This window comes from Mauremys reevesii, linkage group 8 (assembly GCF_016161935.1).
Source record: "Mauremys reevesii isolate NIE-2019 linkage group 8, ASM1616193v1, whole genome shotgun sequence".
NCBI lineage: Eukaryota > Metazoa > Chordata > Testudines > Geoemydidae > Mauremys > Mauremys reevesii.
This window is the reverse complement of record NC_052630.1, coordinates 65,982,238-66,126,416: the sequence shown is the minus strand read 5'-3', so window position 1 is coordinate 66,126,416 and position 144,179 is coordinate 65,982,238. Positions and strand designations below refer to the sequence as shown.

At 40.5% G+C, this 144,179-nt stretch overlaps 2 long non-coding RNA genes across 3 annotated transcripts; one reads left to right on the top strand and one right to left on the bottom strand.

Moving 5' to 3' along the window:
* Positions 1–27,467: 27,467 nt before the first annotated feature.
* On the top strand, positions 27,468–105,258 carry LOC120371048. The gene is made up of 7 exons (XR_005584119.1): positions 27,468–27,824; positions 33,675–33,772; positions 70,217–70,330; positions 83,775–83,919; positions 100,359–100,448; positions 104,400–104,471; positions 104,556–105,258. It is a non-coding gene; the product is annotated as an uncharacterized LOC120371048 (long non-coding RNA).
* LOC120371047 lies at positions 69,876–138,487 on the bottom strand. Of its 2 annotated transcripts, none has more exons than XR_005584117.1 (5): positions 138,373–138,487; positions 74,880–74,979; positions 74,015–74,054; positions 71,744–71,862; positions 69,876–71,390 (listed from the first exon to the last, which is right to left on the bottom strand). It is a non-coding gene; the product is annotated as an uncharacterized LOC120371047 (long non-coding RNA). The 2 variants fall into 2 exon arrangements; XR_005584118.1 differs by lacking the exon at positions 138,373–138,487 and adding an exon at positions 93,750–93,827.
* Between the last annotated feature and the right edge of the window lie 5,692 nt (positions 138,488–144,179).

Below are 144,179 nucleotides of genomic sequence, written 5' to 3'. Positions count from 1 at the left end.
TAAATAGATTGAATAAGATCGGACCCAAAACCGAACCTTGAGGAACTCCACTGGTAACCTCCCTCCAACCTGACAGATCACCTTTCAATACGACCCACTGCAGTCTCCCCTTTAACCAGTTCCTTATCCACCTCTGGATTTTCATTTCAATCCCCATCTTTTCCAATTTAACCAGTAATTCTTCATGAGGTACCGTATCAAACGCCTTACTGAAATCAAGATATGATATATTAGATCCACCGCATTTCCCTTGTCTAAAAAATCTGTTACTTTCTCAAAGAAGGAGTTCAGGTTGGTTTGGCACGATCTACCTTTCGTAAAACCATGTTGTAATTTGTCCCAATTGCCATTGACCTCAAGGTCCGTGAAGTAAGGCTAGTGTAAAAACAAGGAAATATTTACATAATGACCCTTTGCTATGAAAATATGACTCCAGGCAAGATTACCATTTTACATCAGTGATTCCATTAGTGCTGAATATTCAGCATGTTTGACCAAACTTTCAAGAGCACGTAACACAAAGAGAGCTTTGCGTGATCATTTTATGAAATATTTATTTAAGAAATGAAAGCACAAGTCTGTTTATAATCAGAGCCAAGAAATGATCAGACTCGATTTTAAATCTTCATATTGTGCCATTTGCTTAGAAGACTAGTATGGCAGGAGAATGGTTTCTGATATGAAACTGGACACAGTCAAGAAGACAATTAAGACTTCACAGCAAAATGTGGCTCTCTCTTTGAAGTTATTACTTAGCTGTTTTGACCACAGATCCTCAACATGTTTTCCCACTTGGGTTCCACAGAGGCCACCCCACATTCTAGAACCATTATGCACTCAATTCTGCTATCAAGAAAATCAGGTTTGGAGCTCTGCCAGCCAAACCACAATACGCACAGATATAGAAAGTAGTGTGGTCAAAGCAACACATCCATTAAATTGACTCAATGGGCATGTTAGAGAGAACAGAGATAGTCAGCCATGGAGAAGATGCTCAGAAAATGACTGACAGAAATATTTCCTCCTTAGCCTTGCTGACAAATACACCTCTACCCCGAAATAACGCTGTCCTCGGGAGCCAAAAAAAATCTTACCGTGTTATAGGTGAAACCACGTTATATCAAACTTGCTTTGATCCACCGGAGTGCGCAGCCCCGCACCCCCAGAGCACTGCTTTAGCACGTTATATCCAAATTCGTCTTATATCAGGTTGCGTTAAATCAGGGTAGAGGTGTAATCTGCAGGCTCTGATTCATAATAGTTGCGCAACTCAAATCAGCGAAGAGTAGTGGTGGGTGGTGATTTCTCCTGCCTACTTCTCATCTCCCCCCAGCTTATTCTTTGTACTCATTCTACCTTTCCCACACTGGTGCTTCTTTTTCTCCTCTTCCCACGTTCGCCTGTTTTCTCCCATGCTGTGAATGAAATGAAATTTCTCTTCCTCAACATGAAACATCCTTACTGTCTGATTTCCTTCCCAAGCCCTGTTATTTCCCCTCCTTGTTTCTCATTGTTTTCATTCATTCCTGTGCTGTCTAATCCTCCCCACCTCCTGCCTGACCTCCATCTCTTTTTTAAAATATGAAAACTTGTGAGATTCACCTGCTATATCATTGAATCACAGGGTTAGAAGGGACCACAGGAGCCATCTAATACAATCCTCTGCCAAGATGCAGGATTTGTTGTGCCTAAACCACCCAAGACAGATCGTTATCCAGCCTCTTTTTGAAAACTTCTAGTGAAGGAGCTTCCATGCCTTCCCTAGCAATTTATTCCATTGTCCTTCTGTTCTTACAATTAGAAAATTTTCCCTGAGATTTAATCTAAATCTGGTGTGCTGTACTTTGAGCCCATTGCCTCTTGTCCTTCCTTCTGTGGCAAGAGAGAACAATTTTTCTCCATTTTTTTATGGCAGCCTTTCAGGTATTTGAAGACCATTATCATGTCTTCCCTTAATCTCCTCTTTTCCAGTCTAAACATATCCAGTTTCTTCAGCCTTTGCTCATATGGCTGCATTCCATCCCTTTGATCACCTTTGTTGCCTGGTTCTGGATCCTTTCCAGTTGCTTTACATCCTTTCTATACAGTGGTGACCAGAACTGGACACAGCGCTCCAGCTGAGGCCTAACCGGCAACCTGAGTAGAGCCACATAATATGGCTCATTTTATTTTTTTCAGTTTTGTTTGACCCTTCCCTCTCCATCCATCCCTTTGTCTATTGCTTTCATTGCCCATTTTTATCTTTCTTAGACTGAAAACACTTTGGGAAGCAACAGTGTATTTTTTCTGTGATAATGTTAATTCCCTAGCTCTATAATGAGGTACAGAATGTTTCTGAGGCTGAATTAAATAAAACAAAGAGAAGTCTCCTGTGTTATCAAAACATGGAGGACAATGAGAAGGGCTCTGAACAATTGTTTCTACTTACGCTGGTTGCCAATTTCTTGAAGAATAGGTATAATTTGTACCTGGAGTTTTGGTGCATACCTATTTGTCTTAGTTTATTCTCTGATATCTTATCTGAGATGAAATTCTCTGTACACAGGATGCTCACCATTCCATCTGGTTACATATTTTTTGCCTCTTGGGAGTTCTTGATGGGTTTCCGTACACTGATTTCAGCACAATCTGTCTTATCAGGGACAAAAGAGGTCATTGAGCACCATATTTTCATTTTCACATTTTTCTAAGCATGAAAGTGCTAAGAGTTATGACCAAATGTAAGGAGGTATGTGATAATTCCATAATGTTGGTGTAAGAGAGGGACTTCTAGCAGAAACTATGGCTTTCCATGATGCTGTGCATTGAAGCTTAGTCATTGTTTGGCACCTATGCTTTAGGGGAACAGTCTGGGCTACTTAGAAATGGGTCTGATGACATCCTAACAGATGGGCACCAAGTAGCCATAAGATCATAGATGTGCATTAAGTGTGAAAGTTTAGGGCATAATTCCCAGGCTTGATCACCATATGTCTTTCCATCCTCAGTTTTTAATGCCTGTGATTAAGGGGATATGCACTGCAAAACTATCTTTGAACATGATTAACGGTAATGAAAAATAATAAAAGAAATAGTTCTTAGCGAGATAACTAGTAATAAGATAAGCATGGGGCAAATTTAGAATTAGGTGGAGCAGTGGGAGGATAGTCATCATAATTAACTCTCCACCCACTCTTTTCTCTCTGTGGGAGTCCTCTACTGATTAACTGAGTTTTGGATGAATAAGTGTTCAAAAGATGCAGAAACCTGCTCTTTGGCTTCTTCCAGGCTCCTGCATGTGGAAGAGGTATGCTTAATTACTAAAGCCAGTTCCTAGCAAAAGCTGGGACTGGTGCACTTAGATTCCAAACTGAACTGAATTCCATATTTCATAGTCACCTCACTACTGAACCCTTCCATACATTTTCACAAGACAAAAGTAGAGTGTCATCAAGTCACTGACATTTTACTTTTCTTGTTCTCATTACAGATTGGAACCATTTTTTATTCTTTCTGCATGTGCTGTTTCAGACAACTGCCCCTCAAGTTCACTAATCAAACATCCAGGAATAAAACCCATTCCAATAGAGTAAATTACTTTATAGTCTGTGTCCAAAATCTAGGTTTTATTTTAAATAACGTCAGAAGTACATATCTCAGTATCTACAAACACTACCTCAGTTACTGTTGCATACATCCTGTGAGTCTGTTGATAGAGAATAATTAAAATGAACAGTAAATACTCATGTGGGTATTTTGAGTGAGTGCTTGTCAGAAATTTAAAGCTTTCCAAAATTCATGCTTTGGCTTCAGATATGTTTGGATGTTACTTCTGGAATTCAATCATCAATAACACAAGGTTTCACTGTAAGATGCTATTTATATACCCTGATCATGAAAATAATCCTGCCTAATAATACAGAGGCTTGACAGCAGTATTTAAGCTCTGGTTACACGTTAATCTTGCTGTTAAGGCTTGAAGTGGCAGGATAAGAAATACTACATAAATGAGGCGGTGTTTATATTTTCTTATTTCAGTATAAGTTAGAGGAGATGAGCCAAATCTACATTTGGTCTGACTTAGTACTGGCTTCAATGGAACTATGTTAATTCATGCCAGCCAGTCGAGGAGCTGGCCCAGTATATTTTGCAGGGTTTATATACAAGAACTAGATGGGCAATGCAAAAACTTTCCATCAATATTCATTTTATTTTCTTTGCATTTTTTGGGTTTGCTTTCCAGCTACATGTGAATGATTGAGTTTTGCTGGCAAAACATTTGCAGAAAGTAAATTTCAGAGTTGCATATGTGGGTATTAATGGAAATAGAACTTAAAAGTTCAAATCTGCACTTGCAAGAATTTCAACAGAAGTGCTGTTCACCCATTCAGGTAAGGAAGAGAAACAGCTGGCAAGAAGAATTTCACCAGAATGCTGAAGTAAATCTTGTACAGAACTCTTGAATGAAATGAGAATGATACTTTTGGTTGATATGTGTTGAGGTTTCTCCCATCTGAAAAAGGGAGCTAAATCTGAATCCACCCTAGTGGTTACTAGGATTACCAATAGTCTTTTGCATATATGGCTGTGGATGACTAGGGTTCATTGTGATTGGTCAGGATATTTTCCTATGTATTGTGCGGGTGAGGGACGGATGGTGATTTATTTGTGGTATTGCTTTTTAAATACTAAATGTTGGCATTTCATATGCCAAATCTCAGGTTATTTTTAGAAGTTTTGGGAATCAGACACAAACTAACATTCTTGTCTTCCATTTCTACATACATAAGCCAAAATTAGGTCAAGTACCAGAGGGGTAGCCATGTTAGTCTGGTTCTGTAAAAGCAGCAAAGAATCCTGTGGCACCTTATAGACTAACTGACGTTTTGCAGCATGAGCTTTCGTGGGTGAATACCCACTTCTTCGGATGCAAGTAGTGGAAATTTCCAGGGGCAGGTGTGTATATATAAGCAAGCAAGAAGCAAGCTAGAGATAACAAGGTTAGATCAATCAGGGAGGATGAGGCCCTGTTCTAGCAGTTGAGATGTGAAAACCAAGGGAGGAGAAACTGCCACACAATAGCAGATCTTAAGGTGGCCATCCTGCAGCAAAAAAACTTTAGAACCAGACTTCAAAGAGAAACTGCTGAGCTCCAGTTCATCTGCAAATTTGACACCATCAGCTCAGGATTAAACAAAGACTGTGAATGGCTTGCCAATTACAGAACCAGCTTATATATACCTGCCCCTGGAAATTTCCACTACTTGCATCCGAAGAAGTGGGTATTCACCCATGAAAGCTCATGCTGCAAAACGTCAGTTAGTCTATAAGGTGCCACAGGATTCTTTCCAAAATTAGGTCATGATTCATTACCTATAGACAGGGCTGGCTCCAGACCCCAGCACGCCAAGCGTGTGGTTGGGGTGGCATGCTGCAGGGGGTGCTCTGCCAGTCGCCGGGAGGGCGGCAGGCGGCTCCAGCGGACCTCCCGCAGGCCTGCCTGCGGAGGGTCCGCTGGTCCCGCAGCTTTGGTGGAGCATCCGCAGGCATGCCTGCGGGAGGTCCACTGGAGCCGCAGGACCAGCGGACCCTCCGCAGACACGTCTGAGGGAGGTCCACCGGAGCCGTGGGACCGGCGACCGGCAGAGCGCCCCCCGCAGCGTGCCGCCGTGCTTGGGGCGGTGAAATCGCTAGAGCCGCCCCTGCCTATAGAGAAGGTTCCTAAACAAATCTTTAGATCCAGACTTTTCAGACCACCTCTACTGTCTAAAATGGACCAAACCAAGAATGGCTGGATTTAAATATTCTAGAACTTAGATAAAATGTGAATTCACATAGAGTTTTCCAGCTCAGGCACACCTATAAATATTTCATATTGTTATAGCACTTTGAAAAATATAAAATATGATCTAGAACTATGTGGTGTTTTTCATAATTATATAGGAATGTCCTACTCTAGCTGCTTTTACTTACTTTAAGTATGGGTCTCTTCTGAGAAATGACTCTAAACGTGACATTGTGCATGTTTACTGTCTTTCAGTGACTCCCAGATCATATCCACTTAGTTTACAAGAAACATCTTAGCTTCAAATCTGAAAGTCAAACTGGATTCTTTCCAGCTTGTGTAACATTAAATGCAGCATAATACACATTGGAAAGAACAATGGAATTATTTATACATATTTCTGGGTCTAAATTACTAGAATCTCTGTTTAATCTACCGTAGTGGTTTAAAAACAATCAAATTGCTATGATGCACAGGAAAGGGATAGAAGATATTTAATTTAGAAAGGAAATGAATAAAACAGGACATGATTGAGGCAAACAAAAAAAATGAAATGTATAAATAAGATACTTTCCGTCTTATAATACCAGAACAGGGGACATCATGAAAGTAAAAACTTAAAAGTGATAAGAGGAAATACATCTTTAGTGCATAACTGGCTTGTGGAACTCACTGTCATAAGATATCAGTTTAAATCAAAAGTTTAGTTGGTTTAAAAAAAAATCTGCCTCCTGGAGAAGCACAACAGCATGCTGGTCCTTACTCTGGACATGTGGTAAAACCACCACTGAGCTCTTGGTCAGACTTTTGAATGTCAATACCAGATCCATAACAGGAAGAGGAGAGTGAGGTGGTTTTTTTTTTTTATTAATTTTTGCACCAATTTCAGTTTTAGTACCAAATCATGCCTCTTATACAGAGGAATTAGTTGCCTTGTGCCCACAGCTGTGGAAGATATAAATTAAATATACTTAAGGGTTTGAGGGGACTTATGTTTTTAAAACTGTTCTGAATATTTCCACATCCTCTGTATTATAGCAGATCAGTATTTTCTCAAAATATACAAACACCTGTCTGACCCAAAATGTTTCCTATTAATTATTGCTGCAAAATGCTAACATTAGATATGCTGAGTTTTGAAATTAAGGAGGTAGAAACCCAGACTTTTAAAAGGAATATATTTCCATTTCAACTGATCTTCCCACCATACTAATTTTTTTTGTCTTCCAGATGTTGGACATTTGTCCTAAACCTTGTCCAAAACTGAAAATTTGAAGGTATAATGTGTCCATCTGCTAGAGTCAGACCGTTTTTTTTTTATAATCCTTCGAATCTTTGTGTATAATCCTTTGTTAGGCCCTAAAGTTCTTTGATTGCATGCACATTATTTTCTATTGATTGGCTGTGCTCACTGTCACATGAAAAGGGTGTTAATCCTCTAGTAATTAACATCTTGCTGAGGTCAAAAGAGGTCAATACCTTACATTTTTGGATCTGGTGAATTTGGTTCATTGGAACTCCTGGTTATCATCAGTTCAGCTATTCTATCATTTTTCCTTGGTGTGCTTTGTTCTCCCTGAACACTGGCATTCCCTCTCTTAATCTGCCTGCTTTTCATTTGGGGAATGATCCATTTTGCTTTTGTACTGTAGAGTGTCTGTGCTGTACACTGTACAGCTGCCTTTATGGCGTTGGCTGTTGCCTTCTGGCTATTTAGTTAGTTTGCCAAACTGGAAGCTGATTTTGCATTCTTAATGCCTGGGATGTTAGATAATTATACCACAGGGTTCACTTTGTACAGTATTTCACAATATACATAGAATGCAATCAGTATGCAAAATCATTTATAGATAACTGAGTCCCAGGACAGGACAAAGAGCATAATTTAAGCTATTGATGGAAACCCTGCTTCTTTTTAAAGGACACCATTTGTATTTTGTTTCCCTTTCTTGGGATTTTTATTCCATCAAGAATGTATATAAATAATTCCTCACTGCCTCGTAATTTGAAAACCCACTTAGCCTCATTAGTCTGAGACAGTTTTCATTTTTTGTTGCAACAGTGCCTGTGCTGAGTGCAATTGTACTGTCTTCACAGTCTCATATGCAAGATGTATTTTTGACACAGTTGAAATTCCATTAATCAGATGCCAAGCATTAGTCTGTTTGTATCTTTTATTATGTCTTTCTTCTCTCTGTTCCTGATATTAAGGATAAACATAATGGTTGCTTTCTTTGGGAAATGGATACAATCTGCAAGTGTTCCTACTTAAGCAGAATTAATGAGACAGTTCACTGCATTTCAGCAAGCTACACTTTGTGTTAAATGACTGTCCAATAAACTTTCAGAATTGTGCTTAGCTTCACCCTTGCCACCCGATCTCTGTGTATTTCCTTGTAAATTTACCAGCCACTACTGTATGTCCTTTGCACCTTACAAACATATAAAGAGAACAAGTGGTTTACTCTGTTCAGAGAGGAAACAATTATGTTTGATGCAATATAATAATGTGAAGGACAGTGTGATATGCTCAATGAAAAACACCTTACATAATATAACAGCTTTTATTCTCCCAGCTACAGGAAGAAATACATGCTATATCTATACTGTATATGGAACCATTACAAAAAATCCCCCTACACAGCACTTTCCACAACAGCTATTATAGCACAGCTCCATTTGCCTTACTTTCGAACACACATTAAATAGAGCTTCAAATAGCAAAAATTTGACTTTTTTTGTTTTTAAACTATTTTAATCAAGTTTTGCATTAAAGGGTTTAATCCTGCATTCCTTGCCCTCCCAAAATTCACTCAAAAATCATGTAAGGCCCCAATACACCCACATATTTAAGCACATACTTTACTTTAAATACGACTACCACCTAACGACTTCAGTTTACTCTACCTCAGTGGGATTACTGAAGTGCATTGCTGAATTGGGCCGAGTCAGCTGGAATTTTGGCTGTGCAAGGACTAACTATTTTTCCCCACACTGACTTCTTTTTCCAGGTCTCTAAACTATTGATTCTGCCCTGCTCAGAACATGCTGTTGTGGTGGCCTATATAGGCATTTACACAGCCCCATCACCATAATATCTAGGCCCCTCAAATATTTTTTTCCACTCTTTATGAAAATGCCTTTGCCCCTTTACTCCTGTGCTGAGCCTAAACTGAACATTTTGCAGTTTTGATATTTCTGATTTGACAATACCTCATAAGTGACATGAGCAGCAGGAGCACGTTGTTGGTGCATTGATCTGGCAAGAATACCAGTCAGTTACAGAGGCATTTCTTTTACTGTATCATGATTCACATTAGAATACAAGCATATTTCAAACCATTAAATAAAAGGACTACAGAGGTGTTGGTCACCATGAAGGGAAACATCTGAAAAAAACAAAAACTAATTGACTTAGATTCAGTTAATCTAGGACCACATGCTAAAATGCATTAATCCCAATTGCATGGCTATTGTATGTCATCACTATAGATCAGGTTTGAAGATTGTTTATCATGTGTGAATGTCTTAAATTTAACCTTAATTTTCTGAGTTTGTACATTTGCGGGGGGAGACTGGTGGGAGGAAATAATTACAACATAAGGGAAAAAATTACAGATCAGTTACTGATACACACACTCTGCTTTAACTCTATCATAACATATGTTCTGTTATCTGGGAATATTTAAAACAAGATAGCTTGATTCTTCTAAAATATTGTTCCTTAGACACTGTTATAATAATATAGTATCTTAGTGACTATGGACAATATTTAGAAAAAACTGGGAGTGTTTTGAAATGAACTCTTGAAAATTCTGCATAACTGGGTATCCATTGTGATGATGGGTGAGAGCAATGAATTTGCACTTTGTACTCAGGTCTGAAAACATCTACTCATAACTTTTTCAATAAAACCCTGATAAATAATATTTAGGAGTCTCTCTCGTTGTAAATCTGCAGTAAATGGATAGGTACTATTTATTCAGGTAAGGAAATAATTTAGAATCACAGGTCCCCTTTGATCCAGGTTTTGCTTTATGAATAACATTTTTTTTTGCAATTCCAGATTTAAATTTCAATCTTCAATATAACTTTTTGCTCCAATCTGTGCTTAATGTAAAGAATAATGGTCGAATAATTTAAACTGTATAATAAATAATTCATAGTGAATAATTTTTTCAAATTAATAGTCTGCTTTTTGGTTTTTTTGAATTGTCTGCAAAAGGCATATAATCTTCTCATACAATAGTTTATTTGAAATTTCTTACCAAATAATTCTTATTAAAAAAAATTGTGTCCATAGCTTGTTGATATCCGATAGATGGAATTTGACCTGTATTGGTTAGTTTTGCAGGCAAATAGGATTCTGAATACACACAGGAAGAATCCCTGTTAAGAAGGAAGATACTGGGCTACATGGACTATTGGTCTTACCCAGTATGGCCATTCTTATTATGTTCTTATACCATTTTAGAGGCAATTTTTTTTTCAAGAGTAGAACTGTACTTTAAGGGTCTAGATGTACTGCTCTACAAGGCCATCTGCCTGGGCGATGGCAGACTGAGGTTCTAACAATTCTGGTTTTTAATAAAAGGCATACCTTTCCTTCCTGAACACTAGCATGAAGAATAATCAGAGAGCTGCCACTTGAGCAATCACCTTCAATAATTCAGATGCAACAGTGACTCTCTACAAGTTGGTATGAAACATGGCCCATTGCTCCCTGGAGGATCAGCAGTGTCTTCATCTTGGGATGGAGTTGAAGGCTGACCCTCCCTTCCTCCAATTGCCTGGTTAGTCACTCTACACACACTCCCTCCCTTTAGCTCCTCCCCTACTTCCTTTTGTATTTTACTCATTGGAGGTGAGGAGGCAGACAAAGACACTCAAGGGGGATGAGTGACTGACCAGAGAGGAAGCCTCTGCCAGCTCAACAAAGCTACTTAGCCCGTAGCTTTCTTTTTTCTGCCTTTGAAACTTAAGCCACAAATGAAGGTTGTGAAAGGAAGAGAAGAAACAATAGGGAAAGAAACAGGAAGTGGATCAAATATGGTCCCTCTCTAATGTTCTCATGGAGACAAGAGGTTGTAAAGATGTCAGATAATCCCACCAGGGAATATCCCTGGCATGGAGTAATCTCAGGTGGCATAGGGCCAGCATAATCAAGCCTTCACCATGAAACCCCAGGCACAAGGGATGTGTAGAAGGCAGGCATGTGGGGAAAAGCACCACTGTGCTCTGTATATTTTCAGCAGCTGGGATGATCTCTTGAATCAGAGAAAGGTAGTGGGGCATCAAATCAGCCCAAAGAGGAAGCCAAGTTGGAAGGTAAACTAGAGAGGGGTAAAATGGAGAGAAGGGAAATAGAGGAAACAAATTAAGGATGTAGACTTCAGCAATATTTGTAGGTAGCAAAACCAGGCTAGAGGATACATGGCTGGATCGGGGATGGGGAGGGAGGGAAGAGGGGGGAACAATTGAAAAGAAGCCTAGCTGAAAAGGGCAGATATGGTTGGGGTGGGGACTCAGGTGCTTCAGAGGGGAGACAGAAGGAAAGAAAATACATTCAGAGGGGCAAAGAGAAGAACTTTAGGGAGGCAGGAATTAAAGAAACCTGCAAAGGCACTCCTGGCCCCTCCCTCACCAATGAGCAGAGAGAGGCACATAAGAATTGCCATACTGGATCAGACCTGAGATCTATCCAGCCCAGTACCAGAGACTTCAGAGAAAGATGTAAAAACCCCATAGTAGGTAGAAGTGGATAATCTGCCCCCGAAACTGGTTTCATGATCTCTAATAGTTCAGATTGATTAAAGCCTTAAGGTTTAATATCGCTTCCAAAATTTGTACTATTATTAATTCTGATCATTCTGGATAGTCTCATTATCTATATAAATGTTGAATCTCTTTCTAAATCTAACTTTCTTTCTAAGTTCTTGGCCTCAATGACTTCCTGTGGCAAAGAGTTCCACAGTTTTATCACACTGTGTGAAAAAGTATTTCCTTTTGTCAGTTTTGAATTAGCCACCTTTAATTTCATTGAAATGTCCCTGTGTTCTTGTGTTGTACAGGGAGAACAATAGTTCCTGAGTGGACTTCGCTAGACCATTCATTATTTTAAATACTCTTATGTCCCCTTTTATTCATCTCCTTTCTAAGGTGAGCAAACCAAGTCTTTTAAATCTCCCTTCGTGAGAGAGTTTTCCCATGTCTTCACTGAGCTGTTTACAGTGATACCTAGGGTTCTTTCTGGATTTGATATTTTAATTTAGAATCTTGTAAGGTGTATGAATAATTTTATTCCCCTCTCCGGTGTGCATTATTTTACATTTATCAACACTAAATTTCATTTGCCACCCTGTTGCCCATTGACCTAGTTTGTTTAGGTTTCTCTAAGTTCTTCACAATTCTCTCTGGTCTACATGCTGAAATAGAATCTACCTCCTAGGTGAAACGATTGACTTTTCTTTACTGGAATACCCCTAACAAAGGGTCTGATTGTGCTCCCATACACAGTGTTTTCCCCCATCTCCAATAAATCTTACAGTAGCCTAGTTTTTCTGTGAATTATGTCCTGGGCAACAGTTTACTTAATTCCTAAGGTTTACTATCTGCTGCCTTTTTCTGAGGGCCCTAGTAACTTCTTCAAGATCTCCTAATAATAAAGAGTTATACTTATCAAATTAGGGAACAGAGGCAATACCATGTGACCAACCACAACCAACCAAACTAGCTCAAATTTCAATATCTGCTACTGAGCACTTGCAGCAACTGTTCATAATTATGTTACAGAATTAGATTAAAAACCACACAATAATCAGTCAACAAAATACATCTGAGGAAATAATCATGCTCATATTCTGCAAACAGAAAAACAGGAATAATAAGTTGATTAAATGATTTGCTGTAATTATTCATTCAGCTCAACTTATCTATTACTAACCCCAGTTTTTCTCTCTGGCATATTCTCAGCACATACACCTTTAAAAAATACTGCTATCTGACTGCTATTCCTACTTCAAATCACTAATAAGAATATGCCATACCATAAGTAATATCAAGTTCTCAATAATGCTGGCAAAATTCCTTTTACTGTTGAGGTATTTAAAATCCCTGCACATTTTACCAAGTTAGTTTCTATCCACTGGCATAACTAAAATCACATGGAAAATTTTACATGGATACTCTGCCAGATTCAAACAGAGGAGAGGAAATAAATGAACGAACTTATATAAATTCTTGTTAAAATATTCATTTAGAATTAGTCTCTTCTGTTTTCTATAGTTAAAACAAACATTATTATTTTCCCAGAACCAATAGTTTACTGTATTAGGTACCTTATGAAAAGATTAAGACACAAGGTTAAATCCTGTCCCCATAAAGTTAATGACAAACTCCTATTGGCTTCAAAGGGGACAGGATTTCACCTGAAAAGCACTAACAATTTAGTTCAGGGACATGCAAGACAGAGTAGACACAAACAATATATGGAATATAGACCGAACAGAGTCAGACTCTGTCGATGTTCATTTGGCAAAGCATTTTTATTGGAGCCACTTATAACCAAACCTAATTTAAAATTATTATAAATTTGATTTCATATATATATATATATATATATATATATATATATATATACATACACACACACACACACACACTTAAAATAGCATTAGAATTGATATTTTATCTCTTTGTGGAGTACATGGGATGAGTAAAATCTTCATGTACATGATTGCTCTTGATATTGAATACACTAAGTATTTCAAGGGAAGGAGTAAAATGTTACTTTCAGTGTTGTTATAATATAAAAACTGGAAACGTCACAGTTGCTTAAATAACTTATATGAATAATACATTGTCACTACAAGTGCACTCTGTTTAAAAGCAACACTAGCAGGGATTGAACTACAGTAGAAGAGCTTTACACTAAATGATTGAATTTTCCAAAATAATTTTCACTCACTTTTCACCTGCAGGGGGTAGCAGTCTGATTGATTAAAAATCAGGATAAGAGCAAGGCTTCAGAACGGAGGCTACATTAGCACCGGAAGTGAGACGGGATTGTAAATGTAATATCGAGCCGCAGGTCATGGATTCTAATCTAGTCCAGACTGGGAGTGACAAAGTCATCACCACTACTTTCTGATGGTTGTTTGGTGGCCTATCAGAAATGAGCTTGTGATCTCAGTTCATTTCCTAGTGGACAGGGCTTACAATCACAAGACCACTGCCACAGCGGACAATCCTATTGGCAATCTTAGCAGCGATGTGAAAGCTTCAGTGGAGCTGTGCTTGCACACCTAAAGTTCATGTTTAAGAAGAGGTATGTGGATGGGTAGTATGCATTGTTTCCTGGTATGCTATTCTCCCAGTCTATCAAAATTGGTATTTTTCATAAGAACTAAATTCCAACACACACACACACCTACCTCTACCTAAAACTTAAGTTAAATTTGATTAGAGGTGGTAAAAGAATTGTAAACACTTTTAAAATAACAGAATATTTTTTCTGCAGGTTAACAAAAACTAAATTGAAATTATTGATATTTTATTTTTCATTTACCCCCCCTTTTTCATCCCCTTTTCCATTTTGCCCATGGGCGAAAAAAGAGTAAGGGGATGGGCTGGAGGAGAATAAATATAAAAATCCTGATTTTTCTAAAATCCTTTTCTTTCAGTGACAAAGAAAAGCATTGTATGAAAATTTTCATTTTTGAAACAAGGACATTTTTAATGAAAAAAAAATTATTCATCTGAAAAATTTTGACAGTCCAAGAAATTTCTTATGGGGTGGGAAAGAATTTTCAAATTTAAATCTATCTCCTCACTTCCTGATGGGAGAATACTCCACCTAGTTAACAGAAAAGGATTAGACAAGGACTCTCTCTCATTTAACACTGTCGCATGCCGTGTTCTCTCAGGAGTTTCCTGGAGCCTCCACAGTGCACAAAATTTCCATAAGGATATTTAGCTAGTGTTCATGTAGTCAGGTCCATGCCCTTTTCTGTACCATGTCCTACATTTAAAATAAAATTGTCCAATTTAAGACTTTCTTTAAATCACCTTTCTTTAAGCATTTAGTTAGAATTAATTTTAAAATAAGATATTTATGTTTGGTTTGGCACTTTTACAATCCCTGAAGAATAAGTGTAGTTTTAGTGATTCTGTTGCATGTAATAAATCTAAAATAAAATCTCACTCAGAAAATAAGATTTCCAAGTCCAATTGAAAGTTAAAATGGACTATTTTCAACCCAAATCCCCCTTTGGCTGCCATTTGTAATAAAAAATGTCTCAACAATTATTTTAAAGGAAACTTCTGAAGTTTAAATGCAGATTTGGCAACGTGCATTTGTAGGCACTGTGATTAATTACACAGTATGTGAATGGTATCTCACAGACAGTACTGCATAGATGAGAGACCATAACACAGTTTACAATAGGAAGTGAGTGATCTAATCCTTTTAAGTCTTGATTAAAGGAAAAAATTAATTGTATAAATTGCATGTTTTAAACGATTTTGTTATCTTGAGCTCAGTAAAATCCTAGCACAGCAGAGGTGATTCTTGATCAAGGAGACGTCTACATATTTTGACAAACTAAAGTACCTCCAGGGTGCTGAAGTTCCATGGCACTTACTTCACATCTCAGCCATTTAGTGATGGTAAGATGAAGGTTTCCCTGAGGGATCACTGCATTGTTACAGAGAGCACACCTTCAACTCCAGTTAAAATAAGATGTTGATTATCCCCATAATTATTTTTGAATGGGTTATTTTGACTGTTCAATAAAGGGGATACTTGAATTCTAATTTATGCAAATGTACTCTCAAATCAAAATAGTACATGGATGAAAGAATGTATAATTTCTCTTTGGAAATACCCAGTTTTCATAACTTTAATGAAGCATTTCTAAAGATGTACTACCAGATTATCACCATCATCTCCTATTGCTAGTATTATTATGGGTGATAATTTAGGAATGGTTACAGTAAACCAATAATTTACTTGAAAGTCAAATATTGCTTTCTTCTAGTAGCCAAGTGATTGAATTTGATACAAAAATTAAATTTTAAAATGGTCCTAAATTAGAATATCTGAAGCAATTTCATTATATAAATTCTTGCTTTCCTTAAGTAAAGTTAAATTAGGCCAGGAGAAAGAAAAAAATGCTTTAAAAAGATGATGACCTAAATGGTGAATTGTGACAGCAGCCAAGTAAATAACAAGAAAAAGGCTTTGCAGAATATTGATTTAATGCATCACTTAAGCAGCAGAATATTTCAAATCAGCATTATACATGCTCTATTTCCTTGTACCTTGGACAGTTTATCAGTTCACCTCTCTCAAAGGAACAAACACATATTTCTCCATGAATTGTTGTCTATGATACACATTTTTTAACAGTAGGATAAAAATGCATCCTCAGTAGAACTCTGCTTCTTTGAGAGAGAAGCATTTCCAGAAATTCTAGCAAGCTGGAATGCCATATATAAAAAGCTACTAAAATTTAATTTAGACCAACCTAAGATAACTGGTATTACTATTCTATTGAAAACATATCACAGAAAAAGTAAGCTTTTTCAATATGCACAAAAGACTGTAAATTGCAATTTGACCTCATTGTACAGAATTTCAATAGGCATCTGAAGCATCAAAAGAATTTAAAAATTCTGTTTAAAAGTTACATTGATTCCAAAAATTGTGCCTTCAAATGTTATATACAGTAAAAAGATAAGTGTAAATAAGGAGAATTGTAGAAAAATAAAAGGCAAAACGCAGAAATAACTTGTCAAGTTATTTTTTTTTGTTTTTATTTTTAAAGAACAAGCTACCAAATGGTACACTTTATATAAAAGGTCCATTTTGTTATCAAAACACAGGTTTTCTGTTCAAACCTGTAGGACCCAAATTTAGGCAAAATTAGCCCCCACTATTGCTGGCCCATGGGTAGGGATGGTATCCCTATCCTCTGTTTCCCAGAAGCGGGGAATGGGAGACAGGGGATGGATCACTTGGTGATTTACCTGTTCTGTTCATCCCCGCTGGGGCACCACTGTCGGAAAGCCAGGATACTGGGCTAGATGGACTTTTTGTCTGACCCAGTATGGCTGTTCTTATGTTTGTTCTTATTTTTGAATGACTTAGGCTCCATAGCTACAAAAGGCATCTCTTATTTGACTGGTGAAAACACTCTGTTCTCCAACAGCTACAGAAAACAGAACTAAAGTGCCACTGCTTTCCTTTTTCTAGGAGAAGAGTCTGTGACTCCACCTTACCCAATTACCATATATAGCTCTATTGAAATCACACTGATTCACTCACCGAGTATACTCGGATGGTTACCTAAAGTCCCAATTTGGGCAATGAATCTTACGAACGAGGATAGGTTCTTCCCCAAAAGACTAAACATTACCAAGCCAGAGAATTTTACAGGGTCCATGGCCCAAGTTATTGGGTTTTCCCTGCCTGAACTGTACATGACAAATAGAATGGGCTAAGGGCCAGATTGGTTCTTTTAGCACAGCCCTGAAAAGCAGGTGGTATGTAATCTTCACCAAACCAGGAGTAGCCCCAGGAGGTATAATGACTTAGACATACCCCTTGTGTTTTGGAATACAACGCATAAATGGCAGCACTTTGGGGAGAATGACATAATTTATAAAGTATCAGAGGGGTAGCCGTGTTAGTCTGGATCTGTAAAAGCAGCAAAGAGTCCTGTGGCACCTTATAGACTAACAGACGTATTGAAGCATGAACTTTCATGGGTGAATACCCACTTTGTCAGATGCTAAGATATTTTAATATCAGTTTCCAAAATCTTGAGCCGATGGAACATCCAACCATAACTGAAATTGGACAATTTATTTGATCATGCAGCAGTTCTCATCATTGTAGTCCAATCCTAATATAGTTCCAATGGAGCCCACTGAAGTCCAACAAGAGCTTTAGAGCCAAATTCTCTGCTAGTGTAAAATGGACAAAACCCTATTGAATACAATGCTCATCCATTTTTAACAGCAGAGAATTTGGCTGTTAACCTATAGGTCTCCTTCCATCCCAAGAGAAGACAACATTGAGCAGCCCTCATTCCCTTTAATTTCTTTTTTCCGTGCTGTGGTATAATGGAAATGTCTCCCAATATTTTGTAATATCGGCAAAACAGATTTAAGGAATTATATAAATTACCGCCTGGCCAGTTTTATCCTTCACAATTAAAGGATGCCCGAACAGTATCATTTGGGGTCTGTCTGGCCACCCTTTGCGATCTCTCCAGCTGAGTAAGGCAGGGAAGAAGACTCATCTGTTCACCTTATGTTGACTTGTCATTTGAAATCTGCGTCAGAGAATAGCCTCATAAGAGTAGAGACTTTGATGCCACCGCAGCTTTCCCTCTGTCTAAAGCAGAGCTGGATGAACTATTCATTGTGAATAAATTACAGATTTAGCCCTTTTTTCACTGTCTGAATTTTCTTCAAAATTTCACTTTGTAAAAATTGGTTCATTGGTTGAAATTTTTCAAACGCTTTAGTCTTAGTAGTAGTAGTTTGCTTTTTTGTTTCATTTTGGGTTGGTTTTTTTTAGTGATCAGAAGCATACTGGAAAAAGAAGTTCTGGCTTCATTGAAGTTAATGGGAAAACTCCTGTTGGCTCCATCAGGGCCAGGATTTCAACCAAGCTCTCTGCAGTGACAAAACCTACAATCTATATTTGACACAAATGAGGCCAATCATCAAACAATAGGGAAGAAAAGGAGAAGTAGGACAAAAGTTACAAAAATAAGGATGTGTAGATACTACTGTGGTTGACTCTGTAGAAAATTGATAGCTAGGGAGATCACACAGCACTCAGTAAAGGCGTAAGTATATTCTTAGGGCTTGGAGGGCAGTTTTGCTTTTGTTTTCTAAACTTCTTGTAGGAAATTGTGTGAACATATTTCACATAATAGTAGTTATGTGAACATGTTTCAGTTCGTAGGTTCCCCCCTCCCCAAGAGCTATATGTTCAGCTTCCTCCCCCTTCCCACCCCCACACCCTTCCCCCCCATTCTTTACTCAACCCTGGCATTAGCTTGGAGAAGGAGTTCTTTGTTTCTGTATAAGAATCTAGAAATTCCTTGGTAGTTAGCAATCCTATTTTACTATATTCTATGCTATGCTATTTCTTATAACATCCTATCCCAATGGTATTTGTGCAACTAGCAAGGGTAGATTCCTTAAAAAGCAGCAGAAGATCCAACTATAATGTCTAAGTGCCCTAGTATTTCACTAGCAATTTCAAAGTCCTCTGGCTTTTAAGATTCAATCACTAGACTACTCTGCTTAAATTATTAAATCCATTTAATTTAAATTTTCATAAGACACCAAAGAAAATGCATTTCTGTAGACAAGTATTGGGCTTGGTTTCTCGCAATGAAAACTATGGTATTGGTATTGCCTCTTTGGGGTATTAGCTTCCCTTAAGTAGAGCATGAAATAATTTAATTCATTAAAGGGGGAAAATGTGCAAGGCAGATGGTTTCAAAAGGAATTTTAAATAACTATTCCAATTTGAGACCACCCAAAAACTGGAACAATAACTGGGACAAACTACCTAGACCCATCTCCAACACACTGAGACGCCAGAAGAGACTAACAAACCTGATATAGGAGATCTTAATTAGACTGCCTGGTTCATCCAGAACCGAACAGAAATAAACTCCAAGTCCAGACCTTACCATATTGGGCACCAATATATAATGAACATTTTAACAGCTTTGCATTACTGAATAAGAAACCACAGTATGTTTACTGACCTGTGTCCTTGCTGTGGATCACACCGTTTACGTAGCACCTTTCTAGCAGAGACTGCAGCTGAGGGTGGAAAACTGTAGATAGGGGTCTCATTTACTTTTGTTTAAAAATAATTTGAAAAACATTTTTTATTATTTGTCTGTTTCTTTTGTGAAAAGAGAAAGGATTCATCCTGAGTGAAGACTGGAAACCAGCTCAGAGAGATTAAGAACTGGACCAAGTTTCAGTCTAAAAATTAAACCAGTCCCACTTCTCTCTTTTTTCTCTTTTAGTATTGAAAAAATATATATCCCACTCCTTCTCCCTAGCCCTTAACGTACTCCCGCAGCTCTCAAGATCTTATTTGGCTTAGTAACCCAAACTAGATATCTGCCATCTTCAAATTCACAACAGTAACTGTCAGAGCTTCCCCTTGGTCAGAAAAGAGGAAATTCATTCTGCTGTGCCTCATGCCTAGGAAACACTAGAGCAATTTACAACAGATAGTTTGTTTATCATGGAAAGTACCAACCCTGAAATCTCCAGGGAGGGACAGTGTAGGTTGGAGATGGGGAGAAAGTCAGGTCTGTTGAGATCAAAGAACTGGTTTAGAATCAGGGACCATTTAGGGGGTTAGATCAAAGAATTGAGGAAACAGGGGTCTGCTGATGGTCAGGGAGTGGGACTGGGGAATTAGGGGCCCTTTGAGGGATGGAGAGAAGGCACTGTGTGATGGGGCAAGGACAAGAATATGTTTAGGATGAAAGGAGTAAGGGAAAGGAATGAATTGGAGAAGAGGGATAAAGTAGGAAGACTGTCAAAAATTCAGGTAAGCTTAACGAAAGATTCTCCACTATTTGGAATTAAGAAAGCATTTCAATGTCTTTTACTTCTGATATACTTTCAAAAATAGCGGCAAATATAAAATGTAAGTCTGAGTTTAGTGATGCTTTAGAGCATCACTAATCACTGAATTGCTGACCAAAGCTTGAATTGGAGATAAACAGCTCAGTGAAGCTGTAGAAAAATACTCAAATCCAAGTATTATTTCATTCAAATCCACCTGACTAAAATCCATATAAGACAATCTCCACTCCGTTATTGGGAAAGTTTCTCTGCAGGTGTAGCTGTTTTTAGCTGATTCTAGTTCTCCCACCTACACACAATTTGTAAAATGTTTTGAACAGAAGCTGACAATATTTTATAATAGATTGATTGGATCTCCCCAGATTTTTCCTAATGTATAGCGACATCAGATATTTGAATTTATTCAAATATCCTGTAACCAGAATCATGCTTGGAAAATGTGAAGTAACAATATCAATTAGACACGGATGTTTGGTATTAGAAATGGCACAAATATGAATTTCAGCATATGTAGTCATGGTCCATTGAATTCCAAGGCACTTCTGGACTAAAACATCATTATCCACATAAGGTCTGGCTAAATTTTACAGCAGGAATTGGTCAATGTGGACAGTGAGGGAAAAGATTTTCAGTTGGTACAAAAAGAAGCTAGGATCCAACATCCATTATTTTTAATGGGCGTTGGGCACCAACTACTCTTTTGGCCTTTGAAAAAACCTCCTAAGTGTCCCAAAATTACACATTCAACTTCATCCATTGTTTAAATTAGGTATTAAAAAAAACAACACAGTCACTCTCAAAACCTACACAAAATAATAATTGTAGCATTAATAAGCACATTGGCAATTTTATTTAACTAAATGGAAACTCTACAACCTGACCACTCATTCCACATATCCTTGATACTCCATATGGTGGTTTATCAGATCAGAAGGCATTTTGACAATTAACAGCCATTTCAATAAAGAATGCCTGCTTTGCATTTTTTTTAAATCCTTCCATATCTTATTGTAACTCAAGCTCTTTTCAAATTAACTCAGGACTCTTCTTAGCCAAGGGATAAAACAGCTTTTGACAGAAACACAAATAAGCTATATCTAATGTGGCCTATGCTTCCAGTCTGTGCTAGTCCTTCGCTGCTGCACTGACTCCATGATGCGTTACTTATTCCTTCTGCCGCCTTCCCTCCCATACAAGGACTTCTAGTGACTTTGGTTTTTGCTCTGCGATCTCTTTCCAGACTCCTGCTTAGCTCCTGTTCTCTGTAATGGCTTCCTTCTTCTGCAACGCATTGCCAGCACAGAGGAGGAATTTAGTATCAGTGGCTAAGAGGTACACTGATTTAAACTTTAGCAGACACCACTCATTAAGTTGCAAGCTAATTTACAAGTTTACAATCTATATAATGATGGTCAATTATTTTATTGTAGCAAGATTTAATGATTAAAATAGTTAGATGTATTGGACAAAATGAAACCTAACACCACACACACTATTGAAATACATTTGATTTTCTAATTAAGAATGTAAAATATTTTCAGACCAATTGCTTCAGGCAGTACAGCACCCCAACATGCCAGTTCCAACTCTGCATTTATTCTACATATATCTGAAGGAATGTTATTTAAGTCCATGATCTTGTCCTTCAATATATTATGCACATAATTATGTACAGTGGTGGAAGGAAAAATTAGGTACCATATGTATAGTATATCACTATATTCATACTATGACATGTTGTCATCGTGACTCAGTACCATCATGTCTAAGCATCATCAGGATAAAAACATTTTTGCAAAGTGGTGCCATGTTAACAGACTATGATAATTCTGTGGCTCTCTGATTCTATTTGGCGTTCTCAAACATGCATCTTTTCTCAGCAACCAGGACGGAGAGGTAGAAAAGAAGAAGAAGAAGAAGAGAGTGTTATTCACACAAAATAAAAATGTATTTGCAGTCTAAAAGAAAATATTGTAGTTGCAAAATAAATTAATGGGTAAATGACTTTTTTGTTTCAGCTTTCACCAAAAAGTTTAGTAGCGATTGGACATCTAACACAGGGAATGCCAGTGAAATTACAGAAGGATCTGAGGCTAAAATATGAAAGAACAAGTGACAAATTACTTCGACAAGTTAGATGTCTTCAAGTCACCAGGGTCTGATGAAATACATCCTAGAATACTCGAGGAGATATCTGAACCATTAGTCATTATCTTTGAAAAGTCATGGAAGATGGGAGAGATTCCAGAGGACTGGAAAAGAGCTAATATAGTGCCAATCTATAAAAAGGGGAATAAGGACAACCCTGGGAATTACAGACCAGTCAGTTTAACTACAGTACCCAGAAAGATAATGGAGCAAATAATTAAGCAATCAGTTTGTAAACACCTAGAAGATAATAAGGTGATAAGTAACAATCAGCATGGATTTGTCAAGAACAAATAATGTCAAACCAACCTAATAGCTTTCTTTGACAGGGTTACAAGCCTTGTGGATAGGGGCAAGTGGTAGATGTAGCATATCTTGACTTTAGTAAGGCTTTTGATACTGTCTCACCTGACTGTCTCATAAACAAACTAGGGAAATACAACCTAAATGGCGCTAAAATAAGGTGGGTGCATAACTTGTTGGAAAACTGTTCCCAGAGAGTAGTTATCAATGGTTCACAATCAAGCGGGAAGGGCATATCAAGTGAGGGTCCCACAGGGATCAGTTCTGAGTCTGGTTATGTTCAGTATCTTCATCAATGATTTAGATAATGGCATCGAGAGTACAATTGTAAAGTTTATGGACAATACTCAAGCTGGGAGGGGTTACAAGTGCTTTGGAGAATTGGATTAAAATTCAAAAATGATCTGGACAAACTGGAGAAATGGTCTGACAAATAGGATGAAATTCAGTAAGGACAAATGCAAAGTACTCCGCTTTGGAAGGAACAATCAGTTTCATACATACAAAATGGGAAATGACTGCCTAGGAAGGAGTACTGTGGAAAGAGATCTAGGGGTCAGAGTAGATCACAAGCTAAATATGAGTCCATAGTGTAACACTGTTGCCAAAAAAAAGGCAAACCATGCTGGGATGTATTAGCAGGAGTGTTGTAAGCAATACAAGTAGTAATTCTTCCACTCTACTCCAAGCTCATTAGGCCTCAACTGAAGTATTGTGTCCAGTTCTGGGCAACACACTTCAGGAAACATAAACAAATTAGAGAAAGTCCAGAGAAGAGCAACAAAGATGATTAAAAGTCTAGAAAACATAACCTATGAGGGAAGATTGAAAAAATTGGGTTTGCTTAGTGTGCAGAAGAGAAGACTGAGAGGGAACATGATAACAGTTTTCAAATACATAAAGGTTATTACAAGAAGGAGGGAGAAAACTTGTTCTCCTTAACCTTTGGAAGACAGGACAAGAAGCAATGGGCTTAAATTGCAGAAAGGGGGGGGGTTTAGATTGGACATTAGGAAAAACTTTCCAACTGCCAGGGTAGTTAAGCACTGGAATAAATTGTTTAGGAAGTTGTGGAATCGCCATCATTGGAAATTTTTAAGATCAGGTTAGACCAACACCTGTCAGGGATGGTCTAGATAATACTTAGTCCTGTCTTGAGTGTAGGGGACTGGACTAGAGACCTCTCAAGATCCCTTGCAGTCCTATGATTCTATGAACTAATGGAATGAACACAGGTAAGAGCCCCATGAGGACACAGTGTGTGTACGTATACTAGCATATATGTGTTGTCTCTGCAGGCTATATCAGAATTCAGTATTAATTTATTACGATGATTAGCAACTCTGAGAACAGAATGTCTGCTTCTAGTCTCTTCAGAAGAGTTCTTGGAAATTAAAAAAATCTGAATAATATCTGCATGTGTGTCATGCAATGGTTTCTCTTCTCTCCTTTCATGCTGACGCACCAGTCAGATCTGTGGCCTGTGCTAGATGCACACATGACTCTTCCAAGACATGGATGTGACTTGAGAAGTACATGTGGATTACCACTTCTTTAGATTTCCTACATTTCCCTGAAAATGGTGCCATTCAACCTTGATGTTTGAGGAAAGAGCAAAACAATGCTAAATGGAGTCAGATGTTTATTTGCTCTCTTGAAATAACACCCCCGCCACACACACACACACACACAAACATTTTAAAACCAAAGCTGACATCAGTGCTCAAAATATATTTAAGACAAGACCATGTATAAAGGCCTAAAGCCCAAGAGTTTACTGCTCTCTGGAGTAAGGTTTCTTTTATTAATATTTATTCCCACTTTAATTGAATTTTTAAAAGTACCCAAAATTACAAAGACCACCAGCACTGTAAAAAAAGAAGAAGAAAAAAAAAGAAAAAAGTCTCCCAGGGTTTGTAACTCTGCCCCCTCAGTGTTCTGGAGTCCAGATGTGACGGGCTTATTGGAGATGAACACATTGTTGGAAGGAGGAGAGAAAGATGTGATGCTACTGCTCTAGCATCATTTTATTGAAACCAAACAGGTACCTGTCCTTTTGAGGACTATTATACTTCAGCTTGTTAAAGTTGCAGAAATTGTGTTTTTCTGCTATTTTATTGTCAACTATTACTTAGTATTTTTAAAGGGGACCTACACAGAGAAGATAAAATGACCTGGGATTTCTTTGTTCATAAGCAAAAGGCTCAAAAACTGTCATCTCTATTCTTCTTGTATTATGTTTCAGATATACCAGGAATATCAAGTCTTGTCTTCCCAGGTTTTGCTGTAGAACCATAGGGCTAGGATGGAGGCTTTCAGCCCTTAACTGAAAGGGCTGGGAAAGATTTTAATCCCGTCTTTTGTTCCAGAATTTGCCTTAAATACATATTTTAAAAAAAATTAAAAGTCTGTATAAAAAACCCCTATCCCTTCTTGAAGATTCAGATTTCACTTTCTTGGTACTTATGATATCATAATCCTAATAGTTCTTTAGTCATCCATAGAGACCTCTAGGAAAAACAGAGCAGAGACCACTTGATTTTGTAACACGAAAACATTCAAAAAGACACATTTTCATTTTCCTTGTAGATCACTTTCCCTTATGATCTAATGCCAAATTCTGGTGACATTTACACCACTACAATTCCCCCAAAACAACCCAGGCTTGTCTTCATGTAAATGACTGAAAAATCTGGACCTGAATGACTAAAACCCAATCGGATTTGGGGTGAAGATGATGGGAAGAATGAATGGTGTACCATAGTGTTGCAAGCACTTATTAGTATTAATTACTTGTACAGCTGTAATATCCATAGGCCTCAATCAGGACTGGGCCCCAGCGTACTTGAAGATGTATAAAAATACAGGAAGGCATGATCCCTGCTCCAAAGATACCATCCATTGTGCCATCTAATGCATGCCTTCATCTATATCCTTCCTCTCATATTAAATAGCAATCTATTGGTGGGTAAAGAGACTGTAGTTAATCCTGTAGTTTCTGTACAGTTCACTATTGATGAAGCATGCCATCAACAAATTTACTGAGACAAGATGGCAATTTTAATACAGCAGAGAGATGAAAAGCTGCATTTGATACATTCATTCATTTGGTTTCTGCTTCATTCTCTGATTGAGAGAGAAATCATGATATAACAACCTCCAGTGTATGTATTTTTTCCATTAAATCTGGCTTGTTGAATGGATAGGAGACTTATTTTTATATTTACTGTATTTGTAACGTGAAAAACAATTTGTCGTTGAGGCATCATGTATACACCACAGACTAAGGAGAGAACAGCCCCACACTCTATATGGCTTTTCTGCCATTACACCTGGAATACTGTATTGAGCTAAGTAATGACAAGGGTAGATATGAGAAATGCCTATAAATAGTTGAATAATGTAAACACTAAGCAGCGAAAGGAATTGTTCAAAGGTGGCCCAATAGAATGTAAGTAGCAGGAATGAGAAAAGAAATAAAAGGCTTCTGGTTAGGCTAGATAGCAGTAAAATTTCCAGACACCAAGATCTTAGTAAGGGATGCTGCATAGGACCTAGGTAGGAGAAGCTCCAACTGATTGTGGGTTTGTCTACACTTGGAAACGTACCAAAATGGAAGTTCTGGAATAGCCATGTTGATAAACTTCCAAGTGTGGACAAGCTATTTGATTGCTGAATTGAGCCTTTACGCTCAAGAGTGCTCTCCCACAGAATTGACAGACGTGCCATTGTTTAGGATATTTAGAACTAGACTGGATGAAAGCCCTTGAAATGTAGAAGAGGGAACAATCTTGAACTGACAGGAGGATGGGCTAGGTAACTCTGATAGATCTCTCCTATATCTAATTTCTGTGATTGTGTGCATGCTGGATTTCAGAAAGGTCTTTTTAATAAGGGTTAATTGGAGTAGTATGTCACACATGACTGACTACTGTTTCAAATTACTGCTGATGTCTGCATAACTAAATCAGGCAAATGGGCAGAACATTTAAATAGGGAAGAGTTGATCTTCTTCCCTCCTGCTCAATTCTAATAATTTCTTGATTATTCTTGCAATTACCACATCTTGGCAATAATGAAGTTTATGAAATTTCATTGCTTACTAGATGTAATAATGTTAGCATAATAATAGTTCTGTGCAATTGGACAGCTTTGTAAAAGTTATGCTCTAGTTCAACCACAAGTTTATTGTGCAAAATATAGGAATCACTTGGATGAATTAGGCAGGGGATCAGACTAGATGATCATAGTGGTCCCTTCCAGGCTTAAAATCTGTGAATCGATGAAAAGTGATAATCATCTGTTAAATCAGATAGAACATGGTAATGAATCCAATAAAACCATACTGCACTCTGCAATATTAAACCTTAATCTAAAAACAAAAACCCTTGCTTAACCCCAAATAACTTTTAGTTTCAACTCCAAAGTTAATTGCAAGTATTTCTGACATGCAAAGCCCAAGCAAGACTGTAGAAGGATACACACACACACACAAAGCTCAGCCTCCAATCCCCACCCACCAGAATCAGTCAAAGGATGACTTCAGTCCCTTTCTTAACTAATCCTGTCACTGTAAAATCCTACACTCATTCTTCCATGCACAGAGGGGAAAGGGACTCACTAGGGAGACCTAGTGTTTCAGTTTTAACTATTAACCAATAGTGGAAAAACAAGGATGCCTAAGTTATGCCTTCCGAGCCAATAGGGTGGATTTGTGTGTCCCACATGACAGCATTTCTCCTGTCTTTCACATGGGCAGTATTTAGTTCAATTCAGAACTGCAGATAGTACAGCTTGCACAGCAGCAATGGGATGTCTGAGCACAAGTGGCTGACTTCCGAGTGACTTTATGAAGCACTTTTGTACTTTCCTTCTGCATTAAATTGGGATCTGCATCCTTGACATTCACCCACCACACTCATCTCTACTGAAGGAAACAGTGATTACCACAGCTTAGCAGTATGAAACTGTGAGTATCGATTTTTATTTTCTCCCTTAAAGTGCGCAGTGTAATGCTGTTTACGTGTTGTATGCACCATATCTTTAAAATATGCTCTATTATTTTTCCCTGGGTATGAAGACTGAAAATTATCTAAGACTATTGAGAATCTTTCAGGGATATTTCCTGCATGCTTCAGTAAAAGAAGAAGGGGAAAAAATCAGTTATCCCTCAGGGCAGTGTCTGGATAAGAGCTGCATGCCACACTGCTTCCTAACATAGCCAGTGTGCTGCTTTGTTCATAAAGAAAAATGAAGGCAAAAAAGCCCCCCACATGTATGTTGTTCACTTTTATTTCCGCTCTGTGTTTACTCAGGCCTGATCTGTCCCCAACGGGGAAAAAATAAAGGCAAACTTTGCTGTCTCTGCTGGCAAGGACAGTCCAGACTTTGCAGACATCTGACAGTTATTATAATTAGCTCTGAAAGACAGCAAAGAGACTATGGGGCAAATAGCTCTTATGTTCTGAACAATGAAATCAAGCAAACTTCCCATCCCACCCCTTTCAGTGTTCTTGTTGGGGTGTGGGGGGGGAGACAGAGAGAAAGGTTTATGGTTGCATTTAAAAAAAAGCAGGTAATAAATATTCAATCTGGAATCGTTCAGTGTGAGGAGGGGCTTGGACAGGCTGCTTTAAACATTTCTGAATCCTGCCTTCCATTTAGAAAGAATTCACTCAGATTCCTTATGGGGTGGGAAGGGGTATGAGACTCTTCACAGCATAATGTCAGAAGGCGGGGGTGGGGGGAGAAATAACAACACATTCATAATGAGATGCATTTTGATAGCTTACCAAGATCTTTGCTCGCCAGGAGATCTCGGCAGATCGAAGTTGCTTTCTGTGTAAGATTTACAAGAGTTCTCAAACAGAAGCAACAGACAAAGCAGAGGTGGTTCTCTCCCCCCCCCCCCGCATTCCCTAGAAACGAAATTGAACCCAAATAGATAATAGCACACTGATTTATCCTTCTGTATTTAAATTAAGAAATCCTTGAATAGTCCAAATCTTCTTTTAAAAAGTTACATTCTGAAAGTATTTTCACAGGAGTAACAGAAAAGAAAAGAGAAAAGACAATGGGAACCTGATTCAGACCTAGTTAGTCTGGCTCTGTACAAAAACATGGAGATGAAAACAGTTTGAGTGAAAGATTTTCATACTTATTCTTTAAAAAAAAACACAAAACAAAAAAACCTCCAATAAAGAAAGATTGTTGAAAGGCTTAGCCACTACTAAGTATGGCTTAAATAAATCTTCCTGGGCAGATGTTCACGTGCTCCCATTGTGCAGCGAGGAACCCAAAGAATTTATTTTTTTAAAAGGAGAACTTGACATGAATTTTCATATAATCTTTTTTAAGTACACCATTTTTTTCTTTGTCTGCTCTCCTGTTATCTACACCTCCCCCAACTGCCGCCCACTGTGAGCTGAGACACCTGAAGGCTAGACATAATGATCAACAGAGCGCTATGCTAGCCTGTCTGGATTCCAGCCAGATTTTTTCCCCTCTACAATCAAGGAGCCTGCACGCAATGCACGGCAAGCCTATTTCTCTGCTATGTGTAGACTAGGCACAGAAGTCTTACCCATACTGCAGAAACATTGAAGACAAAAATATCCCTTTTTTGTCTTACTCTGGGCAATCTCAGTTTTAAGTTGTATATTATTTTAAATAATATATGAAAAATCATTTATAAACAGGTGTGTGTGTATAATGTGTGTATACGTGTGTGTATATATATGCACACACAAATAATTCTATAGCATGGTGGACTATATCTCTGTGCATGCACTATACATCCTATATCTTGATTTTTACAAACAGTATACTCCTGTATATGGTGTATCTTTATTGCATACAGTATGTTGTTCAGATAGATCACATACACTTATGTAGAAACACTGTACTATATGCATATACAAGATACTATGTATGTATATATTATATATTAGTAATTCAGGGACCCTGTTTTTGAAAATGTGAATCTTTAGAAATAGATTAGGTTTTAGAGAGATTAACAACTCTCTCAGATTATTTTGATCACCTTCAAACCTAGTGGTATTCAAATACCAGTGGGCAAACCATGTCCAAATTGAGGGGGGTTAGTTGAGGTAGTCAGTCTGACTATGGGAATCTGGCTTTCCAATTGTCAAGCAGTTACTGCACTCCCTGGAGAAACACTGATTGGCTGTGTCTCATTACTTCCAGAAAGTTTGTCTTTTGAACACAGTACTCCCAAAAATAGTCACGCACATTAGTTTGGCGTGGCTGGGGGTGGGGTTAGCACAGATACCCGGAGGAAAGGAAGATTCTTTTATTCTTTGAACCATTTCCCATTTAATTTTTAAATGTATACACTAGAAATTTTATTCTTTGAAATTCATGCATTTCATTGTCACTGGCTACATGGTATAGGGTTTTGGAAAAGGAGGTTTTTTTAATCAAATTACTCTGAGTAAAACTTTAAAATACTTACATATAGTGCATACTTTAAAAAAAACCCATCACCTGACAAGGTTTAAGAAAGTATGGTTTACTCAAAATATCAGCTGGCTTTTAGGAAAAAGATAAATGACTTTAGTGATTTTCTTTTATTGGTATTATAGTTGTCATCAACACACACTCACACTCCCCCCAGCAAATCGTATACTAGATTTAAACTTGAAAACAGGACCCCAGTATGGGTATCCCATATGTTGATTATTTTGGGTGAGCTGAGCAGTTTATAAAACTTACTAGAAAGTTGCTTAAAGAGGAAAAGAGAGAAAATAAGAGTAAGTTGCACATAATGATAACAGCATCCAGTACCTCAAATAGGGCTACAGGCTTCTAGAGCATAATTCGAAGAAATAAAAGATTGACTACATCAATCAAGTTTTCTAACTATATAAATCCAAATTCTCATACAAATAATTAAACAGTTTCCTGAAAGAATAATTTAATACATCTTATTTGAAAAGGCATAATATATCAGTAGCTACACTGATGGATATATCCGTGAAAAATATACACACAACACGCATTCCCCACAATTTCTTTATTTGCTAAACTTTTTTTTCCTTTTTCTGGTATTATCCTTGAAAATAAAACCTTACATTAATATTTCACATGTATAATTAAAAATCATTTTATTAGCTATAGACTAAAGTGCTGATGTGTATTTTCTAAAGGTAATAATTATAATTAGTGGGGTTTTTCCATTTCCTATGTTCTAAAATGCTACAAAAGAATCAATTCTCCTACCAAACGTAAGGTATGGATTACACATGAGCTTTAAACTGGAGTGGATTTTTTTCCAGCTAGCAAATGAATATTGATGTACAGAATGTGCTTAACTGGAAAAGTTCATTTTTGAATCAAAAGAACTATAAGCCAAAATTTTCATTTCTGGGTATTTACAGTTAGGCCTGAGGTACATATTTAAGTGCCTAAACAAAAGTGACTCCATTTTCATAAGCTCTCAGCAAACTCTGCCAAAATCAATGTAAACTGTAGATTCACAGCACCTTTGAAAATAAAGCCATTTATATTGAAGCACCTAAATATGAATCTAGGAGACTAATTTTGTAACCAAAGAGTCTAAATTTGAAAATTTTGGCCCATGTTTTTTGCTAACTCACTTTTTCTCTAAACTTGTAAATAGCTGCTGATGCTGAAACAAAGAGGGCATGAAAATTCACACATATTTATGACTCTAGTCCAAACAAAATGAGGAGTTTGATATCTATTCCACATGGTCTGCTAGCCTGTGCACTGTAATTGGTTGTATAAACACTATAGCACAATGCATAGAAACTTCCAGTTCTAATGACTTTAAAAAAAATTATATCGCCTCTGAATGCCTCCTTTACGTGTAAATACAAATATCAGGCATGAGTAGAAACTACTTGGGATCACACAAAACTTTCAAAAATTGGGTTGCTCTTTTGGTATTTTTACGTAGCAAAAGTAGGCTGAGAGCAACTGAAACCTTGCCTGCCAGAAATGCAGTCCAGCTCAGTAAGGCAGTGGGGTCAAATGAGCTCATGCATCACAGATAGGAAATGAACTGTGCATTGCATATTTATAGATAAAAACATTTAGGGTATTTTAATGTAAACAGATTTCCGTTTAATTTTTTGGTAAACTGTTGCAAGATCAAGACTACAACTGAGTTTAAATGACTTTCGGCATGGTATAGTTAGACCAGATGGCCACGTGTTCTTTTCTTATTTAGATGAGAATTTTCTTTTCAATAACATCTTTCTTCCTGACCTGCTTTAAAATTCCAGCAAATGAAATCAGAACAGAATTTTCAATTCCAATTGACCATGTGCAGAGGAAGGGCCAGTAGAGAAATCAGTAGAGCCATTGTGAGGCACGCTGCATCAATCTCCTCTTTGTCTTGTATCCTTTCTAGCCAGAGCTGAAATAATTAAGAATATTTAATTTATATTAGTTATACAAAACTGCAATGTTAGAAGTGTTCAGGCAAAATCACTGCAAGTTCCTCTCTCTATTGGAAGCACAAGAAAAAAGTTCTGTTTCACTTTCCAGGCAAACATGTTCTCTCCATTTATTCTTTGTCCAGTATACAAAAACCTAAACAAACGCTCATTACCGTTAAGGGAGGGAACAAGTGAATTATGGAATGATGGATTTCTTTCCATTGTCTCTTGAAGTTGGAAGATGCAAGGGAGGTGGGGCTTTTCAAATGAAAAAAAAATCAAATATTAAAATATTACCAGCAAAATATTATTTCAAACTACTTAAGTTTTTATAACTGCGCACACCAACCTAGTATCTAAAACATGTAATCATTAGCAGCTTGTCTATGTGTGTTATATATACTCCCCTAAACTGAATAATAGATTGCAATGTAAACTGTGTCAAAATTATATCTTCTGTAGCTGGTGTGTGTGAGAATGTGTACGTGTACACACACACACACACACACACACACACACACAATAGATAAAATTGACACAAATTGTACCACAATGTCCACCATTTACAATTTTGTTTGGGTCTAGTAAGAAATATACGATGGATATACATTTATTGAGATTTAACAATTATTGTATTTAAGAAACACATAATAGATCAGAAATCTACAAATTCCCTTAATCTGCAGACAAGCTAAGCGGATAGGATGGACAATTTAGAAGGGGAGAAAAAATTGCCTGACTGAAACCAATACAGGGCCATATATAACAGTTAAAGAAATATCAAAGATGGTTATAAATTGGTTATTGTTGTCACCACTAAATGTAAAATTTCTGTATCGTTCAAGTCCTGGACTAGTATCATGCTCCAATTGGCCACCCACACCTATGAACCCGAATCAAGAGCTTTTTCCCCATAAATCTCTGGTTTACTGATGAAAGTATGTTTACATGTCACTGTGAAATATCCTTCTTTTCTTCAGTTGAAGAAAGTTTCATTAAAGCCTCAGTCATTCTTCAGGTGTAAGGTGAATGAGGAAAAGGGGAAAGACAGCAGAACGAAAATTACCAGGCATGTTTTTTTAAACCAATATATCTATATATACACCAATTAGAAATGTATCAGAAAGAATGAACAAAATAGTAGATGTGTATGAAAATATCAAATAGAGCAAAGACACCTTAGGGCAATTCCTACATTTGCAGTCTCGTAATAAGAGCATGGTACTAAGAATCAGGAGATTTTGGTTCTAATGCCAGCTCTCCCAATGAGTTATGTAGCTGTGGACAATTCACTTAACCTCTGCCTCAGTTTCCTCATTTGTAACAGAGAAATACTCACCAATATACATCACAGAGGATTAATTAGTGCTTTGGACATGTAATTATTGTTGCAGGCCCTATGCTCAAATACCACAAAGGAGGGCATAAGAAGCAGCACTGAACAGAATATGAAGGCAAAATTCCCGTTGACTTCCATGTTTATCTGCACCAGGTCTGTATGCTTGGGCCTAATAATTAAACAAAAATGTACTTTCTTTAGCTGAAAAGGTAGAAAGTGTGTGCTTTTAGCTAGGTTCAATACTCCATTTTCATTTAATTTACTTGAAACATTTCATCTGTTTGGGCATATAGTATTTTGCTTGCTGTTAGCAAAATGTTATTAGTATTTAAGAAGATAAGTGAGATAGTTTCATCTTCAGTATAAAATATAGTCAGGTAGGGCTGGATTGTGAAGCCTACTAATGTGGTATAATACCTTACTCTGTAAGTTGTCCCACTCATTTCATTGGCTTGACTTGAGAAGGTGCTTCTCAAGGTGAGCAAGGGTGGCAGTCTCTGGTCCCCTTATTTTTACCTGTGATATTGATGCATTTAGGCCCTGATTCAGCAAGGCACTTAAGCACATGGCTAAATTGAAAGCGTATGAGTAGTCCATTTACTTCAGTAGGATCACTCTTGTGCTTAAAGTTCAGCACATGCTTAAAGACTTGTAGAAACTGGTTCTACAAAACCCTTGCACTAGTTTGAACAGTTACATGTCCTTAACCTGATTCTGCTCTCTGTTATACTGAAGTAGGGTTGGATGAGTAAAGCTGAGAGAAGTATTTAGCCACTCTGTTTTCTATATGGTAACAGATTTTGTTATTTAATTGATCTAAATCACAAATTCATGGGTGTGCATTTCTAAAATCACAGCACAGTAAAGAGTCCTGCAGAGCACGAGACTTAACAGTGGTTTCTTTCAGGCCGCCATTTTGTGGTGAAGTGAAATTGCTGTCTGAATCACATGCATAGAACTTGAAAAAAATTATTTTTGTCTATGTACAACTATGATGGTGCTCTGCACAAACAAAGAAAACACTCATTCTCTCCATAGAGTGTTTGCATTAATCAATATTCATGCAGAATATGAAAAGTACTTACACATACTTTCAAATGTCTTGACAGCTGTGTTCAGGTTATAAAAACCCATTAGGAAAATGAAACTTTAGCAGATCTGTGTCCATGTCTCCTCTGCTTCTCAAAATGGGCGGGGTGATGAGAAAGAAGCTTGAGGTGAAATATCCTTTGTGGAACTTCAGATTCATGCAATGCACAGGATTAAGAGGGGAAGTAAGCAAAATGTGTAGGCTATGAGCTATTGATGGGATGTGTTTCACCAGCCTACTTTTACTGTCAAGTCACCAGACTGTATTAGCAGTTTATCCAGTCCCCTAAGCTGTAGGATATGGATAATGGGATTGGACAAAATGATTAAAATCATTTTGTCTCATGATTTGCACATATTGCTTTTATGATGTGAAAACTGAAATATTTAATTGTATGATGAAAGCACAAGCACCACTTTTTCTTTTACCTTTAATTTTATTCAACATGTAGAAGTATTTCCTTCTGTACCTTTAAAAAAAAAAAGTCATCATGCAGTCTTCTCGCTGAAATCAATTTATTTTAACCAGGAAAATAATCTTGGAACTATTTTTTTTTGCATGAAATGTGTGAAGCCTTTGTTTAAAATGGTCTTCAAAAGAAGATTGCAGTTAAATTATTTGCAGGATTGTATGATTGTTATTTAAGAAATCTGGTGATTTTCCAGGATATGTTGTCCATATGCTGAGGCTTAACTTCAACTTTCAAGTATTATTTGTAGATCATTTTAAACTATTTTTTCCAGAAGGATAATTTGCAAAGGGTAGCATTTAAAAGAGAATTATAGTGAATGACATCAGTAAGGGAGAAGATAAGCAGTTCCTAAAGTTTATCCAAAGACATAAGGGTTAAAATTTCAGATCTTCATAGAAGTGGGAAAAATGGAAGTTTAAAAAAAAAAGGAGAGTGAAGCTGCTGGTGACTTGAGTGTATTTATGGATTACTATGTCTTGAAAAGAAGAAAACCAGAGTTGTAAGATGACACTGCAGGGGTTGTCTGGACTTTTCACTGAGTGTGAAGTCTGTTTAGTCAATGCCTTAATGCCTAATACTGACCTTTGACCTCTTCACTCCCCCCTTGCTCCAGGTGCAACATTTTTGCAAGTGCTTTAAACTTTATTGGAAAGTTTGTGCAGGTTTCACACACACTGCAAAGTGCATAGGGTATTTTACACAACATTAGCAGAAACATATGACATCAAGGCTTAGCTTTTTTTTATTTATTTAGTACACACAGACTTATTTTATGTGTTCCTCGCCTCATCCCCCCTATTAAATTAATAATTTAATAATTACCACATTAAATTCATAGAATCATAGAATCATATTTGAAAGAATTCTTCTTGTGTGTCTCAGACTGTACCCCTAAATAGCCAAATACAAGATTAAAATTAACTGGTATGGCACATTAGCCAATATGGTAAATTATAGACCAGCTATGCAACATAGAGCAGCAACATTATTGATCTCTTAAAGTAATTGTCTTTGCTATGGAAATGTAAAACACAAAAACAAGAGAAGCACTAACTGATGTTCTCAGAAACAAAATCAATTTCTTGTACTATTAATTAGACCTTGGCTGATATAAATATTGAGAAAAACTAACGTTTATAGTCTAGTAATAAAGGGAGCCATACTACATCAAGTCTATAATTCAGGTTTGGATTTTAAAAAAAAATAACTGGATGAACTTCTTCTGGTGTATCTTCAACAAATGACATTATAAACTAAATATGCGATGTGTTATACGTAATGCATATATATTACATACACCATGTAACATTTCATTTGTGTGTGTACCCTAGAGGTTTGATAAATAGTTACTGAAATTGCCTGTTTGCTAAATTAGGCTACAAGTGTCACCATTTTTCACACAAAATGTAAAAATGGTATCCTAACCTATGCATCCATTGAAGATTCTATGGTACTTTCCGTAAGAGCAGGGATTTTTTTTCAGCTACTTTGGTTAAAGTCCATCTCCAGGGATGCTTTTTCCCCCTGCCCCATCTGTGTCCTACTAAGAGATTGCAACTATTTTGTTCAGGTGTGGACCTGGCTACCATGATTTCCCCTTGTAGAGTGCATTTCAGCAATCACATCACATTGGCACAGGAATTTAAAAATCAAGATGGAAACTTAAGTTGGTGACAGCCCGTTTGGTAAGGGGCAGCTATACACGCTATTTCTGGGGAGAATTTAAAAGCTGACCTAGAAAAGTTTAAATGGCTTTGTATCAGCCAATCCAAGAGACTTCCTCTCTCCCCATGTCATACGGCACAGTTGCACTGAGCAGAGGGGTTTGATTTAGAAGAGAGGGTGAATGGTAATGCCCTCTCGCCAGGGTCCTTACTTTTAGGAACGCACTCCCACCATTGAGATTCAAAATAGACCAGGACTGCTGAGCCTCAGTGTATGCGCCAAGACTGGTGTCTTCACTCTACTATTTGGGTAGGATGAGTCTGAAGAAGGTTTAAAGTTCAGTTTTTTGAGGGGACGTTTTTGGCTGGGGGTTGAATTTCATATTGGGTTAAAGATTTTAGCTGGACTGTTTTTTCTAAATATGTTAAAGCCACCTAGGCACCTTTTAAAATATTTTGTACCTTTTAATATGAATCTAAATATATAATTAGCTTTTTCCACCTACATTATCATTGTAGTTTCAATTGGATGCAGCTTTCTTGCCCTACACCATTGCATGGCTATGGGTGTGCTGCAGCAGTCATATTCCACCCCAAGAGTGGCTGCATTCACTGGTGGGTGACATGGTTGAGTTCAAGGTTCTTTGGAACTAGTATTCTAGCGCAGCCTATTTTTGAAGTAGGCTCAAGTCACAAAGGTTCCCAAAGCTCTAGGAAAGGTTTAAAGCCAGTTTTCTGTTTTGGTCTCATCTCCATGTGTAATGTACAGACAGCAAAAAAGTGTCAGAAAAATATGGAAACTAGGGTCTTGAATGTCATGTTCAAAATCTCTTTCCAGACCTAGGCAGTGGCTTTTCCCCCCCCCAAACACAGAGTGTGTTCCTGTTAACAATGCAGCTGTTAACATGTCATCAATACTCTTTGTTTGAGAATACATTAAAATGAAGAAACAGATTTTTAAAGTGACTTTAAATGTAAACATGGTACTATACCATGGAACTGGAATTGGTTTCTTCCAAAACTTTTCCTTTTCCCTCCTGAAATGACATGCATTGTTTTCAAGACCGAGATTTAGTGCAGGTACTCAATTTCACTGAAGGTCAAATACACTTGTCAAAATTATATTTTTTGCACAGCTGAGAATTCAAATAATTTTGTGGACCAAAAATGGACAGATCTAGTCTTTGTGATGGAAATACATAGCAGTATAGAGCTGGTATTGGAATAAAACAGAATGAAGTAGTATTATACACTATGTTAATGTAACATCATAGTGAAACGATCACCAATTTTTGTTTTGCTGTATATGAGGAGAAATACCCACCCAGACACAGGTTTTTGTCATTGTGGAATTTTTTGTACCAATAAGTGCTTGCACATTAGTTTTATTTTGGCTTTACATCCTGGATGTCTTAATTATACTTGCAACAAATATTTACAAATGCTAATTGCAGGAATATGTTATCACCTGTCTCCTATATGACATGGATTTGCCTAGGATACTTCCCAGGATGGGTTCTCTCTCTCACGTGTCACTTATCACCATGGTATTAGAGAGCCTTCCATGTTGAATTGGCAATGGTTTGAAAAGGCTAGTTGACCCTACTCATAATGGAGAAATCTCTACACAGCCCGAACCAACCTGGGGAACAAAGAGCAGTAAGCTATATTTAGTTAGTTAATAGCATTATAAGTACTGCTTTCAAGTGATTAAAAAAAAATGATCGCAATTAATCGCATTGTTAAACAATAATAGAATATCATTTATTTAAATATTTTTGGATGTTTTCTACATTTGCAAATATATTGATTTCAGTTATAACAGAATACAAAGTGTACAGTGCTCACTTTATTCTTTTATTAAAAATATTTGCACTGCAAAAACCAGTATTTTTCAATTCACCTACTACAAGTACTATAGTGCAATCTCTTTATCATGAAAGTTGAACTTACAAATGTAGAATTATGTACCAAAAAAATAACTGCATTCAAAAATAAAAGTGTAAAACTTTAGAGCCTGCAAGTCCACTCAGTCCTATTTCTTGTTCAGCCAATCGAACAAACATGTTTGTTTACATTTGCAGGAGATAATTCTGCCCACTTCTTGTTCTCAATGTCACCTGAAAGAGAGCAGGTGTTCACATGGCACTGTTGTAGCTGGCGTCACAAGATATTTATGTGCCAGATGCACTAAAGATTCATATGTCCCTTCATGCTTTAATCGCCATTCCAGAGGACATGCATCCATGCTGATGATGGATTCTGCTCCATAACAACCCAAAGCAGTACGGACCGATGCATGTTCATTTTCATTATCTGAGTCAGATGCCACCAGCAGAAGGTTGATTTTCTTTTTTGGTGATTTGGATTCTGTAGTTTCCACATCAATGTGTTGCTTTTTTAAGACTTCTGAAAGCGTGCTCCATGCCTTATCCCTCTTAGATTTTGGAAGGCACTTCAGATTCTTAAACCTTGGGTCGAGTGCTGTAGCTATTTTTAGAAATCTCACATTGGTACCTTCTTTGCATTTTGTCACATCTGCAGTGAAAGTTTTCTTAAAACGAACAACATGTGCTGAGTCATCATCTGAGACTACTATAATGTGGAAATATATGGCAGAATGCAGGTAAAATAGAGCCAGAGACATACAATTCTCCCCCACAGAGTTCAATCACATATTTAGTTAATGCATTTTTTTTTAAACATCAATATGGAAGCATGTCCTCTGGAATGGTGGCCGAAGCATGAAGGGGCATACGAATGTTTAGCATGTCTGGAATTGAAAGATATTGCAATGCCAGCTACAAAAGTGCCATGCAAATGCCTGTTCTCACTTTCTGGTGACATTGTAAATAAGAAGCGGGCAGCATTATCTCCTGTAAATGTAAACAAACTTGTTTGTCTTAGCGATTGGCTTAACAAGAAGTAGGACTGAATGGACTAGTAGATTTTAAAGTTTGCATTGTTTTGTTTTTGAGTGCAGTTATATAACAAAAAACTGTACAGTATCAGAGGGGTAGCCGTGTTAGTCTGGATCTGTAAAAGCAGCAAAGTGTAAAACCCGACGAAGTGGGTATTCACCCACGAAAGCTCATGCTCCAAAACGTCTGTTAGTCTATAAGGTGCCACAGGACTTTGTTGCTTTTAAAAAATTGTACATTTGTAAATTGCACTTTCACGATTAAGAGCTTGCACTACAGTACTTGTATGAAGTGAATTGAAAAATATTGTTTCTTTTGTTTATCATTTTTATGGTGCAAATATTTGTAATCAATAATATTGACTACTCTGTGCTGTAATTGAAATCAATATATTTGAAAATGTAGAAAATACATTCAACATATTTAATAAATTTCAATTGGTATTCTATTTAACAATGCTATTAAAACTGCGATTAATCATGATTTTTTTTGAGTTAATCACGTGAGTTAACCAATATTAATTGACAGCCCTAATTATAATAAAATAATCCTAAAATAACTACTATACATTCTTTGAAGAATATCTGACTATCTGAAGATTTTTAAAAGGTATGATTTTACAGTCATTTGAAAATACACAACAGAATACAGAATTTAGCCAATCTATGATCTTTATTCAGGACAGACAAGGTGGGTTAGGTAATGTCTTTTATTGGACTAACTCCTGTTGGTGAAAGAGACAAGCTTTTGAGCTACACAGAGCAATTCAGATGTTCACATGACACTGTTGTAGCTGGCATCGCAAGATAATGACATGAAATTAATGGGAGTTTTGGCAAAGGAAACAGGATTTTGCCCTAAAGGTTTATTATTAGAGCCCTTGAAGGGAGTTTTGCTTCTTTTAAGTAGCAGCAGTCAGGTTCACCTCATCCATACATTCCACCTGTACTCCCACCAGCCTCCCGTTGTCAGGATGATTCTGGTCCCACTTCACAGCCAGCAGAGCTCTACGCTAGCCCCAGCCTCTGAAATGCGCCCCCTACTTGCAAGAACAGGATTTTGCTCATGTGCCTTGAGAGACTGGGAAAAGTAAGTCTGGAAGGGGTTTTTCTTACTTAAAGTAGCTAGAAGGTCAAATTTTTCTTATAAAGTATTTCTGGGCAAAAAGCATCATTAACATCAGGAACTGCATATACATCTGTACTACACACTTCCAGGTATGTTTATATATGGTGTGCACAAGTACACAGTTTCCCATTATAACAGTGGGAATCATACAAATATATCCACTAGGCTATGGACTCAAAATCTATTCTGTAAGAGGCTACCAGGCTTACAAAACTAGGAGCAAACTTAAACAAGATAAGCAGAAGTACTTACAGGGAAGCTAACATTTAGTCTCACCAAATTTCAGTGAGTCAAAACATGAAGCATTCAGTTATCTTAGTCTGTGGGATTAATCTGTCAGCATTTTATTACTAAATCCAAACTTCCTCTTTTCTCCCTTATTGGTGTCATGTGTTAGAGGTTTTTTTAAGTTTTATTTTATGGTTAAGTTCACTTTGCAGATTCATCCTTGCCTCATGTCTTATTTTGGTAGTTCCTTTCCCCATCACATATCATGAGACAGTCTTCCTTCGTACACCAAAAAGTCATGCTCAGAATACAAGGATTTATATAACCCCATTCAGAAGATCATCATTCATTATGGCAGTTCGATTGGCACTGATATTTAAATTCTGTCTGAAGTTCCAACCAGTTCTGTAGCATAACTTTGGGCTCTTATTAAGACTCCATCCCTGAAAACCATATTGGACACACTGAGTTAGTAAATGAGGAGTGAGCCATTTGGTAAATTGTCAAAGCTTATGCACATCCAAACTCTGCTGTAACTCTGAATAAGTAAAACCTAATCATTAATCCTCTTCTACACATTAAATCCATCTTCTATACACAGTTTAGACTGCAGTGCAGGAAAATGTCATGTTTCTTAATGTACAGAAATAAATGTTCTGTGAATCTTCTTGCTAACAAGAGATACCATAATATATTGATAAAAAAGGGCAGTATTCAGAGTTTTTAAAAATAAAATCCAATGATGACTATAAATTTATGAAATATATTGGTGTATATACTGTGGCCAAAATCCCTTTTTACCATGACAAAAGCAGTTTACCCAGGCCATTTGCAAGCTAGTAGTCTTAAGCCAATTACATGTTAACAGAAAAATCAGATAATCAAAAGGTCAGTTCATGCCTGCTCACATCTTCTCTCTTACAAACAATATATTTTAGCATCTTCTGTATTCCCCATGGGACTAAAACCTTCCGAGACTTAACTAGTGTCAAGTCTGGATCTCTACAGAATTTATCAATCAATCAGTCTGATATTTTCGAGGTGCCTCACATTTGCTGGAGTTTCTAATCAAGCAAACCTAGAACCACATAAGCCCCTCTTGGTGAAAAATCAAACTTAACTCAAGGGAGAAATCCTGGCCTCATTGAAGTCAATGGCAAAACTCCCATTGACTTAATGGGCCCATGATTTCTCCTAGGGTTTCCAGGAAATGCATCCATTGGAGCCTAATGGAAGGAGCATGAAGCATCATCTTGAAACCTTGTGAACACACAGAGGCCTTAGGGTCTCATTCAAAGTCCATTGAAATCAATAAAAAGATTCCCCTTCCCCTCCAGGGGTGTGAAAAGCATGGAGAAAGGTGATATACAAGAGGTAATCTACAGGGCCTCCAACATAAAGTGGGCATTGCCTGGTTTTCTCCTTTTGCCCCAAACATGTGGATAGGACTCACTGTTTTGCTACTTTAGTATATCCTTGGTGGACTTGCTGCTCCCTTTTTCCACTTAGCATTGCAGATCAGATGGGAACATGCAGAAAATTGGGACTGTGCAACTGTTTGCTCCAAGAGTTAATCTAATATTTTAAATGCAGAAATGTGACTGTGCTAACATTTCTTTTGCTGCATTAATGTGAATTAAGTCTAGTTCAAACTCATTGTGCGGGACAAGAAAAAATAGGAGAGGCCTACTTTTCAACTAATCAATTCCATGCCAAGTAATAAAATTTTGTAAGGAATGTCATCCTATATAGAGAGTCCTTCACATTATATGAGCACATATTTGAAGGAAGACCCTCTGTATTGTTTTCCATTTCCTTAAGAAGGCCTCTGACTGTACCAGCTGTCTAAACATATTTCCAGACTCCGTGCATTCTGCTCCAAACCCACTGTAGTGGAACTCCTCTTAAGGGTCAAAGGTAGCATAACTGCAGTGACTTAGTGTTTTTAGAGACAAGCGAACATAACAGTGCTTTTTAAACACTATTTTCTATCAAACTCAGTACTTATTTTAACATTATTTGCTACATCTTGTTTCAAGCTCTGACCTAAAGAATACAACCTTAGTCATTCAAAAATAAACACACAAATATATATCTAAAAAACAACTGCTGGAGTATTATGTAAAATTATATAGGCTTTAAAGGAATTCATAAAGATACTTGACCTTGAGTAGTCTGCTCTTGATCCTTATCTGGTTTGCTCTCTGCTACAGTCACACTCAAAGGGAGTGGACGGGGGAGACCGGCACATGTGCATACACATACTCCATCTACTAGAATATTCATTTAGTCTCCTGTTTTACATGCCCATACAGTTAGGAAGTAATGACCTCAGAGGGATGTGGATATGAATGAATATCAGTTTTGGACTACATGATATGATTTATATCCATATTGAAACCCCGGAGCTAAAATCATATCAGGCTAACCAAAATGAACACAAGTGACCGTAGAATGACTAATGTAGCATATTAATTACTCAAATTAAATATTCAAAGTCCTGTTGAGATGTTTAGTATCTCTTCCAAAAAAGTAAGTGAAAAGTTTACATTCTCCTTACCCCCACTCTCCAACACAGACATCTGAATTAAATTTATGTTTGAACATTCCTTCTAGTCATCCAAAAAGTAGAATACAATATCCATTGTTCATATCTAGTACCATAGTAACATCTTGTGCATTTGATCTTTAAAAGATGGTGGCACTACAGAATTCACCCTTCTGGTTAGAAGTCAAAATGTTTCATGTATAATAAGTTATGGAAGAGATTTTTCATTACATCATACAAGTCTTGGATTTTCACTTACTTTGAATGAAAGACCAGCACAAAGCATCTCTCATTCAAATGCTACCATGGTATCCTCTCAGTTTTGATCTTGTTGCACATTTGGAGAAGAATCAAGGAACATGTTTCTTAAAAGGTGATAATGTAAAGCAGCAAAAAGAGAAGGGATTAGTCCAAAAGAGTACTTGGGGTTTTCCTTTCCAAATTAACTCAAAATGGTTTAAAATTCAAATGTTAAAGTCTCCAGGAGGCAGCTCGAAGTTGGATATCTGTCCCCTCCACAGATCACCCTAGATTTCACAGCGTTGAGCAGCACTGAAAGTCATTTTTTAAAACAGACCGACTGTTGCTAAATGCAGTCTTGTCCAGACCAGTACAAACTTGCCTCCGTGCTACTGAAGGAAAAACATGTCTTACTCTCTTCTTTTGAGTGATCATATTTGTTACCATTGGAAGGAATATTCCAGTTTCTATTAATGGCTCACCTGATTTTAAAAAAAAGTTTTTAATTTCAATATCACAATAAGACACTGGATCCCATATCACTGCTTTTAACAGCAATCTCCCCCAAAACTTTAGTAGAGCAACTCTCAGCATTGAATTGTGAGGACTGTCAATCATTGAACATGTATGTTCTGAAAGGAATCTTCTTCCAAGTATTCAGTGATTGCCAGTAGAAGAGAAGATGCAGTAAATCTGCCTATTCAAGAGGTCAGATGGAGGTAATTCAGAGATCAACAGAAGTTTCAGTCATAGCAAGACCTTCACAAAAAGTTTCCCTAGCTGTCCTTTGAATAGTCTGGCTCCATTAGACCGCATCATTTGATCACTGAGGAAAGTTTGAGTAGATTTAAATGTTTGTGATAAAGGGACAGGGAAAGTGTTCACTGTAGGGACTGGCAGGAGGAAGGAGAGAGAAGTATATTCTTAAGGGGGATGAGGGAGGAAATGTATTATTGTAATCCTGGCTCAACATCTACATTTCATTTGGAAAAAGCGTGAGGGGTCATTTCTGATGAATAAATCCAGGAAAACTGGACTGTGGTGCAGTGGTTGGGTCAGGAAGAGTGAATGACTGCTTTCTACTCAGAGCCAGGCACTGGAGTGGTAATTGGAGATACTGAGGTGGCGAAGGCGAAAGGTTAGGAAGGGAGCTCAGTGGAGACTGATTAAGAGGAGAGGAGGAAGATTAGATTACACATTTAGCCTTTTCCTAAACTCTGGCTGACCCTCTCCTCAGTGTCAAGGAGCTTGAGGTTAGTTACTGGTCAGGCCACTGGATGGAAAATCACCACGTGAATTTGATATGGTAAAAAAAGGTGGGTCACAAGAAGGGAAACAACTTTTTTTGTCCAACCCACAAAGGTTGAAGTGGGAATTATAGGGTAGGCCTAAGCCAAGGGGGAAATTTTAAGTGGACATTGATTGTTTTGAGTAGTAAGCGAGAGGACTATGCTGGTCTTGAAATTGTGCATCCTGGCTTACCACCCTCATCTCACTCCGTGGCTTCAGAGTCTTTCTGCTACCCAATTAACTGGTTGAGATGTATCTGGGGGACTGCGAGCATGATAATGAAAGGACACTCAGAAGGTGGTCTTCAATGGCTAACAGTGTATGCAAAAGGGTTCAACAATGCCACAACAAGCTGTGCATATGGGAATGCAGAAGGGAGGCCTGGGCATGGACTTGGGACCCTCAATACGTGGTGGGCAGTGGAAGGACAAGGCCAGCATCTATTGTGCGAGATCAGGTTTATAGTAAACATTCCATCATCTGAGGAACAGGTGATCGTAGGACATAGCCCTGGCTCACCCACTCATGCTATTACAATTGCATTATCTGTCACTAAACATTAGTTAAATATCTATGATGTGATTATTAACATCTCTGATTCTGCACACGTAGAAGTACCACAGGATGAACTAGACAACTCATATCAACTCTGTTGCAGAAACTGATTGTTTATGGCAACTGCATCAGCCATCCAATTCAGGAAGTCTCCAGAGCCAAACAGTTCCGATACAGCTTTGTCCACTTAGGGTGAGAGTGGCTCATAATAGATTTAGAATGGTATTGTATTGATGAATAGCTTCCCTCACTGAAATCAATGGTCTATAACCTTTCTCATGGCGCTCCTCAGAGCAGTAGCCTGGCAGTCTCTAAAAATTGATTCTTTTGGAGGACTTCCATGTTCATATGTATAGTGGCTTCACAATTAGCTTTGGATTTTACAATTCAAGGCATATTGACAGTGACAATCTGGATCTTGTGTTCCTTCAGTCCCATCAGAAGTAGTGGTATGGTTAAACCTTTGTTTTGGATAGGCCACCAACTTCTAAAGCTTAGGGAAAAAATGCAGATGTGCCACTCCTATTGAGGTGAAGGACCTATTTTTTTTTTCATCCTTGGCTACTCATGTACTGAATTGTTTTCAAACTGCTGTGAAGCTTCAGTTGCTGAGTTTCTGGAGGAACTGACAGAGCTTCAGGGCAATGACTGCATCATCTGGGACAAGCCAAAAAAAACCAAACAAAAAAAAATAAAAAACCACACACAACACAGATGACCCACTGGCACATTATAATACTTTTTTTGGTCCATTACTATTGACACAGCAGTTCCCAAGAACCTTCCACCTTGGCTAACTCTTCTCAGGGAACCAGAAAGACAGACAGATAGCTAGAGCAGCTGGGGCAAAGCTGCCGATTGAGTCCACACGCAGGAAGTGAAGAAGAGTCTCTTGATTACAGTACAGCATATGCAAAGCCCTGAAAAATGGAGGTCTTTCAGGTAGCAGACTTAATTCCCTACTGTTTGTAGTAAATGTCATAGGGAAGTATTACATAGCAAAACCTTTTTGCATGAATCAAATAGGTCTCAGGTTTGGTCTGAAGTTTTGAAACACACAGGCCAAAGCCAGTTCCAATGGGGGAAATCAAGACTTTTTCTTTGAACTGCAGGGAAAAAAATATATATTTACTGTGTTGAGTTTTTATAGGATCTAGAATTGCTTCATGACATTGGCTGCAATTTGGAACCACACTGCTCCTAGCTAGATTAAAAGCCAAAAAATGTCATTAATACAGAGTTAGGGTTGGCCATTGATAACCTATGCCCTTCCAGAACAATGAGTTGAGCAAAACTTAAACTTCTGAAAACCAGAATACAGGTTTAAGGTAAATGCCCACACAACCTTAACTGCACTCACCCCCATCTCCCTGGAGCTGGCAATAGCCATTGGGAATTATCTGCTTGCACTCCAGCTGCATTCACTATGTTAATTAGCTGTACTGAATGATAGAAGAACTGTGATATGAGGCGATCTGGGTCTGAGTCCCCCCACTGTAGGATCAAAGGAAAGAAGTGCAGGTGTACCTTATTGTGCCAGTCTGTGTACTTTCAATACTGAATTGTGTATGTTTTGTCTCGGGGCACTGGGATCTTTTTGCCATGGGCATTGGCAAAAGTGAGAGCAGACTGTGGATTAATGATGGGTAGGGGTAAGAACAGGTTTGGATGGTCTCCTGTGTGGAAGTGTGAAGGGGGGCTATGGTTGAAGTGGTGGTTAAATTTTACTAGTGTGGTATTTTGTTTGGGGAATAGGTTCAGTGTTTGAGCATTGGGCAAGTGCAGGTAGTGTCTGTCCATTACATGAAAAACCAGGTTATTGTTCAGAGAGGGCAGAGTTAAGATTGTGTGGGCATTTATCTTAACACTGTATTTCCTATTTTAACAGTTTGAGTTTTGCTGTATTCAAAATTCTGGAAGGGAGCCAGCTATCACAAGGCAACCTTACCACTGCATTAACAAACAGCTCTTTGCCATTTCATTTCCTAATTTCTATAACACAGATAAACACTTGTTGGTAGGAGTTAGTGGTCATTTAGGCACTTGTAATTCTCACTTAGATTTGCAATCGATATGCTACTGTGGCTAGGTATAGTCAAAAGGGCTTCTCCTCTTAGATGTCAAAGAGCTTTACATTGTTATGCCCATTTCACAGAAACAGAGGTGAAGTGATTTGCCTAAAGTTCACCCACCTAAGAATAGTCACACAACAGTGGTCTTTGCATTAGGCCACAAGGTTGCTATGTAATTCTTAAGTGCTCCTCCCCAGTCCTGTACATTTTCTTACAGTAGACTGGAGATAATGGTCATGCTTTGAATTTTTTGTTGTGTAGTTCCTGACAGAACCAGTGAGATAAATCTCAGCTATGGCCTACGTCCCAAACCCTTGACAGTTATATTACATGGTGGTTACAGTTGCTTTAAGCATGAGAGAGGATAGTGGTGGGTCTCTCTCCTTCTCCACCCCTGTCCCAGCATTCCCTACACCACCACCCCACACCCCAATATTTCTAGCTCCTCCTCCCCTCCCCATCTCACTAAGACATTAGCTGGTGATGCAGAAGCCATTAACATGTAAGAAGTTGACCCTTCCCGTCTCCTGCCCTATGATGATGTGTACACATCATAGGCAGCAGCTTACCAGAGAGGTGCACACTACCCTGGTTATAGAGCCTTAGCTGCACACTGAATTGGGCCGTATGCTCCCATCACCCACCCCCACCTGGGTCTCCTGCCCCTGCTTCAGCTAGGCTTCCCCAGCCATGCTGCAGATCTATCCACTTTGCCCCTTTCCCAAACTAGAACCCCCACAGACACACACATCAGCCAGCCCCCACACCTCACTCCAAGGTGATGTTTATCTTATTTATTTTCTGGATTTCAGATGTTTAAATCTGCATTACTTTCAGCCTCCACCCCCGATCCCAGATCACATGGAGGATGAGGGAGAAGGGCTCAGACACCCCAAGAGGCCAGGCTATCTGTCGGGGGTAACATCGAACTTTGGAGACCCTGCTGCCATAATTGGAGCCCTGGATTGATCTCTGTGTACAAGAGGACTGCCTAGTCAACTTAAATTTTCGGAAGTGGGGGTGGGGAGGTGGAGGCCCTATATCTCAGGAACCCTTAAGCAAAGTGGCTCCAAATTTGGATTACTGACCCTGCCATGACCCTCCCTCCTTCTCCCCCCACCACGAGGAGGCACACCAAATAGCTATATTAGGTTAGAGCACTTAGAATAGTCAGGCTTTAAACAGAAAGTTGGTCTTAAACATCTAGCAAGGACACGATGAGTTAATCACTGAAGTAGATTGTCAATCCCTCTCTTTAAGAGAGCATGGTATCTCTATTCCTTTCTTGTCAAGAGAACACTGAAGACAGCATTAGATGATAGTTCTCTCAAGTATTCTCTCATTTACTGGAGGGTGTGGACTGGAAATTGTGGGAATACACACAGTTCCCTCCTATAATAATTATTTTTTCCATACTTTAAGTGAGTGCACCTGGCCATTATTATAAACATAAAAAAAGGGGGCAAGGAGAGTTTGTTTGAACAGAAGAGCAGCCCCAACTATCTTTACACCAAGCAGATGCCTGGTGTAGAAGTGCAGCTTAACATGAAAGTACCCTCTTTTTCATATACTCAGTCAGCTTGAAAATCAATTATGTGTTTGATCAACTTTTGGCAGCCTTGATACCTTTTATGTGCTTATGAATTACTACCAAATAGCATGTTGAGGCCCAGGGCTTACAAATACCACTACAATTTACAAAAAGCCTTTCAATACCCTCGGCCAAGATGACTATGGAGTGAACTTTTTGTCAAGCATCAGAATCAATGTGTATGGTGGCAGTTTTCAGTTTCTATGCATTATACAACACTGAAGGCTTAAGCCTAAATTCTGCAGAAACTTATGCATGTGCTTAACTTCACAATGTCTGAAGTTAAGTGTGTGCACAAATCTTTTCAGGATTAGGATCTTAGTCTTTATTTAGAATATCAGGAAAAGGTCATGTTGCACACCAGGACGCCTGCTGCTCTTTCATACAGATTTGAGATTTGAAACAAAAGACTAAATACACCTCTACCTCGATATAACACTGTCCTCGGGAGCCAAAAAGTCTTACCACGTTTATAGGTGAAACTGCATTATATCGAACTTGCTTTGATCCACCAGAGTGCGCAGACACCCCCCCCTCCGGAGCACTGTTTTACCGCGTTATATCCGAATTAGTGTCATATCGGGTCGCGTTATATCGAGGTAGAGGTGTATTCAGATAAACAATATGTAGTTTTATTTAATACATCATCTATCCTTGTTAGCTATCTACCTAGAACCACAATTAACTACAGCTCTGGAAGCTTAACCCAATACAGGACTTCACCAGTTCTTTGGTAACAATATGAACTCTGGGATTTTGCAGCAAGCTTTGCTCCTATTAGTCCAAAGTCCTAGATGGATACATGGAGAAGTTCTTTCCACTGCATTATGTTCCAAATAAATTAGGAATTTAATCTCTCTTCCCCATCTATCCAAAATTACTTCCCTGTTAACGCAAATAAAACATTTGTGCACCTCAGACATTTGAAAGCTCTCAATCCTGCCCTCATTAATACAATCTAATTTTCCACATAGGAGTGGCAAATTGCCAATTAGCAAGGTGCAATGCAAGGAAAATAAATAGGTATGAGTATTGTCCAGTATGGCTATAGTGCAAATATTTCAAAAACTAGTCAACCACAATTTCACAGCTCTCAGAATCCAATATATCTTTACTATAACTAAGTATTTTGTAGGGTAGGAGTTCCATTTCTCATTACTTTTTCTTTCATTTAAATAAGTCTTACTTTGTTTAGTTCTCTCCCCCATTGGCCCCTAAAGCCCTGAGAATATTTTTTTGTGTTCAGACTGTAACAGCAAAAACATGTTACACTTATAACCAAACATTCAAATACAACACACCCCCACACAGCAAATCTTCTTTGTTCATTCTTCTAGTTATATGGCTGAATCTTTTATTCCCAACTAGTACACAGTTCCAACATAAAACTAATTTTTGATTAAGATGCTTAAATAATATTAGATAGAGCTGGTTGGAACATTAGATGCAATTTTATTCTGTCAAAACTGAAAGGTTGAAATCAGGCAAAGCAATGCTCTAAGCACCACACTACAGACACTCTTCCTGAACTAAAAAGCTCAGTTTTTTTTTTAAATCTGAAAATGGACATTGACAGCTCAATTTTTGGTAAAAAGAAATTGGAAAGTTTTTGGTTTTGTTCCAGTGCCCAACACAAACAAAAAACAAAAAACCCCCCACAGATTTCAAAACCTCAAAAGTTGCTGTGAAATGGCATCTTCTAGTCAGCTCTTGTATATGTGTGCATGCGCACACGCATGAACACACATCATAATCCTACCCATGTATTAGATACAACATACTAAACAATTCAAAAACAGGAGAAGCTACTCTATATCAGAAAATTAAAAAACAAACAAACCTTAGATCCTAAAAAACAAATAACCAAGCAAAACTAAACAAATATTGATATCTATTGTATTGATCGCATAGGTTCATCACTTAAGAAAACAGTATGCTCTTTATCAAGTCTGGGCAAATAAAACTACAACTTTAGATTTATTTTTTCCTTTTCCCCCCTCTAGTCAAGAATAAAAGCAGATTGCAACAAAGTAGTATGGGTTTCATAAATCATAGCACAACTGTCCTGATCCTCACTTCAGGTCATGAAGGACTTGGCATCTTGTGCCACATAGCTCTCCATAAATTGCTCTCCTGTAATACACACACTACTTTTGCACAGGACTGCTGCCATTTTTCATCTGAGAAAGCAGCTATATGAAGTGATGGGAGCTTTCAGAAGTAGAAGAATAGGCACTACTTTTAATTTAACAGAAAGTGGCATTTCATCCTTTAGCCTTGCTGGTGAACTTGTTAGTAATGTGATGTGTCACATAGGTTACAGTGAAATCATGCATTGCACCTCAAGGATCAAATATTGCTTCTCACTGAAAATGCAAGAAGGTTTCACTGTAAATTCCTATTTCAATTCATAAGCTCTATAACGGTTTTCCAGTTGAAAAATATCAGTGTCCAGTACATAGTGATTGGTCTTAGTATGAAAACTTTCATATTGACCAGAAATCAAACATTTAAGGGTCATGTACATTCACGACATCCTGGGTCATGTCACTTTATTCCAACATAACACAGACACCTGTGTCTTATGTCTTATAGTAACAATTCAGTCTCCCATGGTGTAATTTTACTGTTGTAGCCAATCTGCCAAAAGTATCTTGAAGTGGCTTTTAACATAAATTAACAATAGACATATAATTAACAACCCCTGTGTTATACTGGAATGAAAGCCTTGTGTGAGATTGCCGTGTCACAAGGCATCCTGTGAGGGACATTATTTGATTACACAATTTGGTAACAAATGCTTTAGTTGGTGTTCTGGACAAGTATGCTTACATTTTATGATCATTTTCAAGTTGTAAAGAGATCTAGTGAAATGAGCTAATAAAGCAGAGCAAAATACGAAGGCACTTTACATGCATTAGTTTATTGTAACAGATGTACCTGCCCCATCAATTAAGCACAGTTAGTGTAAATACTTTTTACATAGTCTATTACATTTTTGGAAGTAGAATTGGAATTCCATGGTGAAAGAGCTATGCAGTGGTTTTTACTGTGCTATATGCACTGATTTACACATTGCTATGTTTATAACAGTTCTGTTGCTGCCAGAAGATTCTCTTGCATTTAAGAACTGATAGAGAGATGGAGTTTTAATTATAGTCAGGTAAGCCATTTCAGACGAGATAGTCTGCTAAAACTGAGCCTAGTTTGTGGGCTGAACAAAAGCCTAAACATTTTGCTAAGTACTCCCAATACTTATCTCTTCAAGGTCCCAATCATAGCATCCTGGGGAGTGGATGCTATCCTTGCTGAAATCTATCTCAGGACATCAGCAAGCATGGTAGTAATGTCTGGACTAGCTGTTATCTTCAGAATCCCATGACATCTAGTGCATTTGAGTGGATCCAGTACATTCTGGGATGCTTCTCGCATGGGAAAATCCTGGAGTACACAAGATTTCAACAGAGCAGCTGTCCAGAGAGCTGTTCTAGACAACATTAGAAGTTTTTAAATCTCTCATAAAAAGAAGACCTGTTAGGGGTCATGGATAAGAAATTGAGGGTCAAGGAAAGGAAAGGATGGGGTCAGGGAAGATGCATCTGTTTATGCTGAGATCAGAGGCAGAAAGAAAAGATTCCGATAAACGAGAAAGTTCTGTGGATCTTCTGAACTTCACCCAGTCACTTGTCATAGAATGTTATAACGGCTGCTCTGAAAGGAAACTTTTGGGGAATTAAAAATATATTGTGAATTATTGCTCCAGTTCACTTCCATAGGCATTTGATACTTGATGTTAAAAATGCCATTGACTTTAAAACTAAGATGTCTGAATTTTTTTAAACAGAAAAATCTTTTAAGAGAACACTGTTAGGCACACAATATAGTTAATCGTAAAACAAAAACAAAACAAAGACCCCAAACTCTTACAAAATTCATGACCAATAGCAATGTTTCCATGATTTTTAAAATTCTACTAGAAATAGATTTTTGTTTTGTTTTTAAATTATATTCCCCTTCATTAATTGCAAACCAAACATGGCAGCATTATGCTAGTGCATGAGACCTAGAAGGGAAATTAATTAAAAGCTAACAAACACCTCACAACTGAACTCAGATGAATGCAAAAAGTGAAAAGTGCATTTTATTTTTCTTCCCTTTTTTTTTCTTCTTTCTTCATTTTAGTAGTGTGAGGGGATGGTAGGCAAGGATTTTTTTTAAAAACTGACAGAGGATCTCTATGCAGTTTAATGGCAGAAGATGAATAGAATAGTCTTAAGAAGTTATCACTAAAGATATGTTTGACATTTTAAAAAAATTCTTAGATTCAATCAAGTTTAAACAACAAACGGAAATATGGAGTATTTTTCAGTTTAAGGGTGCGATTTTGATTCCCAGGGATGGCTCACATAGATGCTCACAAATAAGATTAAAGGTCCCAATTTCAGAATTAAATGAACACTTTTTAAAAGAATAATATAATAAAATCTTTTTTTAAATCTAAAAATGATTGTTTCAGACTTGCATTTTATTATTTAAAGAGGCTTTAGCAATCCATTTTAATGAACAAACATGTTAGTATAGTGGATTGTAACATCTACTGTGGTAATAAGACTTGACAGGGTGTTCATTGTTGTACCACAATTGGCTTGGGTGTCTTGTGAGGCACAAGGCCAAAGGCCAACTGCTTTCAACTAACGAAGAGTGAATGTAGACCAATAATGCATGCCCTGTCGTATTTTCTTGCAAAATACTACCTTATCCCAGGTGTAGAATGCATTTATGTTCTAAAGTGAAACAAGATGGGCAAGAAGTATTTAAAATTATTTCAGCCACTCTTCAAAGAGTTAGGTGCATGTCATGTTAGTGCAATTGCAACATCATAGTCACTTAGCTATACCTCAGCAGAAGCCAATCAGATCCACTTGATTTCTTGATGAATCAGTCTCTAATTAGAGTAACACTTTTCAGTGGAATACACCTTAAAATGGATATAATCTCCATTAATTATGAAAATGACGACATTATATGCTAGACTGCTTGGAAAAAGTGAAAAATTGCATTTACACACACAAAAGAAAATGGAATTTGACCTTCTCTGAAAAAATCTAATTTACAAAAATAGTTTCTCACTGAATTGCAAGATTTATGAACTCATGCAACAAGTTTGGCTGCATCAGTTCGGTTACTATATTGACTTTACTCAGGAGAAAGTACTGTGCCAAAAGGAGCTTGCCAAAAGAAAAAAATAAATAAAAGAGCAAAGTCTGTGGTTCTCTTATTTAACAAAGCTCCCTTCCCATGTGCATAAATGATTATGCTTCCCTTAAAGCATACAAGCGACTGAAGGACTGAGATCAGCAAAAAGGTGGGTGGGGGAGGAAGAGGGCAAAACATACTGCTGGAGTGAATGGAGAATGTCTATTCAGAGAAACAGCAACATAGGCAACAAAGGGGTCACCCTGAGTTTTGTTCTGTCCACCCAGAAGCTTTACAATAAAAGCCAAATACTTGTGAATAACAATTGTTGAAACATCACTGAGACACTGCCCATGAGAAATAAAGCGGTTTCTGAAAGGAAAAAAAAAAAAACCAACCACCAATGAATAATATAGGGGGGGATGTTTTCTAGTTCTTTAAAGGAAAATATTTTTGGCCAGGATCCAATGCCTGGAATTGTCATATTCTTTTTCCTATACAAGATTTTTCTTTGTGGCTATTCCCCTCTACTGGCTGCTTTTCTAGTTAGCAAAGATAGAGGTGACATTTGAGGGAGGAGGGATTGCGGCGAATTCAGGCTACACATGCATGTTTAAATGTGGTATGTTAGTTCATCTTGATTTACCGGGGGCAGCAGTAGCAAGAATAAAAGGAGAAGCTATTTCTGACTCCCTCACTGCCCAGAAAGAACAAGGCCTGTGGCTATGATGTGTCTACCTTGCAGCACCTCATTTCTTCTTTCCCTCTCAATTGGCAACCATCAGATTGACGATGCCAGCCTCCCCATCAGCTGGTTTGTCTCTGTGCTGACCATGAGGGAACACACAAGCAGGGGTACAGCCTCTTTTCTCTCATCCTTTACATAGGGTTTTTTCCCTACCTGAATTTCCACATATGGCAGGGGTATTTATTCTTTCCAGCAGGGGCGGCTCTAGGCACCAGCAAAACAAGTTGGTGCCTAGGGCGGCAAAAAAAGGGGGCGCAAAAAAAGGGGGCCCCCAGCTCATCCTGCTGCCGCGCTGCCTCGTGCCGCGGGGGGAGGGAGGGGAGGGGAGCGAGAGGAGACGACCTGCCGCGCGCATGGCAGCTCAGCTCAAGCGAGCCGCCGAGACTGCTGCCGGTCGCGAGGTCGGAGGTCCCCAGCCAGCGGCCGCGGGACTCTGCAGTCATGCCAGCTGCCCCCGCGTCCATCCTGCTCCCCGGCTCTGGCGCGCCGCAGCGCTGCGGCCTGCTGGGCGCAAAAAAAAGGTAGAGCTTTCCAGCATTGGAATTTGGGATGGACCTGAAAAACCAATGTTCATTTTCCTCTGTTCCTTATGAGCTCCAGCCTACCACTATTACTGGCTTCAGCCAATGGACAAAGTTCAGTGAGAGTTTTATGAGGTTCCACCTGCCACTCCTCCTCCACAAGATCTCTCACTCCCTATTTACAATGAATGGGTGGAAACAGATTCTGGGCAGCCAGTAGCCTTCTCCACTTCACAAGTAGAGCCCAGCTGCTTGTACTGAGACTTGTGCATAGTTCTACCCATCTACCTCATTTTTTTTCCCCCAGTGAGCCCAACTCCGAAGTATCTGGTGCTTTACAAAAGCTAACCAGTTGTCACAACATTTGTCTGGCAGGTATGGATCCTCCACCTGTTATTTTCCAGATGAGAAGCTTAAAAGTTTAAGATTGGAAATTTTGGCCTTGAGTGTCTAAAATTACGCACTCAACTCTATATTTAGGCACCTAAATGAATGGCCTGATTTTCAGAGGTGCCGAGCACCCCCTGGCTTCTACTGATGTCCATATTTACTCTGGACACCCAAATATGGCCTTTGGTGCCTAGCAGACCAACAGGATTCAAAATGTTGACCTAAGTGACTTGATGCAGGCTAAAAGGACTCACTAGGTAACATCAGGGACTGAAAGCAGGAGTTTTTTGCTCCTAGTCTTATTTTATTTCATGCTGATGAACTGCCCCTTTCTTCTTGAGCTATACTGGTAACTCAGCAAAGGGCCAGATCAATTGTGAGCAGCCAGGTGGTAGCCAGGAAATATTTACAGTAGTTTGCAGTATTGGCATCCTGGACAGCATCATTAGTTGTGAAATGGTTGGGGATCCCATTGGCCAAATAATCAAGGGATGTGGGGCAATGGATTTCATGGGCCTCAAAGACAAGCATTTTTCAGCTGTGGGAGAGAATCATTGATACCCTGCAAGTGGTAGTAAAGACTCACACAATGGGAAGCTTTCGATTCTAGCAGTGGGGTTTTACACTTTCAGGGCTATCTTTTCAAGGGAGAAGGACAGAAACAGACTAATAATAGAAATTGAAATTAGAATGGACATTTTGAAGCTCTCCAAAACTGTAGTCTTCACAGGTCCCAAAGGCTAGCTCTGCCTTCCATGGATTGGATTAAAATAAAAACAAAACAAACCCCACCCCCCACTAGCACGTATGGTCACAGGTGGATGAAAGTTCTCAGAGAGTCAGGCATTTGCATTGGAAGCAGGGCTGGCTCCAGGGGTTTGGCCGCCCCAAGCAGCCAAAAAAAAAAAAAAAAAAAAGCCGCGATCGCCATTGCGATCGGTGGCAATTCAGCGAGAGGTCCTTTGCTCTGAGCGGGAGTGAGGGACCCTCCGCTGAATTGCCGCCGAATCCCTGAAAGTGCCGCCCCACTCCCGAGTTGCCGCCCCAAGCTCCTGCTTGATAAGCTGGTGCCTGGAGCTGGCCCTGATTGGAAGGCATACAAAACTGGACTTGCTGCCTTACAGATGCGCTGGTTTGGGTTCGTCACTTATGATTACGGAGAAGGGGAAACAGGGCCCTCCCTTCTTGCCAGGGCTGCCCAACCTTAGTCATTTGCAGATAGTTGCAGGTTGATAAAAGCTGTAGGCAATTTCACTATTAAATCAGTGTATGCTGCCCTTCTACTATGTCCATGGCAAGCGGTATGGTATTTGTCTTCTGTATAAGCACCATTTTGTTTAAGACGACGACGGGCAGGAACACAGTTGCTCAGTGGTATGCCAGGATTAAGTTAAATATGATCAACAGAAAATACACAATATTGTACAACTCCTGTCAGAGATGCTACAGGGATGTTGGATATGGAGAAACCCCTTCCCTAAAATAAGGGTCTATAAAAATGGACCCTTAACATAAATACCTGAATAAAAATTGTTGTAATGTGATTAGAAACTCGTGAGTTCATATTTTGAAGCTGGATGCACTTTTACTTCCTCTTTACAGTACTTAGTCCCTTTTTATAGCAAAACAGCGTATCACTGAATTATTAAAAGTAAAGCACATCTTTCTGCTTGTGTCCTGCTAGGAACTTCATGAGTTGTGTTATCCCCTGAAAAAAAGTGCACAAATTCATTAAAAATCCTAGAGTAATCTGAAAGGATAAGTTAAGGTTTGATCAAAAGTCATGGAAGTCATAGGAGTCGTCTTATTTATCCCAGTGAGCTTTTAATCAGACCCTAAAATGAGCCACCTTCATATTTTTTGGCAGAGAAAATTACAGTACAGGATTATACTACCACTTCCAAATAACATTTTTTAAAAGCATGGCATGTACTAGGTACCAATGGAGCTTCACTTCCACTTTGGAATACTTGCGGTTGCAGAGTCAAGATATTAGCGTGTCAGTAGCAGAAGTTGGCACAGCTGTCTTTTTAGCATCCGGTTAGTGAATCTTTTACATGTTTGATTAATCAGGAATATTCTTTATTTTACACCCTCGTTATTTGTTATTCTTGCTACATCTTCCCTTTGGCACATATGCCACATCAATTTACACCTGACTTAGCTTATAGCACCATTAATATTTTGAAATTGGACTGCAATGCCTGCATTTCAGTGTAGTGCTGGGGGAGGGGGAGGCAAATCAAAAAACATTTTAAAAACATCATGCAAGCTCTGTGAAACACACACGTGCTACATACTGAATAGTGAACATAAAGCTTAAGCTCAATGCAATGTTGCCTGCTGATTCCATAAACAACAAACAAAGCCTTTGAGTGAGCTTGAGTGAGTTGTTTTCCCTGTGGTCTGAGAACTTGCTAACCCTAGACAAATTATATTTAATATGTAAAAGTCTCATTATCGGAGATCTCTGATTAAAGAAACTGAATTTGTGCCATTATATTCAGTGAAAGATTAACTACTATAGTCAGTTACCTGAAGGGAGAAAGAAAATTTAACTCTTTCACGGTGCACTTCACCCAGAATCATTTTCAAGGATAACCAATTATTACGATTTCTAGGAAGCAAGTCATTCCAATGCAATGCCATAGCAAAAATACCATCCCTCAACAACAGAAGTGTGTGCCTGGAGTAATGCAAAAAGTGGTTAAATACCTAATGGAGGTGACAAGAAGGTAACTGATTTTATAAATAGTCAGGGAGAAGGCCATTTACTGTATTTACTTTTTCCATGTAACCATTTCCTACACGGCTTCCATTTTCTATTGCAATATTCATTCTAATGACAGTAGACATTTAACTGTACTAAGAATCCCATATTTGCATTAAGTAGTACCTTTCTCTACAAGTAGTTCCACTTGAAACCAGCAAGACTACTTGCAGAGTAGATTATTAATGAACATGAGTGAAGTTTGCAGAATATACCTCTTAACTGGAAAAATTCAAAGGTGCATTTATTGAATTGGGCTTGGATTGCTTTCTAAATACTTAGCTATGTGTGTGTAGTCCCATTGGGCTTAATGGGCCTATTCACATGCATAAAGTTAGCCACGTGTTCAAGTACCTTGTTGAATTGGATCCTTGGTCAGTAATAATAGACTATTTCCACCCTGTTCCCTGATATGGCTAGGTAAGAATAGTGACAATGTAAACAATATAAGCCTGCTTGTAAAGGGGGCGGGGGAGTGGGAGACACACACACGGTAAATATTTGTTTTGGTTAAGGATGAAAGTATTGGGTTCGTTTAAAAAAAAAAAAAAAAGATCCATTAGGATGCTTTCTTTGAATCAACTGAATTCCTTCCAAAATGCCTTATGGAGTGGCTGTTTAGTATTCATCTCCACACTCCTGTACAGCAATGGCTGTTAATCTAAAATGTACAAAAATGGGAAAAAACATAATAGTTCTACGAGCAGGCTTATTTTTGCCTATCTGTCTTAGCATTTTCTGAACAAAAAATATACAATTCTAACAGTTAACTAAGTTAAATAGCTAACACTATAAAAACACAGGAATTTATAGCCTAGCGTACCTAAGAATCAGTGAAACCACATCACTGCTCTTCTGTTTTCAAGGTCAGTGCTAAGATAACACACAGTACATATTATACAATTGTTTAGTATAGGAGACATGGTAGCAGACTGAGCCGTAATTCAGAGAGCTTGGCCCTGAGCTCCTAGCATAAATACTGAGTTAACTGTGCCTACACCTTCCATTGTGTAGTTAACGTATTCATTCGCTGCTAGCCTCCAGCAAGTAAAACCCAGAACAGGGAGGGGAAATGCCTGAGCTATGTTCAGATCTCAATCTTACCAATTCAAATCTGGAGTTACTCCATAGACTTTAATAGTGCCATGAAATTAAGGTTGCCAATTTTGGTTGGACGCATTCCTGGAGATTTCATCACATGACAATCTTTAATTCCTGGAGACTGCAGGCCAATCCTGGAGTGTTGGCAACTGTAAATGAAATAAGTGGAGTTGTTCTGGTTTTATATCAGTATAAATGAGATCAGAATGTAGGCCATTTTGTTATTTAGGTCTCTAGAAATACACAGAAAATGGGGTTGGTATTTACTGGATGGATTTCTACCATATTCTGAAAAGTTACCTTTGACATGAAAGCCACTGCTCAAAAATATAAAATGTAATTAGAAAAAACAAAAAAACTCCTAGCTTTTCTTCAAGTTCTCTTTAATTTCTTATCTTCCTAAATGTATGCGTGTGTGTGTCACGCACACACACACACAGTTTGTTCCAGGAAATGTGTAAAATGCCTTCTGGTAACTTTTAAATGAACATGAAAATCTCTTTGAATTCAAAAGGTTTCAAATAATGACAAAAGAGAAGTGTGCTTGGACTATTAACAAATAAAAGGAAACTAAGGTCAGGAATCACTCTCCATAATTAAAATTCATTATCTTTTCTTTCAAACTTCAGTTTTCTATGACATAACTGCATTAGGCTTGAACAAGGCTTTAATGTGCTGAACAGTAATCTTTTCCTGTACACTAATACCAACAGACCTAAGCTACATTTCTTAGCTAGGATCTAACATTTCTGAGTACACGTTACTCTTGCAGTTTCATTTGTCGGTAAAACCTTGTTTACTTGCTTCCTGTTATTAATTATGGGAAACAGGATCCCTGCAAAACTATGAGAGGCTCTTTTAACTCCTGTCTAGACTTTTCAAGGCAAACTATAGATGAGTCTTTTAATGTTTGTGCAAAGCCAGAGACTGCAAAAAATATATTGTTACCTCACACAGCTTAAGACTGCTTATCTCGCTCTCACACACAAAAAAACCCTTAAATCACTGCGGCTCCTACCCTTATTATTAGGCACTGAAGTAACATTTTCTTTCATAGTTGGAGACTTTCTTCATCTGTCACGCTGATTAATTAACAGCTCACAGTATGAGCTCTGAGCTTCAATAGCCTACTGAAAGCGAGAGAGAAAGATCAACATTAAATATTCCATAAAATGCTGAAAAGGAAAAATGCTCTCTTAATACGAAGGGATCTCTCGTACAAAAAAACTAGCCTAATTTCTGTTTTGCTAGATCACACACATGCTAATATCATGCAAGGAGCTGAAAGCAGATGTATTGGGGAGGAATAGTTAGGAAAAAAACTGCAGTAGACTTTAAAAAGAAATATATTTAAATCAGGCTATGTTTGCTCAGAGGAAATGGGGGCCTAGAATACCAACCCTACACTAATGGAACAGTTCTCACCAGTGCTGTAAGAGCTAGTATTAACCTACTAGAAAAACAAGCCTATAACACAACAAAAGTTCATACACCAAGATCTGGGGGAAAAAGATTTGCAGAGTCTCAACCTACAGCTCACAAAAAAACATTTACACATTTGTGGGTTCTCTCTCCCCCTCCCCTAAACTGTTACCGTCTGGCAGTTATTTTAAGAGTTCGACTTTCACCAGCTATGAGCTCTCCCCCCTTTTCTAAGCCCCTCCAATAGTGCTGAGTGGACAGAAATTACAGATGCAAGAAAAGCTGACAAATGACTAAGGCCCCTCCCCAAGTGCCTCAGACAGTCAAAGCTCCTGCCAAAACATGCCTGAAAGCTAGTGAGGAGACAAAGACACAAAGATTCCATTTTCTCAGTGAAAATAGATTTCATGTGTAGAACACCAATGAGAATAATAGGACACTGACACATGCTTGTATTTTCAGAAGCAAAAAATAGGAGTGAATATTCCAAGGACGACTGAAATTATGTTTGATTATACAGCAAGCCCAACCAATGTTGTTTAACCCAATAATCTTTTCAGACTGCAAAATGGTGTGATAGTCTAAAGAATGTGTTTCAATAATAGAAAGCCTGGGGTTCAACAAAATCCAACTTGATCCTACACTGCTAACTTACTAAGAATAATCTTTGCTATAGTACATATGCGATTAAAACAAAGCAAATTTAAAAAGCTATCTTTCTCAAATGTTTGGTGAGGTATTAAAAACACTCACAAAGGTTTGATACTATTAAAAGACTCCCCCACGCCCCAGCATGTGTCATTACTAGAACTTCAGAGAATTTAAAACCCTGACACCCAAGCCTCTGCAATCTTGCAAGCTTTGCCTAGTAAGTTCATTTTGTCTTATTAGGATCCGTGGTTGGCATTCGTCAATGAGCTGGATCTGGTCTGACTTGGAGCTGCACAAATCAGCAGAGAGTTGGATGCATAGTAGTGAGGTATAAGGGAGAGGAAGAACATGATTTCTCTTTGAAAAGAGTTTGTTCATCAGGAAATTGGGGTGAGGCTATGCAACTGGGAAAGGGGAAGGTTTGAGTGTTTAAATTAATCAGGAATTTGAAGAAGAATATTTACACTAAAATACACTAGGTTAAGTGATTTTTTAAAAAGCTGATCCCACTCCTTTATCACTTAATAGCACAAGTAGCTATGATTAAAGGAAGTGTGTAAGTTCCCCTCAGGCTGACAATTTTGGAGATCTTTGTTGGGGGAAGTGAGGATGTATGCAAGGGCTCGCTGTTAGTAGGGTTTTTCCAAATGCTTATAGCTCTGATTACTGTTCATCAACATGCAGAACTCTTGCAAAGCATCTACTTATAATAGCCCCCTTTTTTCTTTTACACAGGATGCCTACATGACTGCTGCTATTTGATATTCCCTCCCCAGTCCAGTAAACCAGCAGACTTTCAGCAGAAACATTAGGACTTACTATATGATTAAGAGGTTAAACATGTATTTTGTAATTAACTACCTGTTGTGGTAATAGCACTGGAGATATTTTAATATTTATAATATTTTAAATACACATTCAACCCTCTCTCTCCTTCCCCGGCACACCAACACATACAAAAGGAGTCAATGTAGAGCAGGTTTCAGACTTCAGGCTAGATGATGACTGCCACAAGCCCTGTGTAAGGCATGGCACGTAGCTGTGGCACCCCATGAACAGCACAAGGAAGGAACTTTTTGCCTTTCAAGAAATCCCTTCCCTTCTTCTCCCTGGCTTGTACCACAAGCTATTAGGATATGCCCAGGAGGGCTCTGCTGTGAGGACCAGCACATTGTGAAGGCCAGAATCAACTTTCCACTCATTCCCTACCCCTTCCCCGTGCATACAGGTGTGCAACAGTATCTCCAGCATACCAGATCCAGGGGCTAGGCAGGCCATGCTGGGATGCAAGGGAAGTTCTTAGACCCCTTATTGCCTGGTGTAGACCACGTTGTATTCGAGTCTTCACCGTTTACCTTTTTTATATATTTCTTTACCAGGGTAAATTTTAGAAACATAGGGCTATCATGAGGTTTGAACCCTTCCAATAGCCAACAATAAAACATTAAGCAAACATCATTTGTGTTACACTAAGTGTGAGAAAGTTACTCAAGAACAATAAGCGAACAATAGAAAATGGTGCCGAGAGATACTTAATGCTTGTCAAACACAGGCAGGCACAGTCCCTACCCCATAAGAATCAAAGAAAGGTTAAAGATGGGGAAGAGGGATGCAACATGGAAGCAAAGTGAGCAGCGAGGATAAGTGCATGCTGGATTAGCTACGGTTTTATTAGTTTTTTTAAAAAGATATAAAACTAAAAAATTTCCTCCCAAGTCCTTTCCCCAGCTTCTCAATCACTATAGACACTCGTCAGCCCCCAGTCACTTAGATTCCTATCCTGAGAGTCATCTTCATCTTGAACCTCTCCTTAGAGATTTGCATCCAGGCAGCATCTCAGGGCTTGTCCACATGGAAACTTAGTGTACAGCAAGCTGAGGTGTGAACTTACTAGTTCTTTGACTGCAGAAGTTTTAGTGCATGGCAGCAGGATCAACATGACGACTTACTTGGCGGCAGGCTGGTGTGGGTAGATTTACATCCTGCCTCGCTGCATGCGATGAGTAGGTCTACACTGTACCGTAAATCTGGGCCTGCAGGACCCGAGTTTGTGGACTTGCGTTTCCAAGCCGACACTTGAGTGTCCACACTGCATTGTAACACCGGGTTCATAATTGCTGGGCCTGAGTCTCTCAACCTTGGTAACACCTCCATACTGCATGCACTACTCACACCGTCTGACCCAACTCTGTGGCTTGACCTGTATTGATCACTGCAGGATGACAAGGCTTGGGCTTGAGTCATCAGGGCCAGCTCCAGGCACCAGCTGAGCAAGCTGGTGCTTGGGGCGGCATATTCTGTGGGGCGGCATTCCGCCCAATCCTAGGGCAGCACGGCCCTTTTTGTTTGTTTGTTTTTTGGTTTGCCGCTCCGGACGCCCTGTAGGGGGCGGCAGTGCGGAGTGGGGGAGTGCCCTGCAGCAAACTGAGCAGGGCAGCCCCTGTTCTTCCCTCTCCGCTGACTCGAGCGGCGCAGAGCCCTCCCGGCAGGCAGCGCAGTGGTCAAGACCGCGGGACAAGCGCCCCGCTGAAGCCCTGACCACCCCCCTGCTCTCTCTCTCCCCCGCTCCCTCCCCTTCCTCCCTGCTAGACTGGGTACGCACTCCGCTGCACGTCTGCAGCACAGGGAGTCCCCCTGCACCCTGGTTCCGGCTGCCCGGCAGGGTTTTTTTTTTTGTTTTTTTCCCCCCTGCTTTGCCACTTCCCCTACCCCCGCTTTGCTGCTCCGGCCACACTACAGGTTTTTCTTTTGTTTTGTTTTTTTTCCCCCTCCTGCTTTGCCGCTCCAGCCGCGCTGCAGGTCCCTCCCTCTCGCTGCTCCGACCGTGACGCAGGTTTTTTTGTTTGGTTGGTTTTTTTCCCCTCCTGCTTTGCCACTCTGCACCCCCCCCCTTTTTTTTTTTTGTTTGGGGCGGCAAAAAAGCCAGAGCCTGCCCTATGAGTCATAGTGGGATTCTGGTTCTGACCCACACCCCAAGCAGCTTTCTAGAACCGGGGTTCTGAGTTTTTGCTGATCCATGTGTGGACAGAAGGGTAGGGGTTGGGATCCAACCTGAGCCAGAGCCTCAGCTTATTGTGCAGTTTGGACATACTGCAAGTCTCAGTGCAGAGAAACCCTATATGTGTTCTGCATCACATCTTTAAGATAGCGTGTTCTGTCTACCCACACAGCCACAAATATCACCCAGGCCCTCATCTTAATTACTGCCACATCCTTTTCACCAGCCTTGACAAATGCACTCTTTCCCCAGTCATAGCCATTCAAAATGCCACTGCTAAGATTGTTCTTCTAGCTCGGGGTCAGCAAACTTTTTGGCCCCAAGGGCCACATTGGTATGGAAATTGTATGGTGGGCCATGAATGCTCACAAACTTTGGGGTTGAGGTGTGGGAGGGGATGAGGGCTCCGAGCTCTAGGGTGGGGCCAGAAATGAGGCGTTCAGGTGTGGGAAGGGGGCTCCAGGTTGCAGTGCAGGTGGGGGGGTGAGGGCTCTGGGGTGCAGGAGGGTGCTCTGGGCTGGGACCGAGGGGTTTGGAGGGCAGGACGGGGATCAGCACTGAGGCAATGGGTTGGGACATGGGAGAGGGTCAAAGGAGCAGGCTCTGGGTGGTGCTTATCTCAAGCAGCTCCTGGAAGCAGCGGCATGTCCACCCTCTGGCTCCTACGCAGAGGCGCAACCAGGAGACTCTGTGCGCTGCCCTGTCTGCAGGCGCTGCCCCTGCAGCTCCCACTGGCCATGGTTGCCAGCCAATGGGAGCTGTGGGCAGGGGTGGCTCTACACACCAGCGCGCCAAGCAGGCGCTTGGGGCGGCCGTTTCCCGGGGGGGGGCGGCATTTGGCTCCGGTGGAGCTCCCACCGGCATGCCAGCGGCAGGTCCACCGGAGCCCGGGACGAGCGGACCTGCCGCAGGCATGACTGCGGCGGGTCCCGTCTTCCCGCGGGTCCGGTTGAGCTGCCGCAGGCATGACTGCGGCAGGTCCGTTTGATCCGGGCTCCGGTGGACCTGCCGCAGGCATGCCGGCGGGAGCTCAACCGGAGCCGCGGGAAGAGGGGACCCGCCGCGGGACCGGGGAAGGGCGGCGCAGCGCTCCGCGCTGCTTGGGGCAGCCCGATTTCTAGAGCCGCCCCTGGCTGTGGGAGTGGTGCTTGGGGCGGGGGCAGCATGTGGAGCCCCCTGGCTGCCCCTCCACGTAGGAACTGGAAGGGGACATGCTAGAGCGCTAGAGCTGGGCAAGCCCCAGATCCCACTTCCTGGCAGGAGCTCGGGGGCCAGATTAAAACATCTGAAGGGCCAGATGAGGCCCCCGGGCCATAGTTTTCCCACCTCTGTTCTAGCTCATTACTTCAACCATGCCACCTCCACCAGTTTCCTGTTCATCACATCAAACACAAGCTGCTGCTTTTCCCTTCCTATCCTCTGGCTACTTATCTCTCCTAGGCTATCAAGAAGTTGATAACCATATCTGCTCAGCCAATGATGGCAGCCTTTATTGTCCACTTCTTACATTTTCAAACAAGCACCCTTGTGCTTTCTCCTATACTGACCTGCACCCATGGTAAGAGCTCTTTGTAAACATCCACAAAGCCCTTTCATTATCCTCTTTTAAATCCCTCTTTGAAACTCTCTGTTGCTGTGATGTTAACAAATTAACAGTTAGGGAGCTAGTGTGCTGAGACCACTGGCTATCATTTGTTTTCCTTTGCCCTTGCGGGCTGTATCCTGATGGCTCATCTTAGACTTAGATCATAAACTCTTGGGGCAAGGACCATGTTTTTTGTTCTGTTTGTACAGCACCTAGCACAGTTCCTAGGCACTATCACAATACAATACACAATTTACCCTGCTCTGTCTTCCCTCCGCCATAGAAGACCTTGGATTTCTCCCACAGCAGTCCCCAGACGCATTCTAGTATCCCTACATCCCCTCCTCTTTTAATGTTCAATCTCTTCAAACCAGGCAGAGTGACATGCTTAATTTACATGCAAAGATAAAATGAAAGTGATAACTTGTGTGACAAATTTCCTCCTCTACCTTGGTGGGTCCTGTGCTTATTGGCGGATTTGCTCACCTCAGCGATCTTCTCCTCTGGTGGAACCCACAGTCCGGATCAACTCTTCCTGTGTCTGATCAGGAGTTGGGAGGTTTGGGGGGAACCCGGGCCCACCTTCTACTCCGGGTTCCAGCCCAGGACCCTGTGGACTGCAGCTGTCTATAGTGCCTCCTGTAAGAACTGCATGACAGCTACAACTCCCTGGGCTACTTCCCCATGGCCTTCTCCAAACACCTTCTTTATCCTCACCACAGGACCTTCCTCCTGGTGTCTGATAATGCTTGTACTCCTCAGTCCTCCAGCAGCTCACCCTCTCACTCTCAGCTCCTTGCGCCTCTTGCTCCCAGCTCCTCACACATGCACCACAAACTGAAGTGAGCTCCTTTTTAAACCCAGGTGCCCTAATTAGCCTGCCTTAATTGATTCTAGCAGCTTCTTGATTGGCTGCAGGTGTTCTAATCAGCCTGTCTGCCTTAATTGTTTCCAGAAAGCTCCTGATTGTTCTGGAAGCTTCCCTGTTACCTTACCCAGGGAAAGGGGACCTACTTAACCTGGGGCTAATATATCTGCCTTCTATCCCTCTCCTGTACACATCTGGCCTGACCCTGTCACACTTGGCTAGTTTCCCATCCCAGTGCAAAAAGTACTGGGCCGTCAGAAGTAGCGGTAGCTTTGTGGACCAACTCTGGAAGCTATTGCAAGAGCAGGGGGCAGGCAGCATGGAAGAAAGCAGATAAACAAGGCATGGAAGCGGGCATTGTTGACTGGGTGAAAGGGACAGGGAGTGGAGCACGAAATAAGAAACAAGACAAGATTTGTAATCAGGAGAGGTAGAGCTATGCTTTATCTACTACAATTAGTAAGCTCACTTCTCCGATAAACAATACAAAAGAAAACATTTTGAGAGGATCGTTAGCTCAAGGAAGTAGATGACAAACATTACACATTAAACAGACCCACAAATAGTTCCCCTTAAACAGGCATATGCTGATAGTGTTGCCTGAATGGGAGAAGCAATGTATTTATGTTCAAATGTTTTATATAAAAAAGGCTACTTCTCACATCAACGCCTTAATATTATTTCTATCTATAAAAGCAACAATTGAGAATTCAGTCTTATATTCTTGTCTTTAATTCTTCCTAATGTGTCTGAATCTGTTGCAATGGTCACAAGTCCTGGCAATAGATGCTACAGGGTGAGCAAAGCAGAGATATTCAACCTCTACTCTTAAGTGACTTGCTTATAGGGAGTTGTAAATTTGTCAGACCTTTGGGATAAAATTTATTAACATTAATGGGGATTGCATGATTAAATCATTGTGCATTGCACTAAACTTTTAGTTGTTAATGTTACTTCAACACTGGGATTTAGGGTGATTTAATTTCCTGGTTTTTGTTATAGTAATAAGAAAGGCAAGCAAGATTTTTCAAAGCCATCTAGAGGACTTAAACATCTTCTTCCATTAATTCCAATAGAAGATGTGTGTCTAAATCCCCTAAATGGCTTTGAAAATCTCAACCAAAACGTCTCCCATGGAACCAGTATGAGAATTAACTCCACAGATCTTAACAGCCTGTGAAGCTTATGCTATTGTAGTACTTCTTGGATTATGAGAACTCTTTACAAAGCAACACAGTCCATCACAAAATAAATATTGGAATTTTGTTTGTTTTACCATAACAGTTCAATGTGAGCCGTTCCCATTTAAGAAAAATAATTTAAAAAAACCAATTTAATAAAGTGGATTTTTGACAAAGAAACTCAAGTGCTTGTTAATGGGCTCTGTTCTAGAGGCGTGCCATTCTGGCAAAAATTTCAGATCTGCATGCCAAAAGTGAAGCTCCTTTAGGAATCCCAGAACTAAGAGCTAGGCATCCAACTCCCACTGAATTTCAATAGGAGTCAGGCATCTAACTCCCTTAGGCTCTTTTGAACATTCCAGGCTAAACTTCCAAGTCTGTATTCAGGCATCAAGATGGAAACATGGCCTGATTTTCAAAAGCGTAAAGAATCTGCAGCTTCTATTGACTTCAACAGGATTTAACGGGGCTCAGGTTTTTTTTTTTTTTTTTGGATAATCAGGCTATTTCTATTTAGCTGTTTAAGGGCTTGTCTTCATTACCACGCTCAATTGGCACAGCTGCACTGACGTAGCATGTCTGGTGAAGACGCACTATGCCGATGGGAGAGCGCTCTCCTGATGCATAATTACTCCACCTCGGTGAGAGGTAGAAGCTACATCAGCGGGAGACTGTTTCCCTTTGACATAAACCGTTGTCCACACTGCCTTAAGTTGACCTAGCTTACCTTGCTCAGGGGGGTGGCTTTTCCACACCCCCAAGTGACATAAGTTACACCGACTTAAGCAGTAGTGTCGACAAGCCCTAGATGTGTACTTGGGGTTAGGCTCTCAAGATTGAAAAGTTTGGCCATAGTGTTCATAGCAAAACTGCACTATGAAAAAGAGAACTACACAGAGTTTAGCATTTTTTAAATGACCAACAAAAAAGGGATCTTGACACCTTGGTGACTAGCACCATTTAGTTAAAATAAATAAACAAAAAACAAACCCATGCCTCATTTTGATATAATTTATTTTTGTTTCCCCTCAATAATAGAACTATTCAATAAAAACAGCAAAAAGTGTAGAAATACAAAATAGTAACCAGCTGTTTGCAACGTTACTGGAAACTGAACAATTACATTTTATTAAAGTTTCTCCCAGTTCAAAACTTTGCCTACTTAGTTTTACCCAAAGCAAACTGTCAGCCAAACATAAATTATTATTCTTATGTCAAGTGGTTTATTATAATATATAAATAAAAACAACTCTGTTAGAGATTTAACACTAGTGGTCCCTGCTATACTGATGTCAGGATCAATTTTCAGCTGATATATTTAAGAAGTCCTGAGCTATCACATAAAATCTTGTTTCTTTGTCTTCCAGAGGAATTGGAGCAGAATTGCAGACCAACAAATGAAGTGAGCTGAAGGCAATTTGACCAATGTTTTCTGTGTGAATTCCACAGAGGCTGATGAAGCATGTTATCAGGTCTCCAAGGTACAGCACAGACATTAGTCTGTTGTGCCATAAAATTAAGAAATTATTAGAGTAAGCTGTTTTCTTGACCTAGATGAAAATACCAGGAATACAGAGAAGTCCTGCACTCTGCACTGAAGTGTATCTTTCCTAACTGACATTTACTAACATGTTATTAAACATATGCCAGCTCTGCCAAATAATCAGGAAGTGCAGGCACCCGAGCATAAGGGCAGAGACTGGCTTTTAAGAAGCTCCACCTGTCTCATGCAGTCTGGTATCATAACTATTTCTATGTCACAGAGTGCAACATAGTGTTTGAATGATAGACAAAAAGGACCAAGATGAAAGTGATTTCAAAGCAATCCTGTAAGCCTTTTTGCAGGAATCAAAATAATACAGAGACTGAAATAAATGGACAAGAGTTTGAAATAGGCTATAAAATATCATGGCAAATTTTAATTTATTTATTTTGTAGAAAAGGATCTCAAGTAAATGATGCCTCCTAATAAGGCACATGACAATCTCAATTATGAGAATCATTATTCTAGGCACTGTGTGCTGTTTTATATTCCCAGCAGGATGTTTTTCATCTCATCAAGAGTTTCCAAGGCTGTCTAGTGTTTCTGTATATGCAAAACATATTCAAGCTTCACTCCCTCCCCACGTCCCCAGCCCAAAGCTTCACTAATTAAAAAAGCCCTGTCAAGTGGTCAGACAGACTGGAACTAGAGGATTATAGGTAAGAGGGATGAAATGAAGGGTTGAAAGCTATAATTTCTCTTTCTGTGGTAGCAGCAGAAGTAGCTGTTATAGACAGGCAAGTTAAAAAAGTGGCTGCCTTGGCTAACAGGCTTTGTAATAACTTGTTCCCCAACAGAAAGTCATACGAACCTCACTTGTAAGATGCAATAACTGCTGGGTTGTCTCTTTTTCTCCCATCTCATGCAAGCACTACACCCTCCGGCTGATTTTCTTCCGGTCCTCGCTCACTGATTCCACTCCTTCCATTCCCTCACTTTTTTGTCCTGCTGCGTTAACAGTAATTCCTAGGCCTTTGACTAGTGTTCCATGCTGGGAGCTGCTAGCAAACAAAGAGAATACTTTTAAAAAGGAGAGAAATTGAAATGAAGAGGGGGAGAAACAACCATGGTTCTATCCATTTTTGTATACACGGTTACAACTGTGTATAAATAATATCTCACGTTGAACAATGTTAACTTTTTTTCTCCAGTCGCCAAATTGGTTGACTGGACAGATAACCACGATAGTGAAAATTACCCCTCCAAAGTTCTTTAGGAAAAGACAAATGACTAATGTGCATGTAAGAAATATGGTAAAGTAATTATCTATTTGTAGCTGAATATTTTCCGACAGAATGGGGGCTTCCTGTCTCCCCAATCCAGTTTCCAGTCTCTTTACTCTGAATCTCACTGAAAAAGTTGCCGTGTTATCTTTAAAACTACTTGTCACATGATGGTGTGTGTGTTATTCTCTAGTACTGCAATTGCTTGAAGCTCTGTGGGATACTGCACCCAAAGAAAGGTGAACCACTGTAAAAAACAAACAAACAAACATACATGTGTGAAAGGCTCAGACTTTGGCCCAGATTCTTAGTTCTACATCAGCTGCAGATTCCCTCAGAACATGGGAAATCTTGGCTACCCATTTAGGACAGCTTTCAGGCTCCTTGCACGGCAGAGCCAGGATTTGTCCCCTTTTGTGCCTGCGTGTTTAGATTGTGACATCATCCCATCTGTCTAGTCAATTTATGTGTGGGGGTCTGCAGTCAAAACAAATTTATCACCTCAGATTTGCTATTGGTGTGTTGCCTAGGAGCTGGGATTTCAAACATTGCTGTAGCTTTTGATTTTGTTGTTGTCATCAACAATCATGCTGCCTTACATGGTGTCTTTCAACAGAGGGTCACAAAAGCATCATTATGAACATTAAGGAAATCAATCTTATAGAGGAGCTGTGAGGCAAGTAGTGTATCCATTTTATGGATGAAAAACTGAGTCACAGAGGTTAAGTGATCTGTCCTGGGTTATACAGTGAATTAGTGACAGCAAAGCCAGCACTTCGGGTGGGACTGTGAACATTCATATGCGGCCCTCCCCCTTCACTGCTAACATCAATCAATTTGTTGTCCACTCTTCTGCATAGGGCCAAACTAAGAGCATGGGAGATTAGCAAAATGATCCTGTAGGCTACACCCCAAATTTAGTCAAGTCTCATTTTACAGAGAAAATAAAGGTTTGGTGAAGATCTTTAGGTTCTTCCCACAGATCCTGCTTCATAAACTGGACCTGGCTGCGTGTTCCTTTCAAGTCTAGTGATTAGCTGACATTTAGCATCAGTTTAATAATTTCCAACCTATCTTCATAAGGAAGAGGGCAAGGAATTTAAGAAGGGAAATTGTATTTTTACATTTCTACTTCCATCACATTACAGGGGTCCAGGACTTTGTAGTGGGTAGTAAGTGGGGGCAGGAGGAGGGAAAGGATGGTTCCCAAGAGCCAGAGCAAGGAATCGGACCCAGGAGTCATTGCTTCCACACCAGTGTTCTGTTCACTAAATCACAGCTTTTGACTAGCAATGCTGATTTTTGTTCATATTTTGTCTTTCAATCTCATCCTCTAAAGAATGTAGTTTTTAGAGTGAGGATTACATTTAGGGCCTGTCAAATTTAACAGCATTCCTTTAACCAACTCCATAAGCACTATTTAAAAATATATCTTGCAAATATACACGAGTGATGCACTCACCTAATGGTAGAGAGAGGGAAGGAGGGAGACACAGGGCACAGAAAACCCTTTGGTTCTTGTAGCATAAGCAGGAAGTGGATTAACTGAAATCAAAGCCTTTCAGAATCAAGGCCTGCAACTAACTGCATGTAGGAGTACCCTTGCACTCACATTGAGCCCCATGGAGAGTCAGTACATGGAGAACAATTGCCGGATCAGGGCTAAAGTCAGAAGAATACGTTCCAGCCTTAAGGTCAAACTCAGTCCTCAAACAATAACATTTCCACATGATCTATTTAATTTACCTTTTTTTAAAAAAATGTATTTTAAAGTTTTTTTATAATTTTAAAGTTTATAAAAATGCTTCTTATGCTACTGCAAAGAGATGGTATAAATCTATTTATTAGTACAATTTTTAAATGAAAATGAAGACTTTCATTCAGCTTTTAAAAATGAAGAATAATTTTGAATGTTGAATAAAAATATCAAATTTTAGCCACAGTGGAGCAAGTCTACATAATGAAGTCCATACATGAGGAACACAGGAAAATAAGCAACCAGTTGATCACAAAAATCTTAAAACTAGCCTCTTATATTGCTCAAGTAATTTAGTAGGAGCACCTTCAATGATGTATTAAAACTAGAGGCTACTGTTGACTTCTATACTGAATGCAAACTCTGAAAAACAGAAAGGCCTACAAGGCCTATTAATAAAAACCTTTTCAGTAATGAAGCTGTTGATGAATAAAATTATGGATTAATGTTTCAGCAATAGACCAGAGAAAAATCTAGCAAAAGCTCCTAAAATACCAGTGAGATAGCTTAAAGCCACCCCCCTTTCATTTAGAGGCTAGCCTTAAAAGCCAATCACTACGTGTTATACCAACGTGTGCAGTTATAATGGATTTCAACAGATCAAAGAGTCAGAGTTTATAGACTTTTATCAGAGGATGCTTACCAACAATGAGCCTTAAGAAGAAGTAACACTAACAGGATTACTGTGGATAATAAAAAGAAACAGAATGCACAATTATTGTAAAGAAAGGGGCATTATCTGATGTGATAGCTGCCACTGAAGAAAACCACCACAGATGACAGAGACCTGAATCATAAAAACCAGTAAATGCCAGCCTATTTTTCTCTGTTACATTGAATTGCATTAGACGACACCCGTGACTGAATCATTTGTATTGATTTTTCTTTTAAAATCAAGGTATCTATGATTGAAAATAAAAGTGATTAAAAAATTGCGTCACAACATCTGCAGGGATTGGATGTACTGTTCATCACCTGTGAACTTATGATAAAGCAGCCAGTACCACGTAATATTAACCCATAGAAATAGGAGAAAACAAAACCAAGTGAGACCTCCCCAAAAAATGAAAGTTAACTCATGGTTGAATGGAGCAGAAACAGAAAGCCCTTTCCAAACAGCAGAATGTACTGAAAGCTGCTAGCAGATCTACAGCAGACGTTGGACATTACTACCTTATATTATGTACTGCATGCACTTATGCTGTACTAGATGTTTTCAACAGTGTCCAAAGCAGACTTTAAGGTCCAACCAAAGCCAAAACATCTGAAGGTCATGACAGCCTCTCAAGAGAGCATTTCAGTGCTGTGAGTTTGTCAAGAGACTGATTCTTATTGAGAAGATTAAACATACACTAAAGAGAAACTGCACCAGTGCCATCTTCTCAACTACCTGTGAATCAGAAAGATCAGAGAGAGCTTGGAAAGTAACTAGATCCTTGTTAGAAGACTGATCCATTAAAAGGAATACAGTAGAATGGTAGTGTTCTTCAATCACGCTGGAAACTCACCTTAAGGTAGATAACAGACAAGTCAGTTCCTGAGGCTATTTCTTCTGGCCACAGCTGACACAAAGGTCCACAAATGCCTCCAAAGAGGATATTTTAGTGACTAAAGAGAGAAAAACCAACATGTTGATTACAAAGAATTAGTGGTATGGAAACAAGGCATGATCCACGAAAAATCCTGGGGGAGGGAAGGCCATTAAGAAAAAAAAGCTGTATTCAAGTATACGTGACAAACTAGAGATATTAAAGATATTCAAGAGGGGCCATATTGTACCATTTACAATGGACCTCCAGTTCCACTTCCAACAGATGCTATAATAGTGACCAACAAAATTAAGTATATTTGAAGTTCAACGTTTTTCACATTGCAATATGAATTCAAACAAGGGGTCAGATGGAGGTAACATTACAAAGGAATATGAATCTATAGCAAAAGTAGGCCAATTTGGCATTGTAGTTAGGCATCCCCCTCCCCTCACCACACACATCTGGTCTGTTTGAGAAAAAAGCAGCCCACATACTGATAACATGCTATTCTAATTTTTGCTAAGTGCAAAGAGCCATTCTAAATAAAGTAAAGTACGGGGTGCATATACACATGTGCAAAAATGGAATCATGAGAATTTCTGTGCAAAATTCCATGGAACAAAACTGGATCCCCCTCCAATCAGAAAAAACCATACCATGCTTTGTTCAATTATGTATTTATTTTAAAAATCTCTCTCTCTCTCTCTCTCTCTCACACACACACACACACACACACACACACTATCAGTCACATCACATCAATAAACATTGTGGAAATTACAAAATCTAGGTCAAACATTTGTTTGTTACTAAATGACAAGCATTGGACTTGTATGTTAAAATTTCATGTCCTGGTGAAAATGTGATTTCCCTCCCCGTCCCCCTATCTCTCTCATCCTTATTTGAATGAGAAAAATGGTGTTTTCTAGAAGTTTAATTTTAGACTTTCTTAAAATGAAGTAGCTTGCAATACAATTAACAGAGGTTGTATCTTTGGAACAAACAGCATAGTGTGATTAAAGTTTTTGACATAACTAGAGCACATTGAATAGGATGAAAAATACAGAAATATTCAAAACAAGGCTAATCATTTTCTCTTGCCTGAATCCTACCCAAGCTTTCTTCCATAAGATAACTATTAATATCATTATTATTTGCCTTAATCTGTGTTAGGTTTATTATTGTGGTAACACATCAGTTACACTATGCTGTTCTATTGCTTCATTAAATGTGTTCATAAAGCCTATGCACATAGATTTATGCAGGCACCTCAATAGCATTAATAGAAACTGTGTGTAGAAATCCCTTCTGTCTCAAGTGAAGAACAGATCACATTGTGCAAGGGGGAAAAAAAACCCACCATCCATAAATAAATGTACAATGATGGATGACCACAGTTCTCAAAAGACTGTTGCAAAACTGAAATATTCACTAGCTATGCATAGAACATTAATTTCGTAGCACAGAGAATGGTGATTTGGAGTTTCATGCTACTTTGAAAACTTGATATAATCAAATAATTCAATTAATTTTGAATAGTGATGATACATCTGACTCCCCATCCCCCATGTCCTCTGTTTAAAAGCAAAATGGCATGATTCATTAAAAGAGTATGGGACAAATCCTTGCTGAAGAAGGGCCACAGAAGGCACAAAACGCGACAGAACCATTATATTGCCACTGCATGAAGTGGGAAAGAGACCAGATAGGAGAACTCCACACCCTTTGTTTCTCACACACTGAGCCAAGCTCCATCATAATTAACTCCAGAGGAGTGCAGGAAAGGGAAGGTTGCGGGCAGATCATGTTGTGAGAAGGGTGAGGTTAATAAGTCTGAAAACTGCCCAGATTTTCAGCCACAAGACACAGTGGGCTCTGGCCACTAATATAGCCTGGTGGCCAGAGTAATGGCCACAGATTAGCTGCATGGGTGTCCGGTGTTGTAGCCTCAGACTGAAGGCAGCTATAATCCTCTATCCTGACTACTTTTGCATTTACTGGAGATTTGAAGAGGGCATGGATTTGGGGGTTTCATCCTATGCACTTTTCTGCAAAAGATTACAGCCATATATTATTAACAAAAGACAAATTGTGCTACCACAACACAAATAATACACAAGAGTTGGGGTTGCTATGTGTGGGCCCCCAATGTGCTAAGCACTTTACAAACACTCAGTGAAATCCATCTCTGCCCTAAAGAGCTTTTAGGTTAACTAGACAAAACAAAAGGTGGGAGGGGAAAAACAGAGGCACAGAAAGGTGAAGTGACGTGGCCAAGGCCACACAGTAAGACTGTGGCAGAGCCGAGAACAGAACCCAGGTGCCCCGAGTCCTTGATCAGTGGCCTATCCAATAAGCCATACTGCCTTTGAAAAGTGATGTTTGGTTTACGTCTGAAAACACGGCACAGTTAACAGGAAAGGGGAAATGTCTGAAAATAGTCTGAATTTAAAAGGCCTGAGTTTGGAGAGTATGGTAACCTGGCAGCTCTCCCCCCATCCTTTCTTTGTTCAGGCTAGCAAGTGGCTGTAAGGAGTTAGAATTTAGATAGGAGGTTATTTATCAAATGGACATTTCTCCTCAGGCAGAGGAAGCTAGAGCAAATGGGGTTTTAAAGGAAAATGGAAGCCCAGTAATACAACATTTCCAAAACTTTATTAACCCTGCCTCCCTTTCAAAATAATAAAGATACAGATGGAGAGGCCAGTTTATTGGAAAGGTCAAAGATAGGACGAGGGCCTATTATTCACACAGGATCAAGTTTATTGCAGCCTTTGGCAGACAGCAAAAGGAAAGAAGTGTGCTGGGGTTTTAGTTCCCAGTTTGGTCACCTCACCAGGGGGCTTGTTGTATTGCCTGAAGTTCAACTAACCTGTGGGGAAAGTACAAGGAAAGAGAAGCAGATCCTTCTCCCTATAAAGCTGAGTCCAAAATGGCCAAATCCTGAAACTTGGTGAGCTCCCTCAATTCCCATGGAAACCAAGTATGACAAGGAGGTGTTCAGCACCTTTCAGGATTAACCTCATGAGGCAGTGGGAGCACCACTTCCCAACTAAGGGCTACTACTTTGGAGGAGTAACCATATTAAACAGAAAAAGAAATCAATTCTCCCTTGGAGCTATTAACCTGATTTTGAGCATTCTTTCAGAGAGCTGTTGAAACAGAATCATTTGGTGTCTTGGCAGCTTTGGTTTGATGACTTGCTTTAGTTCAGATAGGGTTTCTTATTCCTATTTAAGACATGATACCAAGTCACACATCCTAGACTGACACACACACACAGGAATAGTATATGCAGATCTCCATTCTCCTGTGTAAAAAGCGGATTCCACTTCACCATGGCAGTTTTATCCCAGACCTCAACTAGGATGCTTAGAGTCCTCAGATGTGTACAAAAAGTGGGGAGAAGACTGTCTGTCCTATCTGGGGACAAACCACATTCCCCAGTGGAACAGTCCTGGAAAATACACAATACACCACAAGGAGAAATTCACTAAGATTCGTCCTTTTAGCCTCCCTCCTGTGAGTTTTCCCATCCAAGGAGCAATAAGACTCATTTAAAAAAACAAAAACAAAAAACGGATGAGGGTTTGAGTATCTACTGATATGAAGTTACACACAGATTACTCTGACTGTATCTCTATTAGGGATGGGCAGAAATTCAGGTTCAGCTATTAACCACCAAATTTGGGGGGGGGGGAAGCGATCTAAAGAGACTGCACTACAAATTCCTGGGAAAACATTTTTACCCTTACCAAATTGCTCACTAGAGACTGAAGGTTTTTTGTGGTTTTGATTTAAAAAGAACAAAAACAAAACAAAGAAAAAACCCCACAATCACACCCCCAGCATTCCCACTGAATGTACTGGGGGTGTTTGGGGGAATGCAAGAACAGGCCCCAACTGGGTGGTGAAGGCATATGGGGGACTTGAGTTTCTAATCATCCACCTATGGCCCAACTTCTTTCACAACTGTACAAAATCTGACAAAAGCAGAGATATCCAGAACTCAAACTACCCCTGCATTCTTCACTCACTCTGCGTTTAGGCATTGCTGAGCTCCCAGCTCGCCGAACAAGTTTTACGGTGGGCTCCAATACCTAGGCCAATATTGGAAATACAGAATGGCAGTTCTCATTCAGTTCAAATTTGACCTTAAACATTTTTAAAAGTTGTTGTTTCCCTTTACATGCTATACAAGATGCCATATTCTGTCCTTAACTCCATGTGTGTCTCCCCCATGACTTAAATGGCAATACTGTGACTTGAAGGCAAATTTTGTCCCACTATATTATGCTTTACTGTATCTACAGCACTGCAGCCACATCCAGGCGGTGTCAATGGATACAACATTCTCTGATAGCAAAATCATATCCCTTCCTTCCTGCAATTACAACACTATTCCATACAACAAACACTGACATCTGGAAACCTACTACCATGATAGCAGCTGCGACTCCTGTTCTAAATCAGGAAGTGAGCTGTACTCTCCTCAGGGTTTTAATTGTTATGGAACACGCTTGTAGCTTTAAAACACAAGAGTAGCAGCCAGCTTGATCACTGAAGGAAATACTGTAGGATATACAATTTTAATGGAAAAGGTGATAGAAGTAGCATAAATACACCTGTGTGGGTTCACTCAGTGGGTGTATACACACACAGACACACACACACACACAGACACACACACAGAGATCTCCCTCCCTTGTTAGAAACAACTACATTTTAATAGGTTCATTCATCACTTCTATAATACCATGGAATTGGAATTTCTTATATTCATTTCATTAGTTCAAATTTAAACTGAAGTACAATGGCACAGGCCATGAGCATTTAATTTGTTAATCAAAAGCAGTGTTGTACCAAGTCATCAGTTATCAACATTTAGCAGAGTAAATGATGATTTTAAACTTAGTGACTTTCTACTCTCATTTAAAAAGGCAGAGTGGTTTGGGGACATGGTAGTCATTACTTGTGTCATGCTGTCCCCTGGCTTTAAAGTTTATCTCATTATTCCTCATAGTAGCTTTAAGGCAAAAAGGTGCAACAGTAGATACTGGCCTCTGCTATGTGAGAGGGACTAAGCATTTGTAATCTTGATTCCTTATCAGGCTATTGAGAGAGTATGCAGTGTAGTTGTAGCTGTGTGGGTCCCAGGCTATTAGAGAGACAAGGTGAATGACCAACTTCTATTGGTGTGAGACAAAGCTTTCAGCCACACAGAGCTCATCTTCAGGTCTGGGAAAGGTATTTCCAGTGTCCACAGCAAAATGCAAGGTGGAAAAGATTTAGTATAAGTTGCTGAGAGGGGGTTAATTGGTTATAGGTTGTTTTAATAAGCTGCAACCCCAGTTTGTTCAGTCCATGATTTTTAGCATCTAGCAGAGTAATGAATTTAAGCTCCTGGGCTCATCTTTTGAAAGTGTTATGGAGGTTTCCTTTGAGGACGACCACTGAGGTCAGATATAGAGTGATCACTTTGTAGTGGAGAAAAAAAGTGTTCACCCTCAGGTGATAGGGTGTTTTTGTCTTTTATCATTTTTCTGTGTGAGTGCATTTGAGAACATAGTGATTTTCTAGTTTCACGCACACAGTAGTTTTTGGGGTATTTAATGCACTGGATGAGGTACAGCACATATTGTGATAGGCATGTGTAGGGCCCATGGATCTTGAAAGGTGCTTTACAGGGGGGTAGCAAAGAGTCTTGTGGCACCTTATAGACTAACAGATGTTTGGGAGCATGAGCTTTCGTGGATGCATGCATATTCACCCACGAAAGCTCATGCTCCCAAACGTCTGTTAGTCTATAAGGTGCCACAAGACTCTTTGCTGCTTTTACAGATCCAGACTAACACGGCTACCCCTCTGATACTTTATAGGGGGTGTTGATCATTGTAGCCATGGAGATGTGTCAGGTTTTGGATCTGTAGTTCTGGAAGGGTCTGGTGCCACTTTGAGTTGGTGTGTCCTGGTCTGTGGAGAGCTTGCTTCTGATGAGGAGCTTGGAGAGTTTGGGAGGTCCAACCTCCACTTCTGGCCTTGCTCCTCAATGACTCCTGGAATGGTTGTATTGAAATGTACTACTCAGCATAAAAGAATATCAAAATCAGATCTTATAGAAAACACACAATTTTCTAACATCACTAGACTAGCTTCTGTGGTTAATTTGTCAAGCTGTGTACTTGAAAGATTCCCAGTGATTCTTTCACCTCCTTCAGACACTGCTTACTTTCCCCAATTGATTTGATTGTTACAGCATTGTACTGAGGGTATAAAAAAGGAGATGTGACATCAGTTTGAAAGCCATGAATCCTTTAGCCTTGCCAGAGTGCTTACTCAGCAATGCCTATTCCCCTTGGTGCTACTTATTGCTAGCTCTAACACCTTGTTCACTTTCCAGTCCTCACAGCCTCTCAGAAGTTAAATCCACCTGCAGCCCAGATAAAGGAAGAGGGAACCCATCACAATGTTCTGCCTCACTATTTAATATGATCTTTTAGTTGGCATATGTTAATAATAGTCTTATCACTGCTGATGCTAACAACTTCTCTGCCTCCTCTTTGGGGTATCCTTTTCAATATTTAGATTCCAGAGTTATTCTATTCCTACTATAGGATTTGATCTCATGCCCATTGTAAAACCTGCAGGAGTAAGCTTACATCCAGGAGGATGGAGAAGGGGGGGAAAAAGAACACCATATGTTTTTCCTCAAAGTCACCTCCAAATATTTTCAAGGAGGGCAGGATTTGATCCCAAACAAACAGAAGCAGCAATAGGTTAGGCCACAATTTCTGGCTACTAGCTGAAAGCACAGGACTTTCTTCACTTATATAAAAGTGTCCCTTGACTTCTGTCTGTCTACCAATATTTGCATCATTCAACATAGAAATAGCAATTGAGTTTTAGATCTGGCTTATGCAATGAGGGGAGGAGGCACATGCACACACACTGACTACTCAAGGTTTGGGGCTTTCTCCAGTTTACTAGATGAGTGGTTTTGGAGAAGCTGCCTTATTTCACAACAGTTTACTTTTGGTTTGTCCACAGAACAAAAGTAGGACTTAAGTCATGCACGGCATGAATATTTTGGTAAGAGTGCATAAACTTAACCATGGGGAGGGAGGCAAGTCGTGGCAGAAAATATTTACCTGGTATGGCAATCAAGTTATATACAATGAGCCAATGTATAGGAAAAGTGGTATGAGTAACTGCAACTTACAAAGGCTGTATTCTTTTGTTTGGGTTTACACAGTACAAAAAAAATAGAGCATCTATCATCAAAAATCCCCCCACTAGAAATCTGGAATACATTAAACAAGCTTAATTTACACAATATTTATTTTCCCTTTTGAAATATGTATCTGAAAAAACAGTTTGCAACCTACTATACACACACTTCATGAGGTGTTCTATGATCAGGCCTGTTCCTGGAAAGAATCACTAATTTGGCAATTACAGCATACATTACACTAAGGTGCATTAAATGTCTGGCTTCCATGAGGGCAAGGAGTATGAGCAGCTACCTAGCTTAAATCCACTGAGCAAAACATGCCCTAGTTATAATTTTAATAGCACGGAATTAAAAAAAAATAGAAACCTCTGAAAGCCAGAGAGAGTGTATTACAACAGCTTGGTGGGACCAAATGAGATGCATCAGGAATGCAGTCATAGGGTTATGTGCAACTCTGTTACAGCTGAACATCAATGGATTCTTGTAAAAGTAAGCTTTGTGTGCTACTTTAATGAAAGTAGAACACACAGTCATGACATAGTTCACAACAGTGAATTCTGTACTGAATGTCAAAACTAGGCATGGGATAGCTAAATATAACCTGCTTTCCTTTGCCGTGAAGCCTTGCAATGACACAAGCCAAGTACCCTAATCAGAAAAAGTCTATAGTAGGGGAAAAGAAAACACCACACACCTCTATTCTGTATGAAAGAGTAGTGTCTTTGGACAACATTTGGCTCCACAAGTTCAAAGGGGCAATTTTATCTGCATTGTAAGTACAGACCCAAACATTTCCCTTGTCTTTTGTCTCCATGCTATAGCTATTTTGTCCCATTTAATGCCATTTAAATTATAGACCTGCAGCAGCCAAGTAGTCAAAACACCACATCATCTGATGAAACATTGCATTATAATGTCAGTGTGTCTGTGTTTTAACTATTCTTTCATATACTGTACTTGTCCTCATCAATCACACACTCTCTCTCTCTGCCAGAGAATAGCTATAAAAGACAGCTATCTTTAGAGCTCACTAAAGTTTCTAACAAAGGGCCCTAATACTTCATTCACTGCACAGGCAAGACTCCTTGATATCCAAAAAATCCATTGATATAAACAAAATGCAGGATCAGACTAAAGATCTTTTATGATTATTTAAACTGTGAGAGGCAGTTAGGGAGCCAGATAAAAGAAAGCACAACATTTATTTTAATTAAATTAAGCTAGATCAAGTATTTTTTTTCCCTTTTGGTATTTAGGATCTTTGCATCTTAGATACAGTAATAGGTTTCAAATAGAGGGAAGCACAATATTTTCTGGGAGGCATATAATGGTCTTTGCATCTGTCAAGTTATTTGCAATAGCAAATACCCATTAAATACTTCATACTTCTATAGCACATTCTAACTGGACTAATTAATTCAGCTTCAACATTGCTTTGTGGTTGGGAAATACCCTAAGGCTCCCCCCCCCACCCCACCCCCAAACTCCTTCCTCAAATATACATGGCAAAACTAAAGGAGAAGTTAAGTAACATGAACCCAGGGTCACACCAAGTCAGTGGCAGATCTGGGACCAGAACTTGCATCCCTATCCTTCCAAGCCTGCATTTTAAATCACTTCCTCTGATGGTTTCTTTGCAGAGGAAGGACCTAACATCAGATATAAACACAGGAACTGCTTTCTCTAAAATTCAGCTGTTTTAAAGCCAGAGAATTGTTCTTTCGGGGCCTGATCCTCCAAGACCTCACATGGACTACTCCACTGAATACAAGAGAGATTACTCAGGTGAGTAAGAACCAGCAGGATTTAGCTTCATTTATCTCCCCCCCCCACCCAAATCGTAGTTCTCCATAATCCAAATGGAGTGTTGCCCATCAGTTTGGACACATGAAAGGAACTGAAGGTTGCTGTGTACTTTACATGAGCAGTCTAGTGACATACACACACTAAAACTGATTATAATGGGTCAGATTTATCCCTGGTATAAGCCAGTTTCCAATAGCACATGACATGCTAAGCATTTTCAAATATAAAATGAATAGTACCTGCCCCCAAAGAGTGAAATCTGAATCTGCACTGAGTTATGGCCAGGTGCACTTAGTGTAAATGCTGATTTTGGTCTATAAGGGTGGATTTTCAAGAATGCCCAGCTCTGACCTTAGTGTGCTCTCTCTGAAGTCACCAGTAAAACTCCCGCTGACTTTGGGCACTTCTGAAAATCCTACCCCAAAGCTGGTGTGACCGTAGCTGCCTTCTGGAACATCTCTTTCCTTATTAACCATCACAGCTATTGTGCTAGCTGAGAAGCTTCTGATAAAAAAATCCCTAGATTTGACTACTTAGGAGCTGGAGGCCATATAATTACAATTTGCTTCCCTCCATTGGTCTGGTGAAGGTCATGTTTGCTGGCATTCAAGGAAAGATACAAGTCCCAAATGTTTACTGTGGACTTTTTTGGATGGGGTTGCATGATTCTCTAGAACATCCCTTTATTTCAGATCAATATGCTCCAATTTACAGGTGCAATCATTTGCCTTGCATCACTTTACTGGATCAAAGAAACCATAAACCCACATTAAAGGCTCCTGGATGGCTTCTCCCTGCACTTACATATAGAAGGAAGTGTCCTAAACTTGCAATCCCTTAATTTTATAAACATCCTGAAGAACAAATATTAATAACTTCCTTGCACAGTCAAATAGCAACCTGTGGGTTTCAGAGCTCCCTGATGGGAGTCAAGGCGACAGTGAAAGGCAAAAAGCAGTATGTCAGCTCTGTGGGCTGCTTATTTGTTCACTATCAACCAGAATGTGCAGGGAACTGGAGAGGGAGGACAAAGTTAGAGCAAGTGTACTGCAGCTGTGCTTCCAGAACATCGCATAATTTTAGCACATGAAATCTATGTCAATGAAGATGAAAATATTTTAAACAGACACTAGAGATAATTTCTGTATTAATTCCAATAATTACTTTAAATCAGACAATTCACTGCAGAGGTTCCCTACAGAGCAGCCATGAATTAACAATCTGTATATCATCATGCTTATCTCACATAAAACTCTTTTGAAGACCTGCTTTTGAAAGCTGCAAATTTTAACAGATTTTACTGCCCTTGTCATATGCAGAGAAAATGGGATCAAATGTCTCATGTTTTGTGACTCTGGGAACCTGTATCTGAGATGAGAATCAGAAGGATGCATTTGTAATCATCTTCAGTGATCTAGCCAAATCCATAGAGGCGGTTCTCTTTTTGTGTCTTGGTGTCTTACAGATGCTGTCAATTGTCTGCCCAATCCAGAACAGGCTGGATTTTTGTTTTGTTTTGTTTGGTTGGTTCTTTAAACCAGATATAACAAAACCAAAATAATGGGGATTAGAATTCTATAAGGAACAACAGCCAAAGCTAAATTGAATCAGGATGCAAGTGGGTATTCATCACAAAGAAACACAAAGCAAAACAAAAAACAATGGAATATTTATTTCTGGGATATAGAGAGCTAATATATGTCTGCAACATTTTCAAGTGGGATAGCACCTAGAGTTAACATTTGGCCTTCTTGGCTCCTTGTTACAGTCCAAAATATTCCTGGAGTTTGTCACCAGACAGTTTTGGGCCCCACACTACAAGGAGGATGTGGAAAAATTGAAAAGAGTCAAGGGGAGGGCAACAAAAATGATTAGGGGGCTGTAGCACATGACTTCTGAGGAGAGGCTGAGGGAAACTGGGATTATTTAGTCTGCAGAAGAGAAGAATGAGGGGGGATTCGATAGCTGCTTTCAACTACCTGAAAGGGGGTTCCAAAGAAGATGGATCTAGACTGTTCTCAGTGGTAGCAGATGACAGAACAAGGAGTAATGGTCTCAAGTTGCAGTGGGGGAGGTTTAGGTTGGATATTAGGAAAAACTTTTTCACTGGAATGGGTTACTTAGGGAGGTGGTGGAATCTCCTTCCTTAGAGGTTTTTAAGGCACGGCTTGACAAAGCCCTGGCTGGGATGATTTAATTGGGGATTGGTCCTGCTTTGAGCAGGGGGTTGGACTAGATGACCTCCTGAGGTCCCTTCCAACCCTGATATTCTATTCTATGATTCTATGATTCTGTCCATTTGAGAACACTGTTGTCATCCCTCGGTGCTTCTCTAAGGTTCCCCCCTGGGCAGGGCTGGCTCTAGACCCCAGCGCGCCAAGCGCGCACTTGGGGCGGCCTGCCGCCAGGAGGGCAGCAGGCAGCTCCGATGGACCTCCCGCAGGCATGCCTGCGGATGGTCCACTGGTGTGGGGCTCCGGTGGACCTGCCGCAGACATGCCTGCGGAGGGTCCGCTGGTCCCGCGGCTCCACCAGATGTGCCTGCGGCTGCTCCACCAGAGCCGCAGGACCAGTGGACCCTCTGCAGGCACGTCTGCAGAAGGTCCACCGGAGCCGCAGGACCGGCGACTGCCAGAGCGCACCCCGCGGCACGCCACCCTGCTTGGGGCAGTGAAATTACTAGAGCCGCCCCTGCCCCTGGGAGAGAAAGTCCATGGCTTAGTATTGGGAGTGTGATGGGGGTAAGAGGGACCCAATCAGATGCAGGAATTCTAGCAGCCACATTTGGTAGCATCTGGACAGTTTTAGTCAGGTGAAAATCATGTCATATAATAGCTTATCAGCTGCCCCTCATCTGATATGTAGTGAAAAAAGTGTACCACACAAAAAGTAGGATATCCAATGTCACCCCCCTTCTCCCATTGTGTCCAATAATGTTCATTCTTGTTGTGATATCTCAAACCAGAGTTTTCAAAGCCAGTTAAATAAGATCAACAGTGTATATTTTACATATTTTTATAACTTGTTTTCCGATTAGACACTCATTTTACACCTGGGACAAGTACAAACTCTGCCTCTAGGATTGAGGGTTACTCACCTCTAACACTGAACCTAATCTGTGAATCTTAAAATTGGTCAGAGAGTTGGTTTTACATTGTTTTACTAGATAAAAAGTAAAAAGCATTACCTCACAAACTTATTTAACTATTTGCTAGTAGAAATAAAAAGTCTACCATTCCTTATATACCAGTTCTATTTACTGATCTTTATTCCTTAGACTGAAGTGAGACGGACTTAGAATACTTAAGTAGGTTATGCTGAGCAAAAAGATACTTGAATGCTCAACAGAAGCTTACATTTTCAGCCACTATAATCACACACCTAGAAACAAGCAGCTGCATACAATGGACCCGTCAAGTTATCAACTGCAGCTAACACTCTTTCTTACAGAGGCAGACTTTGTGACTCTGGTTTCCTTGCTGAACCTCTCCCTGGAGGACTGCCCAGCTGGAGACAATACAAACCCCTTAGGGCCAATTACTTGGCTTGGTTCTTGTCCACGTCACCTGAGAGCTGTCACTTCAACACACAGATAAAGAAACCATATGGAAAAACAGCAGGAATAAAAAAGTCATAAGCAGACTGTTAAGATGACTGCTGTTGTCCTGCTTGCCAGATTATTATTTACATCATAACTAATTTAATAAGAAGATTAAGGGGAGGTGGCTGAATAAGATCTCCTGTCCACAGAGGTAGTCCACTGAAATACTATCCTGCTTATTGTGAGATGTCATATAATGTGTCTGAAATAGCTAGAAAAATTCAGGGCCAGTTCTCAGTTGGTGTGAAGTCACCATAGCTCCATTGACGTCAATTTACACTACCTGAGAATCAGGCCCTGATCATCATCTTTCTCCTCCTCCATTTTAGGACACTAGTTTGCTGATGGGATTGAAACTTTTATTTTCAATCAGAGGCTAAGACTGAAAAATGGTAAGAAAGGATACTGAAGTATATTCCCTACTCAAAATTCTACCTCTTCTATGGAATCATTGGGCCAGACCCTCAGCAGATTACAAAGGTTGACACAAAAGGTCTTGGCAAAAGTAAATCTGTGGAACAAATTTTAAACCAAGCTAATGTAGCCTGCTCAGATTTCCATAAAACTAATTTTGAAATTGTTTTTCCCCCACTTCTGAATTACTTTTAAATAATCTATAAAATTGAATGACAATAAAAGAAAATGCATTCCAGTCAAGGCCTTGTCCTCCCTAGCATGCTGGGCATCAAATGGCAAGGTCCCTGGATTCTGTGACATTCTAGCATGTCAACTTGATTTAATTTTTTAAAATGAAGGCTTGTAATTAAATATGGAAATGATAAATCTGCGCATTAGCCCCTTGCATTACTTATTTTGCCATTATGTTCTGCTGTTCCATATTTTAAGTTTTCAGTATTCCAGAAGGATAATTGCATCAGTAAAGCTGGGGAGAAAAGGAGGGATGGAAGTTTTACCTTGCAATAGCTGAGTACTTTGGTGGGGCTTTTGGTACCTGGATGTTTAGGCTGAAAGATCAGCAGTAAAACAGTTAATGCTGACATTTTAAAATGTACGTCTTTAGGTTCCAGAGTAAACAGTCATTTGAGAGGAATAAGGCTGTTCACTTTAATGTTTTTCAGACCCCTTGTTTCAGATTGTTTGCAAACTCAGAAAGACATTGGTTCAAAGATAACAACAAAAGAAAAGCCTTTAAAAAAAAAAAAAGACAACCCTATAATAAGGGTGGAATTTGCCACAAAATTCATCAATGGCAGAATCCATAGGACACTACATGTAATTTACTGTAGGGAAAAAAGAAAGCAATATCCCCTCCTGATCCTGTTTTAAGGCAACTAACTCCCACCTAATTAATGCAGATTACCAGGGAAGATATTACATAACAGCAATTTCATGTCATTTTCTTTAAAAGTTTATAACTAAGTATATGACAAATCTAAATATATTGAACAGAGTTGTTTTTGTTAATTTTATGAGATAAAATTTGTTTAGAAGTATAGCTCTTATCTGACTTTGCTATGGGGGATTTTTTTTTAAAATCAACTGACAAAACTGAACAGGTAATCACTGCTTTTCATTATTTGTATTTGTTCACAACCCTTAAGATTCCAGCGACAGTCCAGAGACAAAAAGTAGACACTAAGAACAGGTTCATTTACTACATTTCACTTAAAACAAGTTTTAGATTCAGAGAATTCCAAACCTAAGCTTGGGGTCTCTTAGACTTGTCAAAAGAGACCACCACAATAGTTTTGTTATTGTTGCTGCTGCTGAAAGTGGAGATTGAATCTAAAAGACATATTTTAAAAGGCTGGCATAATAGGAGCTCATTTGTGCTTTATAGCAATTTGAAAAATTCAATGCTTTTTATAAAATAATGATTACAGACATACAATTTGCAGATGCAAAAATGGAAGCCATTGCTCAAACATTTGATCTGATGTTCTTACTGGAAAAAACTGGAGGTATGCGCCCAGTGACAGTTACAGCAAACTACAATACTTTATCTTTGATTCACACCCCTTTCACTCATGTTTTACAAATGTCTGTTACTCTACAATAGTCAGCTAAATATCAGAAGTGCTTTCCTTACACCTTTTGCCCTCATTAATAGGATGTACAGAGCACAGCTCAAGTCTTACTACAGCTTCTCAAAACCACAGAATACCCATTTGAATGTTCACCTCATTCATTTGGTCAATGGACATTCATGTCTTCCCTTTATCCTCTAAGAGAGAGTCACAATGTTCAGATACCACTGGGCACAAGTAACATAATATTGAATCATATTCAGGAAAGTTAATTATCTTAACAGGGAAGTTGGAGTGTTCTTATACACCTCACCCGCCACAGCTTTGCCTAAGAGGGCTGGGTCTTTTGGCTCAGGCCAGAGAGACTCATGCTGCTACATCAGGAGGTTCCCTGGGTTTGATCTGCATTGTTGAAGGTGTCTCACTCAGGGGCATTGTGCAACATTCCTAACCCCAAATCAACCCTTGTATTTCATGATTTCATATTTTAGTAGCAGTTTGTAGGGAGGGGAAGAAAAACAATTATTCTTAAATCACAGATATTCCGGGGAGTGGGTGGGAGAGTGAGGTGTTCCTTTAAAAGAAAAACGATAGTTTCATATTCACTGTTCCCTAGACAGTAAAGGGTTTTTTTTTCCCAGGTGACGTATCCACCTCTTCTGAGCATGCAAATCAACAAAGGGCCATCGAGCACGTCTTCAAAACAGAGACAATTCATGCTCAGTTGGCTGTCAGTCAGCATTTTATGGACAGCTGAACATTCCACATCTTATGGCTAGAGATAGGCACGAATTTGAACACTCCAAACAAAGGGAGTTCAAAAATTGTATCTGGATCGGCATTTGAATTTTGCAAATGGTGCCCATCTTAAAATTTCAACAGTACAAAATTTCCAAGGGTAACAAGAGCTTTCACTGAATCCTCCCCCCCAACCCCCTTTTTCTGACCAGCTCCCATATTTTAGATATTCCCAATTTCAGTGCTGCCTAACAGAGTCTCTTGGATGCCTACATTTATGTCATCTGTTATAATGGCAGTGCGCCCAGTTTGAAGTAGTTTACTCCATTTCTCTAAGACAGATGCTAAGAGAAGGCTGGTTTGAATGGACAGATGACACTGCAGTGCCAATTTGCTACAGGAAGGTCCTCTCTGAGACAGATCTGCCATATTGGGACCATGTTTCTTTTTCGTGAAATTATATCTGCTGACATGTATATCAAACCTGCCCTCACAAAAATTTCCTCAGGATGTTACTCTTTATTGTAATTCCACCTACCAGTGAAACAGGTAGTAGTATACAGCCAGAACTGAGACCATATCCACATACACTGTGCAGATAATCTGATAAAACCAGGAAGGACTCAGTCTGATGCTGTCAAGATTCAATGGCCCCAATCTTGTCCATCAGCTGCATGATCAGGCCCCAGTCACATCCCCCACCCCTAGTTGTTCTAAACAGCTCTGCTACAAGCGGGCAGCACAGACCCGTGAGGCTTCAACATATTTTGAAGGTAGCACGAGTAGGGGGCTGAGAGAGCAGTTGCAGGAAGGGTAGAAGAGGAGATGAGAGGAAAGAGGAAGAAAAGTGACAGGTGTTGAATGAGACAGTATCTGCTTGAACTCCTCTTGCCCCTCTTCTCTTGTTTTGCTAAGCAGCAATGAAGTTATGACTCCCACCAATACATTTACTGAACAATAAATAATATTTGGCACTTCCATGGTACCAAAGGTTCTCAAACATTTTACATGCATTAATTACATTTCCTAACCTTGCCAAATAAGCAAAAAAGTTAAAAGCATAGGGTACCAGGACATCTGTTCTCTCCTGTAAATTCACAGCAATGAAATATACTCCTTTTCTCTACCCAAATATTTGTGAGGGGGGAAGGGAGGAGACACTGCCACTGGGAACATAGGATAATGGAGAAGTGATAACTCTGCTGCAAGCCAAGTGGATAGGAGTAGGAAGTGACAACACTGCTGCATGATGTCTTTATTTCAGAGTTTGTTTTACACTTGATATTTTTCCTGAGATTGCCTTAAAATGTTAGGGTGAAATCCTGGTCTCATTGCAGTATGTGGCAAGTCACCCACTGATTTCAGTGAGGCCAGAATCTCACCTTAAATCAGGTATATTAAGAAATAAATTTACAGGTCTATTAAGAAAAGTCTCAAAAATCATCTGGCCTATGTTTGGAAATGTTTTCCCCATTCCCTGCCACAGTTTCCACAGAACACATCTTTCCCAACATACAGTAATACCATTAAACAAGCACTTTACAGCCATAGATCTCCAAGTGTTTTGTTAAACAGATAACTGTTAACCCCACTTTATCAAAGAGGAAACTGAGGTACAGTCAGGGATCATGATCTGTCCAGCAGCTCTAAAGCAGAGCCAGTAATAGAATTTGAGTCTTCAGGGACACAGTCTAGTGCTCTAAGCTTTAGGTACACTGCCTATTAGTTATCAGCTTTAATTAAAAACAAAAACGTATTTGAGTTGTATTAAAAGAAAGCAGGAAAGTTATGTCTCCTTTCTGGCCCCTCCCAAGCCCCTAAGGTCATTTTCCACAACAGAAATAAAAGCTTTCTTGGTCATGTATTTTGTCCTAAACAGCAGTGGTTAGCTGCTTGTGGCTAATTAGTTACTCAAGTGTAATAATCTTCCAGCGTGACAGAAAATGTTTAAATTGAGTTCTCTGCAAGTAGTGTACTCCTGGAAAAGATGCCATAAATCAGCAGGGTTATGGAACTCTTTAAACAAAGCAAATCTGCTGTGGGAACCATTACAGATTTAACCATGTACTGTCTATGTACCTAGCTGACTTGTGCTTTTAACTTAACACTTTTCACTCAGGGCTTTTTAGCACCTGGATCACATTAACCAAGAATGAAAGTCACCCAGTATGCAGAGTCAGGATAACGCCTCTACACTAAGCCTTCAACGAAGGGTTTGCACAGGACTTAAGTGGTGTACATGGACCTTGTACTGGCCCGCTGCACAGAGGTGAATTTCACCTAAATCTTTGAATAAGATACAAAAAGTATCAGTTTCACTTGTTTACCTATACAAAATGCTAAATCCGTGGAGTACAGAATCCCCACTCATTACTAGCCATGAAGATAAGGAGGTATACAAGAGATGCAGACAATCAAGGAAAGTTCTTACTCCAAAGAGGGTTTTATGCAAAAGCCAGACAAAAATCATCTAGAAACATATTAGACAATGGTTGTGGATACTGAAGACAAAGTCTCATCTAACAGTGACTAGCAAGTTTGGGTGCCCAACTGGAGACACCTTTAAAGGGTCTGATTTTTGGAGAGGACTGAACTCCCATTCTCTGAAAACCAGGCCCCTTCAAAGAGTCACAAGTTAGGCACCCAAACTCATTGCTGAATTTGTAAAATATAGGCCCAGGTGTCCAGGCATATTTTGATTAGCTGATTGGTCCTTCTATAGGTCACAGCTGTGTACCATCTGATCCGTAAGTTACCAAGAGGAAGAGAAGAATTCTCTCCCTCCATTGAGTGGTTAAAAGCTTATACGTATGTTTTACTCACACACACACGATTTAACAATCTTTCACCACTTCTGTTCTATCCATTTGACCTAACAGCCTGCATTTTAAATTACAGATTTTGTCTGCAAAGTGTTACTTCAATTCTTTGTTCCTTTGCTTTACCTTTCTACTCTGTCTTGTCTATTTAGGGGCAGAGGCAGTCCCTCACTAGGTGTTTGTACAGTGCCTGGCACAATAGGCCCCTGATCTCTGTTTGGGCCTCTCTGCACTATTAGGATACAAATAATGAAAATCAAGCTTATGTCTCCACCATGCTCTCTCACACCTCCTTTGCCAATCCTCTGAGAAATGGAATTTGGGTCCTTAAACCAGCTCCCAGTCAAGTTCCCTAAATGGGATGTTAGTCAGGATTTAAGCTACCGCTGCAGTGGCTGGCCTGCAAGCTAAAGCAGCACTGCTGCTGGGCAGGAGAAGCAGCTGGGCAGCATTTAAGCTAAGATTTAAAAGGACAAGGACAAGGATTGTGAGCTGCTCTAAGGACCCAAATTCAGTCTCAGGACTTTAGGCAAGTGGGAAAGAAGAAAGCAAAAAGGAAAGAACTAGAGGTGCTGGGAGGAGAGAGGAGCTGAAGGATAAAGAAAAGGAGACCTGACAAAAAAAAAAAACCCAACAACAACAACAACCCAGCACACCTCATACCTCTTCCCAACTCCCCAGTTGTTATCTCACTCAGCACAGGTTGTACTTCAACAATCACTTCCAACTCACATTTTCCTGTTGGAAAACAAACAAATTAGGGGTCCTGTTTAGTTTTGTCCATAGAAAGCAAGCAGCGACAGTGCTTATTGGATCATAAAGTGCTCCACAAAGGGCAGCCACACTCATTGGTGACAGGAAGCAGGACACCAAGTAGGCAGAGAAGACAAAGCCTTAGATTATAAAAATTACTATCTTGCATAAAAGTTGAGAAGGTGTTTGTAGCCTTTGATCTACTATTTTACCCTTCTATAGGTAACTAATTTTCTTTAGTCACAGATACATTGCACAATATATATTTGCTCATGCACATAAAAACATAGTTTAAAGGGGTAAAAGGAGACTAACAATAAGCCACTGTACGAACAGGTTGCTGGTCCATTTCAGATGGTTGAAGCTACTGGAGCAAGTGCCAATGTAGAGTGGCCCTGGCTATATTAAACACGTACATTTTAGGTCTGTTCCTCTCAGCTGTTGAGCACACAATTTATGTCACGCTCAGCAGAACTGAGCCCATAATTAGCATGTTTGTTTTGAATGGGTGTAGCTGGATGCTCAGAACTTTTGAAAATTTGGCAGCTTATTTAGGAGGAGATTAGCTTTAGGTCATTAACCCATCCACCCCAAATTCTTGTCCATGTGTAAATAATTTCTGTAAATACCCACAGATGTTACGCAATGCATGAGGTGGTTCGCATGACTGCTAGTGGGGAAAGGTGATGGTCCATGAGTCTCTGTTAAGACACCTTATGGAATAGATTGGAGTCGTCACATATAGTATCTGCATTCCAGAAGTGGTGGTAAAAGTCTGAGAAGTGATACTTGAAAAACAGATCTACTGAGAGAACCTCTACTGAATAAAATCTCATCTTGTTTTGTCTCCTGTGAGCAAGTCTAGGGCAACATCGCAACATTTTCCTCCCAAGTGGGCAATCTCACATTAGTAGCAACTTTTTCATTGATCATCAGCTCTATTCTGTGCTGTGCTAGCCTCCATACTAGACTGTGTGATGTACTCCTTGCTTAGGATTAAACTGTAGATCTAGAAACTATTGCCATATTTGAGGGTGGCAGACAGGGACTTCAGCAGCAGTGGCTGGAAATGATCTGCCAGCAGAAAACCTCTGGAGGCACTGGAGCAGCAAGCACTATAACTTTGAAAATGGCACAACATGAGTTCTTTCCACTGCAGTGCTTGTGGAGTGTATGGTGGCATTGGTGGTGCTAACTCTCTCCCCACATGCTTCAAATCAGGAAATACGAACTACTCCTTGTGCAGAAATACAATGGGAGCAGGGCTGGGTTTCACCTATATACAAAAGGAGCCAGATTAAGAACCTTGATTTCTTGGTAAATCTCATGTTGCATTGGAAAATACAGCTACTGATTTGATAAATATACACTCCTGTAGCATTAAAATTGTTTCTGTTCCGAGAGAAATTGCCTGCCCTGCAGAGTTCTACAGAGTCCCTCCCTCCCTGCAGGATAGGTGGGCTTTTAAGGCTATGGGTCTGTAGAAATAAACACCTGCCTAAAAATACACTAAAGGATTATTTGTGATTGTCAAATGGTACTTAATGGCCTGCTCCAGTTACTACTGGTCTCAGTGCACAGCCAATGATTCATGGAAATTCTACCACCCTCCCAAATTCTAGAGACACAGGAGTTTGTTCTATTAGGGTCTAACAGAAGAAAGCTCGCCTTTCCTGGGATTGTAGGACCACCACACCTTTCCCAAGGTCATTTTTGACATTGTTCTAGAAATGGGGTTGTTGAGAAAGCTCTTAGGAGAACCCAGTGCACGTTCTTAGGAAGGCTGAGCATCTTAATACTTGGTGTATAGGGAATGGGTTACTCTCCAGTTGCCTAAACATCAGCAGCCAATTAAGGTACAAGAGTTGAAAGTGGGCTACACATATTAAGCTTCTCAACAGTTATTGTTGGTCAGCTGAACTGTTCAGTTCACATCTTCTTAGCCATCAGTAAGCCATCTATAGTCATTACGTCTGAGAGCAATGGACATACTAGCAAGTCAAGATGTCAATATTTTTAATGCTCAGAATGCTGTTTGTACTTGAGAATAACAACTTTCCAGCTTTAAAGACTGCTATAAATCTTAACTCTAGGCCAAATCCTCCCTTGTGATGAGCATTAGAGTGGTGATTGAGGTGAAGACAGCCTACGGAGCTTCTCTGTATCCCCAAACCAGTATGCCATACAATTGCATTAGAGGAGTCCTACTAACATTCAAGACAGGAGCCTTTGTACTGCAACCCACAGCACTTCACAATCCCAAGTGTGTGTGTAGGGGGGGGGCATGATGTGTCAGCTGTGGGTGTGACAGTCTTCAGATGTCTAGTATCAGAGGGGTAGCCGTGTTAGTCTGGATCTGTAAAAGCAACAAAGAATCCTGTGGCACCTTGTAGACTAACAGACGTTCTGCATCATGAGCTTTCGTGGGTGAATACCCACTTCTTCAGATGTCTAGTGTGCATCCAGAGGTTGGCACAGTCACTAACTCTCATTTTCAGAGCAGCAGTAAGGTGAACTGAGCATTCACACCAACCCCTTTCAACCTCAGTTCCACCTAACTAGTTCTGTTGGTGCTGGTGGGCAGTCCAATAGTAAAGGCTTAGCCAGTGCCACTCCATCTCCCTTACATGGCCACATCTCAAGATTAGAATTTCACCCCATATACACATAGGATCAGTTCATCCACCATTGAAATGCTCAGCCTCTGATGTTGAAGATTGGTTATAGCAGCTAATTAATAGTAACGGTGATATTTTAGGACAGAAAGTGAAGTAGAATGCTACAACCAGTTGAAGCTACATAGGGTATTATGTGGGAAAGAATGTAATAATTATGCCTAAAACTTGGTCAGTACACAGGGGTTTAAAAAAATAAATAAAATAAGGGGTGTTAAAGCACTATAGTATATTCACTGCCAAAACTATAAGGTTATCGGTGATTTATTGCCCTGAAGACTTTAAAGTAGCAGTTCTGAGTGGAGTGCCATTTGTGCCTTGAACTCATTTCCATCTTAAACATATGCTTAGTATTGAATGCCTTATTTAAGACCCTAGACAATGTTCAATGTCATGTTTCCTAGAAGAATAAAATTCCTTGTGCCTACTCTAGATATAACTTGCAAGTTATCAGCATATAAATAAAATATGTATGTCTGTACACAATAACACTATTTAGGGTTTATATAGTATTTTAATGTCTGTATAGTGCTTTGAACTTGTAATCACAATTACACCTTTGTGAGGCAGGTAAACATTATCCATCTTTTAGACCAGGGAAATAGACACTGTGGAGCTAAAACACTCACCTTGGTTCAAAGTAACTGAGTGGCAGAGTTAGGATTATTAGAATTTTGTAGTTCCAAAGGTTCAATGCTACAGTGAATCAGAAAGAAGAGGGGAACAAATTCAAATCTTATTGTTACTCCAGCAGACTCTGAAGGGTGATGGGAGCATGCATGCACATCTGAAACGTCATCTTTGCTTTAAAATAGGATCGCTAGAGGAAACACTAAAAATGTCCTTTTCTCTTTAATTAGCAATTCATTTTGATCTTACACTATGAATAACCTGAAATATACCCATTATAGTCACTCAGTGCTGCTATCAGCAAAACACACACGTAATATGCAAAATGGATTAAAATAGCTCCTAAATGACAAAACCGATTTCAGAGTTCTACTATGTTAGGAGTTGTACAAACCCATTAGAGCAGAGCTGGTTTTTTTTTTTTGTAAAGAGAGTTTGTAAACAAGGCAGATCAAGGGCAGTAGAAACCAAATAATATGTCCACTTTATGGCTAGAGAACCGAGGTACAGAGATTAAGTAACTTGCTCAAGATGACAAGGAAATCTGTTAGAAGCAGGAATTGAATACACATCTCCCAATCCAGTACCTAGACCAGAAAGTCATCCTCTCCTAAAATCTGTTCATGCTGGAGAATGCAGGCAATTGTTCTGCTCCCTCTTGATCCAAGCAAACAAACATCTAGTTGAGCTTTATATAAAGCCCCAGTCCTGCACTAGGTACTGGATAGATGCAGGATTGGGGTTGCAGTCTGAAAATCAATTACTACAGAGACTTTAAAGTTAATACCTTATTGTTCATATAAAATTATCCATACTTTGCACTATTATACTAACTACCATGCAAGCAACCCTTAACACCTAAGACACTGAATGCACTCATGCACTTTAGGATTTCAGCAACAATTACTTATATAGTGCCTTTCATCCACAGATCTGAAAATGATTTACAAAAGCAGATTAATATTACCACCTCTGTTTTACAGACAGGGAAAAGGAGACAGAACCCTGAAGAGAGCAAGGTCATAGCAGAACCAGCAACAGAAAGAGCTCTGATCTCCTAACTCCCAGCCCAGTACCCTATTTATTGGGCAATACTGCCTCACATATTTGCTTGTGTGCAACCACAGCGGGCAGGTGCACCAGATATTTTACGAGTGCAGCTTTAAAATTATTGGCTTCAGCAACTTGTATGCAAAATCAAATAATGTGGTAGAGTTGGAACTAGAGAACACAGATCTCCAAACTCATCATTCTGGTTTTTAAACCACTAGACTATGCTCGGAGTCAAATAAGGAAAGTATGTCTGTCTGAGGCAATCAAAACAGGAAAGATGGTAAGAAGTGGTCTTCAAAAGGTGATAGTGAGTACAGAGAATTGCTAGCCAAACTACTTGTGCTTTAGATTGAGTCTATCATGTTGCTTCTAATTTTCACCACATCTTTGATTTAGCTTCCACTTGACATGTTTTGGGCCTGGGCCACGCAGAACTCCATGCCAGACTGTTTCCAATTCCCAATGTTTTGCCTTGCCTAGAAAGTTAGATTGCTGAAATATTTGCTAGAATAAATAGAGGTTAAGTGTGAAGTCAGTAGGTGAGCTTTGCTTCATGGATATTGATATAAAAAGCAGTTGCCATACTACTCTGACCGATCTAAAGAATAGATGTTTGTATATGATTTATGAACACAAATGTGTACATCTTCCATAAATAGTAATGTGTTCCAGTAACAAACTGAGTAGAGAATTCTAGCCCATGAGGGCTGGGAAACTGCAGGCAGTATTTGAAATTGTCCATTAATTCTTGGTTTCAAATGAAAAACAGACTATAAATCCAATCCTGTAATCCTTTCACATTCATGTAAGCATGGCATAATCAGACCTGATAATACAGATGTCTGTTTAAGATAATTAAATGTAATTGAACCAATAAATAATGACATATTCAATATACAGTAAATGCACTTTGGAAACCTTACACTAATATTACTTAGTTTGCATTTTTGTCACTATCAGAATTTTAGCAAGTTTCCAAAGCTAAAAATTTCATGGTTAAGTATTCACCAAAAGCCTCTAGTTCTCTGAATAATTTCTGTAAGAGTAATCAAATATTGAATTAAACAAATAGGTCATCACTACTGCTCACACTTGCACTGGTACTAAACTATTGTGGTTAAACAGCATCCCATTTCTCAGAAAGATTGTGTTGCAGACGTGTAATATTAGCTGATGTGTTTAATTTTAACAGCACAGTTAATTTTTGGACAGCAAGTTTACTCAAAAACCATCTTCAGTAGCCATTAATGAAATCTTCTGGACTGAGGAAACTATGTATTTATTCAGCAATTTGCCATGTAGGTCACAAAGTTTTAAGAAGATTTCTATAGCTATTTTATTTCAAAGCAGGTTTTCTAATATGCCAACATTTATTCTTTAATTTCATGGGCAGTGGCATTACACCAGGAATAAACTGGGGCACACACACACACACACACACACACACACGAACGAAAAATGGCTCCATAAGTGGCAGAATTTACACAAAGCAATCTATCATGATTCCTATTGAATATAACATTTTTCCCGTCTGTGTTAGATGGGTAAGTGGCATTGCTCTGACATTTTACACAGCTGCTATTCTTTTCCCCAGAGGTGGCTGCATTTCACTGGTGGGTGAAAGTATTCCCTAGAACATCTTTTTGCTCCAGTACTACATAAGGATATTAAAATGTTTTCATAAACTTTAAGGCCAGATGGGACCATTATGACTGTCTAATCTGATCTCCTGCGTACACCAGCCATCAAACACCACCCAGTAACTCCTGCATTGAGTCCATATTTAGGAATTGATTCTGCACTCCTAACACACCTCAAACTTCTATCCACTTCAATTAGGTTTGTAAAAATATTGTGAGATCAGATAAACGGTGAAGTAGTATTAGGTTGTGTCATCTTTTACCCATGTGCTGCAGAAGTGAATGCTTCCTTCCTACCCCCTTTCTGCTACAGAAGTACTTCCTTTCTTGCAGTGTCCATAAATTTTTACTTTTAACATAACACTAAGTTTCATTTCAATAATTGACTTGCGTTGTACAGCCAACCAAGAAATAAAATAAAGCTTCTGTTGACGATGGTCAAGTGGATTTAATTCATTTAAGAGAAAATCGCATAGTATCACTATTTAATGGGATTCTTTGTGTGTGTTACTTTATTTCAGGTCCAGTGTCAATACAATATGAAGATGTGGCATTTGAGAGGGTTTTCTTTTAAATGGAGGAACACCATGAAGAATGGAGCAGAAGAACAGGTAAACTGGTTTTAAATGGGAATAAAAAGGAGCCAATAATTATGCCTCACTCTGCTTGCAAATCATGCTCAGGTGTGAACTGGCCTAGCTCGATTGATACCAATAGAGCTATGCCAATTTATACTAGCTGAGGATCTATCCTAATACCATTTTTAGATACTGCCACTGGAATTCACACTTCAGTGTCAAAACTGAAAAAGTTTGAAAATGCACTACCTTTCCTCCTGTCCCCAAGTGTGTAACTGAAGGCTTGCTGACTGGGGGAGATTATGGAAGTAGCCTATAACTGTGCACAAGTGATAGTTTGACACATGGAGAACAATGTGGTTTTGCCCCTTGCTTCTAGACAAATGAATATTTATATGCAAGACATAATTTTCCCCTCTAGTAACAATTTAATAACATCAAGGGGATGCTATTAACTGTTAAATGTTGTCAGTGCAAGTTAAAGATGCTGTAAACCACTCAAAGCATTTACCACCAAGCTACATTAACATAATCTTTCAATCAGTGCAGAAGCTACATAGAATTTTTTTTAAAAATGTATCCCTAAAGAGAGGTGCTAGGAGTGCAATTCTTACAACCTGTATGTACTTGCAAGAAATCCCCAATTCCAGACTATTTGTATAACCCAGTGCTTTTCTTAACAATCTCACTGCTTGTAAGGGCAGCAAAATAGATTCAAAAGGATGTTCAATGCAGCCAGCATGGATCCAGACTTACTTGGCATCTATCATGTATTCCCCAATAGATGGGTGGATGGAGGAGGGAAAAGGAAGGGGAGGGACAAAGAAAGAGCAGGAGAAAGTTTCAAATTAGAGCTGCAATCACTATTTCCAAATAGGGAAAGGAGTCTAAATAACTGTCCCATATAGGGAAACTGGTAAACATGAGTGGTAGTGAACAGTGAAATCTATTAGCCAATATTATGCAGTTAAACATTCTTCTTTGAGAACAGAAAGAAAAGTCAAGATGTGGACTCTCGTTAATTAAGGGTAGAGATGCAGCTTTCCCAGCAGCAAAGTAATTGTTTGTGCAGTGCACACACACACACACCCCCATATCTTCAAATTTAGGTCAGGCATCAAGAGGAGGAAAAAAGGACTGGAGACTGAAGATGAGATGCTCTATTTCACACAGTTGCCCTCTGGAAGGACTGGCAAAGGCAGTCACTTAAATTAAGTGCAGGTCATCAGACAAGATATCTAATCTATTCCTGAAACAGACAACCTCAACAGCCCAGATCCCTATGGCCTTTACAGCGACACAATGAACTACTTCCTCATGTACCTCTGTCAATTCACGTTAGGTTCCTACTTTTTTAAAAGTGATATTTCATGTACACTATGACCCTATTGCTCATAGCAAGGAAAGTGCTTTGGTTTATTTATGACCTACTAACCTTAAATAAAAAAAGCATACAACTAATCTGAATGTTCTCATAAGCCTGGAGATTTAAAATAAAACTTAAAATAAATCTGGCATTTGTAGCACAGCCAGCTAAGCTATATTTGCCCAGTTGGGAAATTTTTTTTTTAAATGAAAACCAGATGACAAGAGGAAAGCATTATTACCCTGCATAAACTTCAAGGTTTGGGCATCAGGACTGCAGCTCATGAGTGCCTGGATTTCCCATGAGCCTCTGCTTCCATCAGCATAGAGTTAAATAAAGCAAGACTGTGGTTTTACATCTATCTCCAGTCTAGAAGACTAGAATGAAAAGCCAGCTGTAGTTTTTGAGATAGAATTTAACCCAGTCACAGAACCTAACCTTGGAAATAGAGATGCTGGTTATCAGCCAGGCAAGATAGTTTGTTTAAAAAAAAAAGTGAGAGAAAGAGAAAAATTAAGAATAAAAAGCAAACATCCTCCATCTTCTATGCTAAAATGTGAGTGACCCTAAACTCTACTCATTTAGCTGGGACAACACTGAACACATGCAGATAGGAACAAAGGCCTATCGAATCCAGGAGCCTGATTCTCCACTCATTCATGATGTAAATCAGGAGTAACTTCATTGAAGCCAATGGAGTTGCACTGGAATAAAACCAGTGTGAGTGAGCAGATAATCAAGCCACAAGACTGTGGTCTGCTATATGTGGATACATCACAAGTTTTTGGCTGTATTGGCAAAACAAGTTTACTCTGCATTTACTTTGAATTCTGAAGCTTTCACAATCGCAAGGAATACATTTCCCAGGCCAAAAAAAGGGCAGGGTGGGAGGGAAGCATCCTGTCTACAAAGCACACTATAGCCCACAAAAGAAAGAGGACCCCAATTTATGCCACTGCAATCATGTCTATGCACACCAGTATGATTTTCTGTTGGATAAAGGACAGCAAATCATTTATCTTAGTTTACTATTACATGTTAAAAAAGTGGGGCAATCAATTCCAGTATACGCAGGGCAGATCAGTTAAAAGAAATAGCTATGACTTAAAAGTCCTTGCCAGGGAGCCTTATTTACCATACTAAAGGAAATAGCACACAGTCATGATATGTGGTGTCTTTTAGCTTTGGGTTCCCATTTATGCAAATACTAGTAAGCTGATGCTTGAAGTGACTGAAAATAGGTTATGCACTGAAATGCCGAATATACCACACCAACTCCACTTGGAAACAAGATTTCAGATGCAGCATTTAATGAAAACCAACAAATCATCAGTTTCTCAATAACTAGTTCTACTGCACAGTGGGCTAGAGATATTCTCTAGTTGAGCCTGAACCTTTCAAGGTAATTCTCTTCTGCAGGCCAATGCTGCTTGCCAGTGCAGATAGTAAGCAAGGTAGATAAGTCTCACTTTGTCCTCTGATTCATACTCGTGTCTTTCCACTTCCCAACCCTTCCAATTAATAGCCAAGGAAGACAAATCTTTGTTGTGTTACACATGAATTGCAATACTATGTACACTTCCTTTTTTCTAGAAGCCAGTTTTGATAGAAGAGAAAGTCTAAATGAACTGGCAAGGTTTAGAGGAAAGGCAAACAACTTCCATTATTACTGGAGCCTTATCAGAAGGAGCCCTTCATGAAATGTGATAATCAAATCCTTGATATGGACAAGACACTTAAAACAAACAAAAACAAAAAACCTCCCACACACACACACACACACCTCACTGCACTCCAAGAAGGAATCTCTTGGTTAGAATGACCCAGATAAGTTCACTTCTTACTCTCATGCTAGATTTTCATAACAGGTGGAGCCAACTGCAATTTACATTTAAAGAATATCTAACACTGCATCAGACTGTAATTTGATTACCTCTAAACTAGCATAATGGGATTTCAGTTGACTTCTTAAATTAGGCAGATGTGTGTGGTGGATAGGTATGTAGAAGGGCTTTGTGAATTAGACTAACTATAGGGGTTATATAGAAGCATTTGAAGAAACAGGATGCTCCTTTTAGAACAGACAATTATTGAATATAGTACTACTGGCATATATGGTAATTTACAAAGAGAATGAAGTAGTTCTACTTCCCCATCCTCCCCTAGAAGCTTATTGAGAAACATATGCTGCTTAAAACAGTCAATCCCCGACAATCTTAAACAGATTCAGGTTTGATTCAATTCACCCAGCAGAAGACACTTTATTGGGACTGGGCAATCTATTAGTGACATTGCAGGTTCATTGTGCTTTTAACCCAGTTGTGTAGAAGTACGGGATTACACACTTTGATTAACATTTTACTCCATGGTTTGACTGACAACACTAGATAATTTTGGTCTAGATTTCTAAACTAGATAAATAAAAGCTTTTCAATAAATGAAACAGACCTTTTCTTTTCATAGGATCAAAGCCTGGAGAGTTGCCAGTTCCTTGCTGTAGGATTGTAATAGAACGGGCCAAGGAAGGTGGGTGGTGGTGCTAAGGGAACAATGACAAACTGCATAATCTGTATGATTAAAACCATTGTGTCAGTTATGATTTCCCCCCCCCCTTTCAGATTTTAAGGATGCTGTCAAGTCAGTGGAGTTCTGTTTTTAGTGGTTGCTTCAGTGAACATTCAACGCTGTCGGTGAGTTTGGAATTAAAGTGAAAACCATCGACCGTTGATTGTACCCTCCAGCTAACCATCATCCTCCTTGCTTCATGCTTTCAGGCCTTTCAATGAAGACAGCTGCCAAACCAGCACACAAGGTATCTCTTCCCCCCACCCCATCCTCTTTGCAGAGCTTTACTAAAAAGGTCACAATCAACATTCATTGCTGTCGGTGGGTTTAACTATGTGGACAAGCTCACTGAACAATGAATGCAACTGTGGCCCCACTTTTTGTGATCACAGTCAAGAGGAATATCAGCTCTGAAAGCAGCATTGAAAGTCTTTTATATATGAAACTTTTCTGATCAAAAGAGGAATATCTTCAGGATTTTTTGTTTTAAGCTGGTTTGACTCAGATGGTTGAGACAACAGTCACTCCTTCCTGGAGCTAATTACAACATAAAGTGAGCTCATTCTGCCATTACTCTCCCTTACTTACTACAGATATTAACAAAAACTCTGGTATAGAAAAAGCCTCCCTGTATGCACCCCTGAGTACTCTGAACACAAGAGGAGAGATGGTTGAAAACGCCTCTAAAAATAATAATAATAATAATAATAATAATCTATGTACTGCAGCATTGCACATGCAGAGAGATGACGGCTATGTGTCTCCTTGGCAAACCAAGACAAACTCACGCCAAAATTTCTTACAATTGGGAGCCTTAGTTAAAGAATGGTGATAATATTCTTGATCTTGGTGTAATACAATTCATTGCTATGTGAAGTTTATTTAAACACCTAATAAACATTAAAACATACACCTTATTGGACTTGCCTCTTTGTACTGTTTTGCGACAAGCCAGAAAGAAATTACTTATATGGCTGGTAACAAAGTTCAGCTCGTTGTTATAAATTATGGGCTAGAGCTGTGAGTGGCCATGCTGCGTTCCCTGATGCTGGGTATAAAGGGAAAAAAATAAAAGGAAAAAATTGAAGCACACGACTACTTTCCCAGCCCCACTCATGCTTCATCCACAAATCTCAGGCATCAACCTAAGTTTTTAACATCAGCTGAATGGGTACTGAAACATCATGTAATTCTCTAAGCCAGTTTCAGCCATTAGCTTCAGTTTCTAGTATGTTGGTGAGTTTTGCATAGACATTACTTCCAAAAGGAGAGGAATGACAAATCATTTCATTTGTCTCTCCCTTGTGACATGCACTACCACTGACAACATCTGCTTTTTACTATGCATATAAATAGAAGCTTCAACACATGAAATGGCAGTTTCTTCTGTAACTTGATGGTGATGGGGTAATTAAAGAATAATTTTAAAAAGTTAGATTCACAACAGAGATCTGACATGGATCAATGCACATAGGAAGAGAACCAGTTCTCTAAACAAATACCCAAAATTCTAAGGTCATGTCCTCCTAGAAACATATGGATTTTTAGTTAACTTGGTGCTATGTGGTACTCTTAGTATGAAGACACATTTTGCTTTGTTCCAGTTACCACAATAAAGAGGGGATAGTTCCAGGTGAACTGTTGTTGGAGACCCTGCAAGGTTCTAGACTGGATTCACTGGGGCCTTTGTTCCATCACTTTTCCTAAGCTTCTCTTCCTCCCAGCCCAGGGTATTTTAAGTGCTACCCACCAACAACCTCTCTCTGTGTTCTCTCTTCTTTTCTGGCATGGTGCCCCAGATGACTATAGAATTTCTTACTCTAATGACCCCAAAGATATATTTAAAAGGGAGCAGTTTCTCTGGAGATCACAAAAGCTACATCTTATAATTGAAAGTAGTAACTTTCAGATCAAGGTGCAGCTAATATCTCCTGGCACCAGTGTGAATTCAGATTTATTTAAACACGAGTTGTAATATGCTAGATCCTGTTGGACTCAGCGAGCCTCTTAAATATTAGCTAGATAGCTATGCTGTGTTATGAGTTTATAAATAGACAAGGTATTTATCTGGACAGAAGAGCCTGGAATTTGGCAACATGGGAAGTATAATATCCTGGTATGGAATCATCCTAACAGAGAAGAAATGGGAATCATTCGTGCTATTTGGTTAGCAAAATTGCAGACTAGAATTGGTGTGGAGATACAAACTTCAGCTCCACATCGAAGGAAGCTGATTTTGAATATATGGTTTTGTATAAGGAATCTTTCTTTATAATACCCGATTATCTTCCTGTGTCAGAGGAGCTCTACCTTATTTTGTTTCCTGCACTGATTCAATATTATTTAATATTTATATTACAGTAGTGCAGAGAGCCCTCCATCAGGATTAGGCTAGGCACTATACAAACACTTATTAGGAGATCAGCCTTATCATAGAGAAAAAAAAACCTTATAATTTAAATAGTTTTCATATATAGAGAGAGTGTGTAAAAACAGTTTCACCTGGACTAGGTTATACTATCCCCTCATGGCAGCAGTGAGTTATGGAATTAAGCATGACATGTAGGCTGATCCTATGTGAATTTCAAGACAGATATCACAGATACATGGATGTAAGAGCATTCGGGCAGATAAAAGAAAAAAAAGCCAAGAATCTCTACAAGTTCCATCTCACATTCAGAAATTAGGAGGGACTGAGTCTGGCACATGTGTATATGGTGTGAGCCATCAAGGTCTATATATTAACCACCCACTATTAGTTAGGTTTACACAGTTACCCTCCCACCAACAGCACAAAAAGAAGAACTCCACATGGACTCCTCCTGAGGGTCGAAATGACAGTCTGGACCTATACATAGAATGCTTCCGCCGACGTGCACAGGCAGAAATTGTAGAAAAACATCATCGCTTGCCTCATAACCTAAGTCGTGCAGAACGCAATGCCATCCACAGCCTCAGAAACCATCCTGACATTATAATCAAAGAGGCTGATAAAGGAGGTGCTGTTGTCATCATGAACAGGTCTGACTACCAAAAGGAGGCCGCCAGACAACTCTCCAACACCAAATTCTACAGGCCACTTTCCTCAGATCCCACTGAGGAATACACTAAGGAACTGAACCATCTACTCAGGACACTCCCTACACTAACACCGGAACAAATCAACATATCCTTAGAGCCCCGACCAGGGCTATTCTAGCTACTGCCCAAAATCCACAAACCTGGAAAGTCTGGACGCCCCATCATCTCGGGCATTGGAACTCTCACTGAAGGACTGTCTGGATATGTGGACTCTCTACTCAGACCCTATGCCACCAGCACTCCTAGCTATCTCCGTGACACCACTGATTTCCTGAGGAAACTACAATGCATTGGTGACCTTCCAGAAAACACCATCCTGGCCACCATGGATGTAGAGGCTCTCTACACAAACATCCCACACGCTGATGGAATACAAGCTGTCAGAAACAGTATCCCTGATGATGCCACAGCACAACTGGTTGCTGAGCTCTGTGCCTTTATCCTCACACACAACTATTTCAAATTTGATGACAATATATATCTCCAGATCAGTGGCACCGCTATGGGCACCCGCATGGCCCCACAATATGCCAATATTTTTATGGCTGACCTGGAACAACGCTTCCTCAGCTCCCGTCCACTCACACCCCTTCTCTACCTACGCTACATTGATGACATCTTCATCATCTGGACCCATGGGAAGGAGACTCTGGAAAAATTCCACCACGATTTCAACAGCTTCCACCCCACCATCAACCTCAGCCTGGACCAATCTACATGGGAGGTCCACTTCCTAGACACTACGGTGCAAATAATTGATAGTCACATTAACACCACCCTATACCGAAAACCTACCGACCGCTATGCCTACCTTCATGCCTCCAGCTTCCATCCCGGGCATACCACAAGATCCATTGTCTACAGCCAAGCACTGAGGTACAACCGCATCTGCTCTAACCCCACAGACAGAGACCAACACCTACAAAATCTCCACCAAGCATTCTCAAAACTATAGTACCCGCACGAGGAAATAAGGAAACGGATCAACAGAGCCAGACGTGTACCCAGAAGCCTCCTACTGCAAGACAAACCCAAGAAAGAAACCAACAGGACTCCACTGGCCATCACATACAGTCCCCAGCTAAAACCCCTCCAATGCATCATCAGCGATCTACAACCCATCCTGGACAATGATCCCACACTTTCACAGGCCTTGGGTGGCAGGCCCGTCCTCGCCCACAGACAACCTGCCAACCTGAAGCATATTCTCACCAGTAACTGCACACCGCACCATAGTAACTCTAACTCAGGAACCAATCCATGCAACAAACCTCGATGCCAACTCTGCCCACATATCTACACCAGCAACACCATCACAGGACCTAACCAGATCAGCCACACCATCACCGGTTCATTCACCTGCACATCCACCAATGTTATATATGCCATCATATGCCAGCAATGCCCCTCTGCTATGTACATCGGCCACACTGGACAGTCTCTAAGGAAAAGGATAAATGGACACAAATCAGATATTAGGAATGGCAATATACAAAAACCTGTAGGAGAACATTTCAACCTCCCTGGCCACACAATAGCAGATCTTAAGGTGGCCATCCTGCAGCAAAAAAGCTTCAGGACCAGACTTCAAAGAGAAACTGCTGAGCTCCAGTTCATCTGCAAATTTGACACCATCAGCTCAGGATTAAACAAAGACTGTGAATGGCTTGCCAACTACAGAACCAGTTTCTCCTCTCTTGGTTTTCACTCAACTGCTAGAACAGGGCCTCATCCTCCCTGATTGAACTAACCTCGTTATCTCTAGCTTGCTTCTTGCTTGCATATATAAACCTGCCCCTGGAAATTTCCACTACTTGCATCCGAAGAAGTGGGTATTAACCCACGAAAACTCATGCTGCAAAACGTCTGTTAGTCTATAAGGTGCCACAGGATTCTTTGCTGCTTCTGAAATACTTGTGGTATTTCCCACTGAAATTATAGGGGATGCTAAAAATTACAAGTCAAAAGTAAATGGTAGGTTTAATAACCAGCTATGTTTTAATGGTACTGACTATAACTTCCATTAATGGGCATCATCCTCAAGTCTCTTCTTCCTTTGATGCCTAACTCTATTTAGACACAAGATACCTCATTGTAGCCAACATATTGCACAGTATTCCTCCTGACCAGCTAGTTAACAGACCACTTACTTGCATCCAATATTATTGGTATAAAAAAACCGCATAAGACAAAGTATTAGGCCGGGGGCTGACCCTGTTAGTAATGATTATTCTGAAGTTCCATGGAAAGGTCTCATTTCTATTTTTATGGTTTGTTGATATTATATATAATGTTATAAATCCCCATTGACCAGAGGTCTTCTGCAAAAATGGCCATGAACAATGTCATTGTTAGTAATTCACTCAGAGCAATATATACTATGAGGTCAAGCATATCAAAGCTACAGTGAATGCAATGGATCCTGACTGTTAACAGTAATGCTAGGTTTTAAGATTTATCTTCCTAATAGAAAGACGAAGGTGGTAAAATACAGTTCTCTGTTCCCCCATCAGTGGTCACAACAGCATGATTGGAATTACAGCACAGCCAACTCTGAGCAATTGACCAGATTTAAAGATCAGATTTTTAAAGTTTCCTCTGAGTGTTCCTGCAGTTAGCCTGACCTCCTGCATAACACAGGCCAGAGAACTTCACCCAAAAAATTCTGGATCAAGCCCTGGATTTATGTTTGAGCTCATAGATGAAGACTTTAGGGCCAGAAGGACCACTGTGATCATCTAAACTGACCTCCTGCACATTGCAGGCCACAGTGCCTCATTTAGAAAGACCCGGTTTTGACTTAAAGACTGCAAGGGATGAAGAATCTGATGTTCACTACCACAGAAGGAAGAAAACTTCAAAGTCATTACCTATGCTACATCTACACTAGGAACTGAAGAGCACCCAATTGTTATGCTCTAATTGCCTCACATGGTCACTGCTGGCATGAACTAAAAAGGTACCTAGTTTGCATTAATGTAATCCTGTTGATAAAAGACAAACTAGGTACCTTTTCAGTTCATGCCAGCAGCATCCACATTGGGCAGTCAAAGTGCAGTACACTAATGCCCTATGCAACTCCCGCAGTCCAAACTGAAGGGCTGTGTAGACAAGTCCTTTGTGTACACTAATACTATGAAGGAGGAAAATCTTATCCCTATTTTACAGATGGGGGAAATGAAGTATGTAGAGATTAAATGACTTCCACAGACTTTCTGTGTAATTTTGGGCAAGACCTGGGTTCTGTTCTCAGGTCTGCCATGTCCCAATCACGGCTTACTGGGAAGAAAGGAAAAATCCCTTAACCACAAGAACATCCAATGATGTAGCCCACCTTTTGTTGTTCTACATTCCAGCACTGCTCTTTGTCCTTCTGTATTTGCAACTACTATACTTCATTCTCTTTCCTTCCTTTATATTGTTACTCCTCAAAAGGTACCGAGAAACCATGATCAGGTTTAGGTTTATATTATATGCCTAACCACTTTGAATTCTCCCTGCTGTAGAAGTACTAAAGAGCAAACAGATAGGCATGTTCAACTGTAACTTCCTCATTCACCCTTAATCAAATTCTCTCTCTTTTTTTCTTTTCATTGCATTGTTTTAGATCCTCCCCAAACTATAGGTACTAGAAATTCACACAATATTACAAATGCAGGCAAGTCAAGCTCCCTAAAATGAGCTTTTAACTCCCATCTCTTTCAGCCAAGCATAGCAACACAGCGCCATTACAAATGCCAACATTTACATTTATCTACTATCATTCCTTGCTGAGTCCCAGATAGCCAAGTCCACTTTGTATCAGTGTATTTCATCTCACTGCAATGCAGGACTTAACATTTGTTGAACTTAGAGCAATTTCTCCAGAACATTAATTTCCCTTCAAAACAACAGACATTTCTCTAAGATTTTAAAACTTAAAGAAAGTGGGCAGCATGCATTAGCAGGCAAGAACCAGGTCCGGCTCCAGGCACCAGCTTATCAAGCAGGTGCTTGGGGCGGCAACTCCGGAGCGGGGCGGTACTTTCAGTTATTCGGCGGCAATTCAGCAGAGGGTTCCTCGGAGCGAAGGACCTCCTGCTGAATTGCTGCAGATCACAATAGCGGCTTTTTTGGGGGGCGGGGGTGGCGGGGAGGGCTGCTTGGGGCAGCAAAAACCCTGGAGCCGGCCCTGGCAAGAACATAAACAGCAGTCTCTTATAACATGGCTATTTAAAACAATTTATTTACCAGAGTACTTTACCACCAGCCCTTAAAAAGCCCCCCCCCAGAAGTGCAGGGAGGGGCTCAGAGAACCCCTTACTCTACCCCAAAACAAACCAGAAAATTTTCACAGGCCCTAAAGAAGAATAAGTTCCATCTCAGACACAGAAATAAGAGTTGTCTTCAGAGTGTGTGCATGTACCAAGGGAGCAATTAAAACCTGGACATTTACCACAAGCTAGGCAATCAGGAAGCACTGCAGATATTGTGGTAAGCCCAATTTAAATAATGAGGATTCCTGAAATTCTATTGTAAAAGTGAACAACCATCCAACACATCTTAAAATGGCACCCATTATAAACTCCAATTAACACTAAAATGGAAGGTGATTGTTCCCTAAAAAAAAAACAGTGAAAAACAGATGCAAACAAGATCACTTTTAGACAAAAAAAAATTCTATTCTGCTCCAGAGAGAGATCAAATGATGAAAGAGAAACAGTCATGTTCACTAGCTCAGCGTTGTATATTGAGATACTAGTTTCCTCCCAGGGCCAGCTCCAGGGGTTTTGCACCCCAAGCAGACAAGACCTGCGGCAATTCAGCGGGAGGTCCTTTGCTCCGAGTGGGAGTGAGGGACCCTCCGCCGAATTGCCGCCAAATAACTGAAAGTGCCGCCCTGCTCCGGAGTTACCGCCCCAAGCACCTGCTTGATAAGCTGGTGTCTGGAGCGGGCCCTGTTTCCTCCAGTATTTCACTTTGTCACAACCAGTGAGCATTTCCCTGAGGACTGCAAATGCAGACATACCTGGCATAGCCATATAGCAATTTCTGTTATGAGACCTTCAGCTTCTAATTTTAGATGAGGTTTAAGGCTGGGATTAGAGTTTTTGGTTTGATGGAATCAAGGCCAGTGTTTGCATTGGACAGCCTCAAAATACTGAACTGTTTTCAGACGATTTGGACAGGAATAGGGGACATCTCAGAAGATCTTGTGTTACGAGATTTCAGCCTGACTGGTACTGAAAGCAAGTGCCCCTTTCTGGGCTCATATCTGAACTGAGGCCAAAACCACAGAGACAGATTCAGGGATTCTAATTGCTAGGGATCCTAATTGATACCCACTGCAAGTCAGAGAGGCTCAGCTTTGAAGTTCTGTTTTCTTCCTCATTAGTAGAGAATGATACAGAACCCAATATACTGTCAAAGGAGACTTTATCTTAGGCTCTTGTGGCTTTCTCCACCAAACAATGGTATCTTCAGTGATAACTACAGTTTAAAAAAAAAACCCACTACTCCTCCACCCCCACCCCAGTTTGGTGAGCTGACCAAGGGCCTAATCTTCCGATAGTGAAGTCGACTGGAATTTTGCCATGCACTTCAAAAGAAGCAGGACTGGACCTTCACTTAGTTGATAATAGGATGTACTGATGATACATATCCCAATTTCCTCCTATGTTGTTTCATGCACACACAATTACATGAACAGGGACATTAAGGGTTGTGGATGATGCATTTGTGAGAACAAACAAAAGCTGGCACCTAAGTTACTTTAAACAATGGCTCCTGATTAAAACTGTAATTCCAATGACAAAAACCTCCTCAAGATAACAAGTTTGCTGCCATTAGTTTCTCAGGGCTTGGCTACACTTGCAGATGTGCAGCGCTGGGAGTTACAGCTGTCTTCATACAGCTGTGTAGGGAAAGCCCTGGAGTGTGGCCACACTGACAGCTACCAGCGCTGCAGTGTGGCCACATTTGCAGTGCTGTTGGGAGCGGTGCATTATGGGCAGCTATCCCACAGAGCACCTAGTCCCATTTTGGCGCCGTGGGTTGTGGGAAGGGGATGGAAGGGTGTGGGTCATTCCACTTCCTGTCCCAACACCCCGTGATGCATCGCTTCACATCCCAGCAGTCACTGTTTTTCCGTCCATGTTTGGCGCCATTGTGACTCTCCCAACGGTTTCTGTGCAGCGCGATTTCTGTGGGAAATGGAGCCCGAGCTGCTGAGGAATATGCTGATGAGTCTCACCAACACATCACGTTTAGCAGTTGAGCTATTCCTTCAGCTCCAAAGTGACAGTGAGGAGTACAACGATGATGATATTGAGTCGCCTGACGCGTATGACACAAAATTGCTTGTGGCATTCACGGAAATGCTCAGCACCATGGAATGCCGCTTTTGGGCTCGGGAAACAAGCACTGAGTGGTGGGATCACATCTTCATGGAAGTCTGGGATGACGAGCAGTGGCTGCAGAACTTTCAGATGAGAAAAGCCACTTTCATGGGACTGTGTGCTGAGCTCGCCCCACGCCCTGCGGCGCAAGGACATGAGATTGAGAGCTGCCCTGCCGGTGGAGAAGCGAGTGGCTATTGCAATCTGGAAGCTGGCAACTCCAGACAGCTACGGATCGGTCGGGAACCAGTTTGGAGTGGGAAAGTCGACCGTTGGAATCGTGTTGATGCAAGTTTGCAGGGCCATTAATAGCATCCTGCTAAGAAGGACCGTGACTCTGGGGAACGTGCAGGACATTGTGGATGGCTTTGCACAAATGGGTTTCCCTAACTGTGGAGGGGCGATAGATGGGAAGCATATTCCTATTCTGGCACCACCCCACCTAGCATCTGAGTATGTTAATCGGAAGGGGTATTTCTCTATGGTTCTCCAGGCGCTTGTGGATCACCGTGGGAGTTTCATTGACATTTACACAGGCTGGCCTGGAAAGGTGCATGATGCGTGCATCTTTTGGAACAGTGGCCTGTTCAGGAAGATGCAGGCCGGGACTTTTTTCCTAGACCGGAAGATCACAGTAGGGGACGTCAAAATTCCCATTGTGATCCTTGGAGACCCCGCTTACCCGTTAATGCCTTGGCTTATGAAACCGTATACAGGGAAGCTTGACAGGAGCAAGGACCGGTTCAACTACAGGCTGAGCCGGTGCCGAATGACTGTGGAGTGTGCTTTTGGCCGTTTAAAAGGGCACTGGCAATCTCTGTATGGGAAGCTAGACTTGGGGGGAAGCAGCGTCGCTGCGGTTATAGCCGTGTGCTGTACCCTCCATAATATTTGTCAAGGGAAGGGTGAAACATTCAGTCAGGCATGGACTGCCGAGGTTCAACACCTGGAGGCTGAATTTGCACAGCCAGAGAGCAGGGCTACTAGAGAGGCCCAGCAAAGGGCTAGAAGGATTAGGGATGCCTTGAGGGAGAAATTTGAGGCTGAAAGCCAACAGTAATGTTTGTTGCCTTGCATGGGAGTGAAGTGCAGTGGTTACAATGTTAGTAGGAATCTGTTTTTCCTAAAATGATTTGCAGTGCCTGTTTCTTTCCTGGGCTACAGTATCTTTCAATTTCTGCAATAATAAAGACTGTTTTCAAAGCCAAGAATTCATTTATTGAAAAGAAAAAAAACTTTCTTGACAGACACACAACATTTTGGGAACCTAAAAGGGCAGGGGGGTGGGGTGGTGGACTGTACAGTCACAGGTTTGAATATGTCCTGTCTGGAGTGCTGTGCAATGAGTGCTGCACTTCAGGATGAAAATACTGCATGGTGATGGGGGTTGAGTGCAGAGGGTAAGGGTCGTAGTTCTCAGGGCTGGTTGGTGAACGTACAGGTGTTGGGGGCAGCTGGTGGTAAGAACCTGGATGCTGGGGAAGGGGGTTTTGAGCTGACATTGGGGCACAAGGGAAAGAGCTTTGGGACGGGGGGGGGGCAGCACGTTAGTGCTCTGCCTGCATGGCTACGAGTGACTGGATAGAGTCCGCTTGGTGCGCCAGGATGCTTATCAGCTGCTTTGTGCTTTTCTTCTTAGCCGCTGCGTTTCTCTGGCGGATCCTGCTTTCCCTTTCCCTTCAGTCCTGCAGTTTTTTCCTCCAGTCCTGCAGGTTTTTACTCTCTCTGGCAGACTGATCCATAACTGCTTTCAGCATGTCTTCTTTGCTTTTTCGCGGCTTCTTCCTGAGGTTTTGTAGCCTCTGAGCAGTCGATGATACGGGCAGTCCAGTAGTCAAGGACACTTTTCGAAAGGCAAAAATGGCAACAGTTAACAGAGGCAGCATTGTTTATAATCTCATCCAGACAGTTATTCCCACACAGTGAAGGAGTTTACAGTCTTCACTTTAGCATACTTTTCCCATACCAAACAGAGCACACACAACCCACAGGAGCCACGAAATGGTGAGTAAGGGGTACTGGTTGCTTCAGGGCTGTGCAGGGGTTTCTGTGCATTGGGAACAGCAAACAGCTACAGGGGGCATCTGCACTGAACACTCTCCCAACATTTTCCACAAGAGTTAATCCTGGAAGATATCTCGCTGCTGCGGGTCACCTGGGAAGAGCGGGAGGATCTTCTACAGCAATGCACATTCCACCCTGGCCCCTATGCAGCTTGCCTGTGTGCAGCAATGGTCCCCCCACCCCTCGCGGCACAGTGGTGCGGACACGTTAGCCTGACTGGGACAAGGACCACAGTGGCTCTCCCTATAAACTTGCGTAAGCGCATTGCCCACGCTCTGGCTGAAACTTTTGAAGAGATTACCGAGGCCGATTACCGCGACATGATAGACCACATCAATTCCACATCTAGGCATGCATGCATGCAGCCTTAACCCCCCCCCCCTCCTCTCCCGAAACATTTCCATCCTGAAAATAAAAGCCTCTTACCAGTAACCTGCTCCTCTGCTTCTCCTTCACCAAGTACCGGCTGCTGTGACTGGCTACCTTCCTCCTGGCTTGAGAAGAGCTCCTGGCTGAATGCCTCCTGGGACTCCGGGGTGTCTCCCCCCACCCCAGTACCCTCACTCTTGGTTTCCTTCCCTCCCTCCCCCTCCTCCTCCCTCCGCTCTGAAGTGTCCATCATGGTCGTCGGATTGGCAGTGGGGTCACCCCAAGTATCGCATCCAGCTCCTTGTAAAAACGGCAGGTTGTGGGGGCAGTGCCGGAGTGGCGGTTTCCCTCGCGGGCTTTGCAATAGGCACTCCACAGCTCCTTCACTTTAACCCTGCACTGCACCGCATCCCGGTCATGGCCCCTTTCCAGCATGGCCTTTGATACCTGGCCAAAGGTATCGTAATTCCTATGGCTAGAGAGCAGCTGGGACTGCACAGCTTCCTCCTCCGAAACACTGATGAGGTCCAGCTACTCGCCATTGCTCCATGCTGGGGCTCGTTTGGCGCATGGAGGTATGGTCACCTGGAAAGATTCACTGATTGCACTCCACACCTGGCTGAGCAAACAGGAAGGGGATTTTTAAAATTCCCGGGGCATTTAAAGGGCGGGTCACCTGAGTCCAGGGCAGTAGAGTTCGAACTGATGAGCAGAGTGGCTGAACAGGCATTCTGGGATACCTCCAAATACTTCTGGAGGCCAATAACTGCGCTTTTGGTGGCCACACTGGTGGAGCAGCGCTGCATCACCAGCGCTGCAATAGTTATACCCGAGGCAGAGCAGGAGTACAGCCAGTGCTGCAGCCAGGGAGATGCAGCGCTGTATGTGCCTTGCCAGTGTGGACGGTGAGTAAGTTGCAGCGCTGTAAACCCACCACCAGCGCTGCAACTCTCCAGTGTAGCCAAGCCCTCAGTACTCCTCTTCATTCTGAAGCCTCAAAGTTTCTCATTAGGCTCTGATGATGGAGTGCAAGCCTGAAAGTGAGCCAAATTGTATGCTTCTCTGCCTGAAATCTCTGAATTTTTGGCATCTTAGGAGACAAAGCTGCAAAGCAACGTTCAGATGAACATTGTCATAGTTATTTTATTCTGTATTAGACACACTCGCAGGTTGCCAACTTTCCATTTTTTCAAACCCAAATACTACAGACCCCCCTGTCACTTACTCTCCTCTCCCCCCCATGATTCAGCCGGGGTGGGAGGGTCTGCCTGCCCAATCAGGGCACTGAGGTGTGGAGGGGGGTGTCTGTCCCTGGAGTGAGGGGATGGAGAGAACCAGGGCCATGGGAGGCTGAGAAGGCAGGATGGGTGGCAAGCCCAGCTGCCAGCCCAGCTCCTCAAGTGCTGTGCACTGTCAGGATTCCTCCTCCTCCAGAAGCAGCTGCTCTTCCGGCCTTCCCGGTGGCAGAGGCAGATTGCAGTTACTGCGGTAACTGGACTTTTGGTGTCCAGACAGCAGCGCTGACCAGAGACGGCACAGGTCCCATTTTGACCTGACTTTCTCGTCAAAAACCAGACATCTGGCAACCCCACTAAAGAATGAGATACCTAGACTGTCAGAATGCCGGTCATTAGGAAATAGCAAGTTACTCCCAATTTATTTAAATAGCAAGATGCACAAGGTACTTGAGTCAATTATTCAGTGGTGAAAGAAATCATTTTAAAACTATTTCTCATAAGCATTTTGTACCACTGAAATCAGAAAAAGATACAGAAATATTTTGGCTAAATTGAGTTGGGCCCAGGTGGTTGCTCTCAAAAGTCAGCATCACCATCTGATGTGTAAAACATATTCCTAATTATCATAAAGTACACCCAGTGCTAATTGCTGTATTTGAGACAAAATAATGAGCCATGGCAAGCCTAAAACTCACGTTGGTGCATCTTTATTAAGCTGCTTTTGGATGGCATTTCAGCAGTGTCAATATGCTGCTGGTTACCAGGAAGACAGAGATGATGAGGCTACCAAGCCCACTGCCCTTTCCCTCCCACAGACTGTGGATACTGTTAAAGGCCAAGAACTGCTACAGACCTAACAGGAACTGAAAAAATTCAGGTAAGATGTTTGGAGATACAGAAAGGTGAGGGGGTGGGAGGGAAGAGAGAGGGCTCGTTGACAGTAAGCAGCAGCTGTAACCCTGAGAATATTATTGAGGAAAAATTATTAGTAGTGTCCCTAGAAAGATCTTTGTATTCCCCCAAAACAATTGCATGAGATCATTCCAGAAGTTCTAGCTGCTGCTGATCTGCTAACTAATTAACAAACAGAATCAGATCCTCATCTGGGTTGAGTGAGCATACATCCAGGGCCGGCTCCAGGCACCAGCCAAGCAACCTCGTGCTGGGGAATGGCAGACTCTAAGGGGCAGCATTCCGTCCAATCCTAGGGCGGCATGGCCGTCCCTTTTTTTTTTTTGTTCGCTGCTCTGGCCACCCTGTAGGGGGCAGCGGCGCGGAGGAGGGGACTGCCCTGCTGGGAGCCAGCTGCGCGCTCCGTCTGCCTCAGCCGGTGCCAGGTGTGCAGCAAGCCCGGCAGCCCGCGTCCTTCCCTCCCCGCTGACCGGAGCACTGCGGAGCCCTCCCGGCAGGTGGCGCAGCAGGAGGGGCCGAGTGGTGAGCACCCTGGCTGAAGAAAGCCTTGGGTGAAGGAAGCCCTGGCCATCCCGCCCTCCCTTCTCTCTCTGCCCCCCGCTAGCCGGGGCGCGCACTCCACTGCCTGGGGCACGTCTGCAGCCAGGGAGTCCCACTAGCCGAAAGTTTGCACTCTGGCTCCAGCTGCCCTGCAGGGTGTTTTTTTTGCTTGGGGCGGCAAAAAAGCCAGAGCCGGCCCTGCATGCATCTACTGACTTCAGCAGAGTTATGCCAGCTTATGCTAACTGAAGATCTGCAAACAAACTGCAACAAAGCCCCTGAGAACATGAACTGCAGAACACGCAGAGACTGTTTCTCATTACACTACATGCAAGGTTTTTCATTTATAGGGTACATGGGCTGTCTTTAAACAATGCATCTAAAAGACATGTTCTCTACAAACACACACATTTCTACCAGGAAAAGAGTTGTGGGTGTCTCTCGGCAATTGGGCAGATAACACTTGGAGGCCCAGTTACCCAGTTTGCACGTGCAAATGACTTTTTACAGCTACATGCAAGAGGCTTTAGGACACAATGTACATTTTGCAGCTACAACCTTTACACCCACATGATGATAATTGGCCTTACCTGCCACGAGGCAGTCTCTTCAGCTTTGTTCACGCTGAGGTACGTGGGTGGGGAGAAAGTTCACAGCATAGTTACATTTGACAGTGGCAGCATCAGCACACTTGACAGTGACTTGTTTCCCCACTGTACTTTATGCTCCACTTTCCATAATTAGTATATGGAGCAGAGAACTGGTAAAAATAGCTTCATTTGTTGCGCTTGAACTATCAGGAAGAATAAAAGTCATCTAGGTTTTTCATCAGATCACCCATCTGTGTGCCTTCCTGGTTCAGAGCCCCTGCTCAATCATCTCCTCAATACCCTAGTTTCATACCCCACTGGAGTCATTAGGAACCCTTCCAGTGACTTCAAAGAGCTTTGGATCAGGCCCCTAGAAATGAAGGTTTCATTTAAATAATGTATCACTACATTTCAGACATGACACATTGCTGCACTTATTGGTGAGCAGGTATAAGCATTGTGTAAAGCCATTTCTGGAATCAGATACAATACTACAAGCAGCATAATAGCTAAAAGTGAACCAAAATGCAAGGTCTGGTCCACATGGGTGTCACAAACTGGATCCTTCAGAGTTAATTTACACAAAGGAGGTTACCACCGAGTCCATACTTTACCATGATCTATTCCTTGAGTCTATAAGGGGGATTACTCACTCTCCTCCTTCACCATTTTCTATCTTATTAAGGCTACCTTGTACAACCACTACCCCCTTAGTTCCATGAAGGCCTTTGCAGTGGGTGCCTTCCTCATAGAGTAACAGGTGAAGGACTAAGCAGCAGGGTCAGACACCCCCTAGTGCTTGGTGCAGAAGCTAATCAACTTGATGTTTCTAGAAGCTGGCTATTACTTGCTTGGGAACCTCAGCAGGAATAGTCCGGGTCTGTCAATCTTGTGTACCCTGACAAAAACCTGAATTCACCCAATTTCCATATGGGTTCTTGGTTCTAGGCAAGGATTGTGCATAACTAATGATAATACTCAATTCTAACAAAAAATTTTGAACCATTAATTACCTTGCCATTTTTTTTCTAGCATATAGTCAGATGTGTTTAATCTCTCCATGACTATAATCTTATTTGGCAGGAGAAAATTCTAACCTTTGCTAAACAAAGTAAGGGCTAATACAATTAGGTGTCTACAAATGACACCATTTTGGGGGGATTCCTGCCAATTAGAGTTAAATGACATATGTAGATTGTTATGGAGAGTGGTTACAAACCATTTCTTTCCTCCACACTGCCTCATTGAATCAAATGGATCTATAAAGGATCAGGAGAGGTCATATGGGAATTTCAGTACAGATCTCTGGTTTCCTGAATTGGACTTCAGTTTCTCTAGTTTGGAGTTTGTTTGTTTTTAAAAATCTTCATCATCATCCAATGACATTTCCTCACTTTTAATCACTATGAGGGTCTCTATTCACCTGAATTAAGATCCTGCTAGTTACAAAAGGTTACCAGCTTTTAAATAAAGTTGCTCGCTAATCTGGTTTTCCATGCCTTCACATGTGCATTGTTTCATTCATGCCCCACCACAAATTTCACAGGCAAATAGGGGGAAAAAGCTTACCTGAATTTTCATTGTAACTCAAGTTTTCCATCATATTTTTAACTGAACTGTTGGTGAAGCCTCCTCTGAAAAGTTAATGTCATCATCGTTTGGTTGTGTTTGATTAAAATGGAATCTTTGATGTGTCCATTGCAGAATTTAAATATTACTAGCATTCAGAGAATTAAGGTAGAACATGTATCACTGCCATTTGGTAGTGTTATATAGTCTTATAGGGCTGCATTTTCAGCCACTGCCTCTGAATTTTGAGCACTCATCTTGAAGAACCTTTGATTTAAGGTGCCCAAGAACATGGCATTTGCTCCTAGAAATAAACTTGTGATTTTGTGCATGTAAACTGGGTAGACCATTAACTGCTCATTTGGCACAGAGCTCCTTGCACAAAAGTACCAAGTCCAAAATTAGTTTTTGGTTAGAGGCTGCTTTGAAAATTTGGTCCACAATGTCAATAAATAAACTTTTATAAATATAGTTCTGAGTCAGCCCCAGCAGTAGCAAAATAAATAGATTGCTTGTTCCTTTCCTACAGGAAAGTGATTCCAAAAATATATAACTGTCACTTTTCATCTTTAGAATAATGTTAGCTATTGAAAAAAAGACCCACAGTGAGCAATTATGTTTTCAGCCTTCATGTCATTTTACATCATTCCACTATCTCAGCTATGCTAGGAAGCTTAAAGACAACATTTTAGGTCAGTGACTTTTGTCTACAGTGTATTTGCTTTTTGATAATTAAATTACATACATTTTAAATAACCAAATTCTGAAACAGACATCCATTAAAAAAAAAAAAAACACCCATGACCTGCTGCATCTGTGATGCCAGTGACACTGGGTTGGAAAATTGTATTTGTTAGAGATATTGAGGATTATAAAACTTTAAGGGCTTGATAGATCAGCAAATAATTGCAGAGAATTTTTTTTAAACCAAATACCCACGAGTCAGAGTGACACTTCGACCTTTAGACTGTAAATCCAGGCTAAACAAAGAGAAAATATCTCTTATATTCATTGATATGATTACCAAAATATTGGTTCTCATCAAGAAAGGTCACAAGATTATTATTTAACCACATCACATGGAAACTAGTACTTCAGTGAGCAAGGGGTTATGGACTCATGATTCATGCTAATAGCCATTAGCACGGTTTAGGATCACAATTTAGGTATTAAAGGCAGATTTGAGAACTATTTTCCTTCTCTGATAACAGAATTTATGGCAGATATACAAAGATTAGGTCTCCAGGCAAGTATTTTTTAAAGGCTGCATATTCCTATTATTACCAATTACTTTCACCATAGATGGTTCTTATGCTTTATTATATGACTATGTAGGTCAAGATCTTCAAGATTCTTGGCTCCAGCTCCAACTCTAGTTTGACAAAACTAAGAGCTGTTGATAGGTTGCTCTAAATCAGGGGTCTCAAGGTCCCAACCGTGGGCCATCTGTGGCCTGAGAACCTCCCCACTGCAGCCCACGGAGGAGAGACGCATGCAGTCACACAGCCAGCAATGTTTGCTACAGGTGCCGCTCCCCACAGCTCCCATTGGCTGGGGGAGAGGGACATCATTAATTGCTGGGCAGCGTCTGCCATGGAAGCAGCATCATTAGTTGCCAGGCAGAGTCTGTCATGGTGGCAGCATCACTTTTTTCCCCCACAATGAATATAAACAAGTCAAAATACCAAACACAACTATCTGATACCCACCTTGCTGAAGTCCTGAAGGTTTCAACTGCTCAGTCACTGAGGCCAAACATCAACAAACTGACAGAACTGAAGCGTTGCCAGGTGTCTGGCAAACACTAAACTCTCTGGCAGGCGAAGAATTGTATAAAAGTTGTATGACAGTTTTATTATTTCTAAGACACTCAAAATAAAAATACAATATAAACGTTTTCTTTTCTGAATACCAACTTCAATGACATTATTGGCCCTCTGGGAGGATTTGAGGACTGGCACTGGCCCTAAGGTAAATAGAATTTAGAGCAGGGGTCTCAAACTCAGCCACTGATGTGGTGTCCATATGTTGGTGGAGCACAGACATAGCATAGCAGAGCTTCTCCATGTTGCCTCTGCAGCCTCAATATAACTTATCCCTCCGCAACACACCTGAGGCATAGACCGGGAGCTAGCACAGGTGTATGTCAGGAAATCATCATGTGCTAGCAGAATTCTCTGCTGCACATTTGCAGCCAAATCGTGGCCCCTTTACACCAACTGAATGGGTCTTGAGACAACCTGGCCCATAAAATCTATTTCAGTGGTAAGGAATAGATACATGCTAGCTCACAGTACCTAGCTGTGTGATTGACTGCAAAGTACCAGGCTAGTGGAGAGAGTTTAATTTTCAGAGCCTTTTCTTTAGATGAAACAGACACACACACACGCACACAGTCTGGCCTCGGAAAACAAGCAGCACAGAACAAGTAGATTTGTTGCTATTGTAAAAAGTTAAGCTTAAGCTTTACGGTCTCCCTTTCTGTGCTCTCAGCTGCCAGCAGGTGTTGCTGCATGCATCAGTCTAAAGGCTCTATTCACTAAACTTTCCCACTCCAGTCACCTCACATACTCATTATGACAGGAAAACAGGAGAAAACCGAGAGACTGTTATACCGCTTAGCCTAAAAGCCTTCACAGCCTGACCTCAGCTATGTTCCTAAGGCTGTGCAGACCAGAAAGGAGGAAAAGTTTGGCCATGCAGAGATATTTTTGGTTCCAATAATCTGGTCTTTATAAGTCAGTACTACAAGAGAAAATTTTAGAGATTTTTTTTAAAAGGTTTAGTAGGCATAAAGGCACAGGTGTAGTAGCAGCAGATAGTCATTTAACTAACAAGAAAGTTTTACACAAGCTTTCAGGTTCTCAGTAAGATTTCCCTTGTAGGTGAGAGTAATCAGAAGTTTATACATAAGTGCTTCAAATATCAGTGCACTGGAGGGTTTAGTAGATATTGGTTTTCCCAATTTACAATTCCTCCTGGAGTTATTTTCCAGTTGCACCAATTTCCTCTTCATTAGAAGAAAATCTTTTATAAGATCCCAAAAGCTTGTATGCAATATTTATTCAGTTCGCCTAACTAAAGGTATTATTATGTACCTATAGTTATTGGATCGGTCCCCGATGGCACTACACATCATATAACAGATGTGAAATGCAGCCCTGTTGAGAAAAGCACCAGTAATCAACTACTGCTTTGCTTTATTACAAAGCAAGTTTCCTTTTGAGACAACCTAAACTGCCATTAAATATAAATTTGACATTAATGTAGAATAATTACATCTATTGCAATTTCAGAGGCCAGTATATGATTATGATCATTCTGACTTGTACACTAAACTAAAATACAATTGTTAAAGTTATATTACAGGAAAGTAAACAGTACCAGGTTTGGTTTGTTTTTTTAAATCAATACTAGACATTGGCCCAAGCTGTAGAATCCAGAGACAGGTTTCTAATATTCATCCTAAAGTTTAATGGGGTTTAAGGTTTGATTCATCAGGGCCGGCTCCAGACCCCAGTGCGCCAAGTGCGCGCTTGGGACGGCAGCAGGCGGCTCCAGTGGACCTCCCGCAGGCATGCCTGCGGAGGGTCCGTTGGTCCCGCAGCTCCGGTGGAGCATCCGCAGGCGTGCCTGCGGGAGGTCCACCGGAGCCGCGGGACCAGCGGACCCTCCACAGGCACGTCTGCAGGAGGTCCACCGGAGCCGCGGGACCGGCGACCACCAGAGCGCCCCCCGCGGCATGCCGCCCTGCTTGGGGCGGCGCAATTCCTAGAGCCACCCCTGTGATTCATTATAGGCATAAGGAGAAGCCATAACACTGTCTGCATTTGCTTCCCCTGACCCCACTCCAAAGTTTTGGAGTGTTGGTACCTTCAGTTTTGGTTTGAGTTTCTCTACTAAAATATACAGACCTTGCAACTTTCTTTTTTGGTTGTGGGGGGGAGGGGGAAATTATAGGGTTACATTCTCCTTTCACATCCACACAGGTGTCAACTTCAAGGCACCATTAAAGAGTCAAGATGGTCATGTGGGTAAGATGTGGACTGGGATCTGGCGCCATCCCCAGCCCCGTCCTGACCTGACCCCACCCCTGCCCCCATGCCAACCCCTTCCCCAAAGTCCCTGCCCCAACTCCGCCTCCTCCCTACCCCATTGGACTCCTTCCCCAAATCCCCACTCCTTCCCCAAGCACACCACATTCCCCCTCCTCCCGCCTCCCTCCCAGCACAGCTGTTTCGTGGCAGCAAGCGCTGGAGCCAGGGGGCGGAGACAGAGTGGAGGCGAGGTGGGGTGGGGATCAGCCTGTGGGTGCAGAGCACTCACCAATTTTTCCCCCCTCGGTGCTCCAGCCCCAGAGCGCCCACAGAGTCGGTGCCTATGTGTGAGGCCTTAAACAATGGTTACAATCTCTGACCATCAGGTCACCATCTATAACATAATATAGAAATCATAATATGGAATCATATGGAAATCATAATACACCCTGACTCACAAGAGTTCAGTAATGCTTGGACGTGATCTGAGATTACTGTCATCTAGGCAATAGAAAAGCATCTAATATAAACATAGTTAAAGGGGAGAGTGGGGAGAAAGAAGAGGTTGGTGCATTGTCTATTTTATAATGTAGGTATAATGAATAGAGCTGTTTTTATTCTTAACTATGTGATGTTTTTTAAAGTGACACTTATTTGTTGGATGAGTGCCTTAAACAAGTAGTCTCATTCAGGAGGACCATGCATGTGTCAAGCCCATGTGTCTGCAGGATCAGGGCCTAAGTGAACATCCTATCTCTAAACTAACATCATTTCCTAAATTGTCAGTTACATGAAGTCTGTGTAGACACACCTTCATACCCAATACTCATTATAGTATCCAATTGTCTACTGTATGCAGTCTCCCCAAAATAAATGTTTTCAATATACTTGGAAAAAAATTCAAAGATGTATAAAATTGTTTTCAAAGTCCATTCAATCAGATCCTATAGTGTAGGTCTCACAAGGGGAAGGGGAAGGTCACTACAAATTTTGTAAACGTTTCAACATGAAAAATGGAGGAAGGTTTCAGGAGAGAACCAGCGTGGGTGAATAGGTGACTGGGCATCAGAGTGTATGACATGGAGAAGGAATGCTGCTTGAGCAGGAAGATGGCAGAACTGGGGAGGGAGAGTATGAATTTGTAGTAGAGGAAATCTGGGGACTTCGCACACAGAAGCATGCCAATGGGATGATGGAGGGGGGGGGTTGAGCGGGAGCCTGGAGTGGAGAGAATGAGGAAAGGGATGAGTGGCTGATCATAGACAATGTAGGATTGTAAGTCATGAAAGAGTTGAAATAGATCAGAATGGGGGCAAGTGGTTGAATGTGATGGAGATGGGGTGATCAGGGAGAGGGAACTCAGACTAAAAGATCAGGAAGGAGGTAGTGTTTAGTGAAGATATTTCAAGTGAATAGTAGTTTTGGGAAGCCGGAAAGCCAATGCAGAGATTAAGTTCCAAAGATAAAGGTGAGGAAGCTAAAGTGGGAGGCTTAAAGGGGAGATGGGATGTAAATAGGGCATGGGACCTCACAAAGGAATAAGGTGGTAGATTGATTTTTGAAGATCTCTTTAGCTGCTAGTCATAGATATGGAGATGGGTGGAGAGGCATCTGGTGAGTGGTAGATGACCTCTACATGGAAAGGACAGAAGAAGAGAAATGTTTTCCCTTCTTCCTCTGAAGAAGCAGCCTTTTCTCCCTACCAACTTATCCTCCTGCCCAGAGCTTAACATGGCCCCTTCAATAATCATTAGCCCCTTCAAATGCTAAAAGGTTGACGCAGTGGAAGGATAAGTTAACATGGACATCCTGACTTCTCATCACCATCAGGCCCATGCCAGTGCATGCAACTATTGAGGACTAGACATCAGCTTCTCTGGGTCCCCACCCTCGGGTCCTCTGCAGGTGGAAACCTGCCAGACTGGCTCAGCTGTCTCTGTGGGGACCAAATCTAACAGATGAGATGGGAGAGCAAGGTAGGTCTACTAGCTCACTCATCCTCTAGGATATATGCGTGATGGGTTGGATCACAGAAACGCGCTTTGGAACTGCCACCTGATGTGCTGAGACTACCTCTGAGCCCATTTTCCCTGACAGTTTGGGACTTCAGTGCCCTGCCTGGTTTGAGCCAGACATGCTAGCCTGCTACAAACACAGACCCAGGTCTGAACTATGTCCCCCAAAAGCTGCAGGCTAAACTAAAAACAGCTTAAGTGTTCTTGTCTCTAGTACTCAGATAACTGGGTCCAAACCCCAAATAAATCCATTTTACCCTGTATAAAGCTTATACAGGATAAACTCATGAATTGTTCACCGTCTATAACACTGATAGAGAGATATGCACAGTTGTTTGTCCCTGCCCAGGTATTAATATATACCCTGGGCTAATTAATAATTAAAAAGTGATTTTATTAAATACAAAAAGTAGGATTTAACTGGTTCCAAGTAATAAGACAGAACAAAGTGAATTTCCAAGCAAAATAAAACAATAAAATGCAAGTCCAAACCTAATACAGTAAGAAAGTGTTTACGAATGAAATCTCACCCTCAGAAATGTTCCAGTAATCTTATTTTACAGACTTGCCTCCTTCTAGTCTGGGCCCAGCAATCACTCACACTCCTGTGGTTACTGTCCTTTTTTCTGGTTTCTTTCACATATCCTTTGGGGGTGGAGAGGCTCTCTCTTGAGCCAACTGAAGACAAAATTGAAGGTTTTTTGCAGGGGCTTATATAGTTTCTCTCTTGTGGGTGGGAACCCCTCTCTCCCCATGTAGACTCCAGCTACAAAATGGAGTTTTTGATTTACATGGGCAAGTCACATGTTCATGCATGACTCAGTTTTCTGCAGGTCTTCCCAGGAAAGCTCAGATGTGGATTGGTGTCTAAATACTCCCAATTACTTGAATAACCCCTTCACACGATGTTGACCACATCTGCCTTAGGTGTTTTCTGCAGCAAACACTTTAAATACAAGCATAGAGCCAACACTCATAACTTCATCCTATTCATGTGCATATATCATTTTTATATCTGAATACATGCAGAAGAATATAACTTTCACAAAGGTATGTTATGTAACCCTTCTGCCTGTCTAAGTTGCCAGCAACAAGGGCCGGGTTCAGTATCCAGGGGTTCTGTTTTAATAACGCAATGCAAAACCAGCTCGAGCCCCAACCCAGTGACCTGGGACAATTACATACCACCCCCCAAGCGCCTCTAAGAGGCAATACTTCCCCACTCGCAAGCATGGAGTCTGAGTGTAGCAAAATCCTTTTAACAAAAGGAGGAAACAATGTGGCATTATGTTGGGGAAACACCACAAACAGGAGTCATAACACAAACCATGAGCAAAAGACCCACCCCCGCAAGTAAGTTTGACAGTATCCTTTTCCCTTCAGGGTCTTAAGTCCAATAACCCAAAAGATCACCCCAAAGTCCCAAAAGTCCAACACCCCAAAAGTCTCTGTCCCTGATCAGTGCAGCCCCATAGTTCAAAAGTTTATCTGCAGAGTTTTACCCTCCCAGCCTGGGTGCAAATGGGGGGGAGGGGCACACAGGATGTTAAGGGGCATCTTACGTGGTTCAAGGCCGACTGCCCCACCTCTCCGTGGGGTTCTGCAGCAGCCTTCACCACAAGCCGCTCCACTCCACCAGCCATCCCATGAACCACTCCAGCCATCCCATGAACTGCTCCGCTTTGCCCTGCTTCACTCCACTCACTGTCCTGTGGGCCACTCCAACCATCCCACAAACTGCTCCACTCTGCCAGCTGCTTAACAATATATCTTCAGGCTCCCCCACTAGTTAACACAGCACTCAGTGATCTCAGCTCTTAGTAATTTCAGCTCTTAGTGATTTCAGCTTGTAGCAAGGGAACCCCAGTGCTGGTGCACCATTGGCCCAAAGTGAATTCAGCACAGCAGCCTGTAACTAGACTCAATAGAATCAAAATTAGCTCTGCTATTCAACAGTGTAGAGAGAGAAGGAGATGCAATTGGTGTTTCAGGCCTTCAAAAGGGGCCCATACCATCAGGTACAAATACCAATCCCCAGCCTCCCTCAATTCACTGGGTTTTGGAATCCATGTCCCTTGTCTAGCGAGTGCTACTTAGTTGATGGTGAGTCCCTCTGTCATAAAACAGTTCCACTGGCCTTGATTCACATAATCAGGGAAACAACACTTTATTCTTCCTGCCCCAATAACAGAGAAACCGGGGATCCCACAGCAGCCAAAATGACCATTTGGGTAGCTGTGAGCTCATGCGAGGCAGGGTGTGTGCCTATGCAAACAAGACCAGCTCCTGAAGTTTTTTTCCACAACTCACCACAATTCACCACCAGATGTCAGGGTAGAGCTCATCCTGACTCTGCTTACAGTTACATGGCAAATCTAGCATAAAACACATTCCAGTAATTGGGAGTATTTAGACACCAATCCACATCTGAGCTTTCCTGGGAAGACCTGCAGAAAACTGAGTCTTCCCAGGACTCAGTTTTCTATAAACTGAGTCCTTTTATAGCTTTCTATAAAGCTTTATGCGGTGCAATGACACTATGTTCGTCCAACACAGGTTGCGTCACTCACAAATAGTGTCATTTACATATGAGAAATAGTTTGGGAGTACAGCGCACAGAGAATCTCTTTGGGGGTGACTAATCACAGTATAGTAAGTAGGGGGAAAAGGAAGGATGAAAGACACCTAACTAGTCAAGTCTTGCTCACCTTAAGGCTCTATTCTCTCTGGAGCTCAGGGAGTTATCTGAGACAGGGGGAGAATTAGTACCCCAGAAGCACTGTTCTGATCCTAGCAAATACACAAGCAGCCACTCTTCTGTGTCCAAGGACAAGATCAAGCCCTTAAATAATTTGAATGCTCTTATTTAGTATATTGTTTTTCCAGTGGCTATTTAAAAATTAGTGTATTGATCCCATAACTGCAGGTGGACAAGTGGACCCACACAGAGCCCCTGACTCAGCAGGACTCCTTATAGATAAGCAATCCACACAGACACTTGAAGTTGCAGGATAAGGTCCCCCTTTATTTTCTTACCATCTTCTTTGCAATTTATTGGTATTCTCTCATTCGGTTGATTTTTTTAGACAAGGAAGATCTCTGTTTTGGATTTACAAATGGAATAATTATAAAACATTGTACAGATAAAAGGCTTCTCCTGTAACTGCTCTTTCCTTCATGATTTATTTATATACAAAGGGGCTGGATTCAGCCAAGAAATGCACCCTGTGAAATCCTACTGGCCAGAGCACAAAAGTTGCAGCATTAATTTGCCAAGTCCTTTCCACATCTTGAAATACCATTTTGAAATGATTGTTTCCTATGATACCACAAGTATTGAGAGTCTCTAACTGTGGTTTCTTTCTGGTAAAAAAAATTAAGAGAATGTAGAAACTCAGGAAAAGCTAAGACATATACAATATTCTCACGATCAGAGAAATTTTTTTCCAAGAGAGTTAATTCTTTTCTGATCTCATTTTCTCTTTTTTTTTGGGGGGGGGGGGCTCAAAGGAAAAAATATTTTTGCAGGCTGACGGAGTTCATAGAAAGATTTTTGGCTTCCAGCAAATTTGTGTTCTCCTCTCATCTAGAAAGGTACAAATATGCTCAACCAAATCCACAGTGCTCACTGCTGCTGGAAACAAAATCTGTGTAGCTCTTTTTCACCACCATTTGCAGTCATTTACAAAATTCGGTACGCTAACCACAGCCCCAGCCCTCTCAACCACCTATGCACATCATCTTTCACTATTGTGCAGTAATATATAGCGTCAGTTCTGTGGGGCCTTTTTCTGAATGTGGAATCAGAGACATTCCTTTAACTGCAGAATGTGAATATTGACTTTATTTGGTCACCCAAAGACTTCCTAGAATTGGAAATACAGGGGGTATTTTTGTTCATCTGAGTGGTGCAAACATCTTTGTTCTTGTGAAAAATACATTTGAAGGGAAAATTAAATGATGCAAGTTTTAACTTTTAACATGGTAGGGGGGACCTGTATCTGAGCTCTCATATTAAGATTTTCAAGAAATATTGAGGTAGTTGACTGGGTTTCTCAGGGCAGCAATGGGAGACTAATTTGGCAAGAGTGCATTGGTCACTTTTTAGGATACTCTCCATACAATTAATTCAGGCCATGCTGTCTCCATCCCTAGCTCAGATAAATTCAGCTGCCCATTGCCACTCTTCATACACCCTTCTGCAGGGCTCTATTGTTGTTGCCATAAGAAGGTCCTAGCTGCTGCTGGAGCAGCTCTGGGTTAGTAATCCTCTTCCCCATGCCCTCTAGGAAAGAAGGAGAGGGAGTGGAGCTGCCCATTGTTGTCCTGCAGCAGAGAAGAGAGGTCAGAGAGAGCAGATTGGGCTGATCCATTTTTCTAAGTTCGGGGGTGAGGGGAGAGGAACCCTCCAGACTGAAGAGGCCAGCAGCTCAGGGCCAGCTCCTGTGTTTGCATGGTCCTGGGAGATAACCCACTGAACTAAATGTTGGTTTATTTTAAGCTAGGATTCAATTTAGGATGGGAACTGGCTGCCTAAAGTCCCAGTCTTAATTCATCAATGACTGCATTTGCACTGGTGGAACTCTCCAATTTTCACAATACTTCCCTTTCATAAACGTTGTGCCATCACATCAATCCAACTATTTGCTTTCCTTCCACCAGAGGCATTACTGAGTTATCTGAAACTTGGCAACAGATTAGGTCCTGTACAATACTTGATGGCCCTGTGTTACACCAGCTCAGCTGTTCCATATTATAAAGACAAAATATACTCTCTCTGAATTTATTCCAGAGCTGTTACCCTCCCTCAAGAGTGGAAACTGAAATAAGGTTAGTACGCATTAATTCCCTGCTACTTGTGGAAAATGATGGATTCTGATGCATGAAATCCAACACAGTGTTCCTTGGAAATATTTTTCTTAATATGTAAAAAACCCCAAATGTATGACCTGTAAGAAACTTGAGCAGTTAAACTGATCGGTAGGTCCATTTGCATGACCAACTAGATACTGAAACCTGGAGCAGAACCAGCACAGGTGATTGGTTTCCCTTATCTGAGAAAAGACTGAAAATATTATGGTATTGCCAAGGCATGCAAAAAAGCCCATGCATGTATAATGTCAGTCTACAAGGACTAAAACAGAAGTAGTATTACTTTTCACATCAGCTGAAAGCCAGGTGCACAGCAACTGACAGTAGTGGCATTTAAAAACCCCTTTGGGATGAGGGATCTCAGTGCATCTTGTTTGTTGTGGGCACTTCTTTTGCATGTTACTCATGTAACAACTCATGAGTTCTTGAAAACTACACAAACTTACACAGAACAAGATTTTAGCTGTCAAAAAAAAATTCTCAGTTGTTTTCCTTTGTTCCAAAGATTTAGGGCCAGCTTTTAGTGTAAGTGAGCATGTCTACATTGACTTCAATTGAGCTATATCAATTTACACCAGCTGGGAATCTGACCCTTAAACTAGAGGCTGCTGTGAGCCAGAGTGTAAACACTCTTGGCATTTGCAGATGGGGCCCCTCTCTCTCCAACTTAAACATCCTATTTAATTTGCAAGAAAAGAAGCCATGCATCACTCACGTACCTCTGTGCAGGGTGACCTTAGAAAAGCATAGCTCAACAGATACAGCATGTTGCCACAAAGTGGCATCCTTTATTACACAATCACAGCTCCTAGGTATGACAGAAAAAAAAAAGAGTTGTGCATGAACACTGCATTAAAGAACTCCAGTAATGCGAGTCAGTAATACTACTCCTACTTGCACAGAATTCAGTTGGAGACAGCTCAAACTGCAACAGAATATTATGCCAGTATTTGGCCTTTCTGTAGAGAATCTCAAAGCTCTTTCTAAACACAAGTCTACAACAGCCCTGAAATAGGCAAGTCTTATCTTCATACATACAGTGAAACTGAAGCACAGAGAAGTTTAAAAAGGAACACCGTACATTCAAAATTTAGTCAATCAGTTTCAAAAGCTGAGTAGTTGTTTCAGTTACTACACCTGCCTCTCAGCCACCCCTGCCAATCTTTATGACTGAAGTTATTTTCCTGGATCCCCATCCCTCCATAACAAAAATTCTCTCCCTGGTTGCTGTATGAAAGGCCCAATTAAGCTGACTTTATATACTGAGGGCTGACAAAGGAAAGAAGCTGCTAAAAACAGGGAACGTGTCTTCAATCTGCCACTTACAAGTAACAACTAAAATCACTAACACTAGAAAGTAAACAATTCAGACAGAAATCTGATGTAAGTTGACAATGTCTGTTGAAAATAATTTGTTCAAAAATCACTAGAGTATAGGAAATAAAGTCCAGTGTTGGAGACTACCACACTGATAATCACTACACAATGTTTCCTCCTAAAATTAGATTACTATAGTTTGTCTGTGCACTTAGGAGTTTTTCTAAATGGTTTTAGCAGTCAGGGAATGAACCCACCAGGACATAGAATATGGTTTTGGATACCAGATACTTAGAATTATGTAGATTCACAAAGTACTAGACTGGCTGGGAGGATATAGATTTTTTACTAGAGAGGTCAGCCGGCGCTAATATGGGTAAAGCATTAATGTAGATCAAATAATGCTACTAACATTTCATGACAAACTGATTTATCAGCCAGATTTATTTTTGCAACATTCCTCTAAAAATGTTTATTCAAAAGTTCACAGCTTCTTCATCATTCAAAAAGCATGTGAAATATGATAATTAAGGAAGCACCAGATAATTGGAATGCACAAGAGATATTACAACTTGCATTATTTTGTTGAAAGAAAGAACTTTCTCTTGGGATCTTGAAGCAAAGATTGAGTCCCATTTCCAAGTCAGACTTCTCAATAAGTTACAGATACAGCAAGTGTTATTTCATATTACAAAATTGGAACCCACAAAGCGCACTCACACATTGCTCATTACTTCCATGCTAATGCATGAACATAATCAGTTACCACAATGTTGCCTTCCTTTCTTCCTGAAACTACTCTTAAACCTTGAGATTTTCAGACGCCTGACTACTTAAACAAAAACAAGCAGTCAAGCTTGCCTGATTTCACCAGTTTTATCTCAGAATATCTAAGTTGCTCATCAATCCATGTATCTTTATGAATATTTGGCACAGCAGGAAACATTACAGACATGCATTCCAGACTCCAAATCAAAAGTTATCTTTTTAGTCTTTCTAGGTGCATGTAGTATAAAGAAGAGGAATGTCACTAACAAACATATGCCTAAACTTACTAAATTTAGCTTTACTGCAAAGCTACCTTTATCAACATAGTGTTACATTTTCATCAGAAAACACAGTTACTTAAGAAAACAAGAATGTGGCAGAGTTATGACTCCACCTCTATTGCCAGAATATATGTATAAAACCCTGGACTGGAATAAAGACTAGCTACTGTAACTGCACTTCTGTTCAGATACCCTATGAAACCATTTAGTTTTACTTCAAGAGTATTCCTCCTAGAAGTGAGAAGTATAATGATTTGTTACATCTAGTTAAACCGTCTATCTTTATATCTTTCCATATCATAAGCTTCTATTCAAGCAGAAACAAGTTCTGAGCAACTCTCCTTATGCAAAAGCCATGTTTCCTTTTCATTGGGCATCTTAACCGACTGACAACAGAACCCTGGAGGACCTTCTGTTAATTGTTCCAAACTCAGTTAGTCAGTGGGAGTTGTGAACTCTCAGCAACAGGCCATTCGTTCCTTAACTGTTTCTACTATAGAGCAAAAGATGTGGGTGGCATATTTACAGGCTATGCTGCCACAGGCAGAGGCCATTTCACTTGTGCCATATGCTTGGACAAGCTATAGGAAAATGCTAGTGGGCAGTCATAGGTAGAGAATGAAGATCCACATAGGCTAGACATTCAGTGCTGCTTTCTACTTCTTCCAGATGGCATTTAAGAGAGGCATCACCTGTTTCCCCTGATGTTGATTAGTCATCTTTTAAATGATTATTAATATAAACAAACTAAACAGCACTGCTTTGTTCCAAGAAATTTAAAATTAAATGGACACTTTAAATGAAAAGTAAACATGGAATTCTATCTATCCACAATACAGTTTATACAACTTTGTGAAGTTACAAAGACACTACAAAATTTTTAGGAAGAAAACATTTTGATCAGTGATTTATTCCGTGCCTAAAATGAGGTGCACTGATGGAACAGAGCAGAAAACAGCAAGCTCTAAAGTACTGTTATGGCCACACTATTTCATAAGAGCAACATTAAAGAATTCAGTCCTCTCTCAAATAGGTTTCCTGATACCAAGAAAGCAAATTCTCTGTGGATCCAATTCTCTTTGCATTTGGACTGGTTAACTCCATTGGACTTCAGTGAAGACATGAGATTTTGAACTTTCACAGCCAAAGGTTTAAATAAAATAATCTTTACATGGTCATTTTATTAGACATATCTCCACCAGATGCTTCACTGAATCCAGGACTCACTACTGGCAGGTCACTATTCCACTTCACTATTTGGTAGTTCGTTTTTTTTTTTAAAAGAGGGGGGATGTACAGTGTGTCCTACCACAAAGTGAGACCTTGTTGGAGGTTTTCCACTGATATTTCTTATTGCCTTTTGTTTCATATCTTCAGATAAGGAAAAGAGAGGATTGAAGAAGGATCATAAAAAGGATATTTCTTAAGGCCCCAGTACTGCAAAGACTTTTCATTTGCTTAAATTTATACATTATAAATATTCCCATTAAAGTACTTAAGCATATGCTTAAGTTTTTGTAGGTTAAGGGCCTATACAATATTTCTTCCATAGCACAAGAAAAAGACAGGAATTAGATTTTTATTTTTATTTTTAAGAGCCTACCTGCTTATGTTTATTTGGAAATTCATGGTCTTTTGCTTATTTATCTTTGTGATCATATAGGATCAATCAAAAAGCTTTTTAAGAAGGAGATATAATTCCATTTATACATTTCACCACAAGTACAAATGATGAAACTTGTGAACCTGCAGCCGTGTCCAAAACCAAATGAATTTATAACACGATTTCTGTTTCTTCATAGTTCTTCAAGTGCCAGTTGCCAATACCAGACACTACTGCTATACACTCCCAAGATACCACCCTGAGTATTACAGCAAGAGGCAGATAATACCTTGCCACACACTGGAAGGGACATCAGGATCTGCCACATCACCTCCTGACCATATTATCCCTTGTCTGATATAGACCTCTTCCATTGCAAGGCAGGCTGAATGAATACTGATGTACCTATACAAATTTTGCAATCAAATGCACAGTAGTATTTAAAACATGGTTTTCTAGTTAAAGGAAAGCTTGTGTTGTATATTAGACTTAAGACACCTCTCTTTCCCAGTCTCCAAAGCTAGGCTGCTGCATGTGGATGTCTCATGTTACATAAGTACATTTTCCATTAGACTCTCTCCCCTCCTTTTTTCATAGTCTTATTTACTTTTTCTACTGTGCTGCTATCTATACCTTTCTCTAGCTTCTCCAGAGTAGAAAGTTAACCTATTTTTTCATTCAAGTTAGACTTAACCTACAATGTTGAAGTGTGTTTCAAATTGACCATACCTAGTAGATTATCACCAGCTGAAATATACCTCAAGCTCCCAGTTAAACAAAAAAACCCACACAACCATACCCCTGAGTATAAGCACAGATAAACAAGAGCTGTTTAGGTTTGAAGCATCCTAAAATACAATATTTAAAAACATTTCACTGAGTACTATTTGCTCTTGAACAATGCTCCTAGGATTTGTTGGCAGACAATGCAGAAGGCTGCAGCCAGTGACAAGTCCTATGATCAAGGTTCTTCTCCAGGCTCTGATGCCTCACGTGTTGTTTTTCCTCTATAAATCGGTTATACAAACATATTTTTTTCTCAAATACCTCTATCACTAGGTACCGTACTTGCTCAGAACCAGGGGCGGCTCTAGAAAGTAGGCTGCCCCAAGCAGCGCGGTGCGCTGCGCCGCCCTTCCCCGGTCCCGCGGCGGGTCCCCTCTTCCCGCGGCTCCGGTTGAGCTCCCGCCGGCATGCCTGCGGCAGGTCCACCGGAGCCCGGGACCAGCGGACCTGCCGCAGTCATGCCTGCGGGAGCTCAACCGGAGTCAAATGCCGCCCCCCCGGGAAACGGCCGACCCAAGCGCCTGCTTGGCGCGCTGGGGTCTAGAGCCGCCCCTGCTCAGAACACAGTGAAAAGTGAAACAGCAATGGGCAACACAGCACAGGGCTAAGACCCAATTCTCAACCCCCCACCTTTAATATTTGAGGCATAAGATAGTGACACTTATTTTTTGACCTCTTCAGTGGTGGGGGAATGGAACAACTCTGTATCAAAAGTGGCTGCTGATAACTAATTTAAGGAACTGCATTGACATTGCTGTGAAAGGAGACTTATTTCTACACTTTATGATGTGGAATCAGATGGTAGGAATTTTGCAAAACCATTGGATATCTTTAGCCCACTGGGTCTTGGAGCACTCACAGGCTGCTGAGGAAGAGTTTATCAAGACATTCATGCCATTAACAAAAAAATTACTTAGATAATTGAGCTGATTCCTTCTCAAAGTATCAACATTGTCTCATTCTCCTCTAGAAAGAGAGCTCTCCCACTGAAGAATACAATGGATCCCTCATTAAAACCAGTACTGCTGATATTGCAAGACCTCTCCTTGATCTGAGTTTCTAGCCTCAGTAAGAACAGCTATCATACACACACTCTAACAGGATATAGATTGAGAACAATGACATGGGGCAGTCTTTTAAAAGTTCCCTATTACACATTTTAGGCATCTTATCATACTGCCATTAAGACAATACTTCATGAAAACTTATCCTAACAGCTTGATACAGTATTGTTTGCACTTCCAGAGCTCCCATTTACACTAATGTGAATTTTTTTTATTGTTCATATTATACAGAATTAAGCTCTCACAATTTAAAGGGAGAATATGGAAGATCTAGAGCTAAGACCAACAAAACAAGCAAGTCAAACAACCAAGTTTCTTTTATAAAAATAATAAAATCCTAGCTAAGGTTCGTATTTATTTTAATCTTTCTAGATGACTCAGAGCAATAATTGCCTTAAGACAGTAGTCAGCCTTTTTAAATGGCCAAGCAAAGATTGCCTCAGGACACTAGCCAGATATTTTCCTTCTATAGTTAGTACATATACAACAAAATATCCTAAAACAATAAACTGATTTCAACAGAAAGCTTAAGCCTATACCTACCTGAACTAAGGAGGTTTTTATAAGGCTTTTCCCCACACAGCTTTGCCTGCATTTCTTTCTTGAACAAAGACCAATCTTCTGATGAGGGTAATGAGACCCTCCTGTTCCAACTGACTGGGCCAGAAACACAGCTGCCTTCCCTCCATCCAAACAAGTTAGGAAGTGAAGAGAGCAGCTGCAGTTTCATGACCAGTGTGTTCAGGATCTTTTCTATAGCTATTTGTTTATTTCCTAGGGAGAGTTCTCCCAAGGAAGTTCTCCCAAAGAGCTTGTAAACTCCATCATAACCAACCTCAGTAAGTGTAAGTAAAACAAAAACATTAAACTGTTATACTGAAGTCAAGACAAGTATGTTTGATCCCTATTTTTCTAATGTACCTACAGTACCATCCCTGAGGTGTGTAGGGAGGCTTGGTAAAAGCTAGAGATGTGGGGTTTGTTTAAAAATAACTGAATTTATGTAAATTCCCCAACTAAAACTGAACCAGAGCAATACATAGTAAAATACACACCTAACCATAGGTTTAAAAAAATGTCATTTCCCCTCCCCCTCTACAGATACTCTAAGCAGGTTGCTAGTGCATGTGTCTAGCAGCAATATAACTACTTAAACTCTTAATCTGTTCTCTGACTTGTTACATTACAGCAGCTTTTCCCAGCTCTTGCTAGAAGAAACAATAAAAATTAAAAATCTGTATTGTAAGGATAGGCAACAAGTTACAAATGTGGGAGTGGCTACAGAATGAGTCACTGTTTGCATGGGAGCAATGATACTCAGGCACTTACTGAGTTTCTGAGTAGTCTCTGTGAATTACATGTTTCAAGGAGCCTGGGCAGATTCAGGCAGGGCTGAGTTTTTACATGCAGTTAACAGAAGTGCTGTGTCTTCTCTCCTGAGCAAGAGCTCACTCCTGAACATTTGTTAAAACATTACTTTGGCGATACTCTGCCCGGTTAGGACAGGGCAACCATTGACCGCATAGCCCTGATCGTCATGACAGGTATTAGCCAAATAGAAACCCTCAGAATGGAACACGTGTTTAAGGAGCATTAATTCATTTAGGGGTATGTTCCCGAGGCATGTAGCATCTGGCTCAACAAAATGACCTTCTGATAAATGAGTGTGTTAAATCGTTAACTGCGTATGTTACGTTGGTTGTGCCTTGACATGACTGAAGTAGCAGCATCTGGTTAGGCGTGTGATCATCCTTTGTGACCTGAAAAATCCAGCTTTAGTGCTCCAGCTTTTGCTCCATGCTCGAAGAGAACCTTTCTGAAAATTCCTGGAGTGGGCAAAAGAACAAGTTACTTGCCCAGGGAACCTTTTGAAAAAGTTTGTCTTGATACTTAAGTACAAGAAGGTTAATTTAAGGTTGTGAATGGCACTCTGCACTTGCTAGCTTTCCAGCAGGTATGTAAAACAGACATTTTGAATGCTCCTACTCATTAAAGCCCTCATGGTACCTTTTGTAGAAGCAGATGTAAACCCAGTGCCCTTGCTAAATTCCAACTTGACTAAAAGCATTGCACTACTTCATTCCATGTTGCAATTTCAGTTGGTTATACCACTCTTCACTTGTTGTTCTAACTGTTGTGCAGTGCTATGTTTCATTCTCAAACTGACTTATAATCAAAGTGATTTGTTTGTACAATGAGTTGATAAAAGCTTTTAAAGAGCTTAGGGATCTATGAAGTCAGCAAAATTGCACCTGCTAACATCAGGTCTGAATTTACAGATGCCCCCCAACTTACACAATCATTCCATTCCAGAAAGCCTTGCATAACTCGAATTTTGCGTAAGTCAGAAAAGTATATCCGTACGTTACACAAAAAATTCTGCAACCCGAAAATCCTATTTCTGGTTTATGGAACTTTTTCCGTAAGTGTGAATTTGCATAAGTCGGGTCTGACGTAACCCGGGGAACATCTGTATACAGTTATATTCTGTGATCATGAAACATTACAAAAGTGTGATTTTGAGAAGCATCAGCTCTTTCTAACTTACGCAGAAAGAAATCAATGTTAACTATTAAAAATATAAATGATTTGTTTTGCTGGGAAGTTGCGTCCTACAATTTTTAAAAAAAAAGTCAATTTAAAGTTTTCAAGCACTGAAAAGAATTCTAAAGGGTTCTGCTTTTAATACTCAGCATCTGCCTAGAAATATATCAATCATATAATCATAAACAGCTGTTGCATTAGACTTTTAATCAGCCATGATTTTCAATAGAGAAGAAGAATGCTGGAACAGATGATGGAAAGTTATTGCATAGAATCCCTTACTTAGGAATTCCAAATTCCAGTTTTAGGGAGACAAAACTTTATTAAGCATTGTAAAAATTTCTCATGTGTAAAGTACTTTGTTCTAAAAAGCATAAACCATCCTATATGTATGGAATACATGAACTCAGCACACATATACTCACAAAAGTATTCAGAGTGATATGTTTAATGTGATATAGTAAAATGCTGCATACAGGCATTGTTTTGTGTCAAATATATAGGATACATATCACTAACTACAACAAATTACAAAGAACAAAGCTGTTGGCTAATAGAGATATATTATCTCCTCAGTATTCATAAACTCCACTTATGGGAGTCAAACTCTTGCTGATGGATGAACTTATCCCTTAATCTAAAAAAAAATTGCTGATGCTCAGCAAGGGCCAAATTCAGCTCTCAGTTTCATTGGTATAAATCTGGAGTAACCCCAATGAAGTCCGAGTCATTCCAGATTTACACTTGCGAGAGTGAAAAAAGAATTTGGACCTATGTGATTGCTCCTTATTCTTAAGAAAATGTCCTTTTATTTGAGATAGCAGCATGGCAACTCTGTCACTTGCCTTTCATAAGAACATAAGATGGAAGGAAAAGGATATTTGTAAGACAAGGGGTTAAGAGTCAATTAGTGGACCTCTGATTGCATCCTAGTTTGGGGTGGAGCTATTTAAGAATCATTAGGCACCTGGGCCTTAAAAGGAACCTGAGGGAAGAGGCTGCTTCTGTGGAAGGAGTCCCAAAGAAAGCAGATCAGCTTAAGAGGGATGGAAAAATGGTTGGCTCAGCAGAGAAAGGAGAGTATAGGAGGAACCAGATGCCTGAGAGCTAGAGGGAGGCAATGTTAAGCACAAGCTGTAGGGAAGGAACTCAGAGAAATAGCAGCACACCTGATGAAGCTGACCCAACTGCTTAATACAGAGTCTCTGGGCTGGTACCCAGTTAGAAATTGGGCCTGGGTTTCCCCAACCAGTCCTGAGGAAGAAGCATGCCAACCTACTGGAAGGAATATGACCCCAGGGTGGGGCTGAAGAATGACCCTAAAAGATGGGCTAAGGAATGGTTCAAGAAGGGGTCTGAAAGCCAGGAACAGCTTCAGCCTCTTCCCATGTGGAGGCTGAGCTATGAATCTTGTGGGCATATATACTTATACTTACTTTGACAATACCCTCTTAAGTGTGTTTTAGCTATGTTACCTTCAAAGGGAGAATAGAGAGAGAGAGATCAGGTTTAAACATCATCTATGGCAGCTCACTGGAGGCACATTTACTCACAGAAAATCAATAGAAAACAAGCTAAGCCAATAAATAAACAAGCTAATAATAACAAACAATTGCAAACTTCTGGGGGGAAATTACTTTATGTACTGAATTGTATTTTAAAATAGGCCATCTGCATACAGCAAAGTAGGATATTTGGAAGGTTTGGAGACTCAGGCCTGGTCTACACTAGGCGTTTAAACCGGTTTTAGGAGCATAAAACCGATTTAACGCCACACCCGTCCACACTAGGAGGCACCTTATATCAATTTTAATGGCTCTTTAAATTGGTTTCTGTACTCCTCCCCGACGAGAGGAGTAGCGCTAATATCAGGATTAACATATCGGAATAGGGTTAGTGTGGCCGCAAATCGACGGTATTTGCCTCCGGGCGGTATCCCACAGTGCACCACTGTGACCGCTCTGGACAGCATTCTGAACTCTGATGCACTGGCCAGGTAGACAGGAAAAGCCCCGCGAACTTTTGAAATTCATTTCCTGCTTCCCCAGTGTGGAGAGCTCATCAGCACAGGTGACCACGCACAGCTCATCTGCACAGGTAACAATGCAGTCTCCTGAGAATCGAAAAAGAGCCCCAGCATGGACTGCACGGGAGATACTGGATCTGATCGCTATATGGGGAGAGGATTCAGTGCTAACAGAACTGCGTTTCAAAAGACAAAATGAAAAAGTATTTGAAAGAATTTCTAAGGTTATGACGGATAAAGGCCACAGCAGGGACTCACTGCAGTGCAGAGTGAAAGTTAAGGAGCTCAGACAAGCCTACCAGAAAACCAAGAAGCAAACGGAAGGTCCGGGGCAGGTCGAAAAACATGCCGCTTCTATGCTGAGCTGCATGCAATTTTAGCGGGCTGCGCCACTGTCAAAGGTCTCACCCCCACTTGGAACTGTTGGGCTCCAATGTGGGGACCTGACTTGGTTTCCCTCTAAACTAAAATCCTAGTTTAGATCTAGTAGGCTGCCACCACTCAATCATTAAATGTGGATTGAGACACAGTCCTTCCCCAAAATCCTAGGGGATTCCAAGAGCCCCAAATCCATGGAGTTCTTACACCCAGGAGAAACAAACCATTCCCCCTGCTTCCTCCCCCCTCCCTTTTCCTAGGAGAGACACGGGGTCTAACTACAGAGGGATACCTCCCCCTTCTCTTTCCCTGAGAATCCACCCAAGGAAAGACCAACAAGTCCTTAATAGAAAAGAAAAGAATTTATTAAAGACTAAAAAGAAAATACAGAATCTCTATGAGCCCAAGCTGGACACTCATAGGGAATAACCTTATCAATCTCTGGAGAGAATCCCCCCTCCCCCTTTCTCAGTAAAAAGCAATATCAGCAAACAGGAATAAAGCATTTCCTTTAGCAAACACCCAATTGCAAATATAGAAATCAAATCATAAGACTAATTCGCCTTCCTAATTAATACTCACTATTAATTAGTAGAAACTACTCCAGGAGAACTTGGAGACATGACTGTCCTCTCGTAGATTCAAAAAGAGAACTCAGAACACAGACAAAGGCTTCCCTCCACAGAGATTTGAAATTATCTCGTCTCTGATTGGTCCTTTGGTCAGGTGGTCACCAGGTACTGCATGTTAACCCTTTACAGGTAAAACAGACTTTAACCCTTAACTATCTGTTTATGACAGCCACAAGTACCCCACCCCTGACCATGGATTCCGAGGTGGGGGTTGTAATCTCTGCCATGTCTGAGGATTATGCGGACGGGGAAGATGAAGATGAAGAAGAGGAGGATGACCTAGCAGAGAGCACACAGCACTCCATGAGCCCCAGCAGCCAGGAGCTTTTTCTCACCCTGACGGAATTACCCTCCCAGCCCTCCCAAGCAACTATCCCAGACAATGACGCCATGGAAGGGACCTCTGGTGAGTGTACCTTTGCAAATAGCAAACATTGTTTTTTAAGCAAGCGTTTTTTAATGATTGATTTGCCCTGAGGACTTGGGATGCATTCGCAGACAGTATAGTTACTTAGAAAAGTTTGTTAACATGTCCGGGGATTGAGCAGAAATCCTCCAGGGACATCTCGATGAAGCGCTCCTGTAGGTACTCCAGAAGCCTTTGCAGAAGGTTTCTGGGCAAGGCAGCCTTGTTCCGCCCACCATGGTAGGACACTTTACCACGCCATGCATGTAGCAAGTAATCAGGTATCATTGCATGGCAAAGCATAGCTGCGTATGGTCCTGGTGATTGCTGGCATTGAAGAAACATCCGTTCTTTATCTCACTGT